At 43.4% G+C, this 143,219-nt stretch overlaps 2 protein-coding genes across 2 annotated transcripts; one reads left to right on the forward strand and one right to left on the reverse strand.

Annotated features, from left to right (window-relative positions):
- The first annotated feature begins 5,265 nt into the window (after positions 1–5,265).
- Positions 5,266–117,036, forward strand: ABTB2 (ankyrin repeat and BTB domain containing 2). Its single transcript, XM_005531772.3, has 17 exons — positions 5,266–6,362; positions 77,877–78,023; positions 80,576–80,786; positions 100,808–100,960; positions 102,211–102,376; positions 105,427–105,516; positions 105,956–106,057; positions 107,464–107,560; positions 108,223–108,358; positions 109,370–109,596; positions 110,300–110,478; positions 110,851–110,956; positions 111,104–111,206; positions 111,637–111,727; positions 113,373–113,441; positions 113,854–113,967; positions 115,246–117,036. Exons 1-17 carry the CDS (start codon positions 5,501–5,503, stop codon positions 115,441–115,443), a joined length of 3,051 nt encoding a protein of 1,016 aa, XP_005531829.1. The 5' UTR covers positions 5,266–5,500; the 3' UTR covers positions 115,444–117,036.
- Positions 117,037–125,093: 8,057 nt separating this feature from the next.
- On the reverse strand, positions 125,094–140,987 carry NAT10 (N-acetyltransferase 10). The gene is made up of 28 exons (XM_005531773.3): positions 140,804–140,987; positions 139,194–139,285; positions 138,666–138,837; positions 138,251–138,373; positions 137,856–137,917; positions 137,477–137,591; positions 136,052–136,159; positions 135,821–135,954; positions 135,379–135,472; positions 134,915–135,013; positions 134,249–134,385; positions 134,028–134,152; positions 133,589–133,739; positions 133,091–133,187; positions 132,146–132,262; positions 131,955–132,056; positions 131,774–131,848; positions 131,177–131,293; positions 130,878–131,011; positions 130,359–130,407; positions 129,825–129,918; positions 129,618–129,728; positions 129,106–129,278; positions 128,881–129,000; positions 128,190–128,288; positions 127,751–127,824; positions 126,568–126,651; positions 125,094–125,533 (listed from the first exon to the last, which is right to left on the reverse strand). Exons 1-28 carry the CDS (start codon positions 140,909–140,911, stop codon positions 125,440–125,442), a joined length of 3,060 nt encoding a protein of 1,019 aa, XP_005531830.1. The 5' UTR covers positions 140,912–140,987; the 3' UTR covers positions 125,094–125,439.
- Positions 140,988–143,219: the final 2,232 nt, after the last annotated feature.

Here is a 143,219-nt window from a genome sequence, read left to right on the forward strand (position 1 = left end):
CGGTGGAAAATACATTGAGAGCAGCCTGGAAAAGACTTGAGGGTGTTGGTTGATGAGAAGCTCTACAAGACCCAGCAACACATACTCGCAATCTGTAGACACCTATATCCTGCATCAAGTACTGGGAATTTATTCTTCCCTCTGAGGATGCTGACACACAGGCACAGGTTGCCCAGAGATGTTGTGGAACCCTGGAAGGCTTCAAGGGCCTGATTGGATGGGGCTTGGAGCAACCTGGTCTAGTGGAAGGTGTCCCTGCCCATGGCACGGGCTGGAAGAAAGTAGGTGGAAGGTCCCTTTAATCCATACTCTGTGATTCTAAATCACCTTTTTGTCCTTAATGCTTTCCAGGCTTATTTGTCCCACCCTTTCCCCAAGGATAAAGGTGATGCTGACCAGTTTGTACCTGACTGGTACTGACTAGTTTGCTTTGAAGGATCTCTGAAGAAGTTGTCTGTGCAGCAGCAGCAGAAAACCACTTATTCATTTTTGGCATCTGATACACTTGTACACAGAGAATTCACTCCAAGTTCCTTATCTCTCCAATTATATCTACTACAAAAGGCAGCCCTTGAGTGTAGAAAAGATATTCTTAATAGATTCTCTGTGCTTCTTATGCTTTTCATACCTGAAAATGTGTGTCAGAAGTAGGCTGTAATATAAAATCTTCAGCAATTAAAGTTTTTTAAATGGTCTTGCTTAACAGTCACTATTAGTCATGATAGACATGACCCCTTCTTTCTTGACAGTATTAATTTTGAGAAGCTCTGCCTTATCTGTCATTATAAATAACAGTAAAGCTGATCTGGGCTGATTTCTTATGCTAAGCAAATTTAAGTTCCTGATCTTATTTAAATAGAAATTATGTTTTAATTGACAGCCTAAGGATACGAGTGAGGCAAGTTATGTAAGGACAAGAAATGTCTTTTATTAGACTAAATAGTAGAGTAGGAAAAAAATGAGGCAAGATTTGTTAAGCAGGAGTGTTTCTCTTGATGGGAATTGTTAATAGCAAAATGTAGTTTTAGGCTATGCTAAATCATAGATAAAACCAAGACAGGGAAAAGGTGAGATGTCCATTTATTATTAACAGCCTGAAGATTTATTCAGCACACCCGCTGATTTCAGTGAATTCTAACCATCTGAAAAGTTTACACAAGGGACAGTATTATTCCTACAATTCTACATTCATGAGATTCTATGTTCTCTTTTTAAATTTTAATTAGTGTTATCAAGTAGATTAACCTAAATTACCAATCAAGATATTCTAAAAGGTATGTATTGTAACCTTGGCAAAGGCCATTTTGCACAAAATGAATGGAGGAAGAATTTGAGTTATTACAGATTAAATAAAGTTTCTCTCCAGCTGGGAAGACACAGGAACCTGGCAGTGGTGAGGTCAGCAGGGAGTATTTGGTCACTCCAAATACTGGACCAGCAACTTCAGTTAGACAATAAGTAGAGGGATGGATGGGGATTTTGTTGCATGGCAGAAAACACACCAGATGAACATTTTCTCTACAGCAGTAGTGCTTTGAAAATATGCAAAATGAATTCTCTTAACACTTTTTTTTTTTTTTCATTTAATTTAGACTTGATACGTGATTCACCTGCTCTAGTCACGCTTCATCTCTGCTCCCCCCAACATCTCCTGCTGTCTGGGCTCACACTGATTTCCAGGTATCAGACAGCAGCTATCTCTGTTTATTAACAAAAATAGTTCTGAGTCTTGCAGATAAAATGCAGTTTAATGAAGCAGCTACACAAGGAAAATGCCATTAGCACATGTTCAAAACAGAGAGAGCAGCTTGAGAAAGAAACTTCAAGCAACATCCATGGAAGCCCAGCCAGCTGTTGAGCCTTTGGGCTCATTAACACTCCCTCCCACAACTGCTTTTTTGGAAAGAGCTCCTCTCTTTTTGGTACTGTTCTGAGGGGTTGGTTGCACCAGTCAAATAGCTTCTTTGACGGTTCTGTTAAGGCCAATTGTGTTATTAATTTATTTTTTTTCCTTTTCCTATTGGAAATTCTTGAGTCTTCTTTGCTTCAAGTGAGTAAAATAAATTTACATGGGACCTAGAGGTAAGGGATGGTTATGCTGCTTAATACCATATATATGAATATTATTTCCTAGAAATTCACTGAACTTTATGGCTTGAACAGTAACAGGTCTATCTCAGTCTTGGTTACTTTAAAAAGTATTGATTTAGAGTCTTCAGTACAGATTAAGGGGATTTTAGATTTGCTTTTACTGCTTCAGTTCCTTAAAGCAAGTGATTATTTTTAAAATAGGTTTGCTATTTATCCAGTTGCTTTTTGTGTAGCAGAGAATGCAGATACTTTTTATTTCTAATTAATTCTGGTGTACCTTAAATTCAAATTTTAAAACCCTGTAATTTATCAGAGATAGAAAAACTCATATCTGAACCCTTTACATGAAGGAAAATGGGGTTTCCAGAGTCCCATGTTTTATTTATTATGGAATTTCCACTTCTATGTGTTTTATCTGTTTTGTTTATGTTCCTGGAAGTCTTCTTTTGCTTTCTACTTTAACAATTTTAGAGAGAAATGATTATGAGAAAATCTGTCTGTGGAAAGTTGACTTTTATTGTATGAAAATAACTTGGGATTCCTGATGGCTCCAGTTGAAACATATGCAAACAAATGAACAATGCTATTGTCCCTTATAAATCAGGAATTGTTAAGTTGTTTTTATGGGTGTTTCAATGTATGACTTGTTGTCTTTATTGGGTTCAACATCTTGGAGTTTGAGGTTTAAATCTTCAGTAAGGAAAATCCTTTCCACATTTGGGGGTGCTTCTGTTCTAAGGTTTTTTCACCCTGTGGAGAAGGCTGGTGGTACCTTTGCAGTAGGAGAGAAGGATTTATCTGGCAAAGCTTTTTCTTTTATAAATAAATACTGCAATGAGAAAATACTGTCTGAGGGAAGTGGGAAAGCAGACACTGCTTGTTAAACCAGATAATTTTTGGTGTTGTTAAACTACATGGAATGGCAGGAATAACAAACTGTGTGGGAGTATGGGAGAAGTGTGATAAAGGGAAGGAACAGAAGTGGTTTGTAAAAGTTTTAAGTTCTTGCACAGCTGCATTTTTCCTAAATAATGTAAAGCTGCTATTTGCCAACTGTGTAGCAATTCTCTGTGTCAATTTAGCCTTGCTTTTATGATCAAAATGAATCCTAGGAGATAGAACAGGATGAGTTTTGGATAAAGCTTTTGCAAAGAGGCATCACAAAACAAAGCATGAAGGATTTTTGGTGAGAGAGACCAACTTTATTGCCTTTTTTTTACCTTATTCCCATTCTTGCAGTGATCCTTGTGAAGATACAAGTCTTCTGTGCACAATCTTAGAGGAACTAATGGAATAAAATAAATACCCTGGCTTTAAGGAGGTACCACATGGTCACCCATGAAAAGCCTTGTTTAAGAGGCCTAGAGTAGTCCATGGCACAAGATTGGGGATGTAAGAAAAAAGATGATCATTTTTTATAAAGAAGTGTATTGATTGAACACTTAAAACTAGGTGTTTTGAATCAGTCCTGCCTTGTGTCACGTTTAGAGACCTATTTACCATGTTTACTGTCAGTATTGTATTGTCAGCTCTTAAAAATACAGCCTAAAAAATACACCAAAATAGCAGAGTTAGCTTTGATCTGTAAAATAACACCTTAGCAAGGCATCAGTTTTGCAGTAAAAATACCAATTTCTAAGCTGATAGTGGAGCACAAATGAGGTGCTGAGGTGTTAAGATTTCCAAATAAATTGGAATTACTTTGAAAGAATTAGGTCTGGTTTTATTAGACAAGTTTTGTGTTCATGATTTCATGGGGAGAAACTATGAAAAAGCTGAGAGCTGCATTATAATTGGGTTTCAATATAGGAAAGATAAAATATGATCTTATGTTTAAAAAGAAATCAGTTTGGGGGTTCAGCTAGTGGAAGTTAGGATGCCTTGTTAAGTATTTTGTCTTTTAGTATAAACAGAACCTGCTTGATCCTGTGAGCAGAAGTGCATAAGTAAAATAGATGATTTTTCGAGTATTTCATTCATGCCTAATAGTTACGATACATTTTTATTGGCACTAAGAAATATATGTACTGCAGTACGAAAAGACAAAGGGATGTCCTGTAAAGCACTGTAGTTTTGAAGCAGGAAATATCTTGCTTGTGTCATTTAAACCATCCCTCTGTCAGTTAAAAAACATTCCCCCTTGTCCTATTGCAACAGGCCCTGCTGGAAAGCTTATCCTTGTCCTGCAAAGACAATTTGTCATTTTGAACTTAACTCTGGAAATCCAGGTATTGAAGCTGATAATGGTTGGAAGCTGTATCTTGTAAGGACATTACTGTGGAAAAGACATTTTGTTTTGTTTTTTTTAGTGTGTAGTTAAGGACTGTGTAAAATCTGTCTTGACAGTACTTTTTAATGTGAAAATATCCTTGGTGAGCAGTATTGAATTTACTCTCCGTAGGCTTCTACTCATGCCCTTTCACATATATCCTACAAATAGCGAGAATATGGCAGGAATAGAGAGCAAAATTCAGAATCCGTGGGAACGAACAAATAAAAATGTCATCTTTTGAGCAGGAGGGTTTTACACACTTCGTACAGTGTGTAAAGCAGCTTTGTAAAGTGGCAGCATTACCAAGGACACTCATTCTCTCTTGCTTTATCGTGTTCGCTTGGATCGGGGGGCCGTAAAGAGCAGCGGGTTTGGGATGTTTGCGAGGGCTGCGTCTCGTAGGAAGATGTGCAAAGCGTTTTAAAGTTAAATTATGGGGATTGAGAACCCGAGCCCGGAACGCAGCGAGACTCGCGGCTCAGCCCCTTCGCTCCCCGCTGCGGCCGCGCGGGGGCGCCCTCTGCCCGCGCACCCGTGCGGGACGCGCTGGGCTCCTCCGCTGTGCGCGCGGAGCTGGGACGAGCTGGGCTATCGGCCCCAGCTCGGTTTGGGGGGAATCCGCCGTGCCTTAGAGGCCCCGGCCGGGGGCCCCGGGGCCGACCGCACCATCTCCGATGCGAGCGCCGACCCCCGCCCACCGCCCCGCACGGCCTCCGCGCCCCGAGCCGCCTACGGCCCGCTCCCCGCGCCCTCCCTCGCCCCGCCTCCCGCCCCGCCCCCCTCCTGTGTGATTGGCCAAAACGTTTCGCCGCCGCCGCTGATTGGTGCTCGCCGCGCGCCTCATTTGCATGCGGCGGAGCGGGGCGCGCGGCGGAGCGGCGGCGGCGAAGTTGCGCCGGAGCCGCCGCCGAGCGCCCGTCCCGGCCCGCCGCAGCCTCCGCGCCCTCCGCCGCCGCCCGGCCCGAGCGGGACATGGCTGAGCGCAGCCTCCCGCCGGGATGGAGGTAGCCGGGCCCTTGGGAAGGGCTCCTGCCCGCTGCGCTGCCAAGCCTCCCGCGCCGCTCGGGGCTCGCTAGGGATCTGCCCCAGCCTCACCTTTCGCGCTTGTCCTGCCGCTTGGCTTAATCCGTCTTTCCTATGGCTGGGATATACAGCTCTACTCTGAAGACCCTGGAGGATTTAACTTTGGACTCTGGTTATGGGGCAGGGGATTCCTGCAGGTCCCTTAGTCTCTCTTCTTCCAAGTCCAACTCGCAAGCCTTCACCTCTTCTCAGCACAGAGGCAACTGGTGGTACTACTCGGGCTCCATGAACAGTAGGAATAACAGCTGGGACACCGTGAACACCGTGCTGCCGGAAGACCCCGAGGTCGCAGATATCTTCTCCAAGTGCCCTAAGCTGCCGGATCTCGAGGAATACCCTTGGACTGATGAAGACATCGGTAGGATCCTGCGCAAAGGGAAGGGAGACGGCCAGGGCAGGAGCTTTTCGCAGGAGGCTGTCAGGCGGCTCTCGCAGCTGCTGCGGCGCGCCCTGATCAGGGTGTCCAGGGAGGCTCAGCGCCTCAGCGTGATGCACTCCAAGTGCACCCGCTTCGAGGTGCAGAGCGCCATCAAACTCATCCAGAGCTGGGCCCTGGCCGAGAGCTGCGTCCTGGCCACTGTCAAGGCGCTCTCCCTGTACAGCATGAGCGCCGGCGATGGGCTGAGGAAAGGCAAATCCGCCCGCTGCGGCCTCACCTTCTCGGTGGGCAGGTTTTTCAGGTGGATGGTGGACACGAGGATCTCGGTGAGGATCCACGAGTACGCGGCCATCTCCTTAACCGCTTGCATGGAGAACCTGGTGGAAGAGATTAAAGCTAGGGTTTTGGCGAGTCAGAGCCCCGATGGTGGAGGGGAGATCTCGGCTGAAATCCTGGAGATGGTTATCAACAACGATGCGGAACTTTGGGGGGTGTTGCAGCCTTACGAACACCTCATCTGTGGGAAAAACGCTAATGGTAAGTTCCAGCTTTTACAGTCTGTTGTTTTCATACCAGCAAGCCTTATAGTAAAGTCCTCGCTCTCTGTGGACTTGGGGTTTTTCTGGGGTTTCTTTGCATCTGGATTGCATCTTGGTCGTGGTTTGTGTGTGCGTAAAGCAGGCATGACGGTCCTGCCCGGCAAGAATGATCCTGGTCTTTTCCTAAGATCTACCAGGTTATAAAAGGCTGTGGGAAACCAAGCCCTGTTGTCCTAACAAACATCTGACTTTGCGGCAGCTGCTGTTTTGAGCATTTTCCCTCTAACTGGCGTGCAAATATGTTCTCTGTAACCTTAAGATGAAATGTGCTTTACAAGCTGCTGTCCAGAAAGTACAACTGTATCTCTTTTAAACAAAATTTATCTTACAGCGAGTATCGTGTAGTTTCTTCTTAAAGAGGCTGTTACCACGTGCAACCTGGAGAGGGAAAACAACATTAATTTTATTTTTTTTTTCCTTTGCGGTAGTAAAATTCACTTTATGAGCAAAAACTTTGAACTTGTATACTTTGGAATTCCTTGTAATTCAGCAGAAACCTGTGGTGTCCTTTCCTGCCATAAACAAGGGCGCGTGTGTGAGTGCAGAACGGTGCCTCAGTGATGAGAATAACACAGTGTTAAGGTACTTACCGCTGTCATTTGTTTGGAAAGCAAAGTTTCCGAACACTTAAGCAGATAAAGGAATGTTGGCATCTTACGGACGCGAGGAGCAGTTTGGAAGGCTTAAGCCGTGACAGTTGTGTTAAGGAGCTGCACTGTTTATTTTGCATTGTCACACTGAGGAATACCATATTTTTCCATGGAAAATTCAGGGAAACATCCAGTTTAGAAAAGTATTTTGTGTACCACCCACCGTTTCATGACTTTTGCTGGCCTCTGTTACGGTCGACTCTTCCATGCTTAACACGTTTGAGATTTAACTCTATAAAACCAAGGGGCTTGGTCTTTTCAGAGGGGAATCTCATAGCGAGAGAAGTAAAGGAGTTGTTTTAATTTGAGGGAAAAAAAACCCTTTGAAATTGTCAGAGATAAGCTGACTCACCTGCTCCTCCCTGGGTGTATCGATTTCCTGCAGTTTTCCTATACCCAAGCAATTCTGTGGTTCAGATCACGAGTAGGTGGCTGCAGGGAGTTGTCCCCATTGGGTCAGCCTTACTAAACATTTATGAAATAAATGAGAAGAGCCTTTTGGATATTCTCTTGGCTCTGCTTCAAGGCACAACTGTAAGTTTCAAGGTCAAACACAGACATTTACACTTCTAACTAAAAGTGCTTGGGTGATTAGAGAGGTATGAGGATGCCGTATCTGCCAAAACACTTGTAATTCTTCGTTTATCATGAGAGTGTTTGTTTGCCACCAGCTCCGAGAAAAGGACTTGTTTCCCCTTCCTTGTTCCTTATTTAGGGAACCTGGATGTTTTGGTTCTGGGAACCGAAATGTACATTTCAGCTCTTCTCTGCTCAGTGCTTCTGCCACAGGTTCTGTGCATAAAGTGAAGAGTTGGGCCCCCACTCAGCATTTTTTAAAATTTTTTTAAAAATCTATTTCTTAAGAGTAATTTCCTTGGAAAAACTGCAGTGAGTGAATGGATGCTGGTGTTGAATGGAAAGAAGGGTGAGTGTGCAGGGAAATGCTTTATAAATATTCAGAGCACCAAATGGCCAGTTATGATAACGCTCCCACACAGTGGAAAGCCAAGCAGTCAGTGGCCACAAAAGGATTGGCTTCTGTTGCCTCTTTTGTTGTTCCTGCCTTTCAGATCAATCCTGTCAATAATTGAATGCATTTTTTAAGTCTGGAAATTGAATAAAACTGCACATGAAGGCATCCTGTGATTTCCTGTGACAGTCTGTCACTAGTGTTTTACCTGACACAAGTCAGTGAATCCTCTAAATGGCTTTTCGTGCAGTTGGAAGGCCACAAATGGTTTTATATGGATGCAAAAAAGCTTGAAATAACTTCTCTATTCTTCTCCCTGTAGGAATTGTAAATGAGTAGTATTCATATCATTCTGCACAGTGCTTTCAAATGATCTTGTCTTTTACATTAATTTAAATCTGAAGTAGATCTGGCAGTGAAATAACTGGATTTATTCCTGTTTAAGGAACTGGGAAACTTGCTTTACTGTCACTTTTGTTTCTTTTCTAGTAAAAGCATTTAGTGGAGCACTCATAAACTGCAAACTTGGGAGTGTGTGTATGTGTTGGGTTTTGTTTTATAGCCCTGAGTTTGATGTCAGAGATAAAAAGCGCTTAGAGGTTCAGTTCTAGCTCCAGTCAAGCATTGTAATCCCTGGATGAAATCCATGGTGCTGTCCTATGCAGAAGATTGCACGGGATTATCATAATGGACATTTCTGGCATTATGATCTATTGAATACCATTTTCATTATTAGATCAGGACAGCCTGCTGCTTTGGAGTCAAAGAAACAGTAAGTAAATACATAAATCTTCCTACATTCTCATGAGACTGAGGTTTAGACCTGTATTTCTTCAGTGACTAATCTCCTATCAAAGACCACAGTCCAGTCACTGGTCTTGAAGCTTTGGAGGCTGAAAGAGCAATATTGTGTATTACAACAAGTGTGTTTTAATCAGCACCTGCTGTGTGAAGGGTAGAGTTTAAAACTCTATAAGCGCTTAAGGGGGAATTTTTACATTATTTTAAATAAATAATAATCTGTGGTTTGCTTGTTTATTTGCCCTCTCTGTGAAGCTGTTCTTTAATCAACTTCTTTGCTGCTTCTGTGAACCATTCTCTGCCCTCAGTTGGATTTCTGACTGTGCTTGGGACTTGGTGGCTCTGCCTTGGAAGGAGGAGGAATGACCTGAGCCTTTGACCTTGAGTTCTGCCAGGCTCTGGGTGTGTTAATGCCTCCAAGGGTAAGAAGGTGTTTTTGGGCAGAGTTCAGGTGGGATGTTGCAAAGACAACACTATGCTGGAAAGAAAAAGAAACAAAAGCAGCAAAAATGATAAGCAGCTACTGAACAACAGCTAATGAAAGGTAAAACAAGTGTAAGTTGGAATGCGTGTTTTATTTTCTATTTTTATTTACATGGAGATGTATATGTGCAGTGGTAGAGAATGGAGCTAGTGGTTTCACAGGGATTTTGAGACATGCTAATTTGGAATATTAGTCTCTTAATTTATGCTGGAGAGGGAAGTTGAAATCTGAGCTTACCTTGGGAATGTGATTCTTTTACTTGATCTGCCTATGTTTGGTGCATGGTTCTTTAGACTCTGAGCTGTCAGCACTGCAGTTACATTTTGATATTATTGCCCTGTTAATTACAGCACTTGGGTTGTACTGAACTCTCTGGTTATGGTCAGGCACTCCTGTGTCTGCCAGTCCACCTGCTGTGCTGTTTAATGCATCAGCACATCCTGGTGCTCTGGAGATAGAAGTGTTGACAGATGTTTTGCCAAAGAAAAAAAAAGGAGAGGGGGAAGGGTTGGAATTTAACTTGATAATGCTGTTTCTTCATGTACTTCTTAATCCAAACACTTGAAGTTCTTCCTGGGTGAACTAATCCACAAATGAGTCTTGTGGTTTGCTCAGCTGAGGATGAAGAAAAATAGGCTCTGAAATAATACTACTTGTGTTTTGAGGTATTTTTCTTAGAAAGGGTTGTAGGGGGAAATGTATAACCTTTCCTCACAGTGTGACTGAGTGGTTTGGATTCTCTAAAATTAAACAAGGCATGAATTTTCTTCTCTCTAATACTAAATACTGAGAAACCTTATGAAGCATCAAACGTGGGCTTAGTATTTACTGTCACCAACCCAATTCTTTTATATTTCACACTGCACTAATACAGGTTAAAAATTGTAGCAATTTTAGCAGGGGATTTTTTTAGAGCTATGCTGTGATGAAAATTCCTTTTTTATACCTATCATATGGGCTGAAGTAACTTTTTTATTTCTGCATAGTCATGGTACTGTATTGAAATGCAGCATGGAGGAAAAAATAATGACATTTCAATAAGCAGAATGTCCTTTTGTTATCTGAGCTGAACAAACTGGTGTGCTCATCAAGAGCCTCATCAATTTTAATAAGCTATCAGCTCCACAAGTCGTCAGGAAAGCACTGCATGGTGAAAGGGGGGCATTTTGGGGAAAAGAGCTGCAAATGTAATCAATAAACGAAACTGAGGGGAAATACAGGGCTCATACGGTGGTACAGCAGGTGACTGGCAAATTGTTTCAGAAGAAAATGATCAAATAACTCTATCTTCTGTGTTACTTTGTATGAAGCAGAAGTTTGCAGCAATTCTGGGGATTCCTGGGGAGGAATTTAGTAACTTTAATACACATTTCCATATTGGACGAGCTGGTTGTAGCCAACTTTGGCTTCATTCGCCTCTGGACCCCCAGCCCACCTTGTGTGCTTCTACTCCTACACAGCCAAGAGCTTGGATTTCTGTCCACAAACCCACAGGGACAAATTCTTTAAGCCTAAATATTAATGCTCATACACACATGCTCACCTCTTCTACGAAAAGCCAAACCACCAGGTGCATATCTGCAGATGTTTGTGTTTTTAATTGTGCATCTTATGTTAAAGTACAGAGCAAGTAAGGCTAACTTGTCAATTTTTTTCTCCACTTCACTGTGTGTCTATATATATATTTTAGTTATAGTAAAGGAAAATTAATGATGTAATGATGCTGTCTTAAATTAATCGTTCACATTGCTGATACTGCCCCATGATGATAAAATTTGTGTCCTTTCAGTAAAACTGGTCAAAGAGCAAGTTTTGAAATCCCTCTATGACTAACAGCAGCAAATGCTGCTGATGTTTAGATTTTCAGTGGAATGAGTGTTGGTGGCAACTTAACCCTGTGAAAAACAGACTTATTTCTCTTGGAGAAAAAAAATCTGTGACCTCTTTTGTCAAGGCTGAAATCTCTTGTTACTGCTCCAGTTTGAACCAAACAAATAGTGTTTGAGTCAGGACAGAATTTTATCCCTAAGTGACAGCAGAGTTCTGGTGTTTAGTTCACTGATTAATTTATTTTATAAGTGAAAAATAAAGCTGATTTAGCTCAAAGATTAGCAGCAAACACCTGTGCAATATCTGGGGTGGTGTTATGTGTTATTTTGTGTGTGCATGTCAGCAGAAAATGAGGAATGAGTTCTTGACTGTTCATATTATTAGTAGTAAAATGCAGTGTGTTTGATGTCCATGTCTTCTGATACTGGAAAAACTGGAATTAAATTGGAGATATTGCAGCTGATTTTGCTGAACTGAGCCACCAGAGTGGGTTTTTCATCTGAAGTACCCCATCTAATTTCTTACGTGATTTGAAACTCAACTGATCATGGGAGAGTTGCTGATTTTCAATCAACTTCCATAATTGATCTATAGGATTATGAATACCCTCCTCTTCCTTGATATCAGCACTTGTCCAGAGCATGGATGTCATATATGTATTTTTTCGCTTTTTTGACATTTTAATCCTCCCTAATTTGGGTTTATTCCAAAACTAGCTGCAGTAGTAACAAAGGGTAGTGATGAATTTTGAATAAATTTTGTTTTGATAATAGGGTTAAGATGAAACAACTTTTTATGCTGAAAAATCTTATTTGGGTAGTAATGTTATTGCAATATTTTTGTATTGTAATAATTTGTTTCTGCTGATATATATCATGTGATTCAATTACTCCAGTTAATGGTCCATTTAGAGCTATCTTCATCTGTTTTGATTTTTCTGTCCCTTTCCCCATCTTGGTTTTGTAATGGATGGATCTGCAGCAACTCAAAGGAAATGTTTCAGCTTATGAAGTCCTCTGTTGCAAGAAACATAAGTAAAGTACTGGAAACGTGTATTTACAATAAAAAATTCCAAGTTGCAGAGGAGGATGGGTGAAGACTCAAACACTTAATTAACTTCAGAGGGAGCTGAAACTCCAAAGTGCCTGCTTGCACTTGGGAGCTTAAACCCAGAATCTTGGTGCTGAAGTAGTAGTTGTTGTTGTTAAAAAACTCATTTTACAGTAGTGCAAGAAAATGGGTTAAGGCCAGAAGTGGTATTAATCCTGTGATCTTCACTAAATTAGCCTGTTGTCCTTTCTTAAGGGCTAATGCATTTTATGTTTTACTTTTTCTTGAGCAATTTGTCTGTTGTGCCAGCAGAATTCAACAGAAGAGAAAGAGAGTCTTGTAAACATAATAAACCTACTGCTTACTCTGGACGGACCAGTTAGTCTCTCAGCTGTCTTAATTCTCCTGAATGTTTGGAAGCAAGATGAAAATAATTCTCCATTTACATTTGAACTCTCACTTTGCATTTGGTCAGGGCTGAGCTTTTCAAGTCAGTGTATGTGGTCCTTATTTATAAACATTTCCCATTGTTGGAGGCTCGGGGTTTTGCAAACTGAACATAAAACCTCTCTCCTTGATGAAGTTTTGACCCACCAGTAGACAGCAGGAGGAAATGTCCATGTTGAACTATGATAATTCAGGTTGATGAACAAAAGGATAAAACCAATAATTTCTGCAGCTCCTTTTGTTTTAATGGGACTGATTTACATGGTATTTTATACCTAAGTGCCTAACATTACATTTGATGAAATCTGAACAAGCCTCAGGCAACAGTAAATCCAGGACAGTGGTGGCTTTGCACTTTATTCATTTACAGACTGGGGACAAAGTTCTTCAACAGAACTCTTGATTCTTTTACATATAGAGGAGCAGCTACATTTAAAAAAAACCAAAAAACCAAATATATATATATATATATATATATATATATATATATATATATATATATCTATATATATATATATATATATATATATATATATATATATATATATATATATATATCTGGTGGGCTTTGTTGAGAGCATGAGTCAATTTAAGGGTTCCAAGTTGTGGATTTTTTCTGGAATACCAGGTTGGAAGGAACCTGAAGGATCACCTTTCAACTGCATGAGTGAGGAGAGCCTTTGGAGTTGTCTTGTTTACATCACAGGACTTGTCCCAAGAAAGCAACAATGGAAAGAGGAAAGGTTTGTTCCTTTCACCCCCAACACATCCAGACTTGTCTTTCACCTTGGGTCACAAGCCAGGCAGGACCTGTGAGCTCAGCCTGGTCCTTGGGAAGGGTTTGGATCCAGCAGGTGACCTGGTGAGCTGGGCAAGGCAGTGAGAGGCCAGCGATGGACAGGACATGGCTGAGGTGTTCCAATCCCCAATTCCAGTGTCTGCCTGCAGCTTGCCAGGGTGGTGGCTGCACTTCTGTGAGCTTGGCAGATGTGGGATAGAATTAATAGCATGGAAGTAACTTCTGAGGAAAGGGGATGATGTGACTGCTGCACTCTTCAGGAGGGGACGCTAAGGATTAAAATCCAATGGAATTCTGAGCTATAAAATCCTTGTCTATTAAAACCTACTTATTACGTGGTACTTGCAGGTGAATGCCCCTTAGAATTAATTGTAAACTTCCACCTCAACTGCTCAAAACCTGTTCCTTAATGATGTGATTCCTAGTCTGGATGATGCTGTTTGAGGAGCTTCTCTGTGGTGCAGTGGTTTGGATTGGTGTTTGCTGTGATTTTATGTGACACATTTCTCTTAAATTGCCCCTCAGCAGAGCTGAGTTGCTGGGCTGCAGTCTGGGAGCATCATTAAATCAGGTCTCAGGGATTGTTGGGTGCTCTTTGTGTGGCTTTGACCCAGACAGTCAGAGGTCAGTTGTACACCTGAGTGCTTGTCAGTCTTGTTCTGGTTGTGTAATTATTACACTTGGACCATCTCTTTCTTAAAACCTGTTTGATGTTCACATCATATTGTATTTGACCTGCTTCAAGTCTGAATTGAGCAAAATGCCAGATCCGTCATGAGGCTGCATTTGGCTCTCCCTGTCCAAAAATTAAAAAGCCTTGACATAAGCAAAATAAGAAAAAAAAAGGGGAAAATGTGCTTAAACAATTCCTGTAGTTTTTGTGTAGTGACACTGAAATGCTTGAGATGATGAAGAATGTTTGTGGTAGAATCCTGGAATAGAGACAAAGAACTTAAGCCAAATAAACATTTCAGAGCAGCTTTTCAGTTTGTGGATGTAGATTTATAACAACTGATAAAATTGCTGTGAGGCTGTGCAAGATCAAAGTAAAAGTTGTTTATGATATTTTGGGGATGAGAGGAAAAGAACACTACAGAAGACATAATCTGCTTGTCTCATTCTTCAGTGTTTATAGCATCACAGTCCATGTTGCTTTACTTCTATCCCATTCTGGAGTCTGTTGCCTGGGACCTGGAGAATAAAGAAGAAAATATAACTCTCTTTATGCTGGGACTTATCCATTAAAAAGACAAACATGCAGAGGCGTAATTATCTGTTATTTTTTTTTTGATCCTATATAGCTCTGGATTTTTTCCTGATTAATTCCAAGATGGCAGTGAATAGATTTTCTTCTAATATTTACGTTATATTGTTTGTGAATAAAGCATGTCGCACTATATTAGGAATGGAGAAGCATGACACAGACTCTCTAGCTGGGTTGCACAAGAGAGTAAGTTTTATTTTTCCAGATCTTCTTTTATAGACAGTTCTGAGAAGGTCCGAGAGGTAAAACTCTAATTGGTCATTAGACCAACACATCACCAGCGTTGGTCAATTGGGAAAAACACCCCTTGACCTTTTCTTTCAAAAAAATCAACAAGGATCCAAACAACACCTGCAAAGATTGTTTTCCTTCTCTTGACGACTGTTTGGATTCCTCCTTATGATTTCTCAGGCCAGAGTGAGAAAGTTCTGTGACTTAGTTTCACACAGGCTCAAGCTAATGCTTGAAGCCTGAAAATCTCTTATTTGACCATTGTCAGTTCCCATATCAGCACACCACTATTGGAGCTGAAGGACAAGAGTTGAATATTTGCAGACAGTTAAAGTAGGGAATTCGTCCAGTTTTGCCTCGTATTCATTCTTCAAACTGTTTGGGTTTTTGATGTTTTACTAGAACTTAGTAGAAGTTGGTTTCTTGTTTGTTTTGTTTAAATGAGTACTCAGTATTCCAGGCACCACTGACTGATGCCAGGTGAAAGCAAAAACCACAGTTTCAAGCTGCTTTTGGGCAGTTCACTCATCTTTATCTTTGAATCCTCTTACAAATAGTTGTGAGGTTCCTTTTTATTTCTTTTCCCAAATTTTGTGCAATTTCCTGAGATAACACAGCAGGTCTAACCAAAAACTTAGGGATGGGTGTTGTTGTAAGAATATGAGGGATAACATATACTGAAATGTATTTCCTCTGTGGGGGTGGATATAAGTTCTCTTTAATTGCACATTGAATTTCTGCTCTTTGGTTGAATGTTATCTTCATTCTAGCCCTCCACCCGGTCTTGTGCTCAGCTTGCACTGGCGACTTTGTTTAGTCTAGAGATCATAAAAATTTCTTGTGAGCTGCATTGATACAGTTTTATTATGATCTTAGTGTGGTTTCTGGTACTTTTAAGCTGTTACATCAGTTTTATGATGCGTCTGTGGATATTTGCACTGTAGGGACAGTTGGACTTAGAGGGGAGGGAAGAAGGTTAAAAACTATAATGGTAGTAACCAATTCATAGTCTTTATTGTTCTTAATAAACTATCTTATTCCATTGTCAATATATAAAGACTTTAAAAGCTTTTTTTCCCCCCAGGAAGTGTTATGTAAATTTCTGTTATGCTTTGTCAGGATATGTTGAAATTTTGGCATGAATGAGTATCAGTTTTGTTCGATATGTCAGAGTTGTTGTCAATGACCTGCTACTGAAGGAAGCTCAGAGTCCATGTGAAAAGTGCTGCTTACCTTGAGGTCTAACCTTGCTGCAGCCAAAGGAATAATTTCCACTCGATTTAATTAATATTTGATTATTGCTTATCAGAAAAGACTGGATCCTTTCTGAAGCAGTTGCCTGGGTTCGAAATTGCTTGGATTTAGGCCACATGTTTGTCTGAGATGGTTTTGTTTTAGTACTATAAACTTAAGGGATTTACACCTTGAGGTGGGAGAAGCTTTGGCTTTGGTGACCATTCCCTCCATAGAAAACGTGGATGGGGGGATTTAAAGCATCCCTGCCCTGAGGTGCTTTTGTAGCTGCGCTGATGAGTGCAATGTGGGTGACTGGTGTGTTTTTGTTAATATTATTCCTTTGGAAAAGTGTGTCCATCCTCCAGCTCCATTATCTAAGGTCACTCCCAGATGCAGAGTCTCTTATTAAAGCCACTCAAGGAAGCTTTATGCTCAACATTTCTCCATGGAAAGCAACCTTGGAATTGTTTCTGGAGCTTTTTCCCTGTGTGTGTAATTCTGTGGCTCATGGTTTTGTAGTAGACATGTGGAAATGCAGCTTGCACCATAGATTATTTTGTGGGATAGTGTATGTGCTGCCCATCCATAAATTTGTGGAGGGGGCTGTCTTGCTTTGTTTTTAGACAGTTGAGGTGGCCTGTGACCTGCTGGTATTGAGTGATAAAACTCTGCATTTTCTTGTACCTCCACAACAGTTCAGAATACTCAAAATTCTCTTGTTATTGTGTGATGATGTATATGCAAGGCTATGTGATTGTGTTTTTTCATGTTCAGTGCAGAAGGCCAGAGCTCCCTTAAGGCAAGCACAATTTATAAGTGAAAATTAATGTAATTTATTAGCATGCAGGTAACCCTTGCCACACAGCCAAGGCTTAAATAATTCTTAAGTTATGGCAGAAGATACCGAGCTGGCACGGGGCATTTGGCCTTGCACCATCTGCAGAGCCCACACTCCAATTTTCTGCTGTTGCCATGGGCTGCAGACTCAGACAGGAAATCATGGTAGGATGGGAAAGGGTCCAAAATACACACAGCCAGTATAAGGTTTGCAGTTAAAAGAGAGTTTCAGAGAACAGACTATCTGTTCTGCTCACCAGGCAGGGCGAAGTAAAGCTGCCTTGTGTGCGCACGCGCCCGCGTGCTTTAAATGTCTTTTTATATTTTATACACTCATTTTTTTAAAAGCTTGGATTTTTTCCACGTAAAGCAACGTGCATAACTTCAAATGATCCATTTATATATGAGGGGCCTGATTCAACCCTCGCTTAAATTGGTCGTGCTGGGCTGAAAGCAGAGGAGAAAGGAATAACCACATGGAGCCTGGGGCACATCAGACAGAAGAGCAGCCCCTGCCTCCCATTCCCACGGACTCATTTTGTGGGTTTAGTTCTATTTTCAGGGATCAAGGCCTGGGTTCTGTGCATTATAGAGTGTCGCTATTGGAGGCTGTGTGTGTATGGCCCGTGAAGTGACAGGGATGCAGAAGGTGTTTGGTTAGTGGAGCTGGGTTGCTTTCTAGCCCTGGGTAGATAACAAGGTCAGAGTTATTAATGCATTTTCCTTGAGCTGTAGGTTAAAATAGGGAATACTGGAGTGATTTGCTTTGGACAGCAAACAGGTTTCTTATCTGCCTATGAGAGATAAGCACAATAATCTGTGTGTAATGAACTGCAGAGTCTGCAGAGCTTCCAGTGTGTCTGAGGAGTAGTGTAGGACTGGTCAGCTTATGCTGCCTTGACAGATGGGGGGAGAGGATAATTTCTCCAGCAGTTCCTAATTTAATTTTAGTGAAGGAGATGCTCCTTAACTAAAATTTACAGCAAATCCACACTGAACATTTTGCTTGGGAGGCATTCTGGACATACAGAACAGGAGCTCAGCAAACTTCTTGTGGTAAAAACCTCCTTTAAAACTTTCTTTCCCAGGCCCATCTGTGGTTTTTAATTCTGACTGAAGGGAGCCGTATAAAAGGGTGGTTTGTTCTCCAGGCATTTTCTAATTTGGCTTGTGTATGTCGTGCCTCTCCAGCTGCTTGGAAGAATGGAACTGTGAACAGGAGTAAGGTGAGGTCTGTGTGTTACACTGCTAGATATTGCTGGATGTACTCGTGAGGTATCTGTCAAGAATGAAACTGGAGCTACCAATTAATCTCATTAGAAATTAAAAACTTCGGTAGGGTTTAACCCTGGGCCTGGGATCAGCGACTGAGGCAATTTGTTTCATGATCCCGTATCTCCCAGTAAGTGCTGCCTTTTTATGTGCAATATAATGTCAGAAAGATTTGCTGCTTTTCCTTTTTGATTTTATTTAAATCTGACGGGAGACAGTGTTCAAATGGTAGACAGTCTCAGCCAAGCCATCTGCCTGAGCCCTCAGCAGCGCATTGTATTCCTGAAAGAGCATTCTAGTGAAACATCCCAATTCTGAAAAGTTTGAGCTGATTCTACATTAAAAGAAGTGATCCAAAAAGCTGCTGGTGATTTACATGTGAACACTGCCAAGTATTTCTCTGATGAGAGTGCATAACAAAGGAGTGCTCGAGTGGTTGAGTAAGGCTGATTGGAACAATCTGTTGTGGGCTACAGCTCTTTCTGATACTCCACAATGGTGAGAAGCTACTGTCACTTGTATTTTCAATCTGTATTTCGCTTAGAGGTGAGATCTTTTGTTGTCAGGTCCCTTGAGCCAGTTGTACAGGGGAGAGACAATATTTCTTGCTTTAAAATATTCATGGAGCTTGCATGGGCTGGCTTCAGCTGACTTTGTCACCCAGAGTGATTTCTAGAAGACGACAGAGAAGTTGTATTTGATTCGTCTTAATTAGGGCTTGATAGACACATTCTAATTTGACTTCTGGGTCTGAATGTGGATCTGCATTAATAATCAACTGCTCTCCAAACCTTGCTTTTTGTTCTCAGCTGTAACTGAGCAGTTAGCTCAGGGAATAGCTGGAAAAATGTGTAGTATTTGTTCTGCGAGACTGGTTCATCTGAGGACACTTTTCTGTTGTTCAGGGACAGCAGGTTATTTTCTGGGCTTGTTCTGTGATGAACAGCACAAGCTTTAGGAGACTTGTGTGGGGGTGATTTCTTCTACTTTTTTTATGATTTGCTGTTGAAATGAGGCAGGTCATATAAAGCAGCTGCTTATTTTGGAGCAAAATCAGCATAACACATTAAAGAACTCATTAATCACTTAACTCGACCTTCATTTATTATTAAAAAAACTTACTGCATCTCTTGTACATTTTGAAATGCCAGGGATCCTAAGACATATGTTTTGTATTCAGATCTGTATATTCAGATATTCAGGTTAAGAGCATCAAACAGAGTTATAATAGGGAGTAAAACCAAAACTGATTCCTGTTGAAGTATTGGCTCTCCTTTTAATCATTTTTAGGAGTGGAAGTTGGCTGTATAAATACCTGCACAAAGAGCTGCCCTGAACTCTCCTCTTGTGTGAATTTTTGTCCTGGGATAGTGGCTTCTTCCCTTTGTTCAGTTTTGCCAAAACAAAAGCTTTCACTTTCTTAAAAGTCTTTCACTGCATTAACCAGCTTCTGCATCTCCTCTCCCCTGCAAAATCCCAGTGCTTATTTTACAGCAGGACCTATTCTGTAGTTAAACCTCCAAGTTCCTTGGAGATGTCTTTCTTATATATCCCCTGTGTAGTCCTAATGGTATGAGAAGAGCTTAGCACATTATAATCTTAACTTGTTACAGGGTTGGGTTTTTTTGAGGAGTGGGAGTAAATGGATCAACCATTAAAACCTAGATTAGTTTTGAGATAAAGGAAAGGATCAGTAATTTGGTCAGAAACCTGTTCTGTAATTGAGTAATAATACAATTGTCTATTCCTGCAAGCCAAAATGGGATCATAACCACGTGATCAAGCTTCTATTCAGATTTTAAGGAGGGTACTCAAGCAGTATTTTCATTTTATTGGGAGGGTACAATCAGGTTTGTGTGGTCATTAATATATAGGAGTTCATAAAACTGGCAGCCTTAATTGGATATAGGGGTTAGTAAAGCATGAGGTGAACCAGAATGAGATCTCTTGGGGTCTGAGTTGTGCCTCCTCTTAAAATACGCATGGCTTGGCACAGTGAGTAGCTGGGGCCAAGAGCAGCGTAGTATTAATTTTGTTTGAATAATGGCATTCATGTGTCTATGCTAATGAGTGTGTTCTGCTGCCCATCCTGCAGATTGTGGACTGGACTCTGAGCTTATTTCACATCTCTAGTGCTTATTTCACATCCTTAATGGCTTCCTTCTGCAATAGAGCCTGTCTTGATTCCCAGTGATGTAACGGATCAGAACCTGACCTTGCTGCACTGCTTTTCCCACAACTGTTGTGCAGCAATCACACAGCTGTTCACTGATTATTTTTTTTATTATATTTTGTTTTTTGCAATTGGCTTCTTTGGGATATATTATTCTTTGGCCTCAACTTTCTAATGCAAGTCATCAGCCACTCTTTGGTAACAGCATTCAGGCAGTGCAGGCAGTGGTGTTGAAGGCTTTAAGAATTGCTGAAGTGTTGGGGTCTGCTCAAAATGTTGAGTGAATATTAGGTTTATTTTTGTTAGTGGGGAATTATGTGCTTCCTTTTCCCCTCTCTTTTCCTCAGCTTATGACAAGCTAAGACAAAAGCAGCATTTAATAAAGGAGTGAGGTGTTTCAAATAGAAATATCTTGTAGACTTTTGTTTCCCAATAATGTCATGGGTATGTGCCCTGTTGCATTCAGCATCAAGGAAGTTGTGTGGACTAGCAGTTTTATGTGTTTTGGGGTTTATTTGTGTTTTTTTGAGGGATATTTTCAATTATTTTTGATTAATTCATTGTGAAAGTATTGTGAGCTGATGAATTAAACCTGAGAAATGGTGGGAGGAGAAATAGAAATTAATACTTGGCAAGGTGGAAATCTCAGCTGCAGTGAACCTTAGAATCACCGAAATGCTGCTTAGGATTTGCTCCTGGAGGTTGTTCAGTCCATTTCCACTTCTGGTTGGACTCCTGCCAGAACAGCTGAGCAATGGCTTTGCATCTCTAAATCTTGGAAACACCCCTGTGGTAGTTCCCACAGCCTCGCTGAGCAACCTGCTCCCTTTTTAGTGAAGAAGTTTCTCCTCATGTCCTGATGTCATCAAGAGGCTTTTAAGTCACTGTGTCAGTGCCCATCATGTGTTGCTTCTGAGAAGAATTTGACTCCATAAATTTTGTAGCCACCCTTCAGATAGTTGTAGGTGCTTTATAAATTTGCCTTTAGTGTCCTCAAAAGCAGACTCCACGATCCCAACTCCTGTACCCTCACCATTTCCAGTCAGAGACCACCTGGTCTCTCTCCTGTTTATCCACATCCCACTTGAAGTGGGGAGCCTAAAACAGTGTTCCCCACAAACCTGCTGAGGCTGCTTATGAAAGGACTGAGCAAGCTGGACCTCAGGATCAGCACCTGTTCTCTGATCAGTATCATTACATTACATTGTGTGGTTTGCTCTCACCTGTCTCACCTTGTGTGCGCCTTTCAGGTTGGAAGGTGCTGCTGAATTATGTGGTTGAGGCTGTGACTTCGTGAGGTGGAAAAAGAGAAGTTTCAAATGTAGAATTTTCATTCTGTCAGAGTATGAATCCAAGACAGCCCTTTGGAGTTTCCATACAGAAATTACTTCATTTCATGATTGGGATGCTTGCCACCACAAGCAGGGGTTCTTGAGTTGCTTTGTACCCATTGCTACAGTCAAAACTATTTCTGATGTTTAAAAAAGCTGAAATGAAACAAAAATGCAAAAGCCACTGCATCTCCAAAACACCAAAAAACTCCCTGACAAACCCAGCAAAATCAAACCAACAAAAATCCTTAAAATCTTCTGTGTGCTAATTGAAAATTACCATTTTGGTGGGGTTTTTTTTGCAAACTCACCTGAGTTACAGCTATTGCAGTGTGTGAGAATATCAGTGATCAGTGTTTTCACTGTCCAGACACCTTCAAAACCAAGGGTTTGAAGTCTGGCTGTGAGTCTGCTTCTGCCTGAGATCTGGTCTCAGGTTTCAGTGCTTATTTTCTTTCTCCTTTCCTTTCCTGTCCCTGCACCCAGAGTTGAAGGCACAACCTGCCTGATGATTTTGAGCTTAGAAGATGGGAAAGAAGGTTACAGCAGATTCTCTTTTGTAATTCATCACTGGCTGCCTTTTCTAAATTTACAGTCACTTACGTGAATGCTGCCTCCATGTACTTGGAGAATTGAGGCACTCTGTGCAACTGGAGAAGTGAGAAGCAAATATTTTGACTTCTCTACCCTGCATTGTGGAGCTTTCACAAAAGCCAAAGGCTCATTCAACATTTCTCTGGTAAAATGTGGCTCTAAACACTGCTTGCCCAGGAAAACAGGTAGGGGATTATGTTTTAGTCTTGCATAACTCTTAAAAACATAACGTCACCATCAAAAATTACAGACCAATAATATAAAAGCAAGCAGTTGAAGAGGATTTTATACCAATTAAAATAGCAATGCTGGTGACTGTGCAAGTTTCAGTGTAGCCACACTGCTTTTCTTCCAACTTTCATTTATTTTGCTTCTAGAATTATAAACCTTGGGACAGAGAGCGGGATGGAGACTGTGACACTCAAAGTTATTCTGTCTTAACTTGTACAGCTCTTGAACAAAGCTCCTAAATCTCAAGCTTTTGAAATAGTAAACATAACTGATGAGTTGTAACTTTCTCTCCTGTGGAAATACTGAGTTTGTGCTGGACCCTTTCTTGAAGAGGCTGGACCCCGTTAGCCAGCAGTGCCATTCCTGGGTGCAGGATTCCCTCAGAGGAATGGAAGAAGATGGAAAAAGAGTAGAGACTTCTTTTTGACATAATTAAAAACTCTGGAAAATGTCAGCAGAGATAATGCTAACTAAAGAGGTATAGACTGCAAATATTGGTCTATCCCAGAAAATGGTGATCTCCTGTCTGGAGCAGTGGAACTAAATTGAGTTTGGTGGTAGCAAGAGGGAACTTGCTCCCTATACACAAATTCATGTCTGTCTTGCTCTAATTGAAGTAAACCCCCTGTGAAATTGCTACCCAGAAATGACCTCACCAAGTCTGTTTGCTCAAGCTCTTGGCAATCAGTTTTGAATACTTAATGCAGTAGCCAGAAAGCAGCAAAAAAACCCCGTGTGCTAAAGAATGAGTGAGGTGGTGATGTTGTCCATTACACCAAAATGCTCTGTAATTCCTCTCTGCTTTTAGTTGAAAAAAATAATTAAAATACTATTTTAATGTTGCATTTATTAGTAACACCCTACCATGTGAAATCCAAAGAAATGTCTCTGTCTAGATGCTAAAAATGCCAGAGGTTAACTGTGCTTCAACATTTCATATTGATCTAAGTAAGTGTAGTGGGCTACTTAAATACAAACATTAGGGGGGAAAAAAATCCTGCACTACTCTTGTTGCTAGTGAGACTTTGAATTGAAGTAATTTCATGCATGCAGAGGTAGACTTTATTTTTCCTTCATCAGCTAAAATAACAATAAAGCTCAACTTGGTATATTTATTTAATGAAACACAGGATCCTCGCCCTGATGGTTTTAATCAGTCCCCTCGCTATGTGGTAATTAGGGGTTCTCTCCCGTGGTTCTGTTTTTACTTAACTTTCAGAATGTGCAGCCAGTTTAAGTTTCGAGAGATACTTGCAACTAAATGTCGTCTCATTTACATGCAGATTATCCAGAGGGGACCCTTAAACACACACTCACGTTACAGAAATGCAGCTCCTTTCTGCACTTTCTCATTCAGGGATCAGCATTCTCCAGGAAAATGTTATCTTTTGTCAGGAACTAATTCATTCCACTCAGGGGATGTGACCAGCCCTTTGATTCCTAGCACACACGAGGATTCAGAAGCTGGAGGTGGCTCAGAGCCAGGTTTGCCTGTGTCCCGATGGATGCAGTTCTGCTAATTCAGGAGAGCATCCCTGAATCAGGTTCAGGCTGTGCATCTGTCACAGGCGAGCCCTGTATTAAACACAAGTCGAGAAATGGGCTTTTTCTGACTAGACAGAGCTTGTCAATGCTTCTCATCTTTGTTTAATAACAGCTCCCTTCAAGGGACCTGAGAAGTATTTGTGTCTCTAACTGTACAGCTGGGTGCCATTTGCTCCTGGCAGCTACAGAATCGCTGGAGACACGAGGAAGTAGAGCAAATACAGAGCATTTAAAGCTCTCTAAAACAGCTTCCCTGCATAATGTGTGATGTTAAAATACTAGGTGGCAGGTTGGTCCAGTGTAAAAGTTTTATTGGTGTGAGTTTGAGCCAGCCACATTATTCAGGAAGCCACTACTGAGCTCTCAAGTCATCTGAAACGTGTGCTAGTAAAACCCTTTTTATAAAGCAATACAACTCCATGCAAGCTCCCCGTGTAACTCGTCATCTGTGTCCTGGGATTTAGCGGGTGGGATGTTTGGGCTGCTGGTTTGTACAGGTACTCTGCTTGTAAACCCAGACAGGAATGAGCTTCTCCCAGTCCCAGGATTCTGGAGAAACCACCTCTGCCCTGCGCTGAAAGCTGTTAATCAAACCTTCTCATTGCAGAACTGAGTCCTGCTGCTGGTTCATTTCCTTCCCCAAGTATTAGGAGGGAATTTGTAAAGTTTTATCTGGCACACCATGTGCTTACATGTTTCTGATCCTATTGTCATTGTATCTGGTGTCTTCTTTTACAGGCATAAGCATCAAAAAGCTTTTCCAAAAATGTGACCATTGAAGGGATGACACTGAGACAGTGGAACTGGAGTTTGGGACTGCATAAGGGGAAAGGAAGTTCTCTTTTATAGCTTTTATCTCAGAATAAATTAATCTGAGAATAGATTAAAGCATTTGGGTTGCAAATACAAGTCAAGCTGGAGAGATGTGGGGGTCAGAGCAGGAGCACTGCTTCCCAGATGTGGATATACAGCCAAGGTTTCAAAGGTCCCATGCCACAAATATTCCCTTGCTCCCATTCTTGGGAATACTGATAATTGTGAAATACCCTCATAGCAGAAATGCAGTGTTAGGATGAAGGTCTCTTGTGTTCTAAAGGCACTGGGATCTCTCATTATTTGTCTAAAAAGCTGTTCAGATTCTGAGCTAAATAGATCTTTCCAGGCGTCTTCACTCACTTCTTTGATCTGGCTTGGCACTTTTCTCTTTCATTCTGTTGTAATTTTTTTCTTTGCAACTCAGCTGCTCTTAATCACAACAGCTCATGAATTTGGGTACGTAGCTTAGCTCTGACTTGGAGAGGGTTCATCTTTACATTTTTATCATAAGTAACAAACCAAAGAAACTGGTTATGTGTTTTAAACAGTTTCAGTAGGAAAGCTTGTTGTGATGCATTTTGAGAAACCTGTTTCACTGGTACCAGTAACAATCTATTAACAGCAGCTTAACTATAAACTTACTGCCCACAAAAAATCCTCATACACTTAAAGCAAAGGTAATTTTCTGTTGTGAAGAAGACATGGATACATAATTTCTTTTAAAAATACAGTTGTGGAAGAGCTGTGCATGACTACTGTGGTTTGGTAACCAAGCAGGAGGTGGAGATTGCAAAACAAATTGCTCAGAGTTCTTCTTTCATTCTCCTCACCAAAAGAATTAAAAAAAAAAAAAAAAAAGGAAGGATGATGAAGAATGAGAATTATTATGCACAAACAGCTGGGAACCCAGCACTGAATGGATTTACCATAATAGTAGTACGCTGTAGTTAGTTCTGTAGTAGCATTCTGTGAAGAGCATGTAGGTGAGTGGAGGACTAGGGGTGCCCCCTACTTTCCTGAGGGATCAAGTATTATTCCTGCTTTTATGTTGTCTGATTGGCCTGGATGCAGTCAAAATACTTAAAAACTTCTCCAGGTTTATCCACGTTGTTTCTAGGGAATGTAGCAGTGGATGGAAGATTGTGGGTGAATAAATGGGACAAGGTTTGAAAAATGAGATCAGCATTTACTGCTGCGGCTGTTCTGTGGGAAAAGGAAAACTAATCCCTTTGTGGAAAAAAGGAAAAGGAAAGCAGATCCCTTTATGAAAATAAAGACATGTATGGAACAGATTTTTCTTGTATTTTGAGTGCCTTTTTATTTTTTCAGCAAGGCCTGACTTTATTTAAGTTGAATATTGGTGCTAATTAGTATGGCACCGTACCCATTCTATTGATGTGGCACTGAAAATTCAGTTAACTGTCCAAGACCACCTTTTAAGTCAGTATTAAAGTTAGGATTGAATTCTAGATGTCCTGGCTAGTTTAAGTTTTGAGTATTTGTGTGTCAGTCTCCCTGTGTGAAAGTTTAGATCTTAAGATTCCAGAGGACAAGTTGCACTTGGCACAGCACCAGTTGATGATGGGAATTTTTAGCAGTGATTTTATACCATGAGCATCAAGCTTTCAGTGAAAATAACTGCAAGACCATACTGCAGTAAAAATCACTGCAGTTTGTAATAAATTCAACAACTGCTTTGAGTTGCTTGCTCATCTGATGTTTTCTCTCAAGCCTGGCAGGTTGGGACAGTCATGAAGAAGAGCAGTGAAAGCCTAAGGAGCCAAATAACTCTGGGGATTTCCATTCAGCTCAGCTGTGGCATTCTGTCAGATTGAAAGTCAGTGTATCATAATGGAATATTCTAAGGAATACCCTGTGTACAGTCAGCCACATTTGGGTAACATTTTCATGTTGTGGAAGAGTAGAGCACTGTGAAACCTCATTACAGAACATGTTGGTGCAGCTCCCCCGCTGCAACCCCCATGTGTCTGCCTGGTGATAAATGCTGGCTCAGCCCAGCAACTTCTTCTTTCTGATAAGACAAGGTGGTTTCCTTGTTGCAAATGATGGGAAGGTCTTTCTCTTTCTCTCTCTGCAGCTCAGTCATCTATTTTTGGATTCGGTTTGCATTGCATTGGCGATGACTCGGCTGGGTACGTCAGAGGCTGTCATCGTTCTTTTTTAAAATATTCTCCAGCTGAGCAGAATTAGGGCATACCAGGCACATGAGGAAAGCCTCTTTTCCCTTTTCAGCTATATGGAAAAGCTGTGTGGGTTCTCTGGGTGTTTGTGTAGATTCCCAAGTGTTGCAGGCAGTGTAGAGGTGGAGAAGATCATACACAAGAATTTGTGTGCTGCTTCTAGCTCACACCCTGCATGCAAAACACTGCAAGGGCTCAAGCCTTATTTATATAAGCCTATAAAACTTACTATTATAATCAATAACTTTGAATTTTTACAAAGTACTTCTTGTTGGTGTTTTGCAAATACTAAATAAGCTTTGTAGTGCTTATTAAGGCAGAAGGTATTGCAAGTTTAAAACAAAAAGGAAAATATGAAATGTATGCACAAGTGATTTGTTTAAAATGACACCAAAAAGTGGCAAAACTTTCCAAAAAGTGGAAAGAATCCTTGAATCTGAGATGATACTGTGATGCTGCCTAATGGCCAGAAGTGCTGTTAGTTCAGGACTTCTACCAGTTCTTCAGCAATTGAAACAGGTGTCCTGAGTGTGGTGTGAGGCTGCAGCAGAATTTAGGAGTTTTCAGAGCAACACCACGACTGCATGAATTTATAGCCCACAAACAGTGGAGGAGGGACACAACACAGCAAAGTATCTTCAGCATTCTGTTCTATCCCCAGACAAGAAATGGGATGCTGACTTCCTGAAATTCCTTTGGATATTTAAAAGTTATCAGAAGGTGGTCTACTTGAGACTTAGGGATCAAAAGGTTGTGCCATACTTAGACCATGGAGTGTTGACTGTTCATTTTAAGGAATTATTCTGGTTAGAGATTTTGCTGGAGAGAGATGCTCCTGCAGCAAGTTGAGAGTGGGAACGGCCTTCTTGGATTGAGCCAACTCTCAGTGCATCACACATGATTTGATTACGAAATTCCTTTCTGTGTTGAAAGTGAAATCTCAGTCTGTTTCCATTTGGTCCTTCCCAGGAGTTTTTTTTACAGCCCTCTGGTAGATGCTGAAGGTGATGGGAGGGGGATGCATCTGCTACTGTATTTTTCTTCATGGCAGCTGTATAGAGTTCATTACTGTCTATTTTATAAAACTTGACCAAAAAAATAATCAATCCCTTATTGATTTTATGGCTGCTTTTAGAACTGCAACTCAATTCAGTGTTACATTAAATAAAAACTGGTTTAACATAGATAAAAGCAGCTTGTGTCATTAATCAGCTAATAATATGATTTCTTTTTTTAATTACAAATAGAAAATTCCAAAGGCCTGAGGAAGTTCACTAGCATAACTTAAATATAAAACAAAAAGTTGTGATTTATTGCTTTCAGATCAGGCTCTGGCTTTACTGAATGGATCTGGTGTTCATCTGAGCTTCAGTCACGTATCTGAAATGAGCATCTGGGCTCCTATCTCTTATCTACAAAGAAACCTATTTTAAACAATGGCCCTTCAGACCAATAAAAATTAGTTACTCAGTAAACTTGGTTATTTAAGGTAAAATCAAGTTCTGCATGGAAATTCAGGCTCATTCTATAAATGTGTGTGACCATAAATTTAGCTGGTTGAGTAAACTTGTAACAAGAGTCCTAAATTAGATATAAAGAACAGCTTTTACATAAGTCATGTTAAACCTCTGGAAATGTTATTGATTTATGAGTGGCTGAATTTCCTTGTTGCTAAATTTGTTCTAAAATGTCTCTTCCTCTGGAGAAAAATAATTTTCAAGTGTTTGTCTCGCTGGTTCTGTGTAAGCTGTGGGGTGGATTCATCCTGATGTGCCTTGCAGAGCTGGTCTAACACCTTCTGGTGTTCTACCACAAGGCAGGACAGGACTTGAGTGTGGATCTCTCCTCCTCCTCCCCAGTCTGCCTGCTTACCTGGGCACCCAAATGTTCTTCCAAGGAAAACGGGAGTTTCTGGTAGAGTTACAGTGGCAGAGTTGGGAAAATGGGACTGCAGGGAGTCCCTGGAATGGTGTTGGTTTGGAGCTTGGGCACAGGCACGACTGATGGGTGAGGACCAAGAGGGGCCATGCCAGCATCCTAGGATAGGGGTGACACCAGAGATAGGCAAAGCATTCCATATCTGTGGATAGGATTTTGACATTGAGATTTGTAGTTTCTTCTTCTGCAAGGCAGTGAGATGTTCATGAACGTATTTTCCAAGCAGATCCCAGTAAATAATATAAATATCTTAATGAAAGCTGATTGTCCCTTATGGGGGAAAAGCTTCATCACTTCAAATTGAAACAATGTTGGAGGTGGCTGCTTGCAACAGAGGCCAGATTTGGCTCTGAGAACTGAGCTCATCCTTTCCCCGGAAAGGCTCTGGAGTGCAAATCCTGTCCTTCCAGCATGGGTGACAGCTGCATGGAGCTGTGTTTGTGCTGTTGATGAGCTGGGATCCCAAAGCAAGCAGCACCTGTGTTTAGGTGCAGCAGGAGAGGACTTGGTAAATAGGACCTCATCCTCCTCATGCCCCCAGACCCAGACTGTTTTGGTCTTTTAATTGGTGTCTCCCTGTTGAATATTTTCCTCAGTGCAAATTTCTGATGTGATTATTTTTCATTGGCTAGAAATTGAAGTAAAAGAACAGAAAAGTGCAAAAGGTGTGATCTGTGCCTTAAGAACAATTATCTGGCTCTGTACCCTGAGAAGGGTGTACTGTGAGAAGGAGCAGAGCTGTTAAAGCTCATCCTTGCTTTAAAGTGATTTTTCAAAGTGGAAACACTCCTGAAACAGAAACCTGAAGAGTCAGGTGCTGGTGGAAGTAAAACTGAGCAGAACGCTTGCACTAAAGTAAGTTAGCTGAACCATCCAGTTGGATCCTGCTTTGAAATTCATGAGCTCCAAGTTTTGTTCTTGTAACTTGAACTGGGTTGTAGTTTTGGAGGAATATTCACTAAAATTAATATAATGGTTAAGAATTTTTCCATGTGTTGATTTCAGTACAAAATAAGCAGTGGTAAACATTTGATAAGGCTGTCTTAAAACTGGATAAAGAGAGTTGCTCTGCATTTGTCAGGGTTGGTCCCAGAAAGAAAACAGCACCCAGAAAGTTGTCCCCATTTATGCCATGGTTTGATGATTAATTCTAAAGCTTACACACTTTATGTCCTGGAATATAACAACTGCAGTTGAGGGAAAAAAAAAAATATGATCTTTCAGAATATTCTTAATGCAAATGAACAAAGAGAGAAGATCAAAGCCAACCAATCAACCCCATTTTTTTGTTTTATTGAATTGATTTCTAAAGGCCCCGTTACTATAGTAACTCCAGGAGGTCTTTTAATTACAAAATTTGTAAAAACGCTTTAATTATTCAGAACTGCTTGGAGGGGGGGAGGGAGCCGTGGCACAAATGCTTTTAAAAAATACGTAGAAAATTTGCAAACAAAGCTTGACAGACTTCCCACAAAGCGCACCAGGGGCTCACACACCATCAGCACAAACACATTTGAGTTCAAGTTCTCAGCAATCAGTCCCCTGTGAGAGGGTTCCCCTTTGGCTAAAGAGAGACCAAAAAACAATCCCCATCCCTGTCCAAATCAAGCACTTCCCTCTGCACAGATAAAGATGGCAGAGCTTATTCTTTTTCTACCCTAAGTTTAATTACAGTGTATCTGAGTGGAGCCCTTGTGTTATCACGTTAATTAGCAGTTTAGGGAACTGCTCACTCCTGGGAGCATGGAATTCCAGTGGAATACCAGTGTGTATTGCAGGTACTGAGCTCTATCAAAGAGGAATCATTTAGGAGTAACGAGCACCTTTCAAATAATAATTGCATTTAAAATAGATGCTGTCATCTTTTATCACCAGGTACATTTCCAGAATGGATTTATACTCCAAACAGACTTATATTTATGGTATCAGAGTAGAATTGGAGACATCACGTGGGCAATTTTGAAATGCCATCTCTTGACTTGAATCCATGCTGAGCTAATGTATTTGGCAGAGCTGCTGGAGTTGTGGGTGTCACTGACTTTATGTACCTGAAGGCAGTAGTGAAATTTGGGTTCTGAATCTAATCTCTGTGACTGAATTTGAGTTTTAGCCCAAACCTAAGTGGCTTTGCCTGTACTAAACTACTCCAGTTGCTTGGCTGTGTTGGAACCAGAGTCTGCTTCTCTTGGAACCTCTTGCAATGCAGTTTTCCATTTTCTTTCATTTTTCTGCTTACATGCTCCCTGCTTGCCCTCTGTATGTCAAAACCTCTTTGCTCGTATGGCTTGGCCAGGGTTTAATCCTACATTTCATATTGCATGTTCCATTTCTGCAAGACTTGGACCCTCTGAAGTAATGGGAGTTGTAGCGATGTGGGCCAAGAAGTCTGGATTCTGTCAGATCTACTGTGCAAGTGCAGGGGGGAAAGAAAAAGATTTAAAAAAGGTAAAAAAATCATGATGGTTTGAGTTGGAAGAGGCCTTAAAAACCATCTTGTTCCTAACCCTCTGCCAGGGGCAGGGACACCTTGCAGTAGACCAGCTTTTTTTTTTTTTTTTGCTTTTTTTTTTTGCTTTTTTTTTTTTTCTTCATTCTTGAGGAAACTAGTTAGTGTCCAGTGTTAGAAATAATAGAAATAAGGAATTGTATAAAGTAATAATGGGTATATATACCATTCTGACCCTGGTAATTAGCATTTCTCTCTCAGCTTCTTCATTAACTCCTGGTGGCAGCACTGCAGTTTGAAGTGCATCTGTGGTTGTAAGGCATGACTGGGTTCAAAGCAGGCTTGGTGAGGTTTGTTTTCATCCTTGGAAAGGCATTCCTAATATCTGTTGCATGTAAAAATGCAGGTTTTGAGCAGAGGCATCCCAGGAACTCAGTGGGAGATGAAGTTGAACTTTTCCTTGGCAAATGACAAGTGCTCTGAAGGTCTGGGTACAACTCCTCTTCAGCCAGTTACATTAGTGAAGATAAAATACTTTGTGAATCTCAGTTACGTGAAATTTGTCCTTGCTTCTAAAACAAACAAGCAAAATGAATTTACTTCTACTGTGAGAACGTCGCTGGTTTTATTTCCTACTGGTGTAGTTCCTAGTGTTACAAGGAACATCCTGTACCTGCTGTTTACTGAACATGGGTTTATATCAAACAGAACAATAAAGGGTGTTTGTTAACCCCCCCTTGGGGTGGTTCGGTGTGAGCTGCATTACTCGGCCAGAGTGAAAATGTACTACGAGTTTTTGAAAAGGTTCCCCATGACTTGTGTGTTTACACAGTGTCAGCAGGTTACAAAATTATTCCCCTGAGATGCTTTCACAAACATCACCCTGGTAGTGGATGCTTTTTCACGTTTTTCAAACTCTGGGATTATGTAAATCCAAGGAGTTGTGGTTAACAAAGCTTCAGTGTTGGTGAATTCCTGGGAAAGAATGTATTCCTCCTTAACATTTTGTATTCTGTGTAAGCTGTGAATGGGCTGTGTGAGTATGGAGAAAACGGGAACTTTATGTACCTGAGGAATAATCTATGCCAATGTAAAAGGAATCATGCTGTGCTCAATTCTGGGGCCCTCCATTCAGGAAGGACATTGAGGGGCTGGAGTGAGTCCAGAGAAGGGAATGGAGCAGGAAAAGGGTCTGGGGGGGCTTAGCCTGGAGAAAAGAAGGCTCAGGGAGACCTTCTGGGTCTGCACAGCTCCCCAGCAGGAGGGTGCAGATAGCCAGGTCAGGCTCTGCTCCCAGGGAACAGGGACAGGACAAGGGGAAAGGGCCTCAAGTAGTACCAAAAGAGGTTTAGTTTAGATATTCTGAAATATATTTTCATGGACTTAATCCTTTATTGGCTTCCAGAAGGTTATTTCTCAGTTTGTGAAGCAAGCTAATAGTAAAGAATTTCAGGACCCAGAATTGTGAGAAGCCCTTGTTTATACTTTGTCTTCAAAAATTGCTTTAAAAACAATTTATTAAAAAAAAAGGAAAAAAACAATTCTGAAGTTTTGGGATGAGGACTGTAATTTGTGTGTTCCTGTGAGGTAGGAAAAGAACAAATGTCTTGTATAACATCACAATATATCAAGAAAAGTGGAAAACACTTCTCTTGAATGATAACTTTTAGTGGTTGAAAGTAGCACGACTGTTGTGTCTTAATAGCACAACCTCCTTAAGGTTCAAAACTGCCAAAGATGATGAAGTTTCCATTAAAGGATAATACAGTCTCTCTGTCAATGTGACAAAAGAACTCCCTTATCTCTTTGGAATAAGAATGCTCTTTGAAGAGCATCATAAAAGGCTGCACTATGAAATAAGTCTGGTGGATAGTTATTTTGAATTTCTATAAAGTGCATCAACCCAAAGGCTAAAGGGATTATCTGGGAAGTGCCAAAATGTGAAAGATGAATGCTTTCCTTCTGTGCAGTGAATGACATCTCTTTAGAAAGCACAGGTATGATTTGTTCTTGTCTCGTTGGGAATGATTTCTTGAAATTAGCAGAGCCTCTCAGATCCAAGGGATGCAGCTCAGTGGAGCTAATTCAGCTTAACTTGAAGGTAGATCTGGAGTGTAAATAAATAACCATAATCCTGATCCAGCACATTTATCCACCTCTGCCATTGGAACACCTTCCTTCTTTTAGCTTTCCTTACACTTTTAGGTGAATTACAGTGTCCAGGAACAGGCGTTTTCCATACATGGATTTACTTGAGAATTGCTCTCCCTGACCTGAATGTGCGCAAGTCTGAAATCAGAGGTAGGTTGGATCTAATGAGTCATATTTAATGTTTATGCAGTACTTTTTATTATTTTATTCATAAACTATCGAAATACTAAGCTTTTGCTCAAAAGCAGTGGGAATGAGGCTGAGGAGAGAGTGTATTTTGTTCGCTATTGGCCATATACACAAAATGATCTTTTAAATTTTAACTAGCAAAGAAGAAACTGTATCCATTTCATCACGTTCCTTGTGTGCCAAAAGTGTAAAAGCCCCTTTAAGAATGAACAAATTTGGAAATAATTGCCACAGCACTGTTCTGTTATGATGGATATATCTCTGAAATCAAAAGCAATGTGAAATTTATTTGCCAAAATTCAAGTTATTAAAACCTTTGAATGGTTTTGGTGCTTTTTCATTCATTAAATGCCAGGACTCTGGGGAAAAAATAAAGGGATGTAGGTGAAAACTATGAATTCAGATTTCCAAGCCTCTATCATTCCCAATTAGGTTTGGCAAATGGCAGAACAAAATTAATGATGCCAAATTATCCTTCAGTGCAGTGTGTGATAGCTTAACTCTTTTAGCTGTTCCAGGGTTGTAAATGATGAAACTGATAACACACTAATGTGATCCTTTCAGGCTTCTCGTTTATATTAATGAGTTCTAGTCATCTAAGGCAAACTGATAACTACTGATTAATAGCTCAGCAACTTCCAGGCTGGCATCAAAGCCTGATTCTTTTTCTTGTTTTATTTTTTTAACTCTTTGATGGGTCAGGAGTTAAGACAGTTAACAATTAACTCTGAGCTTAATTGAAATCCAGATGTAAAATTTTTGATGGAAGTTAATTTAATTCTGGTCTCTGTGCTTATCGCTGATTTCAGTCTGATTTTTTTAAGTAGGCTTGAACTTCTAAATCAAGAGTGTAATTTGATTCACAATTTAAAAATAAAATTATTTCTTGACATGTGCAGTCTGTTGAAGAAGGCTTGTTAAACAAACATTGGACAAAGATAAGTTATTACAGAAGCATCAAATCACTGCCAGTGAAAGCAATTCAACCCCTCAGAAAATCTCAACATTAGTAAGAGACAAACTGCTCAAGTTTTTTTCTGCTCAAAATTACTGCTCAAGTTGTTTTATATATATATTATATATATATATATATATATATATATATGAAGAACAGACACCACATTTTCTGGACTCTGTCATGGTAGAGATCAGATTGAGAGTTAAAAGTTAAAGAAGTCAAATAACCATCACTTGGTTAAGAAAATAGGTTGGAAAGTTTGGAAGAAAAATGAAGGAGAATGAAATAACAATCCTGGATATAGGATTGACCAAAACTCTTGGAACAGTGAATGTAAGACACTGTATTAATAAGGTATTATATTACTGTAGGCTTTGCTTACACAAATACCTCCATGACAATTTCAAGCGTTCCTTCTGCAGCAGAGGTTTTTAAAGCCAGGGAGACAACAATTTAGAGGAGTGTTTGTGTGGTTATTGTCAGAGACGCTCTGCACTTTTCCCTGGCCTACTTACTAAAAATTACACCAAGCAGCTGAAGTTCTTGCCCTGACATTGATAATCCAGGTCAGCTTCTGCTTTTCTAACAACGGCCTTCATTGTTTTCCAGGAGGAATATTGCTCCAGATTTCCAAATAAGCCATTCCTCAAAATAAAGAAACCTGATCTGCTGAGAAGTCTTGGCCTAGAGATCAGAAACAACATTCTTTAATCAGTATTTCTTTAGAATGTAGTGCTGTGGACACTTCATCTTGGTGCCTGGAGTTTTAAGGCTGTCCCACAAATTATAGGAACTGGGTTTGCAACCAATCTCTCTGAAGAAAAGGAGTTATTGGTACACGTTTTAGTCATCACTTTAGATCAAAACATCTTGCAATCACTGGATATTCCACACAACATCTGCTGGAAAGATAAATCCATTGTAGTGGAAATTAAATGCATATTTTAAGTTCAGGCAGTTTTGTATTGTGTTGTCAGTGATGGAGAGGCAAAATAAATGTGAAAGCCATTTAAAAAGCCTGTGTAAAACGTGCCTGTGTGCTAAAGGATGTTGTCCTCTAGAATAAGACCCCAAATCTGACTCTCTTGTCAGATTGACTGGGTTGTTTCTAATCTTAACAGTCCTTTTCATCTTTAGAAACTTGAGTTTGAAAAAGAACTGTAGTGTTCTGCAACAGAATTATGCATCTGAACAATGAGCATCTGCTGCCATTTGGGATTCTTTCCTCCCTTGGAAAGTGCCCCGGTTCAGAGTGTGCTGCTATTGGTGTTGCTTGGGGAGTTCATCTTGAGCAGCTTAAACCTTTTGCTCAGTTTTGAAGAGGCCAGCCTGAATTTAAAGTGCCACCTAACTCAAGTTGGGCAGGTTCTGTTTGACCAGGTGAATTTCCTGGACAGTGCCAAGTAAACATGGCAGAAATAAGATAATTACAATGTGAATTCCTAAATTCCCAATTTTCTCCTCAGAGCTGGCATATGATTCAAATACCAAAATTAATAATAAAAAAAAAACATTAATAGATGATGGTATAAAAGTTTTAATGCTTATAATTGGCATCCTTTAAATATTCAAGGTATTAACCAAAGAAGGAAAGAACAGTAATAAATGAACTCAATATAAATTACTGGAGCCTTTCAACTAAATCAGAAGGACCCTTCTAGCAGAAAATACATTATATGTTGTTTTGACATTAATGATAGTCCTGAAATGCTAAAGAGTTCTTATTTGCAGGATCAAGGCTTGGTTCTTTTAGCATCTTCAATATTCCAAAATCCTAGCCTGGCTATTCAAAAGTTAGGATTCTGAGTTTTTTAATACAGATCGAAACAAAACCCCTTACTTTTGGTTAGGTTTTGGTTGTTTAGTTTTGGTTGTTTTCTGATATTTTTAGCCTGCAGTTTTTAAATTGTTGTCCTTACCCGTGAAGAATAAAAATATGGATGTTTTGCCTTTTGTTGTGGTTCTTCTAAAGAATATTTTTCTGCTCATTTAACACTTGTGTTTGAGAATTGGAGAAAGCACCAAATTTGCAATAGAGTAGCAACTCCTGACTGTTCTGGAGCCTTGGCTTTGCACTGAAAACTGCTAAGAGCTTGCATAGTCCTAATAATAATAGTAATAATAATAATAATAATAATAATAATAATAATAATGAATAATTTGGTAAAACTTGTTTTTCCTGAGTCCATTTCATGTGGACAAGGTTTCATCAGGAAAGTCTCACAATTGCTCTCTGGATCTGTTGTTCCTCTGTTTATTCAGAGCTTTGTGCCAACCTCTGTCACCACTTACATATGAAAACTGTTGTAGCAAAATCCTTAACATCTGTTCAGGTTTCTCAAATGGAAGAGAAGAGGAATCAGCCTTATGCACAGCAACTTTTGTAGTTGTCCAGGGATGCTTCAGTGTCCTGTGAGTCAGTCAGAGACAATTCAGGGTGCAGGTTTGTGTTACATGGAGTTCAGCCCAAGTTTGGGCTGCCAGTGAAACGAGATCCTGTTCTCTCTGGGCCAGCCTTGTGCTCCCTCTGTTTGTATTTGCTCTGGCAGCTCTGACTGTGGGCAAGCTGGATCAGTTTGCTGACTTAATGGAAAACTGGCTTTCCAAACTATAAAAGCAATTTTTCTATTGGATTGGAGTCTGAGACACAAAACTCTGCAAGGCTGAGGGTGCGAATCTTCTCCTTAAGGAAAAAAGAAAATAGGATTTCACTTTTTGACAGCAGCCAGCATAAAGTGACCTCAGTGATTAAATTCTGATAACACCCAGATGAAGTTTACAGAATAATTTGGATCTTTTTAAAACATCACTTGGTACCTCCAGGTGAGATCCTTGTTTCTGTGTTGTTGGATGTGAGCTGCTCTGTGTGGTGATAGCTCCGCATGTAGAAACACTGGAACGAGTGGAATTTGAAAGGCAAATATCCTGTCCTTTGTACCACTGAGTCACCCCTTGCCAATGCATCACCTGCAGTCCAGAGCAGTTGTTACATCGTGGGTATTTCCTAGAGAAGGATGACACAAACGTGAAACTTCCCTGCAGCCTTATCTCAGAGGGCGTGGAACGAGTCTTGAAACACCTTTCTTTGAGTCAGAAGCAGGAGGAAGCTGTAGCCCAGGTCAGAGTTCTGGGTGAGCGCTTCCTCTTGAGTTGGTGACAGACTTAACCAGCAGGAAGCTGCAATTTCCAGCATGAAAACAAATGCTTTATCCTCTCATCTCCTGTGGGCTAATCTCATCTTTCTCATTGGTGCTACATGAAGGAGTGGATGGACACACTTCTTCCTTTTCTCTTAGAAGCTTTGTGCAAGATCCCATCTCATTCTGATCCCCTTTCTGTTCACTCTGATATACATCAGGAGTAACTCTGTTTGAAGTCAAGGTGTTCATAAAGCAGAATATTGTCCTTTATTCCTGGAAGTAGTCGCTACAGGTAACCTGGGGGGATATGCACTGCAGAATGAAACCTTAAATCAGTGGAAATTGTGATTTTTTGGACCAGGTTTTTAGTGGGAATAAATACTACAAAAAACATAGTAACACAGAGAGAGCTATTATAAAACTCTGTATCACTCTCCCACCCCTCAGCAGGGGAAGGTAGAATAAATAAATTAATTTTCTGGTTTTAAGAGAGCAATATCTTGTAAGATCTATCCCAGACCTGTTAGCAGACCCAGCCTGGTGCAGCTGCCCTTGGAAGCCCTTACCACTGAGAGGAGCGAAGCCACACTCAGCCCATGTTTGCATATTTTTAAGGGGACTGTTACAGAAATTCACTTTGCTTTGTGCGCTGCAGATCAAGGTTCTTTATTACAGTAACTGCTAAAAAGAGCTTTATCAGGTTACTCTGCTTTGTGCATCTGTCTCTCTTGAGCATTTCCCTGTTTATTGCAAGGACACTCCAGTCTGGCAGCTGTGCCTGTGATGAGGTGTCCCACAAACAGGAGTTTGCATGGAACAACTTTCCCAGTAAATCCTCTTTTCCCAGCTCTTCACAATTTCCTTTGCCAGGCACTCATTTTAACTTGTCTGAGCACATATATTGTGGTAAAAATTGGTAAAAAAAAAAATAATAATCTAAATCGTGCTATCAAATATGAGCCGGCCACTGGAATTCAAAATGTACCATCCTAGTTTGGTGTATAAAGGATGCAGAAGTATCTTACAGCTGTGGTGCAAATCCTTGTGCTTTACCTGCTTTTGTTCAGGTACAGAATTAGGGATAACAATAATAAACAGCCTCTTGTGGCTCACAAGTGCATTTTATGAAGCTGCTTTTTCATGTTAATATAGTTCATTGTTAACATACAAGGAACAAATGCAAATCTGAAGGCCAAACCCCAGGCTTTTTAATGAAAATTGAAATTAGTGTCACAACACTGGAAGCAAGAACAGAGGCTGTGCTTTGACACTGGGAAGAAAGCAGGAAATTCAGATGGGTAATTCTGATTGGTCCTTTGTTGGAGGTATTGTTTACTAGTATTGAGTTTTACATTCAGAAAATTACTATTACTGCATACAATTAATTTTCCTTAGTGTTCCTTTTTCCTTACTGTTACTGGATTTCTTAATTTTCAGTTTGCAGATCTGCTCAATGAAAGAGATAGAAAGTGGCAAAGTTGTTTTGATCTCTTTCAGCATAACCTCTGGCCAGAAATTCATGATTCTACAGAACAGGAAGGAAAAAAATGACAGAAATGTGAAAGCTCTTGGTGTTGTGAGTGGAAGCCCTGCTCCCTGAAGGATAGAGCTATTTCATGTCCCCCTATTCCAGTGGAGCATTACAGCTTATAATGCAGCAATTATTTTGTTGGGTAGGTGTTTCATTACCAACCTGGGCCTTGGAGGTGATGAGAGAAAATTTGTCTTGACCTTCCAGGGAAGCCATAAAAGAGAAATGATGTCTAAATAATAAATGTTCAGGAGAAATGGGGAATGCCTGACAGTGTTACACTTCGTTTCCATGATATCTGGGCGTTGTAGGATAAAGAGCTGGTATGTGGATCGTTTCAAGAGCTAGAATATTTTCTATTGTTTCCCTGCATTTTTGACCTTCATTCTTCTGGTTCAATCCCTATCAAACAGGGTTTAATCTTTCTTTTTTCCTACAGACTGTGAATTTTGCCTGGTTTTCCTTTCAGACTGGAGCAAACCACAAAAAGCAGATTTAGAAAAAAACCTTTTGATTCCAAAGTGAGGGTGATGGGATCAGGTTTTTATTTGCTGTACTTCGCCATATGTGCCACATTTGGGATTGGGAGCCACACAAGAAGGAATCTTGCCTTTTCCCTTTGATCCTGCGACAGCAGAACCAGTATTTGTGTGGAAGAGAATATGCAGGAGTAGCTGTGGTGACACGTGGCCCTGCCTTGTATTGATACTCAGGGGCACGAGTGCAGGTTGCTCTTGGTTTGGGATTTTGTGGGGGGGTTTTTCCCCCATCGTTTCCCAAATTTAAATGTGATTATTTCCAGGACCAGCAGTTGAGGTGGTTGTCATTCTGAAGTTCCAGAACTTTATAATTCTGTTGTGTTGGTCAGTCCCTTGCTGAATATTCTTATTGCTTTCTATGCTTTTGCTCTTTCAAATTGTTTTGAATTCATCTGTTAGGGACCTATAGTAAAACTGAATTTAATGAAAAAAATAACTGTTGTAGAATAATTAGTCCATGGAAACCATCTCATTTTTAAAAATCTTTCCTTCTAAATAAGGATAAGTGTTGCCTTGTGCTGCTGTTCCTATTTTATGTTCCTCTGGGTGTATTGGAGATGGAGATTCTCCTTTGCCACGTGAATGTAATGCCCCCCAAAGAACACCAGATCTGAGCAGATAAATGAACATTTTATTGGGGTTTAATGTTCCCCAGAAGCCTTGTGTAATATTATCCATCCTAGCAGAGCTTAGGAGGAACTTCTGATTCTATCTGTCCTGAGTGATCTGCCTCATTCACTGGAGCTTTACAATCTCAACAATCCCAGATACCAATTGATCAGCTGTGGGTACTTGAAGGGTTTCTGTTCATGGCTCTGATTCTTGCACTTGAAGAATTAATCCTTCAGAGAAATAAATGCTGAACAACTCCCCTGCTAATTTATTGCATCTTTAGCTCTGTCAAGCGAATCTCTCAGGCTCTGTAAGGTTTGGAGCAGTGTATCTCAACACAAAAGCTGATTAGGAAAGGTTCAAAGCAGGGTGTTGAGGCAGGTGTCAAGCAGAACTCGACAGCCAGGTCCTTCAGCTGTGGCATCTGAAGTGCGGTAGCAGTGAGGGTAGAGGCTGCTGAGCTCAGAGTGCTCCCTCCTACAGAGATAAGGAACTACTACAGAAACCACTGATAAGGAAATAAGCAGGGTCTTGCCTCCTTTTGAAGTCAGTTTGTAACTTTAGACTCCCACTGGGAAAGGAAAATCTGATCTAATACCTCGGCCTTAAAATGTTGCCTGTGCTAATTCCAGCTTGGAATCTAAGGAAATGCAAATGAAACTCTGTCCAAAAGCCTCTTTTTGACACAGGAGCTCGCTCCTAATGCTCTCCATCATGCCTGTTGTGTTTCTGAGGTTCTCCTCGTCCAAACATAGCTGTACTTCTCTTCCTCCTCTATTTCAACTTCACCTTTCCACACTTCATCAGTGGATTCCCCCAATGTAACTCCAAACATAATTTGTGCAGGCTGAGTGCTCTTCCATTGAACTGGGCTCAGTGACCTGCCCTAAAATCTTTTTCTGTTCTTGAGACTTGCTCGTGTTCTGTTGTTCCTTCAAGCATCTTTCTTCATTGATTTCTTTCTGCCTTCTCACAACTCCTTTCCACATACCTGCAAATACTCAGAATTGGATTATTGCAGCTTTGTTTTAGTTTTTTATCTCTTCCATGGGGTGTAGCCTTTTGCCCATAAAAAGCACTTGGTAAATGTTTGTTATAGAACAACTGGGAGCTGCCATGTCCCTGTGATGAGGTTGTGCCTCTGATTTCACCTCTGGCTGGTTCAGTTTTGAACCACAGGCCCAGTCATGTGCTGTCTGAACCATGTCATCTTCTTAGGAAGAAAATAGGTGTCTCAACTGATTTAATGAGTATTGGTTTGGAGGTTTCAGATGACTGGGGGTAGTATACAACTCTGGGGACAGTGGGAGTGTGATAGATGATTTGTAAAAGCAGAAACTTGAGGAGTTGAGAGGACAGAAAGTGTGATTCATCAGTTCATGTCACTGTTATAAACCTAAAAATATCCACAAGGAGTGGCTCTAGTGTTAAATGAGCTTAGCTGAGAGGTGTTTTTGATCATGGGAAGAGCTGCCAGTTCTTCTCAGGACTTCCAGACATCCTGGGTACCATGTTGATATCACAATCACTGTCCAGTATATATATTTACATGTATGTACATGCAAAAAGGATTCACGCTTATGATGCCTTATCTCATGAGAGATGAATTGCTTTACTGTACCTCAGAAGAGCATCACTGCTGATATGTGTTCTCTCCTTTTTTGCTGCCTTTCAGTTGCTTGGTTTTGCCATGAAGTGGTGGTTTTTAAAAAAAAGTAAATGTACCAATGGGTACATTTAGATGATCACATTCATGTTTGCTGTCAGCAGATAGTTGAGATAAGCAAAAGCATATTCCAGTTTGGAAGCTGGAAGGAGCAATCATCATTGCCCTGCAGCACAGCAGTGGCAAAAATGATGATAACAAAGCCATGTGGTTTTCTTAATTTCCTAAAAAGTGAGTCCTGCTCAGTTTAATGGAGCTGCTCCATAGGGGGTCTGTGTAATGTATGTAAAGTGAACAAAAGATATTTAAGATACCAAGTTGTTACTAAAGTTAATTACTTAATTTAGAGCTTAAGAATTAGTTAAACAGTTGCTGGCCCCAAAACTACATGCAAATAATCAGAAGAAATGCCGTAGTAGCTGTGAATGTGGAAGAGTGTGTGGAGTCTGTCCATCCGTACCTGAGACGGATGGAGGAAACCAGCGGGGACAAAAATGGGAAGAGCGGACTGAAGATGAGACCTCCAGATTCCAGCTCTTCGATGTGGCTACCCGAGTTTATCTCAGAAATGCAGTGGCAATTGCAGAGCCTGCATGTAATTCTGAGGAAGGAACTCTCCCTCTTGCTCCCTGCAGAGACCTTCAAGTGCCATCTTGACACAGCCTGCGATCCAAGATTTTTTTCCTAGTGGATGAAAGCAGATAAAAGTCCCATGTAGGATTGCTGTTATGAGTTAGTCTCACCTATCAGTCTTAGCAGCACTATACTGGATTTAAGCATCTGTTGAGAATTAAGCAGAGCAATGCCCTGACTTTTCCTTCTATCCTTACTAATTTTTTGGGATGTGTGTGCCTTTTTCTTGTCAGTTGTAAGTACCCCCGTAGCACTTGGCTGCTGAAGGGTGGTGTCTCCCCAAAACCCACCCTTGAGCACAAAATAAAAATGTTTCTGTGTGTACAGCTACAGAGGAAGAATCTTTAAAGGAGTGATATGAAGAGCATCCCTTGGGATGCTAAAAATATATGGGACCATTTAGTCTCTGTGACTAGCCCACTAGTGAGTTTATAACTGAATTGAAAATGGATCCTACCTGGTATGTTTGCTGGAAAACTTGAGTTGATGGCACAACAAAAAGGCCATTTGATCTTTGGGATGCCAGCCAACAAAATTCCTGGATTTCTGTCACACTGCCAGTTACCACTCTGGCAGGTTTGCCTGTCAGGGCTGGTGCTTCCCCTTCAGAGGGGTTAATTTTGTCTCACTTTGCGAACACAAGGGAATCAAACTCAGCCTCTTTATTCTTTTGTTCCCCCTCCGTTGCCCATGTTAATTTAATTTGACAGCCTGGCGAATAGGATTTGTCAAATATGGTAACCTTAAGCATCTCAGATATTGAAAATTGTACTTTAAATTTATATAATCCAGATGTGAGAGCCAATAAAAGGCTTGGATGAAACGAAATGTCAGGCTTTGTGGGGAAAACGGAAAAATACTCTTTGCCACTTATTTTTCCATGTGGCATAAAGTGCAAAGCAGGGTCCAATCAATTATATTAGTCAAGAATAGAAGCAGGTTTTGTCATCTCAGTGCTGGTAGCTAGCAGTAAATCTGATTGATAGCAAAGTGCTGAATCTCACAAGACTGATTCAAGTAAAAACAACTTTAGAGTTTGGGCAGTGAAAAGGTGAGTCTTGGGAAGTATTTAGGTATGATGAACACAAGGCATTGCTCAAAGAGAACATTTCTCTTAGTAGTACTAATAAAAAGGCCAGCTTAACAAATTTTGGTCTGAAGGCATTATCCAAATGGAATAATATCGCACTCATTTGTTCTACAAAATATATTCTCAAATTATACAGACAAAACAAATTCTGTTTCCACAATATTTGTTCTCCTGTATGTAGAAAGAGCCTGAAAGATGTAGAATAATTATCTTAGACTAATTCTCAGCTAAATCTCTTCATTCCCTCTGGTGACCCTTCTTTGGCAGGAGGGAAGAAATAAATACTGAGGGAACACTAGGAGGTATTAATCAAATAGTTCATTTCCCAAAAGTGCAATTTAATTTTAGCTCAAAATATGTATTCATCAAATTCAGAGCATTGGCCTAATAAGTAGGATTAAAATTTGGGAACTTTAAAACATTTACATTTTAGACTTAAAAGGCAAAGATTTTAATGTCAGTATGTATTAAAAATTTTAATTTGCCTGCATTTAGTATGAAAGCTGAAGAAACTTTCAATCAAAACAAACCAGTTTTTCATGTTGTAAAAACAATTTGATAGTAAGCCTGAAGTTGTATGTATAGCTCAATAAGTAAATTGATAGAGTTAAACTTATTTCCATTCTCTTCCATATGCATTCAATGTTCAAAAATAGTCATAAATTAAACTATATTTAAACCTCCACCCTCAATTCCACTCTCAGGCAAAGCCACCTTTAATTTTTAAATAAAGTTAGACATGAATCAAGTCCATCTATGATTTTGATCACATAAAAGCAGAACATGCAGGATAAGGTTTTGCAGATCCAACCCAGCCACTGGCTTTGTGTATATGTGTAAATGATGATTTGCTTTATCATAAGCTGCAAGAAAAAGCCACAAAGTTTTACTGGGAAAAAAGAAGAGCAGGATGAGAAAATGCATGTGTTGTAATTCTTACTGCTGAGACACAAACTGCATCTAGGCTGGTGGAGAGGCAAAGCTTTTATCAGAGGAGTTGTAGGAAAGCAAATGTGGGGCAAAGTCTGCTGTTCCTGCTGGAGCCTCCAGGTATCCCAACCTCTCCAGGCCATGCTTAGGGTACAGATCAGCTTGGAGGTTCAGGCTGATACTATGCCTAAAAGGGCAACATTTGAGCAAATAGAGCTTCATGTCCCTGGATATTTTCCAAGTGTCCTGTTAAGATTGCCTGGTGCCATAGATGTATTTGAGAGGGAAATGCTCCCAAAGTTGTTCTGTCCCAAGTTTTGTAGAGGCTGTCACAGAAGTTTTTGCATCAATAGCAGCCAATTTGGATGGAGGCAACACTGATGACAGATGTCAGTGAAGGCAGGTCCACATTGAAAAATTCCATGGTTTTGGAGGGTTTTTTTTTAAACAATTCATTATCTGCCTGGATCCTGGCTCTTTGAAACCTCAGAGTAATGATGCACAAAGACCTAAGCAGTACAAGTGCCATTTCAGAAGTGAGTCCCATGCAGCTGATCATATGATCTCCCCTCTTGGGTCCGTTTGAGTCATTCATTAGCTCTGTAATCCATTCCTTTTTGATGGGCTCCCATAAATCATATGCTTGCCAGAGTGGAGAGGGTTATTTGAAAGGATGGAAGAGCCATTAAGTAGGAATGAGAGCGTGTGTAAAATGCTCACCCCGGCGTAGCTGGGGGGGATGAGCCCTGGCCTCTGTAAATGTGGAGCGGAAAGCCCAGCAAAACCTCAGCCATTTCCCCTCTTCTTGGTTAAAGTAATAAACGTGAGGCTGGGCTGCTCCCAGGAGGGACATCCTGCAGCTTCCAAAACTGGGAATAGCTTTCTTCCGTCACGCTCAGCCATGGATTTGTATGTTTTCCCTTGAAATTACAACATGGTTTTAATCTAAACAGACATCGGCTCTCTTCGCCAAGCACATCAAATCTGTGCTGCAAGGATCACAGAATGGAAGGAACGTGGCTCATGGAACGACAGTGCAGGGAAGAGGAGGGGGAATTGGAGGAAAGGGCTGAGCAGGGAATGGACCCCTCAAGGAAAGCAAGTAAGAGCGGTTAATGAATAGAGGTATTGTATTCCGTTTGTAAAGCAGAGTCCCCAGGGAAAGGTTAGGTTCCAGGAGAAATGAAATTTCCCCTCAGAAGTTCTTCCCTGTTTGGGTACAGGCCTAGTAATTACCTGGGAGGAAGCAGAATTGAAAATATTTATCACTTATGCTCCAATTTACATGTCTGTACAAGTGTCTTGTTTTTGCCTGGGTAGGAAATGCTGTGTCATGAGGAGAGTCTGCCTTTTTGGGAAATATTTTCTTGTAGGATCTCTCAAGTACCTCCTCCCATTTATTTTCTTTATTTTCTTACAGCTTTCTATGCATAGAGCTGGAGGAAGGTCAAGACCTTTTCCACAGTCAGTGCAAAACTGTTCAGAGAACAGAGTCAGCACTGTGTGAGTCCCAAATTTTGATATATCTCCACCTTCAGAGGAGTTTTGGAAGGGAGTGTGACTGGAGAAGTGCTGGCTTTGGAAGCCTTAAATCTTGTGTGAGTCCCCAGTTTGTACAGTCAGGGGATGTGAAGTGCCCACATGCCTTATGGACTACTTCAGGTTATTCAGATACTGAATTTGAATGAAATTAGTTATCAAGCATGTAGATATGCTCATCTGTTTAGCAGATCAAAGATATGTTAAACCAGAATCATCTGCAGCTGCCACTAATAAGGTGATGCAGACTGTGATATTTGTATTGTTTTTAGAAAGTTCTGCCAAACTTTTTGGAAAAAAGATTACAGAAATAGTCATGGCCCAGAAAAAACCCAGGCACAAAAAAGAGCCATTCTCGGAGTGTGAGTGAGAGCGCAAAGGAAACAAGCTGCTTGTAGAAGGTGTAGAAAAGGCTTTAAAAAACAAAAATCAAGCTGAAACATGTTCTCTTTAGTCTACAGCTGCTCCTTCTCCAGCCAGGCATGCAGCAGTTTCCTTGCAGCGCTCCCTGAGGACTTGGCATTGCTTGGTCTGTCAAGACCAACAACAACACAGAGCTGCTGAAACGTATGAAGCACAAGTTGAATGGTGCCAACACTTCATAATGTTACAGGGTTTTTTCCCCCCAAACAGAAGGATCCTGCACTGAACTGCTTTATGTTCAGTCCTCTTTACAAATCTACACCTCAGACTTGTAGATTTGGAGAGGCACTTGTAGGTTTTCAGAGGTGGGGCACATTCTTGGGCTTGCGTTTTGATGTTCTGTATTTTGACATGTGGCTTCAAATCTGAAGTGCATTGGGCTCTGGAGGGTTGGAGGTTCGAACTCCATTTTCAGATGAATGAGAATGAGGGAGGCAAGTCAAGTATCAAAAGAAAACCCTGGGAAGCACAATGGTACTCAGCAGCAGAGCCAATACAATAATGCATGACCAGAGTGGCAGAAGCAGAATTACAGGACAACCGGGGCTAAATTCCTGTCTTTCTGAATTTTTTTTCTCTGGAGCTCCTTCAGTTTCTTTTATGGAGCAATGCAAATGGTGCAAAGTCAAAGACTAATGGTGAAATGCTGAATTTCAGGCACTGTTTTTCATGCTGACTCTCCATTTGTGGCCAGAGGTAAAATGTTTTGCTGTTTCTAATGTGTAGAACAGGTCAGACACTTCCCCTCTCAGAGACACATGTGGGAATTAGCTTCCACTTCCAAAGTATTTTAATATGCTGTTGTCCTTCATGGTTCAGAATGGACTTTAACCATGGAGATTTTGCTGCCTGTGGCTCAGCACAGACCACACCTACCACATTGCTGTGAGCTTTATGCGTTTGAGTCACCAGAAAAAAAGCTCACAAATTGGCAGGAGCTCACAGGGGAGCAACCCAAACAACTCAGGGACAGGCTGGAGGGGTTAAATTAATAGCACAAGATTAAAAGAGATAAATACAAGTAGTTTGGTGAAAGCTGTTCCCCTGGAGTTAATTATGCCATATTATTTGAAAGATGTAAATGGTGAAGGATTTGCTTAGTGCACTCTGGAGAGGTAATTGGCAGAGGAAAGAGGATGCAAAAGGGAACTTCAAGTTGAATACCAAAGGATTTCCTGACAGTGGATGTCTTGCTCTGTCAAGCAGACTTGCAGGAAAGTGCTGAAAGCCCCAGTGTTGGAAACATAAAAGCCTCCTCAACAGAAGAAAAACCCTGAGTTGAGATTAAGATGAAACCCAGTGAGTTTTGTCTGTTCCAATTACTATAATTTGAGAGACAATTGATACAGCAGTAATGCCCCGGAGCTCAAATCAGAGAGATGATGTAGGAGCTCACAAACAGGCTTTCCCTCTCTGTCATAAAATCTGTAGAGTAATTTAGATATTAACTGACTCAGAAGTCAGTCCTGAAGGGCCACAACCCTGGATATTCATCCCTTTTCTGTTCCTGCATACCTTGGAGTACCCAAGAGTGGAATTTAACTAACTCCTTAACTCGTTCTCCATGTCTACAATTCACAAACCCAAAAATGCTGTCCCAGGTTTCCAAGGTCCTTCTGACCTGTAATTTTAAGAAAAGCTATTAGAAGCTTCAGAAACTACAGAGAAAATCTAATTTTCCTGGAGGTTTTTTACTGCAGTTAACTTCCCAGTTAATTCTGAACATCTTTCCGCTTTCTTAAGTATTTTTGTTTCTCTCAGATTCCAGGTGTTCCTATGCTGCAGCACACAGCAGAGTTGACCTGAATATTTGAGGAAGGACAGCTGGGGAGCCCTGGAGTTCCTTGCAAGCAGATTTATCCTGGAGTCCTAGCAGGGTATATTAACCCATATTTAGTGCTGTGCTATTGCAATTAGTGCACTCCCAGTGATTAACTTGTGTAAACTTATCACAAACATCTCTGCAGCAGTCAGCTGAGCCTTTCTTCTAGAAAACGGTATCAGCAAAAAATCAGTATTTCTGCCAGCTAAATAAGCTGCAGTCCTAAAATCAGACCACTCTGGGCACTTTATTTAGACCAGGAAAATCCTGAGCTCTGTAGAGTTCTGTAGAGTAATGAAGAAGTCAACCTAAACACTCACAGCTTTTAACTTTTCACACACTGGGTTTGATCTGAAGGCTGGATCAAATTGTCCTTTGTAAACAAAACAGCACATTGGAAACCACATGTGAGAAATTACAGCCATGAAACTGTAATCATATTGCATCGGAAATACTAAAGTGGGTTGTTTAACTAAGAGCATTTGAATTTCTGGGGAGAAAAAGTCTGAAGGGTCAACACTGAATTTTATTTTTTTTTTTTTTTACATTTGTGATAAGCACATGAGGTCTGCCAAGATCCATTCCCTATGCTGATGAACCTTCCAGGGTTTTGTTCTCAACCTGTAATAGTCCAGGAATGGAATTTCAGTTCCATTCCCTTTCCATGTCAGAATTTCATGGCTTATCTACAACTTTCTGCCAGAACAAGCCTTAGCCATGGCAGAGCACCTCTTAACATTGTGGTCATGATTTGTGTTTAGCGGGACATTGTATTTACAACATGAAACTTCAGGGCATCGCAGATGAACGGTCTAAAATCCAGGGAGATGTGGGTGTGGGATTTCAACCTTTTCAGGTTATTTTCTTAGGATACTTCTGTTTTGGGGCATGTTTTGGAGATGACTGGGTTTTTAGGAAGCAGTCCTGGTGGAATGAAAACAGCGAGATTTTTAGTGTTGCTGAAACTCCCAAGAATTCCCTGCTGTTCCTGTGCTGGGTAACTCCAACACAGGAACATGTACAGCAGCATTTTTATTAATTTAAGTGCTGCCAAGCACCTTCACTAAATGTGGGAAAACTTGTGAGCTGGAGCTGAGCGTATTTGCTCTATTCGTTCAAAACAAAAATACATGTGCCATGAAAAAGCTTCCAGAGTACTGATGTAATTCTGGTTAACATATGAACTGAAAATCGAAAGTTTGAAAAGCCTGTTGTATTTTTGGGTTTGTTCAACTCTTCACTTCAGCCTTGCTGCTTCCCAGGGGAAAGTCTGGTGTGAAAATTAAAGCCAAGGTGACAATTCTGTTCCCAGGCCCAATTCTGGAAGTGGGTGCAGAGTGCCTGACTTACCCAGGCTGTTCCAGCTTCCCTTATCCACTCCCTGCAGCCTCTGCGCCCTGCACCCCGTCACTGACACTGCTCCAAAGAGAAATGCCGTGATAATGAAGGGTAGACTGGCTGTCCCATTGGTTCTGTGTTGTGGCTTGGCGATAACGTAAATTGAACGGGCTGAGTAAGTGCTTGGTGGGCTGGGTGCCAGCTCTGCCGGGGTTCGTGCTGCTGACTGCTGCTGTGGCAGGGCAGAGATAGGAGCCCCTCTCACCGTGGGCACTGCTTCAGCGTCGTTTCCCATGGATTCACGGCTCCCAAGGGATGTGTACGAACATACAGGGCTGGCTGTGCCCTCTTGTGCTTGGGAGCACTGGGGATTTTTCCTCTGTCACAGTGATGACAGCTGGAATGAGCTCTTACAGATGGAATTCCCTGCCTGGGTGACATGTTCACCACCAGCCACATCATCTTCTCCTTTGCCTCCTAGGCTCTCTAAGTCCCTGGCCTTGGCTTGGGGTGGTCAGTGGCTCTTTCCTCTGCTTGCTCCCTTACCCTTCTGCCTTCTTCATCTCTCTGGCCAGGAGAGAAGTAAGAAGTAGAAAAACTTTATCTGTTGTCTTTTGGACATTGGCAAGCCCACTGCTAGCATTGTCCCTTTTTGTTTACTTCTTCTGTGTGTTGCTCCCCATTCTTCCTCAGAAATTCTGCTAGGAAATGCTGCTCTGCTCCAGATACAGGGCTCAGCCTTCCAGTGATGATCCCACTGCATCAGCCAAACACAGGATAAACTACCATAGTTACTGTGTTGATGTTGTCATCAAGGAGCTGGACTTGGATGATCCTCATGGGTCCCTTCCAATTCAGGATATCCTAAGGGATAACTCCTTCTTATCCATGTGAATGCACAGTGTGTGTGCATTACCAAATTCTGAGCTCTTTCACTGTTTAGTCATTGTTTTTACGCAGGGACAGGTATACATAGTGAGGGCCATTTCAATTACTTATCACTTCAGCTGGTTAGAAGTTCCTGGGCCTTAACTAAAAATCTCATGTAGAGGGGGAAAGTATGTGTGTATATGTAGCTAGAGAGACAAGGGTCTTTTTAGATACCCTCTTCTGTTCTGAACAGAAATATCTTATTCCCATTCTCCCTCCCACCCCCCCTCAAATTTGGAGCTTCAGCAAGTTGATTCTAACTACTAACATATGTCTGGGGGTGGGGAAAGAGATGCAGGAAGGAATACTCCGAGGAGTACAGTAGCATTTCTATATTCAGCAAGTTAGTCATCAGCTCCTTTAGTTGTAACACAAAAAATAAAACGAATGGTCTGTAAAGGAGCTGTAAATCTGGGAGAGGAAAGCTTGTGCTGTTCCTGAAGTGATCACATAGCAGATCATAACTGTACCTACTGTTTTCTCTGTGAGGAGGAGCTCAAAGCACTTCAGTGCTTTGAAGTAGCAGAGATGTTTATTTGCCTCTACTTCACAAATGAAAACATGAAGTGCCAGACAAAGACAAAGGCAGATCCTGAATTTCTTGCTTCTCAAGGGCCATTTACTGTTTTCAGTGTGAGGTGCTGTATGGAAGTTTTGACAATTCAGCAAGTTGTGATGGAGTTGGAGATGAAACCATGTCTGAGACGGGGGGGAAGACCAAGGTCTCTTGCTTCTTAATCTGTTCTTTGAACCTTGGGATCATCTTAACTGTTGTCTTCCAAGTCCAGCTCCACCAGCAGCACTAACAGCTCTACCTAAGCAGGATCTGTCCTTGGCTGAACTTTTTGAAATCTTTCCTTTGAACCTGCCCCAGTGGTGATCCCTTTGAGCCGGAGTTTTTGTTTCAGTTTGGCCTTTCTCTGTACAAATCATGACCTGGAGGTTGTCTCACCACCTCATTTTCCCACTTCTGCCTTTGAACACTTGAGAATGTTGTTTCTGTGGCCACTCCTCCCAAAACAGATACTTTTCCCCCTCTGTGTTAAATGACACACATCCCTATACCTGGAAGTGTTCAGGTCTGGGCTGGATTGGTCTCTGAATAGCCTGGTGTAGTGGAGGGTGTCCCTGCCCAAGACAAGGGATGGAACTATGGTGATATTTAAGGTTCCTTCCAAGCCAAACCATTCTAGAATTCTGTGATTCTGTCACCTATTCTATAGGTCTGTTTACATTTAGTCCTTAAGGATCAACAAGTTGTGATTTAATTGCTGTCTCCTGAGTATTTCTTGGTTAGGCACGTAGCTGGAGAAAGAAAAGTACTAACAGTTGTCCTTTAAATCAAATTACTTTAATGTGTGCTATGTGTGTGGTCAGTGTCTCCATTGATTTTTGATCTCAAATACAAATTGCCCTTAAAACCTCTATGACTCTTGCTGGGATTGAGCCAAGAGACAGGAAAGCTGTGAGGAGAAGAAGCACATCTACCCCATAATTGCAATCACAGTCTGCTGGTGCTGCAGATTTAACCTTCTGCTTCTGTGCATTCCTTCACTATTATCACCTGGGATTCAGCACTGGGCTGAGGCTTTTGCTTCAAGTCTCATCTTGAAAACATGCTCTGCCTTTTTTCTTTTTGTTTTTTTCCTCCCCTTTGTGTTTGCTCAGACTCAAAACTGTGGTTACAAATCTCAATGGAGGAGGAGTCCTTTGAACCCTGCCAATTGTTTCTGGAAGCTAATTATTGTGTGTTAGTAAATGAACCAGGTAGAAAGAATGTTAAATATATCAGACTTGCAGTAACAAGTCTCCTGTCAAAACGGAAAACACTCACCTCTCCCTAACAAATGAAATAGCAGCAGTTGCAGCCACCAGCTGGTAGGAAGGTGAGACACAGAATAAACGAGGAACAGGAATAGAATTGTGATATTATACATTAAGCTGCTTCATGTAGAAAATAAACCTTTTGAAAAGTGGAGCCCAAGACTGTTTCCTGTAGCACACGCATGGTTGTGTGCTGCTGGCAGTGTAAGGAAAGCCTTTTGTCTCTTTTTATTTCCTCTCATCCTTTCCAGACTTAGTAAATGCTGCAGTGGAGCAGGAATTTGAATGCTGACTCAGAGTACGTATCCCATCCTAGCTGATTTGATTCCTGCTTTTCCAGCTGTAGCAGGATTTCTCCAAATGAAGTTTCAGGCTCTGAAACGCATCCAATTGCCCAGAGGGGAATAATGAAATCCAGAACGTAGCAATTCAAACCATTCCTGATTCCAAACCAATCCCGAGTCACTTAGTTAAGGGGACACCATTTAAGAGTGAGCTCAGTTCAAAGCAAACCTGCACTTCATTATCAGTTTGGGCTGGTTTAATCCTGCAGCCCTTTTATTATTACTCCTTTTGGGGACTGTCTAAGGTGAAAGTTGGATCTCCCATTGCAGAAAGTGCCTCATGTCAGTGCTGTGCAGCACAGCTCACATTTGTCTGACAAACTCCAGGAATTTTGCAATCCAAAAAGGAAGCTCATGCTAAAAGTAGGGCACAGTCAAACAGTTTGCCATGAATCTGTGAGCTCCTTGTGCCTTGCTGGTTTTACCTATAAAATGCACGTGATCAACTCTGAAGTGCTGCATTTATTATTTTTTTTTATTAAATGCACCCTTTTCCTCCCCATTTATCCCATGTCTGTGCCATGTCAGGGGAGGGGATCACTGTGTTCCAGCACACACTCTGTGCCAAGGTAGCAGATGCTGAGACAGTATCAGGTGTCTACGAAGTTCTCTCCTCTCACAGAGTCTGGTCCTGGAAGCACAGAATTGGGAATCACTCTCAGGTGTCGACGGCTGTGCTGCATAATTAATTATAACTTTATATGGCAGAGAGAGAAACAGTAATGGTGGCTCTGGATGCTAATGGTAATAAATGGATCTGGTTACCAAGGATCTGTATCACAGTTTAAGGTTTTTTTTTAGTCTTTCCACTGGTTTATCATTTCATCCAGACGTTACCATTAATTAATTATGTTGTAATTAATCCCTTTTGCTGTTCATATCTGTTCCATCTGAATGAATTTGTCTTAGCCAGTTGACTAAGAACAAAGGCATTTTTGAACTCCTGTCAGTGCAGAAAGTGACCCTAAGTAAATTATACTTTTAATCCTGTGGTTATCAGTCACTTCAGCTCCTCTAAAGTACATCTTTTTCTATCTTGTAATAATATGTCTTTACCTTTACACACATGCTGTGAATTTCTTTTCAGTGCGTGCCTTATGCAGCCTGTCCTGCAAATCCAGAGGTTTGGAGCTGTTGTGATATTTGGGTCAGGTTGGGTCTCTCTGCTAGGACCTCTCTCCCTCTTCAGACAGTGAAACATCCTCTAGTTGCACTCCATGCTCATCTTGAACTGGGACAACAGCTGAAATACAAAACTATTTCCCTTACAAGCTACACCTCTGCACGTTTTCCAGGTGTAACCTAAGGATGTCATTTAATCCTGACACTCTCCATCTGCACAGTAACCATGACAGCTCCAGTGAGTTTTATTTTCAGTACACAGGAGAGATGCATGTATTACTCAGGATGCAAAACGTGACACAGTGAACACGTATTTGTGGTTTCATTCAGGCCGGTTATTTGACTCTCAGAAAACTCAGCAAGTGGTAGGTTGGGTTTTTCCTCCCTCCTGCTGATTACACTTTACCCTCTTTCCTGATACCCTTCTTATCTATTCTTAATTCTCTGTAGAAACGCTTCACTGAACATGTCAGATGTTTAATATTCTGGTGTTCCTTGCATGGGCTCAGGCATTTTTAGCAGTTGCTTTAGAAGACCTATAAAGTGATTTACTAAATATGAATAATCTTAAATTGGTCCACTTTAGAAAAAATAAAGAAACAAATTGCCAGGAAAAGTTCTTGGTTCAAATGTAAGCATGAATTAAAAATTGCTTCTGAGGATATCTGAGTTTTGATTGTTTCTAGTACAAATGCTTCACAGTCAAATTTTGATCTGATTTAAACCCCTGGCAGGCCTTTGATGTCAGCAAGGTTATGCAAGACTGGCTTTGCAAGCCTCTCACCATTTCCTCCCACGAATCCAACCCAGACTCTCAGTCTCTGCAGGACGAGCAGATGGTTTACTGGGAAATTCACTTGGTTTCGCCATGGTTTTCCCAAGTTCTAATGTGTGAGACAGAAATGAGCACAGGCCACCAAAAGCAAGTCTGATGTATTATCCTGGCAATACCTGCCCTTGGAGCGTAGCACTGGCTGAATGCCCAGTGGATGAAGGATCCTGTTGCTGAACTGGGAGGTGGGGGATTCTTCTGGTGTTGAGACGAAAGGTTGCACTTTCAACCTTAACTTACCCTGGTTTTGTCTGGCCAGTGACAATTCCCAGATTGCCTGGGACACTCTCACTGTTGTTTCTGTAAGGTAAGAGATCTGGAGGCTGCTGGAGCTTTAATAACCATGTCTGCAGATACTGGCGTGGCCTGCATAGCTCAGCTCTTGCCTGGGCTTTTTTGCAAAGCCTTTCATCTGCCAGAACAGTGTCTGAGTCTCAGTCTCCGCTTGCTCACACTGTTGGCACATGAGTTGTGCAAGTCCTCAGTGTCACAGCATCCAGGGGAGAAATCTCTGGTACAAAAATCCTTGGAACAAAGGAGACACATGTTACACATGGGAGTCTCCACAGCTTTGGCTGTCTGGCAATAAATAGGGCTACTAAAATATGTCCATGGTTCCATTTGGGATAGTTCAGGCAGGATGTTGAATAGTCCAGTGTGCTTCATTGTTACAGTGGAGAAGGAATGTGAAGGAGTGGATGTGGCACTTCATGAAATGGTTCAGTGGGCACAGGGGTATTTCTTAATGATCTTGGAGGTCTTTTGCAACCCAAATGATTCTGTGATTCTCTTTAGATGATGAACTATTATGCACTCATAAGCAGAACCAGCCCATCATAAACCTTCTCCCAAATCCTAAACTCACCTCTGGGCACTGTTTCTTTATCTTTAGATTCACAGTGCAAGACACTGAATTTTCTGTCTGAAAGAGCTTTCTGTCTGAGATGAGCTGTGCTGAACTGCTGTGATAACCATGAGAGAAAAAATGAGTAAAAAAAAGGTGGATGGAGATGGCCTAAGGAGAGGAGAAGAAGGCTGCATTTACAGAGAGTTGTGGAATTGCTGTTCTTCAGTTCAGCAGAATCGACTGCTCTCAACAGAAATTGGTCCTGCCTGTTTCTTGAGAGCCCTGGCAAATACGTGTCCCTCTACCTGGGCAGTGTTTGTCCTGACAAAGTGTGGTCAGTGCAGTGGATCCAACTCCTGAGTTTGTCCCACAGCCTCTCCTAGGGAAAGTCAGGGCTGCTGCGAAGAGCATAATTTGGAATTTGTTTGCTTTTGAAGTCTTCTGGATGTGCCTTTTCCTGTAGGTCTCCTATGACTGTTGAATGTAAAATAAGAGAGCCCAGGGTCCCAGGCGCTGTGATCACACTGGCCTTATAGTGGGGGCTAACAGAGCTGGAGTGCGTACCTGATTTTGCTTGGGAAAAGAAGTGGAGCATGTTTTTAAGGAGCATATTTCCTTCCTACCTTCCCTTGGTGTGCACAGATGTTATTTCAGAGAAACTGCAACTATGCAGATTTGTAGAAATCATAGACGCTGTTTCCTTCTCAGTCTCATGCATCTGTACATCTGTATATGTATAGTCTTGTAACGCAGAGGTTCTTATAGTTTCCACCACGTGATTTATTTTCTGGACCTTACTGGAAACATTACCAGAGAAAACTCGGAGCTAGCGATCCATCTACGTTGTGTTTTACTGTCTGTTTTTTATTATGCTGTGGTTTTCACTAGATTTGCTTCAGCTGTGATTTATTTTGGTCTCCTGCTCTGGCATTTGCTGGGTAAGCTTGCATATTCTTTGCATTTTGTTGTGTTACTACTTTGCTCTTCTCTGAATTGGTATTTTTAGGTCGCATTCAGGCCTTTGTCTTTCTCCTGAGTACCAGTTTTCCAGATCCCCATCAGAGATGGATTTTTGCTTGGCTCAGCACCTCCTGTTTGTCTCGGGAGTTCTTGCTGCCTTTTTTATTTTGCTAAAAAATAGTCGGAAAACTATTTTAGTAATAGGTAGGTAATTTTAGTCAGGGTGTTCAGCAGTTTAATCTAGTAAATAACAGTTTGGTGCTGCTCAAAAGCAATCTTCTGTGAGTAAATCTTCTTTACTTAATTCATTATTACAGAGTTCTGAGGCAAGTCTTCAGCAGAGAGGGATGGTGGGGTGAAGTAGGAGACAGAACCTTCTCTGTAGATTTGAGGTTCTTCTGTTTGGAAAGACAGATAGTGTGACCATTCCAGAGCCCAGGTTCTCTCACAACTTTTTACTTTTTAGGGGCTTTTCCAGCTCTCAGTCCATGAGCTCAGGGCTGCTGCCTACACAACCTGTAGGCCAACACTGTGTGCATTGTTTGGGCAGGAACTTCTCTGATTACCATATGATTCACAGCCCTGCTGTGTCACCAACTTATGTCATACGTGTCCTGCTCCCACACCCACAGCACTGACAAATCCTCTGCTCTGCTTGTATTTATTTTGTTTCTTTTGTAATATAAAAGGGTGGCTGGAAACCTCAGTTGTGGAAAGCAAGTGTGGTCTGCTCTGACAGGGTTTTTTTGGCTTTCCTTTCGCTTTTCCTCTATGTGTGTTTACACACAGAGCACAGTCTTGTCTTTCCTCCCTAAGCCAGGATCAAATTACACTCTATCCCTGTGCTGTTCCCGCTTTTCCTCAGCTATTAACCCAAATCTAGTTGTTACTATGAGCCTCCTGCAGGTTCTGCATCTTCCTGCAGCCTTCTCTACACAGCTTAGCAGTTTTATCCTCAGTCATTCCCAGGCAGCAGGGAAGGGTGGTTTCTCACAGGAATTAAACATGAAAGTTGCCTGTCACAGCCTCTTATCTTGGGGTTTGAGCTGATGCGTATCCCTGTCGGGAGGGGATCCTGCTCCTTATCTTGAGTCAGCCACCTGGGATTCATCAGGGCAAGTTCCAAGTGGAGCCATGGCCCTGAGGGTGGCATTGCAATGGATGCTCTTCCTGGAGATGCTCTGGACATGGGCAGTGCTCCTTACCCACGGGACAGGAACTTGTATACTTGATTGCTGGTTATACTGTGCTTTAATACCTGGATACCTGTGAGGGGATACCGATGCAGGCGTTTGCTAAGAGGCTTCAGGGTAGAGCTAAAGCACAGATATTCTGGTGGCCCGATGTGGATTCCCGTTGGAATTTTATTGTTTCCAGTGAAACCCTGTGTAGTCATTTAAACCACTTCATTGTTTGCAAGGCTCTGCCCCTGAGCACGAGTACAGAGAAGCAGAGAAATGTCACTTGTAAACCACAAAAATTGGAAGAGAATTGAGTGTGAATAAGTCTTTTCCACCGCTTTCCATGAGGCTTCAGTTTGTGATCTAATGAGCCAAAGATACCAAATGCTTTTTTGGTGTGAGGCTTTTTCCCCCAGTTCTTCATTATCCACAATACTTACTTTAGCCCTTTAATTTGATATTGTAGACTGCCAGTTAGACTTTTGTTGCTTTAAACTGGAAGGGAGCCACTGTCTTAATACAGTTTATTTTTCAGATTTAGAGAGATTGCCAGAAAACTTTTTTCACTTCTGGTTTCTGCCTTAGTGGTTCTGAACCATGCAAACCTGCACACTTTAGTTGGTGAAATACTGTATGAGAAGATGATTTCCTTGGCCAGCACAAAGCAGAAAATACTCCAGTGAAGGTGAAAGTGTAGAAATTGCAGCAAGAGCTGGCTCCTTCCTCAGCCCTAACTTCTAGTAGGATCACATAATACCTGGGTCTTCTGTTGTTTTCTTCTTGGCTTTGGGGGTTTTTTGTTTGTTTGTTAATTCATCTAGACTTAATACGTGGCAGGATAAACTGTTTGCAATAGTAGGCTGTAAAACATATCAAGAATAATAATAATAATAATAATAAAAAAAGTTATTTCAGTCTAGTTTGTGATGTGATTTATGGGCGCTCCAAAATCACTCTGCTTCCAGAGTGTATGATCAGATGATGTTAAATAATAAAATGAATAAGGAATGTTTATTGGAGAAAAAAAAAAAAAAATACTGTGGACCAGCAATTGCATTCTAGTTGGTGAGGAGAATGTATGAATACAGCAAAGAGATTAAAGAGGCATGAGGGTGAGCCAAGATGTTGCACTTCTAAGAGATCAGGAAGAGGAGATTCATCCCTTTCACAGCCTGGCTGTGAGCCTGCCAGCTCTTGGTCATGACCTTGGGAAAGGCAGCAGCAAAACTGAACTGACCATTTACTTGTCTTTTGTTTTTGTAAGGGATTGGTCTGGAATTAAAATAAAAATCAGTCTCTTACATGATGAAATAAGCCTTTTTTTTTTTTTTGGCTCTGCCTGTCACAAACTTGTCTGCAGTTCAGCCCCAAGGGATAGAGCAGCAGGTCCTCGCAGGGGCAATGTTATTAATGTCAGATGGAGCTGGAGTTGCTCACAACCAGGCAGGGAATGTGGAAAACTGCAAGGAAAGAAGCAAGTTTCTTTTAAAGATGACAGTTGAAGTCAGGAGTAAAAAGTGAGGGTGGTAAGTGCAATTTCATCAAGGATTGGTTCCATGCAAGAAGGTGATGCTGGAGCATGTGGATTGAAAATAGCTGCTGTTAAAGTCCAACCAGACTGGCCTGCAGGGAAAGGCCTTTTCTTCCTCTGGGAAGTTCCATGGATCACATGCTGCAGATGGGAGCTGTGTGGGTTCATTAGTCATTGCAGAGTTATGGCGAACTGTCCTCTCTGCAGCCTCTGTGTCAATCTGAAACAGAAAAAAAAGCCTTTGCTCAGAGAGAAGCTGTGCTGCAGAAATGAGCCTTGCCCATCAAGAATTGAAACCGTGAATATTGAATAAAAGTTCCCATGTTATTCCTCACTTCCCAGGCATGGAAAAGGAGGCATGGAGTAGAATGTCCTAGTTGTGGGTTTTAATCCCCAAAAAACAACATCCTTCTGTGCTCTACCTTGTGACAGACCAAGCCTCGTGCTCATCTCTTGCTCCAAGGCTCCAAATTTCAAACAAAGTGAAGCTTTGTGTGAAGCTCAAAGTGAAGAAAGCTGAGTGTCTTTTAGTCTCACTAAAACTGCTTGATCTTCTTCTAAATTTTTTTTAATTGATTTTTTTTTTTCCCCTCTCTGGTCAGACAGTGCCAATAAAAGGAATTTTCTGTGTGTGTGACTGGTGATCTTGAAGTCATTTGCCCGCTCCCACTGGCGTGCCCTGGCTTGCCTTTCATCTCCCTTCAGGCTTTTAAAGGTTGGGAGAGCAGAGAGAGATTTAGCCTTATCTCATAATTTGTTGTAAAACAGCTTTTTTGCTGCATAATTTGGTTTGGAAATGTAAAAAAAAATTTGTATTTTTATCAGGACACAGATGTTGCCACAACTGCAGAGGCAGGGAGCAGCCCCTTTGGTGATCTGGGCAGAACTTCTGGGTTCTTCCCCAGCTCTACCTTGTTCCTGCACTGGTTGAGAATTAAGGATTTAATTGCAAATACCAGAAATCTGTAATTGCAGCAACACCTGCCTTGCCATAGACAAGAAAGTGCTTGTTTTTCAGGTTAATACTTGTCTTGAAGCAGCTGCTGACTTTGTCATGGCTGTGTTCACTGAGAGTTGACTTGCTCTGTGTTGTTTGGGGTTTTTTTTCCCCCCAAGAGTTCTTTGGAGGAAACACAGGGTTCTGAAGTTGCCTTGCTTTGAGACCGATATACACAGTATTATGTTTTATATAAAGCAGCAGACTAATGCTCAGCCTGTGGTCTCAGAGGATCAGGAATTTAGTGTTCAGTTTAGAGCTTTTCCCTTGTGCAGACTGAGAGCTTTTGTCTTGCCCTGCCGCTTCCTTCCTCCGCATCTCAGAGCATTTTCCAAGCATCTCTGAGGCGTCGTCTGTGGGAAGCAGGATTGTTAACTGTTTAACAGATGAGGAAACCCAGGGAAATGCCTTAGTCACATAATTTAGTGGCAGACTGGAATAAATTTAGTATTTCTGCTGCTGTGTCCCAGGAGCTGTGTACTAAACCTGCTGTTGTCTTTCCAGCCTCCAAAGGCTTTTCCTACTCCAACCTCTGTTTCAGCACAGGCTTAGGGGTTTTAATGCTGCTTCAAAATAGTTGTCCTTCTCTTCTGAGAATAGAGAAGTTTTTTTCTTCAAAATACCTTCCCTCCCCCAGTTTTTTTAAAAATTTTTAATCATTCCCTGCTGAAAACCTCCACATCAATCTGATGTCAGCTTGTCCTTCCAGCAGGAGAGAGGGGTTTGCACAGGCCCCATCCAGAGCTGGGAATGTCAGCGCCTCTCTGGGTTATTTAGGATACGTCTGCAATGCAATAAATCTTATCTTGTCATTCCAATGGTACAATAACTTGGAAATGAAAGAAGTCAGCTGAGGGAATTTGTGTATGCACTGGAAAAACCATCCAGAACTCTGTGCTGGAACAGGGCTTTGGATATTGTTGTGGAAAAATCTTGGAAGCTGTTAGGCTGGTGCACAGGAGCAATGAAGCAAAACAGGGGTACTTGTTTAATAAAGAGAGAAAATAGGAGAGAGGCAGAATGAATGTGTCCATTCCTTTCTAGACTCTTCCATTGTTTTTAGGTAGAGGTGCATGTCTTGTTGTCACTATCCCTCAGGAGAAAGGGCACATAAAGAAAACAAGCCAGAGGGTAACCAAAACAATATGGATGTAGACTAGCATGGAAATTATTTATTTTTTTGTTGTACCTCCCAGCTGAAGACACTGAATAAACTATATCCATATGGAAATGCCTTGAGCTTTTAGGCTGTCAGGCAGGTACCACGGAGGATATTTTATAAATCTGCTTGGGGGAGATGGATTTCACCTGGACATGGCACCAGGAGCCCTGTGGTCACTAAAGATGTGCAAACAGAAAAATAATTATTGATAACCCTTTCTGTTCTCCCACCCTTTCCCCTGACTTCAAGGGACTGGGTTTCCTGGGGCACCAAGGGCTTTAATGGCTGTGCCTCTGTTTCTCCTGCTGGAAAACAAAGACAATGATAGGGATCTTTGCTTTATACCAGGTATTGTTTGAAACTTTAAACTGCTTTAAAAGGAGGAAGGGCCAAGGCAATTCAAATACATAAATCAGTGTTTCTGCAAAGAGTGGTTTGGGTCCATTCATTGCATCCCAGCAGAAAAGAGGAATTGTCAGTTTGTTTTTTCAGTCTATTACATGAAAATAAGTTCAGAGACCTTTTCCTTCCTACCTAAGAAATGCAGAGATGGAAATAGTTCCTAAAGGCTCCAGTTAGACCCAAACCTCAGTTTTTTAACCATGTTTGGAATGAGAGTGGTGGTGGTGATGTCTTTAGTGGAACCTAAATATTAACCTAATTTTGACAACTATACTATGTCTGTGTAGTGGGCCCAAATGCTCCTTCACAGCTTTTTGTGGTAATTTGGAATCCACACCTCAGGTTTCAGGCAGGTGTGTATTAAAACAAACAAACAACCTAAACAAATTAATAACTGCCAACCCCCCATGATTTTCCTCCTCAGTGCTTGGTGAGGAAAAGTGCTGATGTATCTACAGTGTAATTCCTTTCACTACAAAATACAGAAAGTGAAATTGGGAATGAAACCTGATGCAACAAATGCTCTTTTATTTGTGGAGAAGACATTTGGCAGCAGAAACACAAATGACAACATAACCTCTTTGAAACAGATGACCTCTGTTTGCCCTGTAAAATTTCCTGCATTCTGCTTTTCATTAGCTATTTGCTTTTGTGGTTTATGTATTTTATAGATTAAAAAAATTACATAAAATATGAGCTATGGTATGATTTAGACCTAACATGGGCCTTATGGATGATGTGACCAAGCTTTTAAGTACTGAGCTCTCTGTGGCTGGATGCAATGTGGTTCTTACTGAAGTCAATGCTTAAGTGGTATTTTTCCATCTAGGGGTGCCCAGGGTATTCATGGAGGTTTTGGGTCAGGATATGCTGATAACTTGGTGGGAGCCTCTTCATCCTGGGATGATGTACTGAAAGCTTTAGCTCAGACATTAAATGATTTTGGTTCAGGGTTGTATTCTGGAACATTCCCCAGCCCAAAAGGATTAAAGGTGATTATATTTTTGCCCCAGAGTGTTGACTCTGGTGAGAGATTAATAGATTGCTGGAGCTGTTAAAGAGGATTCACCATTGTAAGAACTGAATGTTCAGAAGCAGAACCTCGTTTCAGACCTTTTTTCCTCAGAATGCTCCAGTGTGAGGGGAGAGAAAAAGAAGGGAGAGAAAGCCTCTTTCCAGGAAGCACTGCTGATGAACTACCTTGTTTAATATATAAGAAAGTTCTTTTAGATGCTTCAAGATAAAAGGCATCCATAATGCTGCTTCAGAATTAATGATGTCATGCCAGCTCCATCAGAGAGTTTATGAGTCTTGGCTTCTTAGACTCTCATAAAATAGGTAATTTATCAGTGCTGCTAAATGAGAGACATCACCCTGCAGCTGCAGTGGGGAACACTCAGGCTTTGATTGCAGTGGGAGAGGAAGAGAAGGTTGTTGGATGAGCTGTCATGTTGTAACGTCTCAGTGCTGTGTTTTATTTTGGAGGGAAGTTGTCTAAATATTGCAGAGGTGTTCTCTAATTATGCTCTTAGTACCAGCTAACCTCTTTGCATGTGCTGTGCTTTCCTTTTTTGAACATGGCACCACAGAATTTCTTGGCTCTGTGGCACTACACTTAATTCTAACTCATCGTCGGCATCAGGGGTTCTGCGGCTTTTGGGCTGGAGTTACCTTGTAGTCAACCCTCTTTCAGCATGAACCAATAAAGCATGAACCAAAGTACAGCAAGTTCTGAAAGTGTCACTAAGAGATGCTCACTGCCGTAACAAAGATGTTTTTAAAACAAGCCCCATTTCCAAAGCCAACCAACCAACCTATGTCAGGAATAAAGAGAAGAAATCCTTTGTTTCTGGTCACAGGGAGTGAGTTCAGAAGCAGCCTTGCCCATCACAGCTGTGGAGAGAACCCAGACCTCCTGCAAAACCATTTCTCCCTGCCTGTGGTACCAGCAACTTGCTAATTTGAGAGCAATATTGTTCCAGTTCTCAGGCTATCTGGGCTGATGTAATATTCTTGGCTGCAGTCAGGTGGGTCATAATAAATTTTCTGGAACCACTTCCAGTTCTCTGTTTCTTTTCTTATAAACAACTTCTTGCACTTGGCAAATTCCATTTGCTTCAGGATGCCAAAACTGTGGAAAAGTTTTCTACTGACTTCTAGAAGTAAGTATTTTAGTATTTTCTCTGAAAGCAGAAGAGATTAAATTTAAGGGGTTTTACGTAATACATGATTTTTTCAGCATTTCAGCAGTTTCTGTTATTTCTACAAGATGTGGTGGGACTGGCAGGGTGTGATTTTGTGGTGGTTTAAGTTGAACTAAATCAGGGGTGCTGCAGTCTCACCCGTTCTTTTTTTCCCCCAAACATTTCCCCACTGCCCTTTTATGCCTGCACTTGCACTTACATGTTTATGCAGTGCTTATGCTAGGGCAAGGAATTGATGTAACCAAAGCTGAGCCTGCTGAGGGAGAGTATTCCAACTTTGACAAAAGCAGAGGCGAGGAACACAAAGCTTGGCACAGAGAGGAGCAGGGCTTTCACACCTAGGATGTAGTTCACTGGAAATTTAAAACAATGTAGGTGGGTAATGAGAGCACCTTCAGCTCATTTTTAATGCCCTGGGTCTCTGAGATATTGCCTCTTATCAGTGTAATGTGGAGACACGAGGGTGGAATCCAGCCTGGAGCACACAATATTGATGATCTTTCATCAGAGAGGGTGAGAGGTGACTCAGTCTCCAGCAGGTTAAACAAGTGCCACTCACCTGTAGGATCTGAGCATCCCAGGCTGTCTGCACCCAGATCCAGAGCGAGCTGCGAGAGCAGCCCAGGCACAGAATCCTTGTTTTTACAGAGCCAAGTGTCCAGGATCGTGTTGCAAACAGAGGACAAACATCGCTCTTTTCTTGTTTTGGACAAGTCTTATTCAACTTTTGTATCTGGAAAATGCCAATGGTGGAGGCTGCAATAGCTGCAGGATGCGGATGTGTTTCCAAACCCTGAAGCTTTGCCATCAGTCAGTGATGCAGTGCATTTTAACCACTGTTTAGTATAATACAACTTCAGCTACTGCACATGGCCAGAATTGAGAGGTTTGGCCTTGACTCCCACTGGTTTTCTCTGTGTACACTAAGTTTTTTTTCCTCACATTTGTTTTTGGCAAAATCACAGTTGCCAGATTTGATCCAAACATCTGCTTTTTGCTGCTGGCTTTGTATAGTTTTGTACTTTGGCAACATCACCAGATACCAGGGAGGGGGCTTGGGGTAACCTAATTCCAGCTTCCAGTACCTGGAGGGAGCTGCAGGAAAGATTGAGAGAGACTTTGGACAGGGGCTTGAAGTGACAGGACAGGGGGGAATGCATTCACACTGACAGAGGGCAGGGTTAAATGGCATACTGGGAAGAAATTCTTCCCTGTGAGGGTGGGGAGGCCCTGGCACAGGTTGCCCAGGGAAGCTGCGTCTTCCTTTTCCCTGGAATTTTTCCAGGCCAGGTTGGACAGGCCTTGGAGCAACCTGGGATAGTGGAAGGTGAACGTGGTTGGAACAAGATGATTCCTTGAGATGATCCCTTCCAGCCCAGACCGTGAGATACTGAGAAAGCTTTTCCATCCAGTCCTTGCCTAGGTACCATCTATGACCTGCTGGTTTAGTGGTAAGAATGGGATTACAGGCAGAAAGTCAGGATAGAAGAAATCTTTTATACTCTAGAGATAGTTTTGGTGGGCATTGTAGTGACATTTCCCAAGGGGAGATGGAGGAGATGGATTACTCACACCTGAGTGAGAGCAAAATGCAAACAGAAGAGCAGTGCAGCTGGATGATCAGGATTCCTCCTGGCTTCACACAGCACAGATTTCCACATTAGTTCCTGTCAGCATGGAGACCCCTTGACATTATTGGGTCAAAGAAAGGTGCTAATCCATCACAGAAAATGGCTTAGCACTTGATTTATATTCATTTATCTTTGCTCTGCACAAATGCTTTGTTCCTTACCCTGCTTTGAATCAGGCCAGCCTAATATATTGGCATCTCAATCATCATTTGGCTCCCACTGAGATGAAGAAGCGGTGGTTGGGCCTGCAGGGCCCTAACAGTAAATCAGTGATTTATTAGGAAGAACGGGGCAGGAAGGTGAAGATCATCTTAAAAATAGGTAGTGAGGAGACTGCTACATTTTTTCTGTTTGTCTGATTATTCTACCCTGAAGAACTATAAAACAGCAAAAAAAACCAGATCAAACCCAAGTAACTTTTAGGTTTCAATGCATGGTGTTAAAATAATGAGTCGTTTATTTTTTTATCTTATTATGGTAATCTTGAAATTAGCCCGGGAAGGGGCATTGGAAGCTCAATGACTTTGCCCACACAGCTACAGTGGGTATCAAGTTCCATCAGCACAGAGCCAAGGCATGTCCCGCTCTGCTCAATCACCCTTTGTTTGTTGTGCCGCTTCTCAGGGAATGGGGTTGAGGGGAAGGGAGACAAATGATACTGGGGGTTAAAGGATAGAGAGTTTTACACGTTCCTCAAGAATTTTTAGGATAAATAAAATATTTCCAACGTAAAGGTGCAGAATTGGCTCTTATTGGCTCCCCCATTCTTTCACTCATTTCTTCTATCAGGGAATGTTTAGGGGTTGGTTTGTTCGGTTTTTTTCCTGTTCCTTTTCCACCATCCTTCCTCAATATATCTATTCCCAGCCTCTCTGAGTCTTCTGTGTGCTCCTTTCCCTTCACTGTTATTATTGTATCAATTTTGGGGAAAAAGATTGTTCTAAAGTACAGTTTGAACTCCAAATAAGTTTCTGTTTCAGATCCAAGTGATATTCCCTATCTCCTATTCCAGTCTGTTCCCACCCATAAGTGGAGCTGCAGGGCAGCCCAGTTTTAGCCTTTACCAGCTTGTCCTTTTTTAACAGAACAGTCTCTTATTCGAGCTGTCACTTCAGTAATTTGGTGAAAAGAACAGAAAAAAGCATTCTTATACAGTTGAGCCTCCCCAAATCTGCCTCTGCCATGGTTCTGCCTTTTGTTTAATTCCATGACAAATTTAAAAAGCCTTTTAATACCTTTTTTTTTTTCCTTTGGCAATAATCAAAGCTAATAATATTGCTGGGATATAGTGGTTGCAGATAGACAGCTGGATCCAAAACGTGATTACTTCTGTGGGATGGGATTATTTATGTGGGATGGACCTTTGCTTTTCAAGTCCTTCCATGCTGTGCATCTCTCCCTCACAGCAGTGGAGATGCTCCATGTTGCCCTCAGAGAGAAAATCACAATTTAGAACAATATAGAGCCAACAAAATAGGAAATAGGGATTTTATTTTGTACCTTAATGATTACAGAAGTTTTATGGACAAAGGTAATGCTATGATTGTTCATTAAAATAAAGATCTTTTTTCCAGCTGTCTATTTTTTTTGTCAGTTAAAGAATCTTGCTCTAAAAAAAACCTTTCATTTTCATTTCATTTTCTTCTGCTGTGAGGCAATTTTCCCTGTTTTTCCATCATTTTGCCTGAAATGATGAAAAATGTTTGGTTTTTTTTTTTTTCTTCATTTCACCTTTATAAATAACAATGTTCCAAGTGTCAGGAAAATAATTGCATGCTATGAAATGGGGTAACTGGGAAGTCCCATGCAGGAATGCCCTGAGACAACAGCACGCTGTCAAAATCAATTGGGCTGAATGCTTGAATCCATTATGGATCTGCTGCACAGGTGTGATTGAAATATCAAAGTGTATACAAGCTTTGGATTCTAATTTTCATCCCCTACACAGATGCTGTGTTAAAAACCCAGAACACGGAGTAGTGTTTCCAAATTCTTCAAAGAACCATGGCCATCCTGAGAACTGCTGCTTTTGCTTATGCAAAAAATTTGCTGTTTTAAAATAAAAACACTGGTTTTCTTCATGGTTTTAAAACAATGCTGGGGATCCATTAATCAGAGTTTTCCTGACCAAGTATTCAGATCTTAATGTAAATGTCTATAAATAATATAGTGGCAGCAGCATTCTTTTGCAAGCAAAATTCAAAGAGGTCCTCTGTTTGAGCAGCGAGTACTTGCTCAGGGCAGTTATATTTAGGGCTCTAATGGAAGTGTACAAGTTATGCTTTTTATACAAACTATAAATGGCTACAACCAAGAGACTTAGACTTTGAAATGCACTTGGCACTTGTGCAGTGAGACAGGCCAGAGCCTTGTAGTACAGTTGGGGATTTTTTGTGGTGCTTTTTTTTGTTGTTGTTGTTGTTGTTTGTTTGGTGGAGTTTTTTTTTTGCCTGCCAGCTTTACAAATAGTGCCAAATTCTTTCAGAGTTGCCATCCCTAAAGGGCACTTTGAAAAATAGCTATTGGATCTGCTCTCGTTTGGGACTGGTGCACCTTGAAAAGGCTGAACCCTGAGTGCAAGTGTGATGACAGTGAAGAGGTGATGGGGGATGAGAAAGAGGAATTCAGATGCAGAAGCAGAGAGTAAAATAGGTGCTGCAGCCAGAGCAAGACGTCATGGAAGGAAGCCAGGCATTAATGTAGATGGCGTGAGATGGTCCTTAAGTACCACACACCATGCGAGAAAGGGGCTAAAGTGTTGCAAAGATCGAGAGTAAAATTGAGCAGTTGGTGAGAAGTGGAATTCCTCAGCTTCACTTCTTAGTGTCTAAACAATTGGTCATTGTTGACAAGATCACCGGGATGCTTTGATGTGAGGAAGCAGAAAGTTGCAAAATACTGTCATTAGTAAGAGACTAATCAGCTGTATTGAGGGGAAAGACTGCCAAATACTTCCAATAGTTTGTTTGTGGAAATGAAAATTAAGAGAGGCATAGCTTCTGTCCTGGGCTAGAATGGCTGCTGGTCTTTACTGCTATCAAAATACTCTTCAAGAGCAAACCCTGCCTAATGGTGCTTGTCAGACACAAACGTTGTTATCAGGATGGTGGAGCTTTGTGTTTGTCTTGTCCCAAAAGCTTGCACTAATACTGGGCTGCTGGCAGAGCTGGGGTAAAAATGACAAAGCTTAAGATTCATGAATTACTCATGCACGTAAACGCTGCTGTGAGCAATTTACTGTGCTGAAATAATACTGAAGATTAAACTGGAGGTATCAAATCTACTATGGTGCTGTCTCTTTTTTCATGGTGAACTGCTCACCATGCACCCGCCCCAAGTTTGTGTTGTCTGGCCGGTGACTCAAAACCTGAATCATTCTTGTCTGCGGGCAGGGTAGGAATGTGCTCATCCTGGTGAGCCTCCAAGCCTTGCCCTCCTGAGGTCAGACTTCATGGTCTCAGCACTGCACTGTGTTTCTCTTAGATAAAATTTCAATTTTATATTGAGTGACAGATGCATATTTCATCCTTACAAAACCCAAGCTGTTGTTGCTGACAGCTAAAAGAGGCAGTCCCTGAGTTGCCTAAAAAATTCCTTTAGGAGCAGTAAGTTGGTTACTTCTGAGTTCCTATTTCCTCATGGCTTTTTAAAAATAAACTGAGAGTAATCAGCTCTTATGACACTCTGATATTTTAAGTCATTAAGTGATGTAATTGTAGTCTTGATGTATATTATTAAGTGACCATGCTTTCTGAAATCTGATTTTAATGGTTTGCAACAGGCAGGAGGGGCTAAGGAGGGTAGATTTTATCAGGCCAAGGACTCACCTGTATGAAGAAGCTGCTATGCAGGAGAAATTTCTTCCAAAAATTCCTCTGGAATATGTTGGAATGGATTGCACTGGATTATTCTGGAGTACTGTCCTGGTCAGATTCACCATCTTGACATTCCCTAAGAAAAGGAACTGGGAGTGACAGAGGATATAAATTTACTATCCTCTTTGTTTGGCAAGCATACAGATCATGGGATGTATAAATAGAAGAATTGAAGGCAAGTAAAGAGAGGTCATTATGGGATGTACAAAGAGCTTACTCAGAGCACATCTGGGGAACTGGGCATGATTCAAAGGCCAGATTACAGGAAGGACAGTGAACAATAAGGAATGAATTAGAAGAGGGTATTGTGGAGGGTATGAGGGCTTGAGCTGGTGCCTGCAGTTGCTGCAGTCCCACTGCTTACACCAAGTGAAGCTAGTTTTACTGTAAAAGCACCTAAATTGGAGACTTGTAAGGAATTCCAAGGGAATGGAAGCAGAACCCTCTTCTTCCTAAGCCTTCTAATCCCCACAGCAGTGCCACTAAATTACTCCTACCACTGCTTATCTGTCATGCCTCACTCCCTCTTCAAAAACAAAGCTTACTTTTTTAGCTTGCTTATATATATGTTGTTTCTTTATAATTTCTTATGGTATTTCTTCTGTGTTTGTCAGAATAACTGTCCAATATTGTATCCACATCCAACTCTACAGGGCTAAAATAATTTTGCTTTCCTTAACCCTCTCACAGTTGGGTAAAGCTTCTCTTCTGATGTCATAAGCTCCACTGAGGTGCAGTTAAATATTGTCACAATATCTGTCCTTTCATCTCAGAAGTAGCTGCGTCTTTGGGGAGCTTTCTTGTAGGTAAAAAGGGCTTTGTAAATGAAAAAAGGGCTGCTGGTAAGGGGCAAAAAATGTATTGTTGACACATACGGGAAATGGGGGCACTGCTAAATGTTGAGCAGCATGAAGGAGTAAGTTGAGGATGAGAAATTAAGCAAGAACACTGCTGCTGTCACACTATCCTTACCAGGAATGAAGCAATATTCTCATTTTCCAGATAAGCAGGCTGAGACACTGAGATTAATCAAACTGGTTGAGGTTTACACAAGTAGGGAATTCTGAGTCTTCAGCCTCTTGGACCACAGTAATTTTTTGGCACAGGTTTCTGGTTTTGTATTTCTTTCACAGTGTTAATCTATTTATACCACTAGTCATAAAACTTTTGTTTTTTTCATTGTTATTTCTAACCCAGTATGGGGTTTTCTCTTTAGTGTGCCTTACTGGATCCTGAAAATAAGAGTCCTGGAAACATGAATTTATTGATAATTGGTGGATTTTTTAACACTGATATTACAGTGTAGTGTAGGTCTTGTCCTGCCCTTGGGCCCTGCATAGAAGAGCCAATGCCTGGAAAATCACTTGTACAAAATTCCAAAAGGATCAGCCAAATTTCAGGGATCTACTTGTTGACATAGGAGCACACACACTCCTCTTCAGAAGTAGTTGGAGGAAGCAGTAATAGTAGGAAGCATTTACAGTTTATATTTACAGATTATATCCCCAAAGGCCTTTTATTAGGACATATAAAAGAGGAAGCATAGTTCTGCAAAGCTAGACTTAAAGCCGCATAGTTATTCCATTCATTTCCAATCTCTGGATTCCAGTTGTGGGAGCAATGGCTCTGTGCTGGCCAGTTTCATACAGGGAATTTGAACAGGAAATTTTGAACAGGGAGCAATGGCTCTATGCTGGCCACTTTCACACAGGGATTTTGAACTGGGAAGTTTGGGCTTTGCAAAGTGCTGGTTCTGGTGCAGGAGTTTTGTGGTTGCTTCACTTCATTTTGTCTGTGTTTCTTCATCTTGGAAAAGGGAATGATGGTCATTGTGCTGTGCTTTTTGGCAGTCATGACAATGCAAGCCCAGGATATGTGCCCTTGTGCTTATGTTCAATTAAGTGCTTGGGGCCAGGCCAGGTTAGTGGTTGTCCGGAAGACCACAGGGATATGGAAGTGGGATTAATGACTCAGTAAATTCTAACTCGGTATTAAACCGAGGACTTTCTCCTACATTTATAGTCATTTGCAAGCCCGTATATCACAGCTGGGTTCAAATGGAATACAGATACTTCCTACCTTTGGCCAATTCCACCATTTTCATAGCAAAAGGGGGAGGCAAAATGTGTGGGATGAAGACAGGCACAGGGAGTTTCCTAGGACTAGGGAGGCATTCGTAGTGATGATGGTCCATAGGGTCCTGCCCTTTCCCTGGCTGTGAGCTCCTGGCTGTGTTGCTGTGAGCTCCTTGGCTTTCCCTGCTTTTTAGACTTGCAGTTGCTGCAGTGACCTGCACTCCAGGAGAAAGGGGTGGTGAATTTTGAGAGTGCTTTGTAACTCTCTCCTGGGGTATTTTGGTGCTTTACTTAAGCAATGTCTGTTGACACTAAGCTACAGGAAGACCGTGAGCACGAAGGCAACACATCTCTGATAACATTCCTGAAGTCTGGGAAAACTGTATTTTGTTAATTTGGGGAGGATATTGTTTCTGTGAGCAGTAGGACCAAGGGCTAGAGGGCTGTGTGACTCTGAGGTGTTCAGAAGTGTCCCCTTAGGACATCAGCTCTTGACGGGAGAGATCCAGTGTAGCACTTGCAGAAAATTTAAAAATCTCTCCTGCTTGAAGCTCCTCCCTCCTCTGCTTCTCCTCCTGTTTCCAATTACAGAATTGCTGTTTAATGTGGATGCAGATATAAGAAGCTGGTTTTGATTTTTCTTGCTGCTGACAAACTGGGAGAGATGCCTGCCTGCTTTCTAGCAGAAGCCACACTCTTTTGCTATATGTGAGCAATTAGATGCATTGCTCCCTGATCACAAGCCTCTCTCACCATCTATAGCATGGCTGCAGTTGATTATAGAGCTTGATGTGTTTAGGTTTTGAGGGAACTCCATCAGGAACACTTTGGTTGCTGTTTTTTGGAGGGGTTTGTTTATGTTCTGTCAAAATGATCCTATCTCATTTCATAAAATAAAGAGGGGTTGAGCTTTCCTAGCAGCAGTAGGTCAGCAAGGAGAAAACAGAGCTCCAGGAACTGGCATTAATTCCTGCTGGTGCTCCACACTCGGAACTGATTGGCAAGAGGGAACTGCGGGGCATTGTGTTGTGTGGGAGAACGGGGAACGGAGAACAAGGAGAGCCTTGAATGCTCCTGGCCATGAAGAATTGCAGGACTTTGTGCAAGGTGACAGCCTTCCCAATGTCATGGCCACGTTCCAACGTGGGAACTGCACTTGCAGTTGGCTGAGGTTTCCCCCGGCTCCATTGGAATCGGTGGGATTTGGCAACTCCAGTGTAGTCAGGTCATCACCGTCTGCCTTCAAAACTTTGGCCTTCCAAAATTTCAGTTCACAAGGATCAGCCGTCATTCCCACCCCCCGGAATGTTTCTTGCGGAATTTATCCCAAACCAAACATTCAAAAGCACACTGGTGTAGGGATTCCTACTTGGATTCCTAATGCATTTTTCAAGCATACTGACAGCACTCCTGGTTTCACACATGGGGCTTTTAGCAGCAATTTATAATGTATAGAGATTATTTTGAATTTTCCAAGGGCTTTCTGGTTGGTTTGGCCAAATAGGTGCTTTTTTTGCCTACTGTTCTGATTTGTTTTATGGAAGTGTTTAGGTATAAATAGCACATTGTATTGTTCCAAACACTTTGCTTTGTTTATTTTTTAAAAACACAGTTTATCTGTGTCCGTAGTTTATGGTGTGTATCCCTGTCCTAGATATATTCCTGATTCTTTGCCTAATCTGTCATGAGCAGAGCCAGTGCATTTCTGAAATAAGGGAATCGGTACCCTGGGCAATTTCCATGAGGAATCCCAGACAGCAGAATTCAAGCAGAATTCAAGTGCTTTCCAGCCAACACTCCTTGGCCCTTTTCCACTTGTGAGTGGCCCCATATTAACCTCTAGACATCATATAAGTGTTTGAAAGCCATCAAATGGCTGATGAGTTAATCTCTAGGAAGTTGTCTGCCAGCATCAAGGGTCCAGACTGGAGAAAGCCCAGAGAAAACCAATGCAACAAGGAAAAAATGATGGCAAGTCCCTTTGCATGACCATGGCGTGCAAATGTTGTGAGGTATGAAGGGGCCATGGGTAGTTGGAAAGTCAAACATTCCATTCTCAGAGCAAAATTCAGGGAAAGGTCTGCATTTACCTGTATCTTGAGATCAAAAGAGCAGAACTTGATGCCAACCTCTGAATTATGAGGACATTCAGAGATGGACCTGGGGTTCATTACAGGAATTGTCCTGCTTGAGGAACTGGGTTGACTGCCCAGCTTGGGGAATCATGGAATCAGGCAGTGGTTTGGCTTCTAAAGATAATTTAGTTCCAACCCCCCTGTCACAGGCAGGGACACCTTGCCCTAGACTAGGTTGCTCCAAGTCCTGTTGAGGCTGGCCTTGAACACTCCCAGGGGCAGCCACGGCTTCTCGGGGTAACCTGTGCCTCCCCACCCTTACAGTAAAAACTTCCTTCTCATTTAAACCCACTCTGCTTCGGTTTAAGGCCATTGCTTTATGCTGTCACTCCATGCCACTCTCCAGCTCTCTTGGAGCCCCTGGGTTCTCCCTGGACACTTCCCTTCTCCAGGTCGAACATTCCCAGCTCTCCCAGCCTGTCTCCAGAGCAGAGGTGTTCCAGCACGTGCTGGAAACCACACAAGAGCTTTGCCCAGCCCTGCTCGTGGGAGCCATCACTTCACAGCCAAAGCTCTCCACAGAGCTGCTGCACCTCTTAAAGCAGAAAGGTGTCCAGGAGTGTGAACAGACTTTTCCCTGGGTCTTGCTCAGACTGGAAACATTTTCAGTTGCTATTAAAAAGCATCAGATTACGGACAACAATTTCAAACTCTTTAGGCAAGCAGAATAATTTGAATTTAAGGAACTGTTTAACTGGAATTCACCCAGTCGTGACTGCCTTTTAAGAGCATTGGCAGCAAGTGCTCATGAACAGGTTTCATATTTAACTGAGGCAGAATAAATATGATTTTATTTCCAGCTGCTGTTTCAAAGGCTATGGAAAGATCAGGAACAAATTGTTAGCCAGCCATGCTTTAATTGAGAATCAGGCCATTCCAGAGGTGACTTCTGAGGTCCTGCTGCTCCTGAGATTTGAGCTAAGCCACATTTGAATTCACAGTCTCTCCTTAACTCCACCAGGGCTCGGATCCCATACTTAAAATCTTAATTTAAAAAAAACTGCCCAAGTGGTTCATTCTCGCACAGTAATTATCTGCTGTTTCACATTGTTTTGTGGGAAAAACACACTTTGGAAAATCAGGAAATAAAGATGGATATCAAACAGAGAGTGTTTTGACGTGGATTGATTTATTTCAATTGCAGTTTTGCTTATCTTGCTAGTCATGATTAGAACCTGTGTTGCCACTAACACAGAAATGCATGAGTGTGAATGCCAGACAAAAACTGCCCTATGGTTTATACCATTGTAATACCTTTTGACTGAAAATTCCATGATTTGGGAAGCAGGAGAGCAAGAACCACAGTTTGGGATACAAATAATCAGCACAAGGCAGTTGCCTGTTATCAAAAAAGGGGGTTTTAAATTGGTATTAAAGATTAAGTCCTTTCCTACTTACAACATCACTGGGCAAAGCTTGACTGCAGATGTCCTTGTGCCTGAATTTCTGCTCTGAGGAGCAACAATGATGCTTTTTTCCCACTCTGTGGAGTTAATGGAAGCAGATCAGAGAGGAAATCCTGATTAGGGTGCTGCAGGGTAGCATAATTGTGGAGTGCATTTCTGTTTTGCTTCCTGCTGTCTCAAAATCAGTGTTGGGAGTTGCGTCCTCATTCCCAAGCCTGCTCATACCTACGGAGACCTGCCAGATGTGGGGAGCCTTTGAATCCTTATGTCGTTCATCACCCTCTCCAATGCCAGGGAAAATCCCCAGTGGCATCACTGGGCTTGGTACATGGCCAAAGTCTTGGTGAATTCCTTATTCCTCTCTGGTGTGTAAAGGATGCTCCTCATCTGTGCCAAGGCAGATGACAGCATAAATCTTGTCCACAGCTGTCTTGGATGAGTCATTTTTCCAAAGGTAAATAAATCCTCCCTGTTTCCTTGCACCACCTGACAAACTGTGAACTGGAAAACTGAGAAAATGTTGTTGCTTTTTGTGAGCCAAAGTGTTCTGCAAATCTTTATTTTTAATTCCTTGTTAGAAAACAGAACCAACTGAAAGTGGCTGGCAGAGAAAATGTGCCCCATTTTTTTCCCTCTGCCGGGCTCAGCAGTGGAGCTGCCAGTTTCTGTTTTCGCCTCTGTAAAATTATGTGCCTCTATTTGAAAGTTTTGACAAATCAGGCTGTTTTCATTTTCCCTCTGCCATAAATTCAATCCATATGTCTCTAAAACATCCTTTCATAGCTTTGGCATGGAAAAGGAAGTGGCTTAGGTTCTGTATAGTGTATTTAAAAGCAAAGCCTAGTTTGCATGCGTGGCTTCTGGTAGCTCTTAAAGCCTCAACTTCCTAATTATTCAGGTTAAGAGGGCATTGGCAGAGCGTTCTCCATTAACTAACAGTGATGTACAGTAAAGAAGCACAACAGGATAAATCATTCCCTTATTCTCATCATGTCCAGGAAGTTTTTGATGCAGCCCTTGGCTTTGCCACAAAGCAGGATGCAAAGAGGATGTGAAAAGGGTAGGAGAGATCAATCCAGCATAAAATCTCAAAAGAAAACATCAAGACAAAGAAACAAAGGGTCTTGCACTATGAGCTGTAGGGTTTTGTTGGGCAACAATACTCAGCACCTATGTGACAGGAGGTCACTGCTACAGGAGTAAAGGATCTCCACATCCCAGCCTGACCCAGGGTCGGGAAGTGAGGGTGGAAGGAAATGTGGGTCTGAGCTGAACTGTATTGCTGTGGATCAGAGTTAAAAATCAGAAGTACAGGATGCAGCAGGCTAAGAGCACAGGCAGTCCTGGCTGCTCTGAGTGGCCTTGTCTGGAATCAGTGAAAATTTGGGCCAGGAGGGGCTGCTGGAATTGTGGGATGGATCTGTAATTAAAAATGGGGCAGTAGTGAGGGCACAGGAACAATGGCCAAGTGACTGCAGGTGGCTTTTTGGAGTCCACCTGCCCTGTGGATGCAGTGGCACCAGATCTACCCCAGGGTGCCACTGGACAGGGCAGCTCTTCCAGCCCAGCCTCTGTCACACACCCTGCTCCATGCCTCACATCCTCTCCAGAGGTCACATTCCCCCTTTTCTCTGTGCCACACAGAACAATCAGTTCCTGTGCGTTTGTACTGATGGAGAGGAGATGTGTGTGGTAAACACGTGTGTGCAGTGTAATTATCTTCCTAATCTCTCTCTCTCTTACACAGGGGTCATTTACAGAGATGAAAATACAGGCAACCTCAGAACTCCTGGGCGTCACTTGGCGCATCCAGAGGCGTGCACATGCAGAAACCACAGGCTGAGCACCTGAAACTGCATGGCAGGTTCAAAGGACTGGCACAGCCCGTGGTTTTGTTTGCAGGCTTGCAGGGCTGGGGTGGACTCCAGGCTATACTCCACATCTCTCCAGATCAGGCCCTTCTATCTGGGGATCTGCATACAGCTGTTCAGCAGCAAGCCATGCGTGCGTGGCCCAGTTGTTGTATAAACAAGAGTAGAGACTTAACCAAAGCTTTTAATGTAGTTTTATCTCGAATGCAGTTTGTTTCCAGCTCTGAAAGGCTGTAGGAACATCCAGCTTTATTCCCTGGAGCCTGTTTCAGCCATTCCAGTGGTGTTCATGATTTCCTTTGAACTGTTCAAAAATTTCTGGGGAAAGGTGCGAGTTCTGTGTCCCTCCTGGAGGGATTTGCTTTTCCACACGTGTAGGCTGATTTGTAAGAGGTGTGCTGTGTGCTCTGCCCCAGGTGTGCTGTCCCTCCCTGCCTACTTCAGCCCCTACCACGACGGCTCAGTGTGCAGCGATGGAAGGGCCGACGCCTATGCCCAGCTGGAACTCCGGACCCTGGAGCAGTCCCTGCTGGCCACGTGTGTTGGGAGCATCTCGGAACTGAGTAAGTTTGGGATGTAAAACACCATGGGATTCTTCCAGCAGAGCAGGAGAGCCCATCCCTCCACTGCTGAGGGGCAAGCAGGAGTGCTGCCACTCACTGTTGGCAGCATGAGCAGTGTTTAATGTTGGGTGAGCTTTAATTGTATGGTGGTGCTGTTTATGAAAATCAGCTGGTTTCATTAGTCTGCTTTATGTCTAATTCGCCTGGAGAGGTGCCTTTTTTTTTTTTGAGGGGGTAGAGATGTTAGAGCTAGATCCTCTCCTGTCTAGATGCCTCTGGATGCTCTCCTATGCATTTGTGGAGCACAGCAAACCTCCCTCAAACAGCAAAGAGGGTTCTCTTTGTTAGTGTTTCTGCAGTGGAGATGTCTGGGATATTCACAGAAAAGCTTTTTGGTTACTTAAAAAACAAAAAGCAAAGGATAAAGAAAATCTGAGAGCACTCTAGTAACAAAACTTGTTCAACCCCCTTTTTTGTTATGCTGACCAAATGAAAGGTTCCATTCCTAGAGTACTCACAAAGCCCCTTTAAAGTAAACAAAAATGATTTGTGTTTTCCTGGTCTGCTTCTCCCCTTGCAGCATTTCTGCTGGCATCACTTTCTTAGCCTGCACCATCTGAATGCTAATGAACGCCAGGGCCAGTAAGGAGTTTGTATGTTTCACCATTTATTTTGCAACCTGCCGTAGTTTGAGGTTTTCGAATTCCTTCAACACACCTCTATTTATCCTGGAACACAAGAGAACATTTGTAGCAAGGGCCTGAGACTGAATACAGCTTCCTCTCTCCCTCTTCCCCCATCCCTGTCTGGCCAACTTGGTCAGTACATCCAGTGAATGGCTCTCCTGATATAGTTGCTTTTTTTTTTTTTAACATTGCTGCCCAATGCCAGAAAAATAGAGTGAGTGTGCAAGGGAGAAGGAACGTTATTCTGAGCTGAAAATTTGAATTCCAGATGCATTTCTGCTATAAACTGTGCCGACTTCTGTGTTAGCACCAGCATTGGAGGATCCGTGATGCTCTCGTAAAACGTGCGGATCCTGGAGCTACTGAAGTGGAAAGGCAGAGTTGTTAGAGGGATTTTTTTATTATTCTGAAGTGGGTCCTTAAAGCTGAATGCGCTGTACAACAAAGGAGTGGCACGGCTTTAGACTACAAGCTGAGATTTTTAATACCCCATTGGTCTGAACTACTAAAAATGTCATGTTTAGACCTACAGTAGCTTTGTGGGGCTTTCTCCAGTGTAACGGTAGAACCCCAGGGGTTCTGGCTGGCAAATTTAGTGTATTGCTTTTAGATAGAAATGAACAAATAATAACTTCCCAAGAATTTCAGAGGAAGGTGTTGCTGATGCATATGTGGCACCGCTAAACTCAGGGCGCTTTCCCAGGAGCCAGCTTTGTGATGGGGCGACTATTTTGGTTCCATCCTTTCCCAGTATTGTAACTTTTGGACACAATAGAGCAATGTTTCCTGTGAGAGTTTGAGGGGACTGTAAAGCATAAAGCAGCAGAGATTCTCCCAAGGAAAAAACAGATCCTAGCTAAGTATAGTAATAATTCAGCTCACTGGTTGGTAGTCACACTAGTCAAAGATGAAGATTTGAAAGTTTTTTGGAGTTTGTAATGTACCACAACAGGAGATTAAACAGGGTTGTGCCTAAAGCAAGCTTATTGCAAAAAGACCAGTTTTGGGGTCATTGCTCTGGGAACTTTTTAAAAATCTGCAGTCCTAAAATTCTGCGTGCAACTGTGTGATCCAGGTCACCGTCTTCCAGGCCTCCTCAGGTCCACCATACTCCAACACAGAGGCAGCTTGGCTTGAGTTCAAAAACCAAGAGAAGCCCAGAGACCTCCTGGATCGAGCTTCTTATAATGCTGAGGGACAAATTTCTGACACAGCTTGAGCCAGCCAGCATTGATAAAGACTGGCTTTTTAATAAGAGAGTCAGGTCTTGCCATTCTGGAGAAACCTGCAGCTAGAGTGAGAATGGGAGCAGCAGACCCCTCAAAGAAGGGGTTTCTGTCTTGAACATAATGTCACTAATTTGTCTCAAGTGCCTGGGCAGGAGGGTAGAACAGCATGACCCAGTTGGAAGAAATGAGAGCAACCTCCTAACAAAAATGAGACTGAAGTATTGGTGCTACTGACTGTGCCTTGTGAAACTGTCGCTCCCAGGTTGGGCAGAGGACATTTCACAAAGACATCAGTATTCTTTGTAGGCTGGCAAAAAATTTTGGTATTTGTGGGTGGAAAGAGGAGAAAACCAGCAGTAAACCAGCAAACTCACTGTAAAGAATGTGTGGTAACTGAGAGGTGTTTCACTTCAAGTTTTCTAACTGATAACTTGGTATTTGAAAGTGCTGCCGAGTGGCAGCCTGAGGGACAGGACGCCCTCTGCCTTTGTGGGGGAGGTTCTGAGCACCCAGCAAGCATTCCTCTGAGCTGTGAGAGCTTTGATTTGTTCAAAAAGCATGATTAAAAGCACTGTGGGTGACTAATAAAGAGATGATTTTGTGTTTTCTCTGTGCGTGTGTGTGTGTGTGTGCACAGGTGATTTGGTCTCACGAGCCATGCACCACATGCAGTGCCTGAACACCATCCGGCCCGGCATGAGCCCTGTCCGGCAAACCCGGCAGCAGCAGCCCATCTCCTGGTCCCCTGATGCCCTCCACACCCTCTACTACTTCCTACGCTGTCCCCAAATGGAGTCCATGGAGAATCCCAACCTGGACCCTCCGAGGATGACGCTGAGCAATGAGCGGTAGGTCGGTGAGCTGGGAGTGGGGACGGAGCAGGCTGAAAGGGCTCCTTCTGTTGGATTTCCAGGGCAGTTTTGTGGGATGCTACCTATGAGGCATCAGTTATTCCTGCAGCCAGGCCAGATTAGGTTGTCACCCTGCCAAGTTTGTGAAGCCTTGGAATTGGAGCTGGAAAGTGAGCTGTTTTTTCGTGCAGTCTTTCCGAGCGAGGCACAAGGCTGTGTGCTGCCAACAGGGCTTGTCTGGAGACCTTGCCAAAAGTACATGTGGTTGCCTAAAGCGGGAAAGGCCTTCCCAAAGAAAATGTTACCTCCTGAATGGTGCCAATTAACAATTGTCATCGTTGTGGGAAAAAGCAACGCTGTTTGCTGCAGGGAGGGTTCAGGGGATTTATGAACATCCTACTTGAGGATTACTTCGGTTGGTGCTGTGTGTCTGGAGTAGAAAGAAATTTCTATAGGAAGCCAAGAGCTAGCCAGGGAAGGCAGTGGGTCTCCCTGCCTTCTGCCAGCTCCATAACCGACTCTCAAAGTAGGGCCATTATTAGAGCAGTCAGAAATTTTCCAGTGGGATGTTTTTTCTCTTGGAAGCCTCCCTGGTTTCCTTCCTGCCCAGCTCCTTGGCAGGCTGCCTGACAGGCTGGTGGCACAGGAGAGCTGAGGAGCCCTCAGAGCTGAGTTCCTGGGCAGGTCAGGCAGCTCCTGCTCCCCAGTTGCATTCTGTAGGGAGACCCAGGCCACTGCAAATTTTTTATCCCACTTCAAGTGCACATCCATGTTTCTGTTCATTTCAGAAATCTTAAATGGGAAGTTCTGTTTTCTGGTTATCCATTATTTATTCTCACTTGCTTTTTCAATGTCTTTTTAGCCTGCTGGACATCAGGCTGAGGGAAGGCTCTATTGTGCCCCTTCCCAAAAGCAGCTTGTGGCTGGGAAGTTTCCTGCTTTATCGATGTATTGAGGCCATACTCATAAAACAAAAAAGCAAAATGCTTGTTGGACAGGTGAGCAGGGAAAGGAGAATATCTGCAGTTTTGTAAATAACATGGTTTCTTCTTCCCACCTTGGGGCTTTACTGTACTCAGCCCCAGCTTCTGAAATCTGTATGAAGTTGTAGTAACACACAAATAATTAATTACAGAAGTAAAAAAAGGTTGCCTTTCTGTTTGATCCACCCCTGAAATCTTTTCAAAAAGAGCAGAACTCTTCAAAGAGAGGGAAATGATGTACAGATACGAAGAATCAGGAGGAGCTAAGTTGAATAAAATAGGAGTACAAAGAAGAATGGCTGCACACCTCAGCCCCACTGGTGGCTCAGTTTTTTGGGCTCACTAACCTTAATCAAGGATATTGCTACCTAGTGCAAGGCTGTTTATTTTGCACACTGTGCAAAAAAAAAAGTTTTCATGCGGCCAGATTGTGTAAAGTTGCGCCACTGGTTCCCACAGTGGTACAGCTGAGGCTGCTGAACAGCTAGTATCAGAAATGTAGATTAGGCTTTCTATTTTGTGTTCTTTTCAGTGCTCTCAGTGTAATGATGTTACTGCAGCTACTTGTTTTGTACACTGGGGATAATAAATGAGTTAAATCAGGAGAGCAGTTATCTCTCCAATTGCTCCCAAACAATGCGTTTCACATGGTTCACCAGAGTTATTTTGGAACGCAGGCTGCAGCTCTATTCTGTTTTGAAATCCGCACTAGATCCTACAACAGCTGGGGTAAGGGAAATTTCTGCCATTTTTTCTGACCAGTACTTAGCTGTAAAGGAAATTAAAGAGGATATATTAAAATGGAGCAAAAACTGACATTACGAAAAAAACAAAAAGAAAACAACCTGAGCACTTAAAGGACTGGCTTTGAAAATTTTATGGAAGCTGGAAATGAAATTAATACTGCCCATCCAACTCTACATTTTGTTTGTTGCAGGATGTGTTTGTACCTCACTGTCCTGAGCTCTGGGTACAAATCTAGCACAGGCAGGGGGATGAAACCTTCTGGCAGTGCTTTGCAGAGGAGGTGCTTTGCTCTCTCCTGGCTGAAGAGGAGAGGCAGCCAAGGCTGCATGCTAGATGCCGGAGTCGTGTTGTGAGACACGAGGGCACTGATTCACCTAATGTGACTTGTCAAGGCTGTGCAGCCCAGTTCTTTTATTCTTCCCTGAGCTGTGCTAAATCAGCTGCAAACTGGGCACTGCTCTTTTGTGTGTCTGTGCTCACTTTCTGGAATCCACGTGTTCTGTGCTCTGCCATCCCAGCTTGCTTTCTGCTGGAAAAATCCCAGTCACGAGCAAGGACAGTAACGCTGACCTGTTCTGCTTTTGCTTGTGCTTCAGTCCTCACACTCCTGCCTAAATCTGTAAATATATTGATATGAAATTCAGCGAAGAGAGGGATGGCTGTTACAGCTGCAGACTTGGTAAGACTTGATTTTGGGGAAGATCCATGAGACACGCCGATTCAGTGGAAGGAGCTGCAGTTGTTCATCCACAGCCACAGACACAATCTGCTGTTCATTTTGGCTTTCTGTGTGTCACGCTGTGATGCCAAGTGCTGTGAAAATCATAGCACTGTAGGGTCTGGAAGGTCTTGACTTCAGCATGAAGGCAAGCCTAGGACTCAGTTCTGAAACCGTGCCTAATAGAGGCTGTCATGTGCCAAGAAGGGCTTTTAAAAGCCTAGCTGAGCTTCTGCACTTACCCTGCAGCAAATTGCAGAAGGTATGAAAACAGACACACTTGCAGATTTGAGGCACCCCGGTGAACAGAGCCAATTTCAACCTACACAAGTGGGTTTTTATCCATGCTAAACACCTTGGCAAAAGACCTGAGGTGAGGAAGCTGGAGAGAGCTGCAGCAGTGGGGTGGATGGAGTCATCTCTAGAGCTCTCTGGAGTGTGTGGATGGTTTGGGATATCAAATAACCTGAAACTCTGCAGAGTTTGTGGGTTGGTGATGTTTGCTTCTGGCACCTTCAGGTGAAGGTGTTGAAGCAGGAGGAGTAGAGGAGGCAGAATTAGAAAGCACTCAAGTATTTTAGGCAAAACATGAAACATTTCCAAAGTGAATGCAGCTGCTCACTGTGCAGCCAAGCCATGGCCCACTTAGAACCCCAGAATGACCTTCTTTGCTGCACAGACAATAAACCATCTGCTGTTTGGGGTCACACAGGACACCTGAGGAAGCGTTTTGCAAACACAGAGTGCCACTTGTGCAATATTTTGGCAAAGGAATTAGACCCTGAGGTGAGCACAAGCTCAGTGAGGATACACCTGAGTGCCCGGAGGCTCAGAGCTTTTCCGTGTCAGCAGAGTTCTGTCTGCTGCTGCTGCAAAAAAGGGCTCTGCTGGGCAATAAGATACTTTTATTTTTCATGAGATCCTAGTCTGTGTTGTGTCAGGGGTCAGACGATGCGGTTTTGGACCAGGCACGTGGCACTTCTGCTTTCTTCACTTCGTTCCTGCTCTGGGATTTCTCCCATTGCTTATGTCAGGCAGGCTGAGCTTGGGAACGCTCCTGCAGCAGTGAGCTCATGTCCCAGAGCATGTTTGCTGGGATTGTTTGGGATACTGTGACTTGAAAAGAGCCATTCAAAGGTAAACGAAGTTCCTTTCTCCTTTTTCACTTTTCCCCAAGTGTGATATAAAGCTTTTGTTTTATTTTTAATGGTGTGTCAAGGCAGGAATGCTCTTGCAATGATGCTTATCTTGGGGAGTATTTGTCAGCTCCCACAGAGCCCAAATCGAGATCAGTATTTAGGCTCATTTTACTGCTGAATGGACTGCTCTGCCCTGGGTTAATTACTTGGCCAGCATAGTGGTCCAACCTTAACATTGGGACTGACTGCCCTCATCCTGTCTCTTTTTAGTTATCATCTGCCTGCAGCATTTATTGCTGGAAAGTCAGCATGATCTAATACCTAAGAACGGGCAAAAAAGTTGGATCCTGCTTCCTTGTTTAGCTGATTATCTGTGGGTTCGGGTAGGCTGGGCTTCCTCCCCTTCCAGTGCCATATTAAAAAAAACTCTAAATTTTTGTCTGTTGTCAGTACTGTTGGTCTGTAGGACGTTGTGGAGCTAATTTGAGGCTTGTCCATCAGTGCCTGTCGATCCAGCCATGTCAGGCCCTCCCAAGCTGTCCCTGCTACAGCAGTGCCAAGTTTTACATGTTGTCTGAGTTTGCTGGTGCATTATTTTATCCCAAACATCAGGGAGTATAAAACAATTTACATCTGCAGAAGCCTGCAGACTGTACCCATGTTGAGCCTGTCAGTGGAAATCCAGCAAAATGTTGGGGAAATTCCAGAGCTGATGGAGGATTTGTCAGCTGCCAGCAGTGAAATTTTGGGGCTTGTCAGTTTAAAGGAAATTCACAGCTCTTCAGCTGGAAAACTGCAAGAAGCCGAGTACAAGGGGCCACCTGGTAAGAAAAGAGAAAGCTTAGTTTGGTTTGCCATGTGCAGGCTCCAGATTTGCTGCTTGTAAACAAACCTGGGCTCACTCAGTTTCTCCCTTGTCACAGAAAATCCTTTAGGAAGGCTGCTGCTCATCCTGCTTTCAGCTCAATGACTGCTCTTACCTACCAGGCTCAAAAGTGACCTGAATTTGTTTTCTGCTTCCAACAGGAGCCTTCCCATTACATCTGTTACCTCTCATGATCCAAAGCCAAAGGATAAACATGCAAACCATATTTTTCAGGAGAGTCATGAAGAAAAAAAGGGCTCCTCTGTGCCACATTAGCTGGGCAGAAGAGGAAGGAGCTGAGCTGCCTGCTTGGGTTTTCTCTGTGGAGTATTCCCAGCGCTGCCTGCTCTGAGATGTTATTTATGGGCAAAGGGTGAAAATCTGCATCTGATTCTGAAGGAAGATGTATCAATGCTACAGAAGGAAATATTGTAGCCCTTTCATGCTCTTTTTCAGTGCAATTTGCTCCCATACTCTATTCTTCCAACATCAGAGCTATTGATTTAAATAATCATTGTCTGGAACAGTTCATAGTTTTTGTCTTGTGTGTAATCTAAACTTACTTTAGTAAGTTCAAGGCTGGAACAGATACCAGAGTTGGGTCTAAATTAATTCTTCCTGGTAGATTGTCAAAATCCCACCCAAGCAGGATGGATGGATGGATGGATGGATGGATGGATGGATGGATGGATGGCCCCTATGCCATGGGTAGTTTTTAACCCCTAGTGACCTTAGGTCTCCTCATTGTATTTCCTAAATTTCATGTTTTAAAAAAGTATGACTTGGATCCTACTTAGTTCCTTTTTACTCAATGGTTTCTAGGTGCATCATTAAAAATAATTAGAGTTTGCAGCTCCTTCCCTCATAGTTTGCTGGGTTCTTTCCCTGTGTTGCCTGCCACAACTAAATGTTCCTTCTGGAACTGCTTGAGATAGGAGTGATTCAGTCACATGGATCACATTTATGCGAAGATATTAATTCAGATTAAAGAGAATATTAAAAGCCCAATTATTAACGGGAATTGTCTCCAAAAAGTCTTGCTTGGCATAGCATGGGCATTCAACTGGCAGGAAAGGAAGGAAAATCAGGAATAACCTGCAGAGCCTGCTGCTGACACCTGTGTTTGCTTGAGCTGCATCCTCAACATCACTGAGAGGAATCCCTGCTTTCAGAGCTGGTTGAGGCTTTTCAGGACAAATCTCTTCTCCAGATGGATCTTTCCAGACTCTCACTCATCGGTCATGAAGCTTTTTTTCCCCTCTGCTCCTTTTAACTGCAGGTTTATGCAATTTTATTAAGTGCCATAGCTCCATCATTGCCTGTCTTTTAGATTTATCTGTGGCCTAGTCTTTCCTAATTCCAATTTAATGTATTTATGTCTGAATTCTTTTATTTTACAGCCATACCCTTTTGTTTCCATGCAGTATCAGGAGCAGAACTTGATACACTTAGTTCCCTTGAAAAGGTCTGCAATAAAACAAGTTCTAGGGTCTCTTGTCTGAGAGGTCTGAGTATCTTTCCATTCTGTCTGCAGCTGCCTCATCACTCAAAAACAGGTGGACAGGAATAATAAAAGCAGAACCTGATCCAGTCATTTGCCTTGAGAGAGCAAAATGCTGTGACCATGCAGAATTTAACAGTACTTAAATCCACTCAGAGTATCCCTGAAGTCAACAGAAAGATGTGTCCACACATTCCAGCCTCATCCCTATGCCACAGTCCATTGATTTTATTCTTTCCCTCAGAGGTGTTTTGATAGGAATATAGTGATTAAATACAGGGAAAGAGAAGGAAGCCTTACAATGAACTGTGCCATTAGGGCATTGCTTGTGCAAAGGGCATATATAAACGTGCCCCCGTTTTTAAAGGGGAAAAAATGCTATTTGCTATCCATGAAAGCTTAGTCTGGTAGATTTATTGGAAGAATAAAAAGGTTATAAACATATAAGATCAACTTCCTTCACCAACAAAGGGAAAGAGGCTGCTACCATGCATTTCTTAGACTTTGACCAGTTAGTGTCAGCCTTAATTGTGATTTTGAGGTGCTCATTCAGAGGAGATGGCATGAATAACACCATTTCAGAGTCTAATAAGCTGCAACCCACATGTATCTATTGACTGAAATTAACTGTTCAGTGGCAGTGCTGTTCCTGACCTTAGGCTGTGTGATTTGTTTGCTGAGCCCATACTAAATAGTTGAAAACATTGAATATATTCCACAATTTTGAGATCTGAGAACATTTGTCATTTTAAAAAGAGAAGTGAGTAGCTTTAGCACATTTATGATGAGCAGCTTTCAACATCTTGCTGTTTATGGGACATCTCAGCACATATTCAGTAGTAACTTTTAGATCAAAATGACAAAAAAATGACATTTTGACAGAGTCAGAGCCTATGGAAGTGGGACTCCTGCATATGTGCTTCTGGTATTTTAACTGAAAGGCTGAAGAGAGACCTAGGATGAAGTGTTTATGGACTATTAAATGGAAGGGAATTAAAACAAGTCTGGCTGAAGTCAGTAGGTGATAGACACCAGTTATGCTTCCGTTCCTGGAATATTCCTGCCTGTGCCTGGCATCACCTACTGAGGTATTTTTACGTCTCGTCTTTTTTTTTTTTAATTGTTCATTTTTTTATAGTTCGAAGATTGCAGAACTGGAATGTGAGAGATGACCTTGGCAGTGGTGAAGGGAATTAATTGCAAACCCTGAGGATCAAATCCATCCAAGTCTAACTGCTGAAGCTGGCAATGCACTCTACTCTCAATTAGATACTTTCCCCCCTCTCTTTTATGTTGTTTATATAAACAAGCACTGCTCAATTTTATTTTTTTTTTCCAACTCTACATATCTCACACCTGGGACAGACCAGCCTTTCTTCCACATTGCTGGCTGCAAGCAATTTGTAGTGTTACTGTAGTGCTTCCAAAGGAGCTCCTGCATCTTCTGATCTTTCTGTTCCAGAGCAGGGGTGTGGTAAAAACACAATTCTCTGCAAAACTGGGAGGAGAAGATTCTCCCTGTGTATGAAATGGAGCAGCACAGAGCAGGCTGTGTGGAGAGTAAAGAGACAGAGGAAATACTACAGGTACAAAAGAGAGTACAGTGAAAGGAAAAAATTCAGTATAAAGGCTGTGTGTGAAGCTGTGGGGGGAAAAGTCAGGTTTTTGGGCTGTCTTGAGACGCTGCTGCTGCTTTTCATATTAGAAGTCTCAAATGGCACTGCTACAGGTGGGACAGGACACCTGAAAATTCACCCATTTCATGTGGTCCTTGGTAATGTGCTCAGCTGACCCTGGTTTTGAGCACAGGCTTTGGACTGAATGATTTCCAGAAGTGCCTTCCAACCCCAGCTGTCCTCTACCTCTGTAGTTCTAATTTCAGTATTTGCCCTCAGAGTTGTTGAACATCTCTCCACTCGGTGATTTCCCACTTGACAGGAGTCAATACCTTCTTCCCTGGCTCTTCAGCAGGAAGTGGTTGATCCTCACCACCTACCTGGAGAAGTGTGAGGTGTCTGACAGTTTCTGTCTGTCAGTTGCAAAGCATTTGTTTGAAAAACACAATTTTCTGCTTTTCCGATGGTTTTACCCCATTGCTGGTTGGAAATCCCTGGAAAGGCCGTCACTAACTGAAGCCACTTCTGGTGAAAGTCCCTGTTTGTAAAAGTGTTGAAAAGTGGGGAGATGATCTCTGGCTGTCTTGTTTAGCAGTGAAGAGACAACAGGTACTTCGTGTGTGTTTGTGTTTGTTACCACCCTGCAATTACAGCTCCAGTAATTACTGTAACTACAGCAGAGATGCCCACGTTGAGTTCTTGGCTTCTGCTCTTGATTTTCCATCTGCTCAGATAAAAAAGAAGGTGCAAGAAGATGAGAGCCTGGCTACTCAGCTGCCTGGAATCTCGGGGCTGGTGCATCTGGGAATCTCCAGTGCCTGTGGGCAGCCTGGGTTGTGCATTGTTTGTTGTTTGCTCTTTGTGATCAGCAGCAAATCAGCATTAAGATTGAAAGGAAAATAATCCAGGGAGACCTAAAACAAAGCTGTTAGAGTGTTGCAGAAACACAGCAATGAGTTAGGCAAGGTCTTCTGGCTTCTTTTCCCATCTTTTAGACAGTGCTTATGGAAATAATAGATGACTGACTGAGGGTCTGCATCTCTCTGCTTGACTCTTGCAGGTTTGCTTTCTTTCCTGTTTCTGTCTTTCCTAGACACAGGTCCTTAAGGACAGCCTCCTGATACCAGCATAGTGCTCTTGTAACTAATACAACAAAAAATCAGTAATTCTGGGCATGAAAAGTTCTGCACACATTGCAAAGAACAGTGATGGTAACAAGCCAACAAGTTTCTCCTTCTTCAGTAATTGCTTTTGCCAATTGAAGTTAATATTGTTTCCTATTGGACTAAATTGCAGCCCTTCCCTTGCAGAACATGCCTGTTTCCTGAGGAAGGAGTTATCTGGTGCTTTAACAAAGGCCACACTAAATAAATACAATCCTGAGCCTTTGCTGTGCAGCAGCCAGAGCTGGCAGGTTGTTGAGGGTTTTGCTGTTATTGTTCCTGACATCTTTGTAACACATTGCTAAGAGCAAAGCTCCACTGTAGAGTAAATATTTCTGGGTATAATTTGTGATAATAGCAACAATCATTCTCTCTCTCTGACCTTGGGGAGATTAGACCTAAGCTTTCCCTGGGGTAATCCTAGGTTGTTGCGTCTCTGCTGGGTTTTTTCCAAGGCAGTTTGCACTTCCCCATCCCATCTCTGTGCTGCCCTGACCTCGTGGTCACTTACAGAGCTAAACTGCACCGTTTTAATCACATGGGTTTTACAGCAGCTGCTGAACTGAGTGTTTTAAAAAGCACCTCTGCTCTGCAACACAAATCCTATTCAAATGAGCTGCATGTCTGAGCTGATTCAGCCCTGGTTTTAGATTCTTCTGGGGCTGAAGCACCTGGTGTTGATCCCATGGGTGCTGGTCTAACGTGTTTGCTGAGAGAGGAGGGACCAGGCTGCACTTTGCTGGTAATGCTGCTGGAAGGGGCATTTCCAGCCTGGAGTCAAACCACTGGCAACTCGAGTTCCACTGGAGAGTTTGTACCTGCAGGTCTCTTTTCCAGGGATTGGAAAGTCTATCTTAATGTCTAGAAAGTAGAAGGGGCAGGCAGAAGCTGGAAGGTTTTATTCTTAGGCTTGCTGGAAAGCTTTCTGCTGCTGGAAGGAATTCAGTTAACAATTTCTCACCCCTTTGGCTTTGTTCAGAAATGGAAAAGATCCTTCTAGAGAAACAGGGGGCTCTTCTCAGATAGGTGCTGCAGAACTGGGGACATTTTCAGTGGGAAAGGATGAGTTGTCTGTGATGCAGTTCCAGAAGATGGTCTGAGAGGGATAGTTGAGAGGAGTAGGAGCATGTTAGCATGAAATTAGAACAGGGCTAACATAACCTGCTCAGAACTTAGCTGCTTGTAATTATCCTGCTCCCAGCAGCCAGACTGGGTGATTGAGTTCCTTCTGTCAGCTCTGCACTGTGCCAGGTAGCCAGTGTTCAGTTCCCTGTTGGGGCTGCCAAATTCTTCAGGAAGGATCTCACTGAAGAGTTGGTGTAGTGGAACATCACAGAAACATATGTGCCTTAAGTGACTTTCCATCTGGGCATCCCATTCTTCCTTGTACTAGAAGTTTACAGTAGTTTAATTAACACATTTTGGGGCCACTTTTGGTCTGCTAAACTGTGCTCAAACACTCAAGATACCTAAAAATAAATGGCCAAACTGGCTTGATCTGAGAGCACTGTTTTCCCCAGTTTTTCCACCCAGTGTGGTGACAAAGTCTGGGCTCTGTACAGCTTCATTCACAGGACTAAGAGGTACCTGCTGCAAAGAAAATAAAATTAAAACCAGTTTATTTCTCAAATAATTACATTTCTTCATGGTTTGGGGTTTTTTTTGAGCTAGAAGTCCTGGGAAGAAAGGTGTGTCCCATGTCTTCTTGTGCTTGAAACACAGAGCATTGGATGCTGAGAGAACAGTTTATTAAAGCAACAAATACTGAAGTGTAGAGTGGAATTTTAGAATGTTGATATTTTCCTCAACAAGCTGGAAAAAAGTAATAGTGCATGATGAGTGCAATGGTGTTAGAATAGGCTCATGTTTACCTGTGTCATTTTTATCATATCAATCATTGATGCTTCTGTGGTTTGAGATTTGCTTTTTGGCAGCAGCATTTTAATGGTGCTGAAAAGAAAAAAATAAATCCTTGCCATTTGGCATTAGAAACAAAAATTATTGTTTCATGCTGGTCATTAGCTGAGAGAGCAGCTGGAGCTTGAAATTCCTCAGTGTTCCTGTAGGAACCACAGAGCTGCACCCTCTACCATGGTCAGCAGGAACCAGGTTGGGCCTGTTGCAAGAACAGCTTTTATCTGAGCATAAGAAAACATCATTCTCTTATCCCTAATAGAATGTTTATCTAATCTATTAATATGAGACTATTTAAGTGTGGCTTTTTAGAGAGAGAGAGATGGGGTAGCAGATAACTTGATATGGAGACTTGAGTGACAGTTGGGTTTTTTCATCTACCTGTGCTGCAGGTGTTGGGCTGTAAACAAATATTGCTGGTGTCTTACTCAGTCATTTGCCATCTGGGCATAAAATCTGCAACTCTGTAGTTCACAGGCCATGAGAAATAGATACAAAACTTTGGTAATTTGACAAGTTGCTTTGTAGGAGGGTATTGGTTACACCTCTGGCCTCCTGTTTGTGCTGGTATTTGACCACAGCGTCCTGAGGGTGTCAGGGTAAGAGCTTTTTTTCCATGTGTCCTATCAGCATTGCTCTTGGTTAGGCCAAGCTGTGACTTGCTGAAAGATCTCCTGCATCCATATATTGAGGTATTTGAATCATTTAAATTACTCTCATTTGAGATTCAGTAAACGTTCATACACTATAGCAGGCACTGCTGGCACTAAAAGCAGACTTAATAGTTGAAATTTGTGGCATCTGCTGAGAAGCTCCAAATGTTGAAATGTAGTACTTGCATGCTCTAAATCTAGGATATTTGAAAACTGAAAGAATTTGAGCTTGGCCAATTAAATCCACATACCAGAATCCCAGCGTTTAGCTGTTGTATCTGCCATTCCCACTGCTGTTTAGGTTCAGTGATGATGCCCACTGATCCTAGATCATAAAAATCCCAGGGATAGAACCACAAAAACAGTCTGAAAATGGGAGACTTCCCGGTCTTAAACACAGAATGGAAGAATGAGGTGCTTTCTTGTCTGGCATAGAAAGACTTAATCACAACAGATGTTTTCTTTAAATTCAGGACATTTCTGTTGCTTGCATTCTCATATCTGTAACCTTACATGGCACTATTCATTCAGTTGTTTAAGGCAAAATGCAAACATGGAACTTTTCATGCTTTCCAGTAAAAAGCAGAAACAAATTCATTCACCACTAGATTCTTCTCTTCATTCTGTACAGCAGCTCTTCAGAGTTTTAAGACAAGAACTGAGGAGCAGAGCAGAGCAGAAGCTCCTCAAAGATTTAGGTGAAATGTGTTCATTGAGCAGTTTGGTATGAGGACAGAGTGATGTCTTCCTGCAAAATAATAATTTTAAAACATTAAAAATGCCACACTGGCATCTCTTTGATCCAGCAGTGATGTTACTTCTCCTTCTGAACTTTGATTAATGGCAGATTTTGGGTCTTACCTGGCACTATTAGAAAAGTGCTCTCCATTCATTCACAAATGCTACATCCAGTGGGCTTTGAATGCCCTTTATGTAAGCAAATAGACTCTTAACTTAAATTATTGGGTGGAGTGGGTACCTGATTTTAGAGCACTCATTACATTATTTTACCTAAGAGAGCTCCAAACCCGCATGTGTTGGTGTGTTCTTAGTGCCTTAATGCTAAATTCATTCCTGCAACATCTCAGATTCCAGGAATGTGAAAAGCCAAAAGATTCCTTGGATTTTCATGAGGACAGCACTGACATCAGCAGTAGGGTGACTGATGACACACAGTGTCCCTGATCACAGGAGTGTGACATGGCACAGGAATGTCACATCAGTCAAGTCGGTAGAAAAACAGGAGTTTCTTCAACTTTTTCTTAGTCCTGAAAGGGAAAGAACGATCTTAGAATCATCTTTTTAACCTTGAAATGTTTTGCCTCTAGATACCAATAATTCTGTGTTTTAAAATGTCTTACTTGAAACACTAATTAGGTTTTGGCTTGTGCTGGGATGTAAATGGGAAACCTTCCCCTGTTTATTATGAAAACCCTTTTGCTTCGGTAAGAATTGTCTTTGTTTAACTGAACAAACTTTTCCAGCTATAATTAATTGAACAGCTCTCAGTATTCCAGAGTTGCAGAAAAAATAATTTCTCTTCCTGGCTCTTTACTCACAGAGCTTTAGCTCGGGCGCTCCGGGCAGTTTTCATGAGCGTGGCAATGCTCCGTGTCAGGATTTTACAGCTGGGCCCTGAAAACGAGTTCAGTGATTGAATCTGGCAGATTGGTTTTGGCTCCAGAGCCAGCATATGCTTTTAACATATGCATGTTGGCAAATCAGATTGAAGTCATAACTAAAAGGGCTGCTGTCTCAATTGTGCTCCTGCTGTTGGGAATTACTTGTAATGGGCAGAAAAAAATCAGGGAAGGAGGAGTCTCGGCTTTGGGTAGTGAGGAACCAGCTGACCCTGGTTAATCTGCTTGCAGATAACATGGGAGATTTTTGTTTGTTTGTTTGTTTGTTTTATTGTTGTTAGTTTGCCAGTGTAGCTGCTGGAATGCACCATAGGAGTTACCTCTTGGGTTTTCTGCCCACAGGATCAAGGCTGATCCAGAAACAGCAGACACCCCACTCTGGTTCTCCTCCTGTGTTTATCTCTGACCATCACCTAACGTGCTGCTGCAGGTTCACTCCTTTCATGCATGTAAATTGTGCTCATGTCTTGCTCCAAAATGTACCAGTTTTTTCCTTTGCTGCTGGAATTGTAAGGCATCGCAAGGTTTTCCTGGGTCAGATTCCTCAAGGTGGATCCTGGGTACCAGGACTTCACATGTTGGACTGGTTGGATCTTGTGTGGAAAGTGTTTTGTGCTTGCAAACCAGGTCTAGTCACCTTTCTGTAGGAGTTGGGAAAGGCTTGGATCTGATGTAGATGGCCTGGCCAGAGCCGCTATTAGAATCACGGAGTCAGGATAATGGAATGGTTTGGGTTAGAAGAGGCCTTAAAGGTGATCTTTTTCTACCACAATATCACCTGCCACTATGCCAGGTTTCTCCAAGCCCTGTCCAGCCTGGCCATGGACACTTTCAGGGATGGGGCAAGCACAGGTTCTCTGAGAATCTGTTGCAGGGCCTCACCACCTTCACAGGGAAGAATTTCGTACCAATATCCCATCTAACCCTGTTCTCTGGCAGTGGGAAGCCGTTCCCCCTTGTCCTGGCACACCAGGCCCTTGTCCAAATTGCCTCTCCAGTTCTTGGAGCCCCTTTAGGCTCTGGAAGGGACTCTTAAGTTCTCCCCAAAGCCTTCTCCTCTCCAGGCTGAGGAGATCTCCAGATCTCCCAGCCTGGCTCCAGAGCTGACATGTTCCATCCTCTCCACTAGACTTGCTCCATATTAACTGAGATCAAGACTGCAATTATGTCCAGACACATGGAAGAATAGTTCATCCCCCAGATTGTTTGCAGTAGTTTTCACCTTACAGTGAGTTTTAGGGCACTGAGAAGTTGGGAGCAGCAGCAGGATTGGTAGTTTCCCTTCTGTGTTTCCTCTATGTCCATCAGGGCTCCAACAGCTCCATGTGTGGCTGGAGGGACAGATGGAAATCTGTCACATCCTTGACCCCGTAACTGTGACCATATTGTCATAGTTAAACTATCATGTATATTTATCTGCCTCTTATCAACAACTGTATACACTTTAAGTTGGTTTTCATTATTTTCTGCCCCTCTAGAAACTTTCTCCTGCCTCGGCTTTGCAGATGTTACAAATATGTTTTACTAATGAGACACATGGCACATTCCAGAACAGCACCAGTGCTTGTTTCCAGCCTGAAAATGAAATCTTTTCCCTGTTGGTAAAGTAAAGTTTGTAAAATGTGATTACAATAAATAAACCATAGACTCGAGAGCTCTTTTTAAGTTTCATTGTGAGTTCCCAGTGATTACTTCATGTTATTTTTTTTAGTGAACTCAAATTTAATTTTTTCCTTTGATTTGTAGCAGCACGAAGTAAAACCTGTCTGATGCTGCACCTTATTTTTAAGTGTGGTTTGCAAAGGATGGAAAAGGTGTTATTTATGTCTGTGGTAAGGAGGATCTTAAGGTAAGGTAGAGCTGCCAGTTCTAGATTTAAACTACTCTTGTACCATTTTATATTCTGTAAGCAGAGGAAATTCTGAAGGCGGATTCAGTGGAGAAAGGATCCCAATAAATATAATATTATCCAGATGGCTTTCATTCCATTAGTGTCTGACTGCAGGATAACTCTCTAAACTCGTGGCATAGCCAAGCCAAGGCCTTAGTAACTCGATAACGATCCACTAAAATTTGAGAACTCTTATCTTCTGAGATGTTAGCCAGTCATTGTTTTAAGGGAAGTCAGAAAAACGCTTTTTGGGGGTCAGTTGGATGTGATTAAATTTCTTCTTCCTTTTTTGTAAGGATCTGAACTGTCTGCCTTGAAAGATGTTGCACATATTGAGATTATCCTTGAATGGGGCCCAGCACAGTAATTCCTATTTTTTCTGCTGTAAATGTGGGAAGCTCCTGAAATTTTGTAAAATACTTTTGAGAATAGCTCCTATTGTATTGTATGTACAGCTCCTGTAGCTGGTTGTATTTTGGAGCAACAATTTTGTGTTTCTTCTAAATCAGCATCTCTGTTGTTATTTTATTCACATCTAATTGCAGACTCTGAGATATTTTTTTTCTCCCTGCTGCTTGAAGAGGGTTTTACTGTTTGAGAATCCAAATTGTAAATGTGCCACTGTTTTCCACATCAGCATGCCATGGTTTGAGATTTGGATACTCAGTCTTGCCTGAGAATCTTTTCCCTTCTCCAAGTAATGAGACTTCACTGCAATTTCTTTTTGACTCTGTTGCCATCCTTGGGATTTTTCCATCTTAGTGACTTTGAGCCACAGGGTTGGATTCCAGCAATAAATTCAATCATTAGCTCACTGCACTGAAAACCTTTCCTTTTTATTTTTTAGTCCCTTGCAAAACCCCACACTGATCTTTAAAGATTTGGTATTCTTCTCTTCTGGAACCTCTGGATAGTTCCTGTAAGTCAAATATGCAGGGTTACCATGGGCTACCCCACTCTGACCATAAATATTGCGATATTTCCATGTGCTTTAGTTCACTCAGACCATTTAGAAGGCCTGAGGACAGGCGGTATGGGAGACTGTGCCTGTGTGTCTCAGGAGCTGCTCAAGCTGCCAGGAAGGAGGTGAATTTTGCCATTCCCACCTGCTTCCATTAGGACAGGATTTTATTTCCTGCTTTAGAAGAAGGAGAGACTTGTTTAGAAGAACAAGGTTTTTCTTTCTTGCTGTTGCTGTCACTGTTGGCTCCTACTTTGTTTTGCTGTAGCAGAACAGAAGGCAATGAAAAATAGCAGAGAAGAGCAGGGAAGATGTTTTATTCCTTCTTTTTCCCTCCAGGTTGGAAGGGGCTGTGAGCAGTCTGTGGGCTAGTGGAAGGTGTCCCTGCCCATGGCAGGGGGGCTGGAACACGATGGGCTTTTCCACCCCAAACCAGTCTATGACTCTGTGATTTTTCAGCAGTCTTGTCACTGGATCCTCCTGGGGTCACAGCCAGGAGGAAGGAATGTGATGGAATGGCTGTTTTTTGTGGGAAACCCCACTGTCTTCACCTGAGTTAGCAGGTGCTCAAAGCAGAGGAAGGATGGCATGATTCTCTGCCTCTGGAGTGCTCTCCTTATTGTATGCAATTAACTTTCCTTTGCCAAAAATACCTTGATCCCAGTGCTCCTAGGAATCCCCAGAAGAGCCCACTTTGGGGAATGATTTCTTTGATGGATATCCCTGAAGGTCTGTGATCCCATAGCTTCTCCTCGAGATGCTGGATGTGTTCTCCACATGCCAGTCATGTCCAAAGCCATTCTAATGAAAGTACCTTTTCCGGGAAAAAATAACCCTAAACCTTGCTGTCAGTTCTCTGCCAAGTGCTGCTTGGTCTCCTCAGCTGTGTCTAAACAGAACAACATGGTTTAGCTCAAAGGAAGGGAGAAAGTCTGTTCTTTCTCAGAGCACTCTCACCCAGCTCCAAGGTGATCCCCTTGGGAATGGAGTGGCTGTCCATTTCCAGATGGAGACAGTTTCAGAAAATTTATGGGTGGAATATTGACAGCACATGACAATATCAGACATCACTGTGATTCTTCACAAGGAGTACAGAAGAGGAGCAGTTCCCGTTCCACTTCCCAATCCTGTGCACATTCCCAGTTCATATTGTCATCACTCCAAGACAACTTCATGGCAAAAAACTGGAAAAAGCCATGGTGGTGGCATTGTACTTCTGAGAAAACAGAGGGTCTTTGTCCCCAGCGAGTTTTTGCTGGAATATGACAGCTTCCCAAGGCTGGATCACTTCATGTGTGGAATTTAATGAGCTGCCAAACCCTTCTAAATGTCAGGAAGACCAGAGGAAAATGGCAGCCTGCAAAACATGGCACAGGCAGGAGCGCAGAGACAGAAATTAATTCTTTAGCTCGCAGCATCTCCCAGTTAATTTTCCATGAAGGTTTCTCCACTTCCCCTCCTGCAGTGTTTTCCAGACTGTGAAATGATCAGTGATTCCTTGGAGGCAGATGGATGCCCAGGTTAAGGGCCACAGGGTTGAAAACAGCATTTTATTTTCTAGGAAATGAGTAATTTCATTTATTTTCTTAGTGCGACGTGACCCAGTGTTGGTGTTTCTTTCAGCTGAACTGCACCTCTTCTTTCTGCTTCAGTCCTGGGATAATGCTGCTTATCTGGTGGAGTGTCAGTGAGCAAAGGAAGATAAAGCTGTTCCCAGAGCGTGGCCAAGTTGGGAGAAAGGAAATGGTTGGATAAAAGTAGTGGGAAAGAGTAAAAAGCCCATCCTCAAGCTAGAAATTTTGCAGACAAAGTTTTTTCCAGCAAATTAGCAATTAAAGCCATTATAGTGGCCCTTGATAGAATAATGAATAATTTATCCAATTTGCACAGCAATGCCAATGGTGGGGTTTGGAAAATCAGGATAGCAGGATGAGAGCATCTTTCCTGACACTGCTTTTTACATTCCAAAGTCTGCTCTCCTTTGGACACAAGAGAACCAGGCAGTCTGAACTGTCACTTTTAAAGCCTTTGGAAAAAATCTGTTGAGATTAAAAAAAGAAACAGAAGGGGGAAAAAAAAATCTTTCTCCTTGCCATTCCTCTCAAAGCAAGTTTTCCACATCCAAGGCCTGCTTGTGTGGAAGCCATTTATAACCCTGGCACATGTGGATTTTTTACAGAGTGGAAATTCCTTCAGGATAGGTGTTATTTCTGGTGCAGACTCTGTGGCATTTGCTGCTGGCTGACCACAGGCTCTGGCTGCCCAGATCAGGGTTGATCTGGGCAGCTCTGGCTGCTGGGTTTGATCAGGGACATGGTTCTGTGCCCAGCTCCCACTCCCACCATGGGAGTGTCAGGGAAGCTGGGATGTGGCCTAAATCTTTATTTACCACAGAAGGTGGCAGATGGACTCTATTGTAAGATGAGCTTTTCCAGTGCTCCTGAACGTTCCCAATCTAAATATAATTCAATTCTGTATTTCATTCTGGTGCTTTTAGCCTCCCTGGCCTACTTCTCTGCCATCCCCACCTCTGTGGAACTTTGAATCCCATGCTAGAAGCTCTGCAGAGTACATAGAAAAATAATTAATTTTGGCTCCTCTCTTAAATACCTGCATTCAAAAAGTGTGAATGGCTCTTTTCCAGGCCGGATAAGAGTTTAAATTCCCTGGAGCAGAGAATTTGCTGAAAGACATCTCCCAAATGCCTGTTGACAATTCCTGCTCTTCCCTTAGGGGAAGTTCATCAGCTCTGAATTGGATGAGCTGGAATGATTCATCCCATCCCTTTCAGAAAGTCTTTGGAAGGATGAGCTGCTGGGTTTTTTTCAAAGTGGTGATTGTAGCAACCCTGATATTCTGATTGTTTGACAGAAAAGTAGACTGATAACAGGAGAAAGTCAATGTCCTGTTAGAAACACCCTGGCCCTGGCAATCCAGGATGGATCCAGTGCTTAAAAACCCTCTGATTTGTAGATCCTGTTTCACAATTCAGAGGAAAAGGAAGACAAGGAGAAGACAGGGAAAATAGTGGGTGTGTTTGTAGGGTGATAATGGCAGCGTTTCAGGGTGCACCTTGCAACTGGGGAAATTGGAACAGCACATAGTTTTACAGAGTGAAGTTATTCCAGCCTGAAGGGTGTTCAAAGTCGTGATAAAGGGAGTTCTGCTTGCAAATCCCATTATGGATAAATGGGTTCTAATGGGATTGGTGCAGCTCACTCTTTTGCCCTTGCACATGTACACAGGCACAGCTTTAAAAATGCCTTTGTTGGCTTCAGCTGCTTTAATTAATGCCCAAATCAGTTCATATTCCCTAATATTTATCTTTTTCTCTCTGAACTTTGTAAAGGAAATGATCCTTTCTCCCCTCGGTTACTTTCTTTTGAATAGTTAAGTGGAAAGGGCTTTTTTTTTTTTATTATTTTTCCACAGTGTTAATGAAGTTGTTACGGGGAATGGGAGAGGTGTTTTCATTACAGCCAGCACTTCCAAGCTTTCCACTGGGGTGGCAGGTATCCCTGGGGAAAAATCAAGCAAAATAGATCAGTCTGGCTGTATATTGTGAGGGTGGATGAGATATGTTATGTATGAGAGTATTATGGTAACTGTACATTAATGTGTAATCTCATTGCTGTTTTCATTCTTACAGCAGGAGTAAGGGGGGCTAATCATTTGCTGGTGCTGCTGTGATTACCTTATTTATATTCCAATATTGCTTTCCAGCCCTTCATATTGAGTAAAACCTCATTGTTCCACCACTTCTATGGTCTGGAAGCTCAGGGGGGAAAAACTGGGGGTCAGACAGGGAAAACTGAGCTCTGCATAAGAAAGGCAAAGTGCAGAAAGCCACGGGGATAATGGTAATGTAAAGATTAACAGAGGCAGGACTGAATTAGCAAGGTTTGAAGTTGCAAACAGTCAAGGATATTTTTAGCACTCCTAGCAGATGAGCATGAAAATAATAATAAATAATAAATAATCCTGTGCCTATGGATTATTTGGAATAACAGACATAGCTATTGAGCATATATTGAGCATATTGAGCATAAACTGCTCAGGTGATCAAGGCTGAGCAGCTCCTTCCTGCTGCCATGACCTTCCAGTCCAGTTTCCTTCCTCAGGTGGGATTTATCCGTGCCAGGCTCCCCCTTGCACGCCCAGGAACCCACAAAGTGTCCTCCAGCCTCAGACCTTGTTCTATAATGGATTTCTCCCCTCACTTCACAGCCCCTTCATGCTGCTGCCACCACTGATGGAGTGGATGCGAGTGGCCATCACCTACGCCGAGCACCGGCGCAGCCTGACCGTGGACAGCGACGACATCAGGCAAACGGCCAGGCTGCTCCTCCCGGGGCTGGACTGCGAGCCACGCCAGCTCAAGTACGTGGGCTAAGCTTTGGAAAGCTTCTCCAATCCTTAGAACTTCTTAAAATGGCCTTTTACTACATTTTCTGGAAGCCAGATCTCGCTGTGCCATACAGGCCACGCACGTTTAATCTTCTGTTACTTCCAGAGATAAAGGAGCTTTGGCCAAACTCTGAAGCTGGGGCAGAAAGATTTTTATCTTTCTGAAAGTTAAATATGCAATATATGTATTTGGGTTTGGGGTTTTTCCATGACTCAGACTTAGTTACAAGATTATTCCTTGCTTTATAAGATAGGTTGAGTGAAAGATCAAAACTAGCAGGAAAAAAAAAGTTGATTCTGTATCACATTATTTGGTCCTTTAAAGCAGTCATTTTGTATCCAATATGTTCAGGGGGAAAAAGGTCTTGAAGCTGGTTTGTTTATTTATTTATTCATTCCTGGCTTGCTGTGGGATAGGAACAATGTGCAAAGACAAGTTCCATCCCTTCAAAAACTTTATTTTTCTGAGGTTCACTGGATTTCAAGTGGAGTAATTTTATTTTACTTTTTTTTTTTTTAAACAGAATTCGTCTTTTTCTTTTCTTGTTACTATTATATAAAGTAATCACATCTTCTTCTGGGTAATACTGTAGATTGTGATAACAGTTAGAGCAAGATTATGGTAGGATTTTATATGAGATTCATCCTGAATCTTCTGTGTGAGGTGATGAGTGGTCTGCTCCTCAGCAGGTTGTCCAGGCTCTCCAGAGGAGGATGGCTGGTGCTGAAAGCATCTCATTTATCAGAGGAACTTGGCAGGCTGATATCTCACTCACTGAGAGTTTGCACAAGAGCCTGTGCTGGAAACCAGGCAGGTACTGTGGGAGGCATTCACCCCAAAATAACATCAAAGGGCTGAGCCTCCCAGTGCCAGCCTCCAGTTGGGAAGTGGTCCTTCAGTGAGGGAGACACACTTCCAGGTCTGGAATTCAGAAGAGTCTGAGCAGACAGCCAAAGGATTTACAGTAATCCCTAGGCTCCTTCATAAAAGTTGTCCTGATAGTCATCTAAAGGATAAGAATTTAGTAGATCCTCAAAGAAATGTTAAAGCACTTCCTTTAACTGAGTTGCTGGAAAAGCATTGAGTGTGTTCTGGTGCCTAAATTTGATTTTTATTTCACACTTTTTCAAAATTTCAGTATTTTTTGCCCAGAAAAGACTAAGGATCCATATATTTTTTTTATGGTATGGGCACCATTCAGGAATTCTTTTGCCTTTCACAGACCTGAATGCTGCTTCAGTTCCTTCAGGAGACTGGATGCTAAAGCTGCTACTGAGAAATTCCAGCAGGATCTGGGCTTCCGGATGCTGAACTGCGGGAGGACGGATCTGATCAACCAAGCCATCGATGCCCTGGGCCCTGATGGGGTGAACACCATGGATGATCAGGTGTGCCACAGAAAAAATGCTCACAACCCCAAAATTCCCTGCATCAGCAGCTTGCTTCTTCCTTTCCACATGGCAAATCAATACCGGGTCGTGTTTGTTGCCTCTCCGAGGGTTTTCTAATTCTAGCTCGTGTTTTAGGCTGAAAATGCATCCCTTAAAACACAGTAAAATACTTCCCCACTCTCACGCCAACCCTCCAAAAAGAAAGAAATCCCATTAGAGCCCGGAGTGGATTGTTTATCAGCTGGAATGTCTGTTCCTTGGATGGGCTGTCTCAGGCACTGATGGCAGGCAGGTTAACACAGGGGCAGTGAATGGAAAGTCTGATACGTGCTGAGAGGATGTCAAAACAAAGTGGTTTCTTTTCCAGTGACACTCCCCTCTGGCTCAGCAGCCCAAATCCTGACTGAGTCAGTGAGGAGTGACCAAAAGGTGTTTTTGTCTCATGGCTTTCAGACTCAGGGCAGTTTGGAATACAAGAAACAACACTGAGATCCCCACCCCAGTGGTCTGGTGTCAGTCAATGTTAGATTTGCTCAGAGTCCATCATGCTGATGTGTCTGTTTATCCATTTTTAACTGCTCTCTGCTCAGCCACACTGGACCATAGGGATTTGGTAGTCCTGGGAGTCTCTGGCTGCTTCATGCTGTCAGTCCCATCAAGTAACAGCAGAGTCTGTCCTCTGGGGCATCATTCAATGCATGGAATTAGCTTTTAATTTAAAAAGGGGGGAGAAAAAAGTCACCTCTCCTAAATAAACACTCGTTATAGCTGTCACAGCCAGGAGAATGAGCTGTCACATCTCTGGAACAAGAGGATATTGAGAAGTGGGAAAGGGTTTATGTTCAGGTAGAGAGGTTTTCTCACACACAGCATTTTACTGCAGTAGCATTTCAGACCCAGCTCTGAACATTGCACATCTTTCATGGCACTGCCCACCATCCTGCAGTTTTAAGGGAAGTGTGAATGTATACACAAATAGCAGAAACTGATCCTGGACATATGTGGGCCTGTAGTTGCCTTATTTACAAATCCAGTATCAGGAGCTTTGTGGTCACTGGCATGGGTATCTCATCATAGATACTCACTTTAGTAATGTGACTGAGGTGGCAGATTTATATTATAAAGGTTTCCCACTTCCTCTTTATATTTTTTAAAATAAGTTTTTGCAGTTTCCGTTTCTGTGGCCCAGAGCCTCTCATTCTCTCAAAGAGAATTTTGTGATTTCCACTGTGAGCCACTGTGCCCCACCACCACAGACACTGGTGCCAGGACTGTCACTTCTCACTGCAGGATGTTCCCTTCCTCTCATCCAGCCAGCAAACAGGGAGCTGTCTGGCTTTTGTCAGCACAGAGATCCCTCTAGGCACCTCCTTGGGAAGTTTGAGGAGTTTTTGCTGTCACTCACTGATGCCTCATCCTATGGGTGGGATCCTCTTGCCAGCCCTGCTCTGAGTGGGGCAGCTCTGTCATCTTTGCCCCTCAGAGAGTGTTTTGGCACCAACAAAAAGGGCAGGACAGGCCCCCTCTGGAGACATTGTTGCTTGGAAATTCTCCACTTGACTCTGGAGCAACTCAGCTTTGTGTCCAAGCAAGTGCCTGCATGGCACTGCCAAACCCAGGCAGAGTTAAATCCAAGTTCTAGGAATAAGCCCTGCCATAGTTGGAATAGGAAACCAAAGCTGGACTTTGCCACCAGCTTGTTTTACTCCTTTTGGAAAAGAGTAAGACAAAGCCAGATGCCCAAACTTGGGAAGACTGACTCAGGCATGACAGAGCTGCCGGATAATTCAATACAAAGGCTTTAGATCCAGGTTTGGATTTTGACCACTCCCAGGGTGTGAGGATGTTCAGATCCACTTGTCCATCTGTGTACGTGGAAATCTGTGGAAAAGAACTCAGCATCCCCTCATAAACATGAGTTTGGAGCAGGACCCTGTATTCAGTTCTGATGGGCACCAACAAGCACTCTGGTTTCAGGGAATTGGGGATGTTTAGGAAAACAATCTCTTCTTCCCTTTGCAAGGAGCAAGCAGAGAGTGCAAACTTAACACTAAAAGTTTAAAAAAGGACAGTAAGTCTATACAAGTTTTAGAACCCTGGGGTTTGTGCCTGCAGACCTGCATTTTGAATTCTCAGTTTATTTGCCTATAATGAATGTGGTGCCTCCCAAGCCCCACAAAAGCCAAAATACCTCAGCCAGAGAGAATCTCACCCAGAAATATCTTCCTGAATGGAAGTGCCCCAGAACACAAAGCTGGGAGTTGTGGCTGCTTTGAAAAGTCACCTTTGCAGAGTCAAGAGCAGAACTTGTGTGTGAGAGATGTAATTCCATTTTACAGTACAGCTTCCATTAAGGATGAAGCTCTGTTATTGCACACCGAGCAGCAGAGATGTAAAAAATTCAAATGCCTGCAATAATTAAGGAGAGGGGACAGGAAAGCTGTGGGATGTGAGCAGGAATGGATTTTACCAGGCCATTTCCTTTCTGTCCTTGGATACTTCTGGAATGAACTCCATAAGTAAGGCTCATTTTTCTCATAATTCATCTCTGAGCCGTCATGGTTTGCTGGTTAAGTAGAGGGAGGGAGATTTATGGGATTGAAATGCTGAAATATTGAGGCAAATAGGATTTTAGCAATGGGGAGAAGTTGCCAAATAAATTCATCTTCTGTATTTTTGTGTTGCTTTCTGCCTTCAGTTCATTTGGCTACAAATGAGCCAAGAAGTGGCATTTCTTTGTAGTCAGCCTTGGGAAAGCTGGAGAATTGTGGACAATACAGGGCTAGGATTTTCACTGATCCTTTTTGTGTTCTTTCAGCCTTGTCCAGTGATGTTTTGTCCCAGTCATTTTCCAGTATCAGTTGTGCCCACTCTTCATAGAAATCAAAAATGCTTTATAACCATATATATATATATATATATATCTATATGCTGTCCCTATACACACTTTGTACATTAAGATTCAAACTTGCTGTGTCCATGACAGTGTTACTGTTGATAGGGCTAGAAAGATAACTTTGCTTTTATTTTTCATTTCCTTTCTGAAGGGTATGACCCCCCTCATGTATGCCTGTGCTGCTGGAGATGAAGCCATGGTCCAAATGCTTATAGATGCTGGAGCAAATTTAGATATTCCAGTGAGTAACCCTCTGCCCATTATTATCCATCTTTAAACTAACAGGAGGAGTTCTGAAATCTCTCCTAGCAACTGAAGGCTTCGGTCCTGGAAGCTTCAAGCAAGGCATTTGTCTCAGAAACAGTTGCTTCAGGGATTTGGGAGGGAGGAGAAAACCTTCAAAACCTCTTGGAGCACTCAGTGGCTCCAATTAGGATTGGAAATGGCAAGTCTAATGTGCACAGGGAAGGGGAGGGAAGGAGCTGCCACAGGGAGAAACCAGTGAGCCCATTAAAAAATCCCAGGGGACGGGTCAGTGGTGGTAGCAGTGTTCTCTAAGCGGCCCAAGTCCGCATTCCCTGGGCTTGTCACTCGCAGAGGAAGAAGGTGGTTCTGTACAAGGCAGGGCATGAAGGCAGACAGGCTGCAGTGGGTAATGAGTGCCTGCTTCCCTTCTCCAGGTGCCCAGTGCCTCTCCACGGTACCCCTCGGTCCATCCCGACAGCCGGCACTGGACTGCCCTCACCTTTGCGGTGTTGCACGGGCACATCTCAGTGGTCCAGGTAAGATTCCAGCCAGGAATCCTTCCAGGAGACACAGGGGACTGAAATGCAGCGCTGTGAGCCCTTGCTCTTGGGCTTCTTGAGCCTCCTAAAAAAACAATGAAAAAACTGAATGTTGTTTAAAACAAGGAGAATGAAAATTGGTGACATAATTCCAAGCAAGGAATTTTGGTAACAAAACCCAGCGTGTTTCCATATTTTTCTTTGGTTTCAGTAGTGCTCCAAAGCTCACTGCTTCCAAAACAGTGCTGCACAATAATTTCTTTGGTTTTAAATAAACTAGTGCTTCACATGGACTGGTTACAGGTTGGCTCTTTGATCAGGAGCTTTATAACAGTAGATATTAATTGGTTTATAAATTTACATGTGCAAAAATCCAGTGTATGCTGATTTCTGCTCTAATGGCAGCAAATAGTCTGTAACTTCTTTCATAATCCTTGAGAACTGTATGAACAAGACTTAAGCTGTTGTGGGATTTGAGTCTGTGGCATCCTCTCTGCTCCCTTTTCTGTGGAATTATCACAAGGGGCAGCAGGATGGGGTGGAGCCCCAGAAATGCTTCCCAAACTTCTAGGGGAATGAAAAACTGATCACAGCAGACAATCAATTGCTGTTGAATTTAATTTACCTCCTGCTCAAGGGGAAGGAATAAAAAAAAAAAATATGTAAATAAATGGAGGCTGCACACACTCATCTTTTGTTTGTGTACATTTGTACATAATTATATGGCAAACTGCCTGGGCAGCCTTTGGTATTCCAGGGGTTGGACAGCCTTAATTTATGTGTAAGATACGAGTTTGATTCTCCCAGGAGATGTAGCCAAGTGTATCAAAGCTCCTGTTGTGTACTGCAGTGCCCACAGTCGTGGAAGCATGAAATATCCTGGTGGATACACATGTATAGGGCTTACCCTCCCTGCCTGCCCCTGCCAGCACTGCTCTGGTTGCTCCAGAGCCTTGTGCCAGCCCCACCTGGCTAAAACACATCCCCATCCCCCTGTAACCTTCTCCCCTTCATCTGAGAGGGGGCTCTTTCCCTCACAGCAGCTCAGTGAAAGCAGGTTCTGTGTGACAAATCCCTGCAGCTGCCATCCCTACACAGGCTCCACAAGGTATGACCAGCCTGGTAATTCCCTGGGGGAACCCTGCTTCCTGTGCACAGCATGGAGCTAAGATGGACTTCCTGCTCTGACTGCAGAGCCCTTTGGAGCTGGGAGATTCCAATTGCACAGCCGCGGCCATAAAGGAGATTAAAAGAGGAGGTGGTGCTCTCCAGTTGGGCCCTTTGTGTGCGTGCCCTCCTCACTTTGGACCCACTGGTTCTCCTTTCTAACACCCAGCCCTGGCTGTTTTGTCTTTCTGAATTGCTCTTCTCCCAACTCCCTGTCTTTCCTGTGCCCCTTGCAGCTGCTCCTGGATGCTGGTGCCCACGTGGAGGGCTCTGCCGTGAACACTGGGGAGGACAACTATGCCGAGACCCCCCTCCAGCTGGCCTCAGCTGCAGGTGAGCTCCCTGTGGCCTCAACACTCTCCATCTCTTCCTGCCACCAGCCTGAAGGGCCCCAAGTATCTGTTTTCCAACTTGTCCCATGCTTGACTCCTCCCCAGAGCCCCACTGCAGAGCTGATGGCACCAACTCCTTCACAGAGCACTTGTCAAGGAACATAAACAGCCCCTGTCTAGTCTGGGTGTGTCTGTGGGCCTAAGCAACACCCAGATGTGAAAAATGAACAAGTTTCCATTCAGCCTGGGGAAGAGTAACTGTTATATAAAGAAATGTGGTTTATTAGTTTATTAAATGCAGGTAAAAATTCTGCATTTCTTCTAGCAGGCTGTCAGGACTTAAGCATTCTGTGAACGAGTCCGTGCTGGCCTTGTTTGTCAACACTTTTCACCTCAAAGTGGTTTTATTTTTTTCCTTTTGTTTCTTTCTCTAATATTTTTGTGCTTTTATGAAGATGAGTGTCTGGCTTGCTCTGCTCCAAGCTTTATGGAAGGGATAAAAAAGGCTTCCTCCCCTCCCAGTGACACCCAGTGCTGGATCTCCTGCCCCCCCTCCCTACTCCATCTAATGGGAGCAGAGCCAGGGAGTCCTGCCTGTGGCTAAATCTGTGTTTTACGCTTCCAAAGAGGGACCATCCTGATGTTCCTGTCCTTTTTCCCCAGGGAATTACGAGTTGGTCAGCTTGCTGCTCAGCAGGGGTGCTGATCCACTCCTGAGCATGCTGGAAGTCAACGGGATGTCATCGTCACTTCACGAGGACATGAACTGCTTCAGCCACTCAGCAGCACACGGCCACAGGTAATGCACTGTTCCTGATCAGAGCAGGGGTTTTTTGCACTCTGGGTGATGCTGTGTGTCCTGTGTGACTTTGTGACCCAAACCCCTGCATGTGCAGTTCAGTAGATGGGGTTAAGACTCTCCTGACAACAAAGAACAAAGGTCTTTGCTATTTCTTATTCTTACACTTGTTGGTGTGGCTTTGCGGCCCTGAGGGTGAGCTGGTTTTAGGCTCTACCTCAGCAGACCAAGTCCCACCTAAGAGTAGGTTATGAGATGAGGGTTATGAGATCCTGGTTCATGTTCTGAGACGGAATCTAATCAGGTTGAGGTGGCAAAAATAATAGCAGAGCCTGGGTGTCTGCATCTCTGGTTTTTGGATGGCCAGCCAAGAGGTGAATCATTAAACCAGCCAGCCTGGCTCTCCAACCCTGTTTTCAGGGTAGTTGTTCAGAAATAAGACATTACTTGCAAGCTCCTCCAGAAGTCTCTGTCTTCCCAGAAAAAAAAACCTTAGTGAGATTCAGGGCTTGTTCTGCCATAGGATAGAATGGGGTGACCCTAAAGCTGGGCCCTTAAATAAGCTGGGTTTAGCCTCAGGGAGTGGTGTGGGTGCAAGGAGAGCAGTGGCTGGTGGCAATGCAGCAGCACAGTAAGTGCTGGGTGGCCCTGCTGGCCTGGGGAATGTCTGGAGCAGCTGTCCCCAGCTGGCTGAGGGACATCAGTGATGCAAACTCCCCAAACAAGACACAAACAAGAAAGTCTCTTTATTGCAACTGCTGTGTGAAATTCCAAACAAACCCACCATGTGAGGAGTACAGGCCATGTTTTAGCCCTTGCTGTGGGGCACCAGTTTCTAGGATGTGGGGTAGGGAAGGACAAGTGGTTTCTGTGCTGCTCCACAGTGCCAGCTGTCTTTAGGAAGGAAATTTTTGTTTACTGAGCCGGATCCCTTACCCCAAATCCCCATTGTCCTGTCTGAGTTGTTGCAGTTTCATTTGTTAGTAAGTGAAACCTCTCGTCCCTGCTCAGGAACGTCTTGCGCAAGCTCCTGACCCAGCCCCAGCAGGTGAAGGGGGACGTGCTGTCCCTGGAGGAGATTTTGGCCGAGGGGGTGGAGAGTGACACCTCCAGCCAGGGCAGCTCCAGCGAGGGGCAGGTGCGGCTGTGCAAGACACGGATGAAGGCTCTGCAGGAGGCCATGTACTACAGTGCTGAGCACGGCTACGTGGACATCACCATGGAGCTCAGGGCACTGGGTGAGTCCTTCCTTCTGAGCACTGTGCACAAAAGGCATAAAAACCTTCCTTTTCTGCCCCTGTCACTTAGAAGAGCTACAACCCCAGCTGCAAAGCTATCTAATCTAAATTTTAAAAGTGCTTAAAGGCTCCTCACAAGTTCATTTTGGTTTTTTTTTTCAAATTCCTGCTGCTCTGGGATGTCCCTTACTCTTGGCTGGATCCTCTGTTCCCACGTATTAAAAAAAACAAGGAGCATCTCTCCCTGTCAGATACTGACACCTAAAATTCAGTGTTTATCAGTGGTTCAAGGTGAAGGAATAAATCTGATCTCAAGGTAGAAGAGAGAAAAGCTTAGAAGCTTGTGTGTAACCAGGAGAAAAGACCTCACACCTCAGCTGTGTGCCATTATGTACCCTTACAACTTCAGATTTATTTTGTAGTTCTGACTAACCATGAAGCTCAGAACAAAACAGGGAATCTCTGATCCTTAAAAATCAGCAGAAATTTTTCCAATTTATGATCCTGGTGCCAATCCTTTGTCACTTAATGTATCAGTGACCCAGTTCAGTCACCTTTAATATCAAGATAAAAATCTATCTGCTGTTAGGATATAGGTAGAACTACTTCAGTGCTGCCAAGTGTTAGTAATAGGAGCAGGATAATCTCCTCATAGACACTTCAGGAAATCATCTTTCACTGTCCCTTTTTTATGTGGCTGCAGGAGTGCCCTGGAAGCTCCATGTGTGGATCGAGTCCCTACGGACAACCTTCTCCCAGTCCCGCTACTCTGTGGTGCAGACCCTGCTGCGAGAGTTTGTCACCATCAAAGAGGAGGATTACAACGAGGAGCTGGTCAGCGAGGGGCTGCAGCTCATGTTTGACATCCTCAAAACCAGCAAAGTAAGTCAGAGTTTTATAACTCTGTCAGAGCTGAGAGTTCTGGGATTTTGTTGTTGTGCACAGCAGGAACAAGAGAATGGCTGGGCAAAGTCCCTAGGAGTTATGGCATGGAAATGGGCCTGGAAGTGTTTATCTAAATTCATAAACAGCCCCCAGACAGTCCTCAAACACACACCTGGGGGAAGCTCTACAGCTCTGTATACCTCCATAACTCCACAGATACTGTAATTCTGCCTTAATTTAAATCTTGACCCTCTATGGGGAGTTACTCCTGTACGGTACAGTTGCTGTAAGCCCCAGGTTGAGCCCTTACAGCACATTTGGAACCTGCTTGATGTCAAGTTGCTGATCCCTGTTCCATCCTCCTCACAGAATGATTCCATCAACCAGCAGCTCGCATCCATCTTCACCCACTGCTACGGCACCAGCCCCATTCCCAGCATTCCCGAAATCCGAAAGACGCTGCCAGCTCGGCTGGGTGAGGTGCTCACCTGAGCAGTGAGCTTCTTTTGATTGCTTCTGGGTTGTTGGGTTTTTTAATTTGTTTGTTTGGATTTTTTTTCTGAAAAGCATGCACAGTTTAGAAAAAAAAAGTCAACTCTTTTTTTGTCCCTTTACCAAACAGATCCTCACTTTCTGAACAATAAAGAAATGTCTGATGTAACTTTCTTAGTGGAAGGAAAGCTCTTCTATGCACACAAAGTCCTGTTGGTTACTGCATCTAACAGGTGAGTCACTAACCAGGGGCATAATTAACCCAGCCATGATTATCCCTGAAATGTCTGGTAGTTGGAGTGTACATCTCCAGTCATTCCCAGACTTCCCATTCCTTCTCCCAGAGTTTGCAGGGAGAGCTGCACTTGCTCCAGCTTTCCTGGAATCTCACACTGGCCTGGTGTACTTGCAGTTAGCAGTTTCTTTCTCTGTTCTTGGCATAGTAACAAGGTTTTCCACCTGTCACAGGGTGGGATTAGATCACATCCAGGCAATTTGCAGTTTTAAATTTTCCCCGAACTAATTGTCATTAAATGGAAGGAAATGTTTCAATTTGCAATTTGAAAAGAACAAGGAGGGATCTTTGTTTTCCTCTTGCTGTTTCGTGAAGAGTGGGTGACACACTAATACAGTTAAATTAAATATGTTTGAAACCATTCCCAGGTTCAAGACACTAATGACCAATAAAACAGAGCACGATGGCCACAGCAGCAAGACTGTTGAAATCAGCGATATGAAATACAACATTTTCAAGGTATGGGACTTGATTCCACTTTTTCCTTATTCTTTTTCATCTTCTCAACTACTTGGAAGGCAAGACAAACCCAAGTAGTTATATCATAAGTAGATAATAAGTATTTCCATAATTAGATAATATTGAAAGTAGAAATGGAGTAGCTTTCAACAGATCTGAATTTCAGGAGTTTTCTGAAATACCCTTTTTCCAAAGTTCCAGCCTTAAAACAGAATCCTCCAGTCTATATTCTTATTTTCTTCCTAGGCATCTGACTCCTCCATAAAGCAGGAGAAACTAGTCTTGTACTAAAAAGTAGTTTTATACTTTTAACACACCATTTTCATACTTTCTGCAGCACCATTTTCATGCTTTGCTAAGCAAAAAGTAACTTATTTACAGCAGGTGCATTGCCAGGCTTCCTATTAATTCAAATCAGATGATCAGAAATCAGTAGTATCCCTGTCAAGAAAGGCTCAGAACTGGGAACTGTGCTATGCTTTTATGACATTTCCATATTTAGTGGAGGAACGGGGGGATGTGAAGTGAAGAATAGGTGGTATAGCTGTTTCACTAAAGGGCTGAGGCATTTTTTTTTCCTCTTTTTATAAGCAAACAAACCTGGTCTGTTGGTCAGCAGTGCTGTTATCTCACTAGAGGGAAGTAAGTTGACCACAAGAACATCTTTGTTCTGCTTGTAAGGGGCTGTACAAGTTTTGTGTTGGATTTAGGTGGCTTCCAAATTTTGCAGCTCAAGCCACAACAGAGAAGACTCATGTAACTGAGTATTGAAACAAGCTTTCTTAACAGCATTTGTACATCAAAAAGTTTCTAAAGATAAACTTGTGCTTAAGTGGAGAGAGAGAGAGACAAATTAGAAAGAACTGAAGCAGTGAAGTATTTCACAATTTGATGGTAAATGCAGTCTGATGGGTTAAGGAGAGGCAGGCTCAGGTAGGGTGGAGGATGTTGAGCCACCAGAGATGTGTGTCCTGCTCAGGACTCTGCTGGGAAGGGCACTGCTTTCACTTAACTCTGTTACACAAATAAGGCAGTCTTACAAGAAGCAGCTTAGTTTTGTTCCCAGCCCTGTTAGGAATGGCAAGCAGAGCTTGCAAACCCCACACAGCACCCAGGACACTTCTGTTCCCACACCAGATCCATTCCCTCCCCTGACACTGCTTGGGTTGGGGGTGGGCACATGCAGATCAAAGAGCAGGAGCTGCCTCTTGCTCTCCCTGCAAACAATTAATGCCTTTTCCTCCGGGCCTGGTGAGGGGCTGGAAGCTGATTAGAAGCCCAGCAGGGGAGGCAAGTGGCTGGGAGGTCCCCGGGACACTCATGCTGGGCTCGCTGGCAGCTCCGCGCGTGACCGGCCTGCCAGGCTTCGCCAATCCGGATCCGAGACAAGGACAGTGGTGTTGCTCAGAGACACGCTGTCACCTCAGCCCAAAGTCCCCAGCAGGGCTCTTTTCAGGACCCAAGAGAGAAAGCACTGTTAGAAAGCAGCAGATTTGCCATGCTAGGGAGTGAAAAGAAAGCCACCAGTGGAGGTGAGAGCCAGCACAGGACACGATTCCCATCTGCTCAGGAAGGAGAGCACAGCCATCAACGGCCCCTTATGACTGCAGTGATAACTTCATGCCTGGCCTTCTTCCCATTCCAGATGCTGATGCAGTATTTATACTATGGAGGGACAGAATCCATGGAAATTCCCACCACTGATATCTTAGAGGTGAGAGAGCTTTTTCTTCCAAGTCTTGCCAAGTGCGCTGGGGCATAAAACAGAGTTGAAAGGCAAAATCCAGGAGCTAAGAGCAGGCCCCCATTCAGTTCAGGAGCATACTTAACGCTTGGAAATGAGCTTAAAAGTTTCAAAACATCGCTGCTTGGTGTTTCTGTGTCGTGGTGACAGAAAGCAGAGCAAATATGCTTGTGGCAAGCAAATATGCTTGTGCTCTTGCTAAGAGGAGAAATGCGTCAGTCTGTCACTTCAGCATGGAGCGGCCTTTTTGCTGTTTCATCAGGACTTGGCCATTAAAACAGGGAGTCAGAGACTCTTCAGAGAGGAAATCATCCATCCTGTTTGCCTTGCCCAGGCCTTTCAAGCCTCATGATCTCAAATAGCCTCTCTCTTGTCCCCATAGCTGCTGTCGGCTGCCAGCCTGTTCCAGCTGGACGGCCTCCAGAGACACTGTGAAATCCTCTGTGCCCAGACCATCAGCATGGACAACTCTGTCAACATCTATAAATATGCAAAGGTAGATCCAACCCTCTGGTTTGAGAATCTCACTGAGCAGCCAGTGTGCTCCTGGTGGTAACTAAAAAGCCCATGTGGACACCCTCCCCCCCCGCCACAGCACGAGGGAGATGATTCCCAGCTCCAGGCTGGAAAGTCACACACAGCCCTGGTGTTTTCTTGTCTGAAGCAATCATGGATGAAATGGATGGGGGATCCCTGCAGAGTAGGGGAGAACTGTCTTAGCAGGCTGATACAGCAACATCAGCAAATCCTGAGGGATTCAAATCCTGGGAGCAGCAGGGGCAATTGATCACAGCACAGCAACTATGGAATAAACCCTTTCCTAGCACCCCTGCTGCTAGAAAATATTCTTTTCAGCTCCAAAAGGAGCATAAAGTCTGTTGTGTGACAGATATGCACCTCTGTAGCAGATAACCTAAATCAGAGAAATACCCTGCCCTTCCTGGAATTTTGCAAAATCAAATCCCTTAAAGACAAGGAGAAAACTGCACAGAGGGCTGGATGTAATTATTTTTTTTACTGTGGGTGTAGTGCCCCACTGATGCTTTTCAATTTCTCTCACATTGGGCTGGTTTCTTTCAGACCTAAAATTTAACAGTGTGCAGTGGTAAAATGGGGAAACAGCATTCCCTACTGGCCAATATGTACTTTTCCTTAAATTATTATTTGCACTAAATTCCCAGGAAGAGGCTGTGTGTGGACAGAGCTGCTTAATATTGAACTTGAGTTCTGTTGTTCTTGTAACTGATCCTGAAGCAAAAGGATCCAGATCCCAGCCAGAAATCACCTTGTGGTGGTTCAGGAGTGCAGCATCCCTGTTCCCGTGCATTCAGCCCCTCCTTGTAGGGATGAGGCTCCCGTCCTGTGACCCGTGTCCTGATTGCCCCGAGCCCTGCTCACCATCTGCCAGCACAGCAGCGTTGTTGTGTGTTGTGGCTCAGCCAAACAGGTACCTTAGCCACCTCATCAGCCAGCTGCTCTGCTGAGGGAAGGGAAGGGGCTGGAGTGCAGGCCAGCAGCCCTGCCAACAGCAGGCCAGCAGGGGAAGGAATGGATAAAGCCTAGATGCCTCCCTGCTCACGCCTGGGCCTGCAAAAAGCACCGGGAGAAATGATCAGGCAAAGTCCTGCCTTCAGTGCTTTCCCACTGTTACTCCTGTCTTTTAATGTTTCCTAAGAGACAAAAAGGAAAAAAAGCATTAGAAATGAGAGGCTCAGGGGTGTAATTTAGGTCTGTGACATACAGAAGGGGTTAATAATCCTGGTGTCTTCCTCAGATTCACAATGCACCAGAACTGGCCTCTTTCTGCGAGGGCTTCTTCCTCAAGCACATGAGCTCCCTCCTGGAGCTGGACTCGTTCAAGCAGCTCATCTACGGCAGGAACAGCAAAGTGCAGGGCCTGGACCCTCTGAGGGACCTGCAGGCAGCCCTGGCTGGCCGCCTGCACTCCGTGTACGTCACATCCAGGGTGTGAGGCAGGACCGGCGCTGGCAAACCGCGGTGGAGCATCACTGGGGCTGTTTGTCTTCTGCATCTTCCTGAAAGTGCCCTGGAACAGGCACCCCTGCTGCTGAAGGAGGGGGAGCTGGCTTCTCTGTGCTGCTGCTGCTGCCCCAGGAGCAACACGGTCACACAAACAACACTGCCACAGCCCAAACATCAGCTGAGGGTGCAAGGGAAGAACCCGAACCACAGAGAACAGCGCTGCCCTTTCCATGAGCACGGCGCCAGGCTGTGCAGAGAGAGGCAATTGAACTAAGCCCAGCACTAATACATGGGCTTAAGTTCATCCACACAGATGTTTTCCCTGTAAAAAGGCTGCCTGGAAGGAGTTTCCTGATCCTAAAGCCCATCCCACGAGCCATCTGTCTGGACACAAAGTACTTCCCCTCAGCAGTACCAGCATCTGTACATCACAACAGACCAATAGAAACTTCCCCCAAAACTGTTTGCACCTTGAGAGAGTGGTTTTGTATGTTCAAAGCTCAGTAGAAGCTAATACTAACACTGAAATTACTCACTCTTTAAGCTTAATATGAAGAGCTGAGCTGGGGCAGGGAGGGGAGAGTTGGGGGTTTGAGTGTTTTCAAATACAGTTTCACTGTGCCAGTTGTTAATCTAGATCTGTTGTGAGGAGAAGGAAAAAGACTGTCTACCCTTTTGCTGTCAAGGTCTGATAGTGTCAGTCAGTCATTTTCACCTTAAAAGCCTGTTTCTGAACATTACCTGTGAGACCTGACATCACAAAAGACACTTTGTAGAAGGCTCAGGTGTAGCAGGAGCTTGGCACTGGGCTGAAAAAACTGCCCAGTTGCAAAAACAGCAATAAAAGCGTTCCCTGGCCTCCCAGAAATGTCCAGCTCAGTGGTTTGTTCTCTCTCTGGAGCTGGTTGGGATTAAGGAAAGACCTCCAGCTATTCCCACTGAGTTTTGCTAAGCACCCACCAAATATCATTTGCCAGGACGCTTACATTTGTTGTAGATGGGTGAACAAGGGGAAACCAAGTTTTCAGTGGAGAACTACTTATTCCTTATTAGAAATTCAACAATTTATTCCCATTGTATTTAAACACAGTGGAAGGAGGAGGCTCAGCTGGGCCCAGGCTCCAAAGCACAACACAGACACACTTTAGATAAAGGGAACGAGAAGGAACCACCAGCATCTCCCGGCAAATCCATCAAAATCTGACATGGCCTTGTTCCTAAAGGATTTACACAGAGGCAAATTGCATGCATGGATAAGGATTTTTAGTCAGCTGACAGACAGGTTGGTCAGGGCACACTCCCTTTGTGCTTTATGTACACATCTGCTGAACATCACCAGCTCCAATAACCCTATTTATTACAGAAAGCCATACAGAGGGGTCAAAATTATCACTGAGAAATGCCACAAAAGGCTTTATTTTGGAAAGTATTTTCAAGTAGCTGCTCCAGCTATCTGTACAAATATCTTCATATTGTCCTCTTTTGTTGCTGTAATATTACAGTGCTTTGTTTAATTGTACATTAATGTTGTCATTTATGTAAATGTACCAGGATTTTATTAACAACATAATTTTAAAATACACAGGTGCTGTTATTTATTCTGTTCCTCTAACAGAAGAAAAAAAAAACCAAAAAAAAAACCAAAAACCAACAAACCCCCCAAAAAAACCAACAAAGATTTAAAGACATTTATGTGGAAAAGGCTGTTGCAGTTGAAGCATCTTAAATTTGTTTTGGTGTAAATATACCTAAATTTAGGGATACAGAGGCATTAATTTCCCCTTCCTAGGCTCAGACATTTTTGTGAAGTTAAAAAGTTTAACTTGCATTTTTCCCTAGCTGGAATAAGATTACCTGCTTTCCAGCAGAAAGCAGCAAATGCTAGTGTCCAAAAAATCCCTAATTCCAGGATTCTTCTCCGCAGTAGGAAGAACAGTGAGGGTTAAAGTAAGTCTTATGCAAAGGTACTTAAAAAAAAAAGCAGGTGATCCTTCCCTTCCAGGTCACCTCAGGATCCCAAAGACCAGAAAGGCTCGGGTTGGTGCTCTGTGGGAGGAGCTCTTGGATGTCAGAGCACAGGACTCATCCAAGAGGTAAGAAGTACAAAAGCTTAAGAGCAAGAATTTGACCTAGAAATATATTTTTATTTTCTTTTTTTCTCCTTTTTTGGAAACCTGCCAGCAGAAACAGTAACTTGTTCTCAAGAATCATGGAATACAAACTCTTCAGATTCCCTTTGGAGCACTTTAATAAGTAGGCTAAACAGAAATTCCTTGTGAAACCAGTTGTACACTGCCTGTATTTTATAGAGTGCTGCCTGGGGAACCTGAGAAAGTACCAAAGTACCAGAGCAGTTGCCCAGGGTTGGGGAAGCACAGGACTTTGCTGGCCATAATGACATCATTCCAGGGAGCAGAGGAAACAAACATCTGCCTGAACAGGCTTGATGACTTCCAGCCTGAAATAAAGCCTTTTTTGCTCTCTAATAAGGCTTTGCACAGCAGGCAGGCCCTGGCTAATGCAGCAGCAGCACTCACAGGCCCTTTGCCCTCTCCAAATGCTGCCTGGGCAGGCAGACACTGCTTCCTGCACCTGCCGCAGCGACACGGCCGGGGGACACGCAGGGAGGAGGCAGGAGACTCCCCTGAGGAATGGGGCAGCAGGCTGCTGTCACACTGCTTGTGGCAGGGGAGAGGGCTCCAAAGCTGCATCTGCCTCCCCAAAGGGCAGGGTTGGAGCCTGAGGGATCCATTAATCCTCACAATGTTGTATTTGGCATTACCTGCTCAAGAAAAAGAAGGGCAGAAAAAAGGTGTCTTGTGATAGTGATGAAAAACCACAGCAGAGTGAGGAAAAAGGAGCGACATAGCCCAGAGCTGGAGTCGCCTCAGTGCCATCCATATTCTTGCTGTTCCAGGCACAGGATTTCACCTGGTGATGTCTCCATGCTTAGCTCAGTCAGGAGGTTTCCCGAGTTTCCCGAGTCCCTTTCTAGCTGTCTCCATCCACGGCCCTCGCAGCCACGTGAAGCCCTGCGCAGAAACCACGCACCAGGGCCCTCCCCAAGGCAGGCCTCTGAGTGCCAGCTGCACAGGCAAACAAAAATCCAGCTCTGGAAGTCAAAAACTCTCAAGGGAATATCTCCAGGGCCCAACAGAGAGGACACAGCTTCCTCCTGCCCCTTACCCAGAGCTTCCCAGACAGCTCCTTTCTCCCTCACACTGCTGTGGGATGCGAGATCTTCCCTGGTGCTGCTTCCTCCCAGGACATGGCAGGGGTCAGCAGGCTCCAGCTGTCAGAAGAGCTCAGGGCTCTCTGAGCAGGCAGGATGATTCCAGTGACAAGTAGGTCACATCTCGCTGCCACCTGCAGGGAGCTGCTCAGCCAGACGTGGCTGCCACATTTGCCTCCAATTAGCCACAGGACCCCGTCACTGCGGGCAGATTCTGGCCATGGGAGAGGAGGGAGAGATGCTGCTGCAATGGGATCAGCAATCTGGAATGGTGAGACACCGAGCTGGAGGGTGTGGAACAGGCCTGGGACCGATGTCCCTGGGTGCTGGGATGTGCAGGGACCTGTCCTGTCCCCGCGCTGGGACAGGCTCGCACGGCTGAGCTGCTTTAGCCCGGGATTAAAGGCACGCTCTGCAATTAGAGGCACACCCGGCTCCTTCCGGCATTCCCAGCCCCATCTGCACAGGGTTTGGAGAGAGGGAGTGGGGAAGCTGTTCATCCCTACTGTCCAAGGCCATCTCTCGGCTTTTTGTCATTCTTTCAAATAAAAAAAATCTTTTCCCGAATGCATCAGGATGTTTTCATCCCTTTTTGGGGGAGGGAAACACATCTAGAAACTGGGGGATCATAGGGATTTCAGGAAAGCAAAACAAGGACAGAGATGAGCGAATGGGCTTCCAATTAAAAATTATTTGATGGATGTAGGAATGATTCTTGTATGTTTTACAACTCCCCTTTTTATTCCTGAAATAATTTTAGATTTTTTTTTTCCTTTAAAAAAATCATCTAAATTTGAGAGGAAACCATGCAAAATGAATGCAGGGAGACATCATGGAATCATCTTGGAATGATTTGTGTTGGAAGCCTCATCCCTGAGCCTGTCCTGGGCTGGCTCCTGGCCTTCAGCCACTCGTTGCAGATGGACACAGAAGTGATAGAGATGTTCAGGGAATGCTGGTTGGTTTTCCCTGCCTCTGGAATCTGGTCATTAAAAAGACTGATTGACCTCTTCCTGCAGGGAGACATTTAAACAAGAGGTGGCAAAAAGAATTGGAGCTTCTGCACAATGGAATCTGAAAGAATCCAACTTTAAATCCCCCTGGATTGTCCTAGGTGCAACTTCCATGGACTGGTCACCTTGGCCAGGAGTGTCCAGTCCTGCTGGAAATGCACTGGGGCAGGATGTCATTTTCATTTGATGCTGGCAATGACCCTGGAAGGACAGGTCTGTGTTTCCAGGGCACTAATTCCAAGTGTTCTGTTTTTAGGAATAGCACAGGAGCCTTTCCCTTGCCCAGAGGAGCAGCCAGTGTCTCCTGTCTGGGACAAAGGAGGTGGAAAACACGCTGGGTCAGTGGGAGGGGAATCCATGGGGATGGGAGACTTCCTGCTGCAGTTGCATCTCCCTGCAGGCACGGAGAGGTGATGCCGAGCAGGACAAAGCGGTGCTCCCGGCGCATCCCGGGACGAGGGGATTTAAACCCCCGGGAGCCTCCCCAGCCTGTTCTGCTCGTTCAGCGCTCGGCCCGGGCTCCTCCGGAGGGGCCCAGGTGAGGCACGGGGGCCTCGGGCTCCCATCCTGTACCTCCCTCTACCCCTCCTTCGTCCTGCCCTTATTCCCTCTTTCCTGCCCCTCCTCTTCCTCCCCTCTTCATTCCCCCCATCGCTCCCGGGGCGCCGGAGAATAAAGCCCAGAGGGCCGGAGCTCGGCGCCCCCTGCCCTCGCTGGAGCCCCCACTGCTGGGGAGCTCGGCGGGTCCTCCCAGGCACTTCACAAGCACCGCCCGACACCGCCGGGGCTCCGGCTTTCCGCACATCGCACTGGGGGCTCCCCGGGGGGGGCGGGAAAGTCCTGCAAGTCCGAGCTCAGAAATAAAACCCGAGCTTTTTTTCTGGGACCAAACTCCGGAGCGCCGTGGCGGAGCCCGGGGAGCAGCGGGGCCAGGCCGGGGGCACCGGCGGCGGCTGCTCCGGGCTCGGAGGTGAGCGGGGAACGGGGACAGCCCCGAGCAGGGAACTGGGACAGCCCCGAGCAGGGAACTGAGACAGCCCCGAGCGGGGAACGAGGGCCGCGGGGGATCGGTGTCCCGGCACAGGGATGGATCGGTGTCCCGGCACAGGGATGGATCGGTGTCCCGGCACAGGGATGGATGGGTGTCCCGGCACAGGGATGGATCGGTGTCCCGGCACAGGGATGGATCGGTGTCCCGGCACAGGGATGGATCGGTGTCCCCTGCGCAGGGATCGCTGTCCCGTCCAGGAGAACAGAGAGGGAAGGATGCAGCAGCGGGAGCTGCGGGGCTCGGGGCGTCGCTCTGGGGCGGATTCTGTAGGGGCCAAAATGAAAATTTTGGGATAAAATCTGAATTAATGAGCAGAGGAGAGAATGCACAGTTTGGGGTCAAGAATGAGGAGGAGATCGGTGCCCTTCGGAGGGACCAGCTCGGGCTGGCTCGGTGTTGCTGTGAATAATTTGCTTTATGGAACGAGACACCTGAGACTGCCGCGGGAATCCGGGGGTAGAGCCGGGAAGGAAACCTGGGCTGACTGCGGGAATGGGAGTGGAGGGTCAGGCGGGGCTTCCCTCGGTCACTGGAGCCGCCGCCGTGAAGGCGACGTCTAACAATGTATAGCGAGATATAAGGGACGTATTAATTGTAGGATTACCAGGATTAATTGTAGGATACATAGCGCTTCTATAGAACGATCGTATAACGAGATATATGTAAAAAACCCTCCGTCCTCATCCCTCTCCCAGCCCCGCTGTGTTTTCTGGGTGTTGGGGGAAGAGTTTGGGTCTAGACAAGGCTCTCGGACATAGGGGACAATTCTTGGGATGTCCTGGGCCGGGTCAGGATTTGGACTCGATGCTCTCTTTGTGTCCCTTCCGGCTCAGGATGTGCTGCGAGCCTGTACTTTTGAGGGTGCAATAAAGGGGATCAGTGGGATTTTTTCCCCGTCAGGCGGGTTAAAGCCGCAGCCACTCCCGGGACACCGGGACCGGCCGGGGCTGCAGCGCCCGGTGCTGCCGCCCCGTGGGGAGCGCCCGGCACTGCAGCCCGGGATCGGCGTGGAACGGCATCCCGGGAATGCTGAAACGTGCCAGGCATCCCAGGGAATGCTGAGGTGTCCCAAGGAATTATGAGGCGACCCCTGCTCCGGACACTCGGCAGCACATCCCGAGTGTGGTTCAGAAAAAGGAAAGTTCTGGGTTAGTGGGAGGATGTTTCTGGAATGGAATTGTGATAGGGGCTGTTCACAACCATGGAATCATGGGCTGGTTTGGCTTGGAAGGAACGACAAAGATCATTTACACTCTGTTGTCTGATTCCACAGCAAAGAACATCCAAAACTGCCTCCTCATCCTCATGGACAGCACAAATGTCTTCTATAGCTCTTGTTTAGGAATGGCAATGGCTGGTGGGAACTCTGGCACGAGCACCTGGAGACCAGGTAAGAACAGAAATGGGATCATTCCAGCTGCTGCTGGAGGTGTTTCCCCTTTGCAGGATGTTCCTCTGATAGATCCTTTCACAGCACTGCTCTAGGGCATATTTGAGGGCAATGCCAAGAATATAAAAACAGCTGAAAAACAGTGGAGAAAAAATGTGTACCTGATCCATTTCTAGTAATTCCAAACTTCTCCCACAGTGCCATTCTGGGGAAACCTGATTAAGGGATAAAGATGCAGAGGATTCAGTGTTCTAAACCCCCTTTGGCTCTCTGGCACAGCAAACCTTCCAGTAATCCCAGAAGAGCTCTTGGAGAAACTGTGGGATCACAACTCCAGGATTTCCAGGAAAGCTAAAAAAGGAAAGAGATGAGGGAAGGAGTGTCCAATTAAAAATTATTTGATGGATGTAGGAATGATTCTTGTATGTTTTACAACTCCCCTTTTTATTCCTGAAATAATTTTAGATTTTTTTTTTCCTTTAAAAGAATCATCTAAATTTGAGAGGAAACCATGCAAAATGAATGCAGGGAGACATCATGGAATCATCTTGGAATGATTTGTGTTGGAAGCCTCATCCCTGAGCCTGTCCTGGGCTGGCTCCTGGCCTTCAGCCACTCGTTGCAGGTGGACATAGAAGTGATAGAGATGTTCAGGGAATGCTGGTTGGTCTTCCCTGCCTCTGGAATCTGGTCATTAAAAAGACTGATTGACCTCTTCCTGCAGGGAGACATTTAAACAAGAGGTGGCAAAAAGAATTGGAGCTTCTGCACAATGGAATCTGAAAGAATCCAACTTTAAATCCCCCTGGATTGTCCTAGGTGCAACTTCCATGGACTGGTCACCTTGGCCAGGAGTGTCCAGTCCTGCTGGAAATGCACTGGGGCAGGATGTCATTTTCATTTGATGCTGGCAATGACCCTGGAAGGACAGGTCTGTGTTTCCAGGGCACTAATTCCAAGTGTTCTGTTTTTAGGAATAGCACAGGAGCCTTTCCCTTGCCCAGAGGAGCAGCCAGTGTCTCCTGTCTGGGACAAAGGAGGTGGAAAACACGCTGGGTCAGTGGGAGGGGAATCCATGGGGATGGGAGACTTCCTGCTGCAGGGGATGACTTGGTCCATGGCAAAAGTGCTCTGGTGAGTGTTCATAGCTGGATGTAGTGCCCCATGTGGAGCTGGAAGCTGGAATTCCAACAGGTTTTGGTGCAGTGTTCCCACTCATCTGCTGCCCAGCTGGGAAGGGAAATGGAGTCAGACACATCATCTGTTACCTGTTACCCAGCTGTGGCTGCCCCATCCCTGGAAGTGTCCAAGGCCAGGCTGGATGAGGCTTGGAGCAACCTGGGGCAGGGGGTTGGAATGGGATGAGCTTTTAGGTACCTTCTAACCAAACCTTCCATGGTTCTGCTATAACCCCATCAGATCCTAGTCTGGAAGTGTGACACTTGGGAACAATCACACACTCCAGGTTTTTTAAGCTTGGGCCTCAAAATAAATTTCTGTTAAAAAAGGAAGGCCAGGAATTCTAAATCATTCCCTCTCCCTATTTTTTTTGGGTAATTTGCCCCTTTTCCCATGCTCACCTCCACCACAGGGCTTGGAGCACTGGGACCAGCCCTTTAATGCCCATGTAAGTGTCTGAAGTGCATGGCCCCAAATCCAGTTGGGAATGTCTTTGATACCACCCCCTACCCCTCCTTCCTCCTCCTCACAACCCACCACTGTGACAGCTCAGACTGAATGATTGACTTACTGTGTTTGGAATTCCTTCTTTAAAAAACAGCAGTGGAATATCCAGAACTCCAGGAGGGGTCCCTGGAAGCCACAGGCAGAGTCAGATGAACAATCCTGAACAGGTTTTCAGGGGATGCATCCCCAGCCTGTGGCTGCAAAGTCTCCAAAACTGTTCCTTCCCCTTGGGACAGCCAGGGAAAACATCCCCATCATGGATTTCTGTCAGGAAAAGCCTCACAGCTCCAAGATACTCTGCTCCTCCCAAATCCAGGCCAGCACTCCAACAGGCTACAAGGAATAAAGAGGACAGACCATCTCAGGGTGCACACCACTATTTTTAACAGTAACAGCAAAACCAGGGGGAATTCACACTCACCTTTTCTTCTGTGCACTTCCTGGCCACAGCTCTCAAGAGCCTCACACTCCTTGCCTTCTGTTTGCTCCTTTTCCAAGACCTTTGGAGCCAGTCCAGGGCAGCCAGTGGCCACCACAGCCCTGGCAGTGCTGCTGGGTGATCCCAGCCCCTCTGAGGGCTGCAGCTGCAGATGTCCCTGCTCAGGGATGTGCCACAGTCACCAGCTGTGGTGGCAACGCCGTAGAGGCTTCCAAACCACAGGCAGGCACAGGCTGTGTTGTGCAAAATCTGTGCTTAATTAAAATCAGCCTCCTAGAGAAGAAAAGCTGTCTTTACCTAGAAAGGGTTTCCTTAGGATTTGCCAGGAAAAGGAGCTGTGAGATCTGCAGGTAAATACAACACAGCAGTGCATCAGCTGCAGGGTTGTCTCTGTTCCCAACCCCCACAGCAAAAAGCCAGAAGAATATCAGAGCAATGCACCAGGGCATTTAGGATTCAAACACTCTATGGCAAATGTCTGCCCTGGGTTTGAAGCCTCTGGAGTCTGACAGGCAGCAGACCCAGAGTAACAGCAAGTCCCAGCTCCAGATTGGCACAAAGTTATTGCCAAGTTGCTGTGCTGCTCAACTGCCCCCCAGAGCTCAGAGATCACACAACCAGGTTTTGGTACAATAGTGTTGACTTCTGGCAACCAGAGCACAAAACTTTCCACCAAAGCCAAGGGGCAGCTCTAGGACAGCAGGGAGACAGAGTGTGCAGTGATCAGCCCCAAACACGAAGTACATAAAAGCCCCCTCAAGCTCCAAAGGACTACCAGAACCAGCAGCTGCAGAGATCACTGTGCTGCAGTGCTAAGGCAGAGTCACATTTCTGTCCTTTGTTGTCCAAACTCTTGTTTAATAAACCATAGAACCATTAAGATGCAGGAAGTTTACAGGCTGATCTGCCCTCTTGGAATGGGAATGCTGTAGCTGCTCAAGCACCTTTGTAATATCCCAGTGCATTCCAGTCCCTCATTCACACTCTGCAGTCACAATTCATATAAAAATCTTCACACAAACACTTGAACACTGCTCTTCCCACAATACAAACACTTGAAAAATGCCTCTAAGGATTTTTCTTCCCTCCAAAATAGTCTCTTGCTTTAGCGAACAGGACTTCTCTACTACAGACCCAGCACTTGTTCATTCAAGTTCACTGGTTGACTTTTAAGTCATTTCTTCCTCTTCTGCTTCAGATCTTTAGTCTTCTTAAATTTCTTCTGTTGTTTGGGTCCTCGTGCTGTTTCTAGTTTTCTTTTCTTCTCACTGGAAAGCAGGAACAAAACATCTGTTAAAAATACACTGGATTGCCAAGGGAAATTTTTGTTGTAAAATAGGAGTGAGGGAGAAAATTTAAACTTGGTGCTAGAAAAAGCACAAACAAGAGCCTGACTTAGATTTTATAGTGTCCTGAGATTCTCTAACCCAGAAGATCTTAAATTTTAGCTCTTGTCTTTATTTTTCAAAACTTTATCTGTCCTAAATGGGGCATCTGGAATTTAGAGTACCCAGAAGAGAAACTACCACTGATAGTTTTAAACATTCAATTTTGTCCCTGCACTGGACTCTGTCTCAAGCAAACACAACAGAATTCCAAGCTCTGATCTTTTTAAGCAACTGCTAAGACTCACTCCTTCCTGGAAGGCTTTTGGAAACTTACAGCTTCCAGCATTCATGGACAAAAACATGAAAGGGGGGAATAGAGATCACATAATTAGTTACTTGAGCTGTCAGGCACCCCAGGAAGCAGAAATAAGTGAGAAGGGAAGTCTCAGCTATAAATCCCCAAGGGAAAATATGGGAAGATTACATGCTGGGCAAGGCAGAAGAAAGAAGATGGATGAAAATTAAGGAATTGCAGAAACACGGACATTTTCCAGGCTCAAGCTCACATTTGAAAGAATTCTTCCCTGAATTTGCACCTCCAGGGGCTCCCACCTAGTGTTAAATCCCAAAGCAAATGGGGCAGTCAAGTGGAATGAGTGACCCAAGGGAGGAACAGTCCCAGCTTCTGTGTGGGATCAGGACCAGATCATCAGCAATAAAGTCAGGATTAAACAAATTAATGAAGAGAGGACTATCCTTACAGAACCACTGGGTAGTAGAGCTTGCAGCTGCTCACACCCCAATTTCCCCAGGAAAACTGAGGATCTATCCAGGACACTGAGTTCACTTAACCTGCATTTAGGCTTCACTTAGGCTTAAGAGTGAACCCTTAGGCTTTGCTCTTTTAGAAAACATTTTAACAAAGCCAGCAGGAAAGACTAGAGAGATCTTTGGAATATTTCAAGTTCCTTTACCTTTTCAAGCTGATGACAGAAGCATTCTGTCCTGCTTTGCTCAGCACCTCGTTCCACTCATCATCATCCCCCCGGATAATGTACCTAAGTGGGAAAGGTGAAGGAAATATCAAGTCAAATTGTTAGCACAAAGGAAAAAAAAATTAAAAATAAGGTGTTTCTACTGTCAGGCACACTCTACTCTGCAAACAAAGCCACTGTGCCAGCACCCAACCAAATCGGATTTGGGAAACATACTTGAAGTCAGGCTGGCAAAGCTGGCATGGGACAGCTTTTCTAAATCAGTCTGGGGAAATGTGAAGAGCTGCAGCTTGCTTTTGAAAAGAGAAATAAAGACAGTAATTGCTACTCAAATAAACTCATGTCCTGTGGCCCTTGGTGTTCAAGCACCCTGGAAATTACACCCAGATTTAAAGAGACAAAGCAATTGTGTAGCAAAATGGAGTGACTGCTCTCCATGTCTCAAGTTCCTGGAGATTTGGAATAGATAAGGCCTTGTCCACAAAGCTGAACAATGTTGGACAAATCCTCTCAAGTTTTATATTACCTGCATTGAAAAGTATTCAAAATAGATTTTTATCTCTCTCTCTCCTCATGGAGAACAAAAATCTACTTCTGGCTGAGAAAAAGGAAACTCAGTCAGTCCAGTATGTAGCACTATCAATGCTACAAAACGGAGTTAATTTTAAAACATGTTGGTTGTATTATTTCCTTTATGTGACTTGTGTTCCTTCATGTGGCAAGTCACTTCAAATCACATCCATTCTTGTCCTTTCTTCAAACATGACAACCAAAGATTCAAAGAAGCTTTTATTCCTTTTGCCAGATTTAACAGAGATCAGTTTAGAGCTAAGCCAGACAACTTTCCTGGGACATGAGCACAGTGAACAGTGTTTATAAGACAAAATGTGGGAGGGGAGAGAGAAGAGAGAGACAATCAGTGGCATCTGCAACTCCTGTTGATCCAGAAAGAAATCTGCTGACCCTTAAGTAAAAGCACTGGTTGGTTGCTCTTTTTGTGTTGATTTGGGTTTTTTATGTTTTACCCACTGCTGACAATACACACCAGTTCTCATTTACTGATGGTTTACTGCACCTACAGCCTTGTGCACAAATCCCAGCAACAACCAGCATTCCACTCAGGGAAAAACTAGATTTGAGACCCAGGCAGATGAATTCTTACTGTGTAAGGTCCATTTCTTTCAGTTTCATCACTTCTTGCTTGTGCTTTTCTTGGAATTCCTTTGCAGCTTCCTCCTGCAACAGGACAGCACAAGATGCATTAGGTCCTGAGGGCAACCATGACTTTCTCATGGGAGGAAAATGCCTTTTCCCACAAATGCATCTCCTAAAATAAATACCAGCTGGTGCTGAATAACTTCTCTCTTTTATCTAATTGCATTTTTATGTTATTTGTACACACAAACTTGTAATTTTCTGTGAAAACCCCATATTGCAGCACAACTACAGGTGCACATAATGCAAACCTGTAAGGTTTTAACTCCTTTACAGTGCCAGATGTGGTGTGGAACCCTTTAAATCCAAGAAAATTTAATGTTTCTGTCCTCAAGCAAACTCCCAGAAGTGCTTACATATGAACCAGGAATGAAGTTTGTATTTACCAAATCGTCATTTAAAGATTTCAGTGTTGGCTCCATCACAACATCTTTTGTTGCTGCCATCTGCTCCTCCACAGCTTTTTCCTGGACTGTGTTGAACAGCTGAAAATAGAATAACCCAGCACATGTAAGACTTGTTTTTTAAAACACCATTTATCACCTCTACAATGAACTCCTAATGCCAGGCTTCAAAGCTTTGCTATCCTGAACCTTAGAGAGAAAGAAAACCAGGAAGCAGATTCAAAACTTTCCAATTATTTCACTGGATTTCAAGTCTACCTCAAGATAACACTGGAAAAATAATTTTATTTTTTTCCAAGGAAACCCGAGATGCCACCAATGCTCTGAACAATGGCTCAGGCAACATGGCTTATCTGCTCAGCATCCTGGTCAAGGCATTTCAACATGGAAAACCATAAGATAGGCACTTTTATCTGTAAAATCACTACACAGAATCATGAAGTGGTTTGGGTTGGAAGGGACCTTAAAGATCATCCAGCTCCAAAGCCCCTGCCATGGTGATTTAAATTGTTGCCACACGTTTTCCAGCTGGGATTTTCCCCACCTTGCCAAGAAGTAACTGGGGATGCATCAAGGATGCCCAGCTCTGATCCAGCTCTCTCTCAGTGCCCTATTTTCTGTTAATATTGGAATGATTGTCCCACATGACCAAGGCTTGTCTTACTGCTCCCACCTGCACTACTTTGCGGATGATCCTGTTGAAGAGCCCCATCAATTGACTGCTGGGCAGTTCCAGCTCCTTTTCCAGCTGGTCCAGAGATTTATGCTGTAGGCCAATCCCTAGGAAAAGGGCCTGAGGAAAAGATGTATTTCAGTCACAGAGCAAATACAGACACACATTCCCCACTGCCCCCGCTGTGTTTTTCCCAAATCCTCGCTCCACTCCGTCCATACACACCGACTGTGCAGCAGAGAGGGAGATATCTCCCATCTGGCTGAGGAAGAACATCCTGGCAATGGTGGGAACCATGTCCATGATGAGGTGATAGTCCACCATGTTTCGGGAGTACATCTCCAGCCTCTTCAGGTCATACGGGATGAACACGGACTCCAGCTCAGCACGGCTGATGGCTGGTGGGGATGGGAAAAAGACAGCAAGGCCAGGAATGTTCTTCAGAGCTACCCAGGATCTCAGTCTTTAGCATTTATTCAGCTTCATATATTATTTAATATTTTTCCTTTGTCTTTAACAATTCTCATTGGTCTTGCTGTAAAAGAGGTTTGCTCCCTTGCTGCAGCAGAAAAACCCTCTGACCAACACAGGCACTAAAACCCCACAAGACACAGGTACCAAGAATCTCCCAGAGGATTCTCCTCTGTTGAACATCCTGAGAAAACAGTAAATTGCAGGTGCCAGGCCCCAGCCATGCTCTGTCATGCACACACAGCTGTCCCAGTCAGGGTACTCACATGCTTGGGGCTGCTGTTTGATATTTTTGTTCTGTAGAATATTCAGTGCCAAGGAGGGAGAGAAGGTGCTGAACTGGTAGGAAAGCAGGGAAAGGAAGCGCCTCCTAAAATCTACAGGGCAAGAGGACAAAATTAATTATCCCAGTGGACCTCTAGAATTATAAACAGCACAGAGGGCTCCTGCAGAGTCAGCAGGATCAGAGTTACCTTTCCAAAAAGCAGTGAGCCAAGGTTCCTGCTCAGAGTCCTCTTCATTGAGCATCTTCAGCATAATGCAGGAATGCTCCCCGGTCAGGTCATTCTGATAAATAAGATACAATTCTGTGCTTCTGTGATGGATTTCCCATCACCCCCATGAAATTTTTGCACTCTGTGCTCAGCTGAGGAAGGGAAATATCTTCTAAATCAGCAACAACAAATGCATCAACTGCTACTGACCACCTCTACCTAATGGAAAACCTGTGAACTTCTAGAATTTTGTAAATCTCAGCTATTTTACCAATAACCATTTTAATAGCCCTCAACAGCTCTGAATTTTTATGTGCAAGGCCCACATTCACAACCCTAAAACTCTACTCCTTAACAATAGGCTCAAAGGAAAAAAATGAACATAAACCAAGCCCTAAAAGCAGCCTCAGCAAACCTTCCTGCCCCAAACCCCTTCTCACAGACTCTACTAGAATACATGCCCAGGGATTTCAGTAGGGCTGGATTTTCACTCAGGGACAGTGTGGTACTTACAGGGGTCTGCCTCAGATAAACTGGCACAAATCCAGCACGCTTCCAGAACCTGGGAGAAAGAGGGAACACACTGAGAATCATGGAGCTGTTGACCACACATTAATAAATTGTGGTTAAATGCAATTTATCTGCTGTACAAGGATAGCTGGAGAGGAACATACACAGGTCTCTTAAGTCACTCCAACAATCAGTGCAAATGAGCACTGACAGAAAGCAGGAATAGCACTCACCTGACTGAGAGTCCAGCTCTGGGGAGTGAAAAATTATGACTGTGATTTCAAAAAATGCACAGACTTTCAAGGTGCTGTGAAAGGCATTTTACATCAGTCAGGAAAACAACCAGCAGCTCTGAAGTCAGCAGCACCTCAAGTTTCTACAGGTCACAGGGATTAGAATTTAACTACTCCCTACCTATCACAGGCTGTCGTTACTTCTACACCCTGGAAAAACTGAGCAAGTAAAGCTCATTATCTTTTTCAGAAGGGCAAGATATAACTGGGAAATAGAACCATGTCCTACTTGAGCAATCTGGGTGTCAGGCCATAAGACACCCCGAGATAGTCCAGGTGCTCAGCTTGTCTCTCGCTCAGTTTGAGCAGCAAAGGAGGTAAATCCTTCCGAGGTGTCACAACCTCTTCTAACAAACCAACAGTCTGGAAAAGAAAGTGGGAATGAGTTAGCAGCACTGCCCATAGAAAGCTGTAAATTAAAGCTCTTCTTCTGTATGAAAACCAAATCTGAGTATTTCCTCCCTACAGAGTGGAGACTTACAGGGAAAATTACACAGCTTAGAACGACAGAAACTAAAAAAAAATTACCTCACTGCTCACAGTTGTGATTTCTTTTGGCTTTTGAACTGTTTCTTCTTCCAAACATGGGAATTTGCCTTCGTAGTACATCTGCAGCAAAGTCAGAGCTCTGCTGCCATAGCCCATCTGTGAAGAAGCAAAAACACCCTGTAAGCAAAACGAGATCTCTATTTTTTATCACAGGGCAACAACATTCCCCCCTTAAAACCTATTAACAATCAGCAGTGGAGACATCACTCAGTCACTGCAGAAATGCTCTTTTTGGCCATGTGGCAGCTCCCGGGAGGAGGACAGTACAGAACCAGGGTGCCTGAAATCACCATCAACCATTGTAGTTCAGGGCTGTGTAATAATTCTTGGGGCTTTACTCTGGCACTCAGAAAATGCCAAACACTTGGTAATGTCACAGTAAACATGTCTGGATCTGGATTGTGTATGGCAGCTTGGGATGCTCCCATGCTGCCTAAGAATGATGGGAGCACTGGGTTGGTGCCCTGAGCTTAAAATGCTAAAAACTGGAGGAACTGCAGTGTTTTCACTGTTTCTGAGCTCTGCCTGGAGAGCCATTTCCATGGCACCACCACAGCTGGGTCCCAGGTATTTTACCCCCTGGTAATCCGGGTGAACCGCGATGCGAACGACACGCCCACCGGAGAGGCCCCCAAAATCCGGATCCTGGAACTGCACAACGGACAAAAAGTCAATTTGAAGGACACAGCTAGGCACTCTAGAAACAAGAAATACATGAAATACACCCTGGGTGCGAGTGCACAGCTAAATCACCCACCTGCTCTGAAATGGTCCAGGGAATAAGATCACCAGAGGCTTTCTTTCCCCTGGAGAGGCTGTTCATGATGGACTGGCGGGAGATCTCTCCCTCCATGCACACCTGCCAGGAAAGACACAAATCATGAACACACACAAAATGCTTTCTCCTAATCAACAGGATCAAAACTGACACTCAAGTCCTTCTCTTACCTGAACAACAGCCAGGACTTCCGGTAACGAATTCTGGGTGGGTGGAACAGGTGGCAAAAGGCAGAAGAGATGATGGGCAGGGGCATCAGAGAGCATCTGGAGGTCATTGGGGGAGTTCTGGAGGGTAAAGACATCAGAAAGATGAAAAACTGTCAAGAGAATCACAGTATACCCTGAGTTGGAAGGGACCCATCAGAATTGAGTCCAGCTCCTGGCCCTGCACAAGACAACCCCAAGAATGCTACAGAAATGTGCCTGAGAGTGTTACCCAAATTGTTATTCCATGAGGAGAGCTTCAAAGGCCAGCTGATTTCTAAACAATCCCTCTATTTTCCAAATTTAGAGCTATTAAGAAATTTGGAACTCGTGCTGTCACACCCCCAGAGAGTATCTGTTTTCCTCAGGGGAAATTGTGTGCTCTAATATGTATGAACCTGAACTCCTGTTTTCATACAGCTTCTTACCTCCTAAGTACCAGATCCTAAATGTTTTTTATAAGCCTCGGATTTTTAGAACTCAGACTCAGGGGACTTTCCCACTCATATTTACAAATCATCCCTGATCTTGAAACCTTGAAATGCATTACTCTTTTGAGCCTCATAATGGTGCTGCTCCTGACGAACTTGAGGCCACCAGAACATGGTAAAGAGAACTGCAAACGAGGTTCAGCACTGATAAAATCCTGATAAGCTTGGAGGCTCATTTGGAATTCTAGTCTCCACATTTTCTCAAGGCAAAAGTATTCCAGATTATCTGAAAATCCAGTATGTCCAGCCAGGACTGAGACAGAGATCTCAGAGAAAGAAGAACACAGCTCTACACAACAAGAAGCAACAAAAGCTGTTGAGAAATCTCAGTTGGGCTGTCATAACACGCACTGCTGTCCCCAGCCGATTCCACACTGAAATTGGGACTGAAATTGAATGGAACAAGTTCAAGCCCTACCTTGTAGTGTGAAGCAACATACAGGGCCATCAGCCTCTGCAGAAAAACTTCTGATGCTCTGTGGTAACAAAAGAGTGTGTCTCTATTTACATAGTATCTAAACACAGGAATTAAGGAAAAAAACCTCCTTGGATACCAGGAAAAAGCTTCCTGTTTATTTTCAACATCTGGGCCACAAACTGGCTTGTCCTCTTAGACACAGCTTAATCTACAAGAATAAATGATGTTGGGCAGTGTTTGCAGCTTTCACATCCTTCATCTGTACAGATAAACCTTTCCAAGCCAAACTCCAACAAGGGCTTCCCTTCATGCAACCCTTCCTTGAGGTTGTCTCTGCAGCAAACTGGGGTTTGGTGATGTCCTGGCAACATACCACCAGCAGTGCCCTGAGAGCTTAACTCCAGGAGTGAGGTCTTAGGAAAAGATCGTGTGCTGAGCTTATCCCATCAGCTACAGAACCAACTATCAACCAGGCTGAGAAACATTCAGTGAGGATACAGGTCACAGGTGTCTGGCAGAGGGCAGCCAGAGATGATCCTGGTGATGTTGAGGCAGTCCAAGCACAGGAGATCATTCAGCCACTTCTCCACAGGATCCCCAGGGGCATATCTGATGGACTCGTGCAGGGACACCTCGTGCAACGTGCGAGCTGCAAGGGTTGCAAAGGACATTCAGTGCTGGAAGCCACAGCCAGACAAGCATCCCACAGGATTCCTGTGCTCTGAAGGGCTCCCACATTAGAAATCTGTCAGTTGCTGATTTTTTACCTCTTAAAAGCCTTCCATCTGAAACTTGTGAGGGAAAACCAGCCAAGTTTCATCACTTCCCCACACAAGCCCTTTCCCACAGCTGCAAAGCACATGGATTGTGGGACAGCCATGGGATCTGGCTGACAGCAGCCCCAGCCACGGTGACACACAACCCAGAGGTGTTGTACCTGAGGTGAGCTTGGCAGTGGCTGTGGATTTGTTCTCTGCTGTCAGGGTCACCTGGCTCTGGGCGCTCTGCTGGCGGAGCTGCTGGATGAGCTTCAGGGACAGCGACCGACCTGTGCCCTCATACCTGGAAACCAGAACACAGAAAAGCTGAAGCGAGGAACAGGGCAGCCACCCAGAGCTCTGGGGAAGCTCCAGCATGGAGTGGTTGCTCCAGCCTTACCCATTGATGGTAGAAGCCATGAACACCAGGTAAGGGCCCAGCAGGTTCTTCACCAGGGGCAGAGGAATGGCAGCAGCTTCATCAATCACCACGAGCTCGGCCTGGCCCAGTTTCACAGAATCAGCAGGGTGTATGTACTGCAAACGAGAGGACACGGTCACTGCCAGCAGCAGCCTACCTGCAATCAGGGAAACATCAGAATTCTCAAAGCTGAAGCCCTGGAAAGCTCTTTGCTGTCCCTGTTCTCCTCAAACAGCAAGCCAGAGACTGAGATGTGGAAAAACAAAGTCAGGAGAGGGTTTATGCTGCCCTAACAAGGACTGGTTCACACATCTTGTTTAGCACAATTTCAAACAAATTCATCTGCAGAAGTGAGGAAAATAAAGGAAATCTAATCACTAAAAGCTCTTCCTGCACTGCTCCTTTCACCTTCCTTTGCTTTTGTTTTGGGAGAAACCCACGAGGGAGCTTTGTAATCTACAAGTTATATCCTGAAAGAGAAAAGGTATTTTGAGGAAGTCACTCCCTAAAGATCTGCCCTACACCAAAACCCACCAGGACAGTTACATGTCACACAGAATGAACATGCTTAAAATCAAAACAACTTCAACACTGGCAAAAACAACAGCCAGGAACAAAAATTGGAAAGGCAAGAATGCCAATTACCTGAATGGTCTGCCTGTGCTCCTTGAACACATTCACTCTGACCACTGCCTTGTTGAACTCTGGATTTAAGGACTGAACAATCTCATAGTCCAGGTGTTCCTGGAAAATAACATTTTTAAACAATATAAAAAGTCAAGATCTAAGAAAAAAATAAGTTACCATCATCATCATCAAAATAAGCTCAAACACTTATTTCACGTTTTAATCAAAAATTATTATAAAAGCTTCAAAGGCCTGAGAACTGGGAAATTATTTACTGATGTTAAAATCTGCTTCACATAGAAACTGGTTTACCCTGCTTAAAAACAGAGAAAGAAACATAACTCTACCACGATTCCTTTTTTTACAAAACATAGTAACAAAAAGCTAGTTGCAAATATATGTAGCCAAAAGCACAGATGAGGTGTAAAACCTCCTGGGCAGGAATGCTTTGGAAGTATTGTAAAATAGTCTGCTCCCCATACCTGATACTGCAGTGCATCAAAGCCTTTAAATATGAACTCAAAGAGAGTGTGAAGGTTGTCAGGGCTGGGAGATGTGACAAAGATGTTGGAGTAACTGCAGAGAAAAACACAAAACAAGAGCTGAATGATTTTTCTAACAAATTTTACCACGTAGGTACTAAATAGAATGGGTTTTTATTAGGAGGGGTTGACTTTACCTAATAACCAAAACACAGCAGATTCCTACAGATACTTAATCTCAATTCATGCATGATTATTTTGAGTTTTAAGTAAAATTTGACCAACAGTGTATGGAGCAATCAAAAGATACAAGACTGAAAATGAGGGATTTAAGACTAGAAATTAGATGCTGACATCTTGGTTTTGTTGTTTTGTTGTTTTTTTTTTTTAGACTCAGGGATGCAGGTAAGGCCTGGGGGATTGGAAGAGGGGGATCACTCACCCAAAAGCTACTGCTCCAGCAATGGCCAGCCCCAAAGCAGCAGATTTCCCTCGTCCCCTGGCTGCTGTTAATGCCACAGTGCTCCTCAGGGTCTTCTCAGAAATGGCTTCAATGAATTTTAGAACTGCTTTTGCCTGAGGATTAGAAAACCCCCAGAAAAGAGTGTGTGAGTTTTTGTCACACCATGACCTGCCACGCCCAGAGAACCTCAGCTTTGGCCAGCACACCAACCTGATCCAGGGTTTTGCAGCCATCCACCAGCACTCCCACAGGCTGTGTGTCCTGCAGGCTCTCCTTCAGCTCCCTCAGCTCCAAGTCCTGTGGCCGCAGGCTCTCCTCCTACAGGCACACAACAGGATGAGCCAAGGACATTTCAGCACAATTCTACCTTTGTGGTGTCTTCTGACACCTTAGGTCAGGCAGAGAAGGATTTGGAAGGAAAAGTTACCATAAGAAGAACATATTCCACAAAAACATGAGAATTTATATGGCCAGACATGTATTTAAAACTTAAATTTCCAGGCATTTTCAGGAGAATGGTCACAAAGGCGTTCCCCAATCCTGACCTCCCCAGGCTTGGAGGAAAAAAGGGAAGGATTTTGCAGTACATAGTGATTAAGAGAATGGCATTGCTAGGAAAAACAGATTATATAAAAGTGTTCTGAACAATTTCATTCATTTTTCAGTCTTTGGACATTCATGATCTTTGTTACACCTGTGACATGAAGTGATTGTGCAGGAGGAAGAACTACTGCAGCACCAATACCAAAATAATATCAAGACTTTCAGAGCCAAACATTAAACTTGGACACAAACACAATCTGTTTTAGATGGGAATGAAGGCCGATTTTCCTGGTTGTCACTTAAAATTCCAAAAGCACCAGCCTCTCCAGCCAACAGATAAGCATTTGTGCTGCTGTCAGTGCAGCTCTAATGATAAAAAGGGATTGCTTTATTTTGGTTTTCTTTTTAAAATCAGCATCCTATTAGAATGTTTCTACCATCTCTGACAGAACCTGTGCTGGTTATTTCTTAGGCCACACAGCACAGTTCAAATGCTTCAAGATTTCCACTAAAAACTGGTTCCACTTTACTGCAGCCTACAACTGGAAGTGATAAAAGGATACATTTCTAACAGTGCAAATATTGTGTCTAGATTATCCTTAGGGAATTTTTCCTGGAATGTAACACGTGTAACTCAGAAATTGAAACAACTGCCACAGCTTCCAGCTGTGTCTTGAGCCTGCAATATACTTATTTCCAAAGCGCTCTCCCACCCTCCAACTGCCAAAAAAGTATTTTTATTTGTGTTGTCCCATGTATCCATCAGCTTGAAATCCCTCCATGCAACCACAATCAAGCTCCACCTCCCTGAGCTGAGCAGCAGTACAGGAAAATTAATAAATATGGGCAAGCACAAAAAGAGACAGGAGAGAAAATTTGAAAAAAATAAGCAGAGTATAGGAAGAACAGCTTCCCAAGCTTCACCCACATAATTTTTGCAGAATGTTCTGCTTGCTCTCTGCAATGCCATCCCTTGATATAAATTAGGGTGAAATAAAAAAAAAAAAAAATCCCTGTTTTGAAATCTTTAACACCCTGTGGCAAACTCAGAGGGATTTCTGCCAGGGAAAAGGGCTGAGATCACTCACTGACCTGGGACTGCGGGGGGACAGGAGTGATGTTTGCAGCATGGCTGGAGATGGGCAGGATGTTCAGCTGGTCATCGATCACCAGGCAGGTCTTGCACGAGGCCAGGGACAAAATGAACCTGAGCAGGCAAAGAAAACTCAATAAAAAAACCAGCACCACTGCCTGGTGGTTCATTTGAACTCTCTTCTAAACACTGAGTATTTACAGCTACCCACAGCTGAGTATTTACAGCTACCCACAGCTGAGCTGCAAGTTCAGCTTCCAAAAAAGGCCTGTTCCACTGCAAACCTGTGGGATGTTTTCCTATCAGGAATATCCAACATTGTTCCTGGTGCTTTCCTTGGGCAGACAGCCCAGATCCTTTGCACTCTGAGTCACTCACCTCTCATTGAACCTCCCCACCACATCCTGGTGGGCCTCTGTCCTGTACCGAGAGTGAACGTCCTGAAAGAAAAAGCAAAGAAAACAGAAAGAAAATGTCAGTCTGGAGAAGGGGCACCAGTGACAGAGACATTTACAGGATTGTGACCCCTTCTTTCCCACTCTTGTTTCTGCATTTCCAGCCACAGCACATCCCAGACAGGATTCCAACTTTACTGTGAAACACCCACATTTGCAGCATTCCAGGACTGCCTGAGTGTACTAAATCCAGATGAAGAGGGAGCAGGAAAGATGATGGAAGGAAGATAACAGCCCATTACAGAATCAATAAATACCCACTCAGCATCACCTCAATGTAGCTGCTGGTAGAGAACAGACACATTGTGCTGCACATACCATGGTCATGGTATAGAGCTGCTTCAGGGAGTTCATAGTTCTCAGCAGAATCACCACAATTCCACCACCTTCCACTGTCTCCACAGTTCTGGCCAACAGGTTTGGAGTCAAGGCTTCAAAATCCTGGGGAATGAGAAGAACTTCAGAGTTGCCCAGAGTCCAGCAGTGCAGTTGGCTCCTACTGAAAGGCACAGAAAGCCTAAAAACTTTATTCCTCAATGTTTAATTCACACTTAGATTTGCACTAACCAATGTCCTGTCACAACTCCTACCAATAAGGCCACCTTGCCCTCACACAACTCCTGAGGGATAAGCAAGGCCACCAAAACTGAAGTGGCAAAAGCAAAAAAAACTATTCCTGCAACATTTCAATTGATTATTGTAATGCGCTTTTGGGAGCCAAGTAATTCCTCACCTGAAGGACACACATCCCAAAGGTGTTCCCAAGGATCTTATGAGTTTCATTGTAGTAGCAGTAGCGGATGTTTGTGGCTGCTATGAACAGTTCAAAGGGATCATCATCCTTGATGTTCAAAGTTCCACTCTTAATCTTCTTCTGGAGCTGCCTCATCCTCTTCTTCCGGTGGCTGGGGCAAAATAATCGTTACTCGAGTTTTCTTGGGAAAGCAGAGCTCAGTCCTAAATATGACTGAGGTTAAACAACTGATGAACCCAAGTTGTGAGTTTAAAAAGGTGAGGGGGAGTTTGATCCAGGGCAGTAGAGTCAGTGTTAGAGCTACAGTAGAAAAACCAGAGGTACTTTCTTTGTACGTGTCTCTCTCTGCCAGTGTCAACTCTATTATGGAAGCCAAATTTCAGTCCTGGAAGAGTAAACTTCCCCCAGCTTCTCCAGGAACAATCCTGGCTACCACTCACACCCAAATCCCTCAGCCTACAGTGCTGGCTCCCCAGAGAGCAGGAAGACACCCGCGGGATCTCTCACCTGCTGAAGCCCAGTTCCTTCTTGTAGCACCACAGCACAGAGGGCCTGGCCTTCACTGTGGCCTTGGACAACATGTGGTGAAGGATAACGACCTGCCAAAGCACACAGCACTCACAAACAGCTCCCAGGGGAACACCAAAAAGCAAAGTGTTTTTCTAAACTTCATTTTACAGCTGTATTTCTGCTGTGGAGAACAGAGGGATTCCTTGGCATGGAGTGAAGCTGTGTCTGTGCCTTCTCCAAGGCTGCAGGACACTGGATTTAAACTCCTGTTTCCTTAGTTCCCTTCTCTGGCAGAACTGACACTGATAATTCCAGGCTAAACACAGTTCCTAGCGTTTGTCTCTTACGGATAATCCACTCATACGGATTTTCCAGAGTGTTTCAAATAAACACTGAACACAACGAGACCTGAGAGATGCCAGAACCCATCAGTAAATAATGCCAACATTCCTGTACTGCCACCTGAATAACTCATTATTTTCAAAGTTTGTTTTTTTTTTTATAATTAGTTTATTTTATTTGCCCACAAACTGGAGATAAATGAATTATCAGTTACACAGCAGTTAGAAGAGAACAGTAGCAGGACCAGGGCAGTGATTGTTCCCCTCTGCTCAGCACTGGAGAGGCCACACCTCAAATCCTGGGCTCAGTTTTGAGCCCCTCACTGCAAGAAAGACACTGAGGAGCTGAAGGGTGTACTGGGAAGGGAATGGAGCTGGGGAAGGGTCGGAGCACCAGGAGTGGCTGAGGGAGCTGGGAAAGGAGCTCAGCCTGGAGAAAAGGAGGCTCAGGGGAATCTTATTGCTCTCCACAAATCCCTGATGGGAAGGGGCAGCCAGGTCGGGCTCTGCTCCCAGGAACAAGGGACGAGAGGAGAGGAAATGGCCTCAGACTGTGCCAGGGGAGGTTTAGGTTGGATACATGGCAAAATTTCTTCCCTGACCAGGCTGTCATCCCTATAGGGATTTAAAAGCCACCTAGATGTGGCACTTGGAGATGTGGGTTAGTGAGTGGTTTGGCCTTGCTGGACTCAGTGATCTGGGAGGGCTTTTCCACCCTGAACAATTCTGTGATTCTGTGAATTGACTTATCCGAAAACACCATGGGTTTGCCGTGCTGTTCTTCCCCTCCCCACTCCAAAAACACGAGGCCAGAGTCTCTAAAGAAAAACGAGTTTAGCAACTAATTTCCTCCACACAACTTCACCGAGTAGGTTCATCTGCGAGATGACTCAAAGCCCACTCCGAGAGAGAAACTATCACAGCTCAGGGCAGAACCGAGGGGAAAAAACCTCCAGCTGGCAGAAAATCTAATATCCTTTGCCCCAGTTTAAAAAACCCAAACCAAACACACAAACCCCAGGCTGCCGTGAGTTTCATTTGAAGTTCATGAGCTTCCCAGGCAGGAGATCTCTAAGGAAAATCTCACGCACCACTTCTAACCCCTCCGTGCCTACGAGGTCCCTCCCCCTCAGGCCCCTGCACTACCTGGGGCCGTGCAGGTTTAACTCCTGCTGCAGGCAGGGAGGAGCAGGGACTGAAGGACTGCGGCAGGCTCGGCTGGGTCTCAGCACCCACAGACCCCGCACCCCTCCGGGCCGGCGTTACCTGATCCTTGCCGCGGTCGCCCACCACCACGAACAGGCTCCGCTGCCGCTCCGCCACGCCGTTTTCGATGAGGACGCGGATTCGGTTGTCCACCTTGCGGCGCTGCATGGCTGCGGCTCCCGGAGCTTTTCCCGCGGCTCCCGGAACTTCTCCCCCGGCTCCGCTCCCGCTGCACCACGTGGGAGCCACGTGGGGCCGGGCGCGGGCGCCGCGCAGCGTGGAAGGACCCCGGGGCTGCCCGCGCCAGCCGCCTGCGCGACGCGTACAAAGAGATATTTCTAAAGACACATTTCTATATAAACACACATTCTCTGTATATCGAACTTTCAAGCAGAATAATTGAAAATAGCTTTCCACATGGGAAAGGACTCCTGTACCGCCTCCAGGCGGCTCCCAAAATCCCTGCGAGACACTGAGCAGCCTCCATCTCCCACAGGTGGTGTTTGTTTGTTTATTTGACTTTCGGCTGTAAAAGGGGGATGAACCAAACTTCAGTCGCAAAGGCAACATCGAGTTTAGTTTTTTTAAACGCTTTGTTCTAGAGAAATCCTGCCTGCGAGCCCTTCAGGTGTGCGGGCACAAAGAGCAAACTTCTGATTTTATAAAGATAATTCCATTTCCACACCAGCAAACTCTGAGTCTGGGTGGCCTTTGCGCCTGAGGGGAGAGATGACAAAATCAAATATATATATATATATATATATATATATATATATATATATATAAAAGGGCATTTGGAGCTAGTTTTCCCGAGGAAACAAGACTGCAGAGAGCAAACACAACATATCCAGAAAGAAACAAATCTTTAGGATTCAATATTACAGGATACTAAACGAACCCCCAGGAAATCCTGCTCCTCAGTAAGAGTAGGGAGCTTCTAATATTTAAGCTCTGCTTCTTAATAAATCAACCAGAGTTGTTTGAGGTTTTCCATACAATATCCCAAGTTTCACAACTGTGGAGCAGCAACAAGAAAATGATTTATCAACCTGACCTGAAATTCCAGCAAGGATTCAGAAACATGGAATTTAATTCTCAAACTGACAGTAAAGTCAGTTTGAGAAACTGAATAGAAGTTAAAATTCCTGGCGCTAACCTTTCAGTACCAAAGCTGAGCTGAACTATTTGCATATTTATTCCTAGCTTTCAATACTGTCTCCTTTTTTTTTTTTAAAAAAAAAAACAAAAAAACTTTAACACTGAAACAACAAAATATTTAAAACCAGGTGACAGCGTAGGAAAAGTGTTTAATAACACTGGATGTATTCAGGGTTTTTTAAAATATAAGAAAATATTATAAAAATGCTGAATTAATAATCATAAAGGCTGTAGAACAAATTTTTTCTTTAGGTGAACCCAGTTAAACCCAGTCATTGAGAACAAAACCACCAATGCAACAGAAGTGTAGCAAGACAATCCCTTAAGGTATTAAATATTTACTTAAAAGGGAAGGACATAAACCATTTAAATAGATTTATTTTTCAAGTGTTTACATAAGCCATGGACCAACTTGTTTCCAACGCTGAGTTAAAGAAATGCAAAGACATATATACAGGTATGTTTAAGGCCATCAGAAAATTTAAAACTGACAACAAACTAAAATTCTCAACACTTTTATGTGCTAGAAGCATTACTAAAATTAATTCTAAAATCCAAGAACTTCAAAAGAAGAAATACATTTTCATTTAATAAAAGTCTAATGGATATTTCCTAAAATTTAGCTCAAGACCAAAATTCTAGGTGTCCTCTTGATCTGCTGTTGGGTAGAAGTGGGCCAGCAGAGTTGGAACTGAGCTAGTTACACCCTTCTGACTCATAAAATATGAGTATTAAGAGAGGGGAAAAGAATCTGGCTTTTAATAAAACTATAGCAAGAGCAAAAAACTTTAATTCAGAACCAAATGCCAAGTTAGGTTCTAGTTTTCTTAATGCAGTTCTCCTATGTGCTGCTCCAAGTGGCATTCAGAAAGCAGATTTTGGAAAACACTTTTCCTTCCCTCCATTAAGGCTGGATGCAGAGAGCCACAAATTTCAATACTGTTTTATTCAAACAGTCTCTGAAAGTGGTTAATAGAATAGCACCTCTTCCCTTAGATGAACAGTCTAGAAAAGGAAGTTTCTCATCACACTCTGCCACATCACACCAAAAACACACATTTGAAGGACCTTCCCCATCTCCTTCCCTCTAAAAAAATGTATTGGCCAAAAAGGAAAATGTTATAGTTTAAGCAATTAGCCCTCTCCACGACTGTGAGGTGTGCTGACAAAAATAATGGAACGTTCCCAAAGTTCCCTTATTTTTGTCAAAGTCAAAAGCTCCTTCCCTGAAGTTGTGCCACTGACTCCACGACAGCCAAGATCAGTCCGAGACCAACAGAGTGCTCAGATGCATTTTAACAAATTCTGTCATTTCAGG

The sequence above is a fragment of the Pseudopodoces humilis genome, chromosome 7 (assembly GCF_049639895.1).
Source record: "Pseudopodoces humilis isolate 2021_Gansu_Grassland_sample_001 chromosome 7, ASM4963989v1, whole genome shotgun sequence".
Classification (NCBI taxonomy): Eukaryota; Metazoa; Chordata; class Aves; order Passeriformes; family Paridae; genus Pseudopodoces; species Pseudopodoces humilis.

What these genes read in the sequence shown, in the direction of transcription:
- ABTB2 (XM_005531772.3), top strand. Translation starts at nt 5,501, where the DNA reads ATGGCTGGGATATACAGCTCTACTCTGAAGACCCTGGAGGATTTAACT. An exon ending in GGCACATCTCAGTGGTCCAG is followed by an intron (nt 106,058 to 107,463) that starts GTAAGATTCCAG and finishes TGCCCCTTGCAG; the next exon opens with CTGCTCCTGGATGCTGGTGC. An exon ending in TGAAATACAACATTTTCAAG is followed by an intron (nt 111,728 to 113,372) that starts GTATGGGACTTG and finishes TTCCCATTCCAG; the next exon opens with ATGCTGATGCAGTATTTATA.
- NAT10 (XM_005531773.3), bottom strand. Translation starts at nt 140,911, where the DNA reads ATGCAGCGCCGCAAGGTGGACAACCGAATCCGCGTCCTCATCGAAAAC. An exon ending in GCTGGAGCAGTAGCTTTTGG is followed by an intron (nt 135,473 to 135,820) that starts GTGAGTGATCCC and finishes TTTTCTCTGCAG; the next exon opens with TTACTCCAACATCTTTGTCA. An exon ending in TCACAACTGTGAGCAGTGAG is followed by an intron (nt 131,012 to 131,176) that starts GTAATTTTTTTT and finishes TTTCTTTTCCAG; the next exon opens with ACTGTTGGTTTGTTAGAAGA.